This window comes from Bos indicus, chromosome 3 (genome assembly GCF_029378745.1).
Source record: "Bos indicus isolate NIAB-ARS_2022 breed Sahiwal x Tharparkar chromosome 3, NIAB-ARS_B.indTharparkar_mat_pri_1.0, whole genome shotgun sequence".
NCBI lineage: Eukaryota > Metazoa > Chordata > Mammalia > Artiodactyla > Bovidae > Bos > Bos indicus.
The window spans coordinates 34,902,905-35,019,182 of NC_091762.1; the positions used below are offsets into that span (position 1 = coordinate 34,902,905).

Genomic DNA, 116,278 nt, shown 5'->3' on the forward strand with positions numbered 1-116,278 from the left:
GAATAACAGGATTGCTTGTCTGTATTGCAAGATCCTTCAAGCAGCTCACTACTTGATGTCTAGAGATCCCAGGATGGAGGTGAGTTTCTTTTGCTTCTGCTGTCATCTTATCACTTCGTGTTGACTGCAACATGTGTTGTTTGAAGACTTAGAGAGTATTGATTTATGGGTTCAAAGTATCGTTGGGTCTTGTACTTAAAGCTCCTAACTGTAATTTAGGCACATTCTTAACAACACACATATAGAGAAGTAAGAAGATTTTGGATTATTGCATCATTGCCTCCAACACTCAGCTCCTATTTTCATTCCAGTCAGTAGGGTGGATCTTGGAAGAGTGGGGTTGAGGATTTGAGTGGTAAGTTCCTTAGTGGAAGGAGGCAGGGAAGTGTTGGTGGCGAGAATGCCTATTTTTCCTCTGCCTCTGGGCCAGATACACCCTGATAAAGGCTAGCAGAGGTCTAAACACAGAGGGTAATGGGGACAAGGTTAAGAGATTGACACAGCCGCATGGCCCCACAGTTTTTCTTCAAAGGTGAAAACAGTCCTCTGATATATAACATCATGTGTAACATCTGTATTACCACTAAATGGGTCTGGTAAATAGAACAAACATCACCTACCAGCCAGAAACGATTCCCTGACCTTCTTTGGACTCCATTACTAAGGAGTCTTGGTTTTTCCATCTATAGACATTCTTAGTTGATTTCATTAGATTAACAGTCATCCCAGCCATGGCTATCTTCTCTTAAACTAGAGATATTAGTGAGGTCAGGCCAGAACTTGGGCACCAAATTCAGACTTCATAATAAAGTAAACCACGCAGGGAATAGATGTCAGCATGGTGAGCACTTTGCTGTTCATCCCTATTAGGGGATGACTGAGCTGTTTCCTCAGGGCCAGGTGAGGTGCTGGCTGCGTTTACTCAAAGTGTTCACTCGGAGGGTGATTTGTGAGCTATTGCTGAGCACATAATGGTTAGGATAGCTGCAAAAGCAGCCATGGCCCCACACAGGTTCACCTGAATTCAGTAAATCAAATTGGGTTCTAGAGAAATGTTCTGTTGGATTCTGATCAGAAACTCTTGGATATGCCTTTGGATTTCAAGACAGAGCTGAATACTGATATGGGAAGATGGTCCACTTCCTCTGAGCTACCTGTAAGGGGCCCTTTACAATTCTAAGGATATAGCTTGTCCTTTGGCAGAAAAACATCCTTTTAAAATCTTGCAAGCAGACACAAAAATAATGGTAGTAATTACAGAAGCTGCTTTCCTGTGTGTAATGGGAGAGTTTCTCAGGCCTCTAGCGTCTCTTGGTGGTTGCTCTTCATTTTCCTTAAGAGTCATAGCAAAAAATAAATTTTATCAGTTTAAGCAGAATGATATTTTAGAAATTAGGATCTGGCTAACAAAGGGTCTTTTCCAGCAAGAAAGGCTTGGAGCTCAGCAATGAGCACCTCAAGATACAAAGAAGGTATGAGGATGAGTTTGGGGGCCACAGTTTGGGTCATGAAAAGTCCTGCAAATCTTAGAATTCATCTTTCTTTTCTTTTCTTTGTAGGCATTTAAAGATGCTCTCCCTCTCAAAAATTAGACAACTTTTAAAAACTGAAATATTTTGACATATAACAAGGTATAATTTTAAGGTATATGCTAATTTGATACATTATATATTGTAGTGATAACTAGATCACCATTGTAGTGATAACTAGACCTCCATCATGTTACATAATTATCATTTATTTAGTGGTTGGAATAATTAAGTTCTAGTCTCTTAGAAAGTTTGATGATTGTAATATTGTTGTCTGTATTCCTTATACTTTACTTTAGATCTCTAGGGCTTACTTATGGCTTGTTGCAAGTTTGTACCCTTAAACAACATATGTCTTACCCTCCATCCGCCACCCTCTGGTAATCACCATTCTACTCTTCATTTGTATGCATTTGGCCTTTTTAGATTCCACATATAAGTTATATCATACAGGACTTGCCTTTTTCTGTCTGACTTATTTCACTAAGCATAATGTGCTCAAGGTCCGTTAATGTTATGGTAAATGGCAGGATGTCATCTTTCTTGTTATACACATATGTATATGGCAGGATTCATTCTTTACTATATACATATGTGTACATATATATGTATATATGACATCTTCCATACATGAACCCTCATGTTCATAGCACCACTATTCACAGTAATCAAGACACAGAAACAACCCAAATGTCCACTGACAGAAATGGATAAAGAAGATACAGTGCATATATACAGTAGAATACTACTCAGCCATAAATGAAATAATGCTATTTGCAGCAACCTGGTTGGCCCTAGAGATGATCATACTAAGTGAAGTAAGTCAGAAAGAGAAAGACAAATGTCACATGATATCACTTACATGTGGAATCTAAAATATGACACAAATTAACGTATTTGTGAAACAGAAGCGGACTCACGACACAGAGGACAGACTTGCGGTTGCCGAGGGGAGGCGGGGAAGGGCGGGCTGAGGCGTCTGAGACGGGCGTATGCAAGCTAGTGTACACCAAAGGCATAAACTTTGTTGCTGTTGTTCAGTCACTAAGTCGAGTCTGACTCTGTGACCCCATGGACTGTAGCCTGCCAGGCTCCTCTGTCCATGGGATTTCCCAGCGAGAATACTGGAGTGGGTTGTTATTTCCTTCTCTGGGGGATCTTCCTGAGCTAGGGCTCAAACCTGTGTCTCCTGCATTGGTAGGCAGATTCTTTACCACTGAGTTATCAGGGTAACTTAGACAATGCTTTATCTAAAATTATTTTGTATTGGTTTTCATCCTTAAACAATAAATTCACTTAAAGGTAGATTTTTTTAAAGTAGTTTTGAGACCCCTATAGAGGTCATGTCTCATATAGGCCATTTCTTCCTTTATCCTGCCAATATGCCACAGATAAAGAGTACCTAGCTTTTTGTACTGGGCATTCTTCAGCACTCCAACACTGAGACTGGGTCTGTTTTTCATTTTTAAACTACCCTTATTGATTGCTCACTCTGTGCCAAACACTATGTCAGAACTTTATATACCTTACCTCACGTTCATCTAGCAATCCTGTGACCTAGGGATTATTATTCTTATTTTTCAGAAGAGGAAACTAAAATTCAGAAAAGTGAAGTAACTTGCCTGATGGCATAGAGCTAATGACTAGAGAAGCCAGAATTCAAATCCTGGTCTCCCAAGCCCAATTTCCCTCCGTGCTTTTGACCTTCCTGGGAAGCATTTCCCTTGTTCTTCAAGTTCAGTTGCAGTAGCCTGTAATTCTGTTCATACGCCTCACTTTACAGTAAATGTTAGACTGCTAAAGTAATCCTGCCGTGATGATGATGGTTCTTTTTCTATTTCTCTCTTTAAACAAAATACGTTTATTTGAATACTCTAACATTGACACCTATCTATAAATTCAAAATTGTGTACAATGTTTTATAGATATCTTTACCACATTTTATTTTTAGTCCCCCTTTTTTTTTTCCCTTCGAGAATTTAGCTCAGTTTTTTTGGTCAAACATATTCCTTTAGCTTTTTAGGTTATATAAATAAAGTACAAGTTATAGACTCATAAAAATTTAGATGGGGGAGAAGACGTCAGAGATCTGCTTCTCCAACCCCGTCATTATATGGGCAAGGGAGGCCGGCCAGGGGTTGTGGCCTCTTAGTTGACTCAGAGCTTCAGTTACTCCAGCTAAAACTGGAGGCAATTTGACTACTTCTATAAAGTTGTCCCAAAAGTTTATAAATCAAGAAGAGATATTTAAATGGATGCTTTCAATTTTATTTAAAAGAATACAGTGAAAGCGTTAGTCACGCAGTTGGGTCTGACTCTTTGTGATCCCGTGGACTGTAGTCCGCCAGGCTCCTCTGTCCATGGAATTCTCCAGCCAAGAACACTGGAGTGGGGGCTTCCCTGGTGGTCCAGTGGTTAAGAATCCACTTTGCAATGCAAAGGACATTGGTTTGATATCAGGTCTGGGAAGATGCCACATGCCACGCAACAACTAAGCCCGTGCACCACAACCAGTGAGTCTGCTGGCTGCAACTATTGAAGCCCTGTGCCTGAGAGCCTGTGCTCGGCCACGAGAGAAGCCACCACAATGAGAAGCCCACACACCGCAGTGAAGAGAAGACCTTGCTCACCACAGCTAGAGAAAGCCGCATATCACTGAAGACCCACCACGGCCAACAATAAATAGATTAAAAAAAAAAGAATACTGGAGTGGGTAGCCAATCCCTTCTCCAGAGGATCTTCCTGACCCAGGGATTGAATCCAGGTCTCCTGCGTTGCAGGCAGATTTTTTACCATATGAGCCACTAGGGAAGCTCCCCCAAAGAATAAAAGACTCATACCAAATGGCAGCTGCTTTTGCCCTGAACATTTTCAGGAGTATCCCTGAGACGTGCTACTACCACCAGACTGTGGCAGCTTGACAGGACTGCTCAGACTCTTCTTCGTTGCTGTTGACTTACAAATTTATTTTAGCTTCGGGCATGCTGCTGCTGCTGCTGCTAAGTCACTTCAGTCTGACTCTGTGCAACCCCATAGATGACAGCCCACCAGGCTCTCCCGTCCCTGGGATTCTCCAGGCAAGAACACTGGAGTGGGTTGCCATTTCCTTCTCCAATGCATGAACGTGAAAAGTGAAAGTGAAGTTACTCAGTCATGTCCGACCCTCAGTGACCCCATGGACTGCAGCCTTCCAGGCTCCTCCATTCATGGGATTTTCTAGGCAAGAGTACTGGAGTGGGGTGCCATTGCCTTCTCCGAGCTTCAGGCATATAACATAGTAATTCATTATTTTTACACATAATATTCCAGTTAAAGTTATCATAATATATTGGCTCTATTTGCTGTGCTGTATAACAGATCCTTGTAACTTATTTATTTTATACACAGTAGTTGGTGACTCTTAGTTCTCACTGCTAATTTCACCCTTTCCCTTTCTCTCCTTACTGATAATCACTAGATTGTTTTCTATATATGTGAGTCTGTTTCTGTTTTGTTTTGTTTCATTTTTTAGATTCTACATATAAATAACAGTTATCTTTGACTTATTTCATTAAATACAATAAACTCTATGTCCATCCATGTTGTTGAAAAAAGTAGAATTTAACTTTTACAGCTGACTAATATTCCACTGTGTATTGTGTGTATTAGTCACTTGGTCGTGTGACTCCAGGGGATCTTCCTGACCCAGGGATTGAACCTGGGTCTCCTGTATTGTAGGCAGATTTGTTAACTGTCTGAGCCTATATATATGTATCTATAGATCTATATTGGAGAAGGAAATGGCAACCCACTCCAGTGTTCTTGCCTGGAGAATCCCATGGACAGAGAAGCCTGGTAGGCTGCAGTTCATGGGGTCGCACAGAGTTGGACACGACTGAAGCGACTTGGCATAGATCTATATAGACATATATGTATATATATACACACCATATTGTCAATATCTATTCATCTGTTGACACCTGGGTTGCTTCCACATCTTGGTTCTTGTAAATAATGCTGCTGTGAAGTTTGGGGTTCATTTATCTTTTTTAATTGATATTTTATTTTCAGATATATACCCCAAAATGGAATTGCTGGATCATATGGTAGTTATATTTATGGATTTTTGAGGAACCTTCATACTGTTTTCCATAGTGGCTGCACCAATTTACATTCCCACTAATGGCACAAAGGTGAAGTGTTCTCCACATCCTTGTCAACACTGGCTATTTGCAGACTTTTAAAAAAACTTTTTATTTTATATTGAAGTATAGCTGATTAACAACGTTGTGATAGCTTCAGGTGGACAGCAAAGGGACTCAGCCGTCCACACACATGTATCTGCTGCTGCTACCGCTAAGTCGCTTCAGTCGTGTCCGACTCTGTTCGACCCCATAGACTGCAGCCCACCAGGCTCCCCCGTCCCTGGGATTCTCCAGGCAAGAACACTGGAGTGGGTTGCCATTTCCTTCTCCAATGCATGAAAGTGAAAAGTGAAAGGGAAGTTGCTCAGTCGTGTCCGACCCTCAGCGACCCCATGGACTGCAGCCTACCAGGCTCCTCTGTCCGTGGGATTTTCCAGGCAAGAGTACTGGAGTGGGGTGCCATTGCCTTCTCCAATACATGTATCTAGTCTCCCCCAAACTCCCCTCCCATCCAGGCTGCCACAGAACACTGAGCAGAGTTCCCTGTGCTACACAGTAGGACCTTGTTGGTTATCTATTTAAAATACAGCAGTGTGTGCAAGTTGATCCTAAACTCCCTAACTCCCCCTTCCCCCCATTCTTCCTCTCTGGCAACCATAAGTTCGTTCTCAGAGCAAGGCAGCCTCTTGAACTGGGTCTGTCTGGATTCTAATCAGAAGAGGAATATGCTTGAAGGCAGACTAGCCTCCGGGTGTTCAAAAGACCTTTTTGTTCCTTATTCATATTTCTGTCAGTCATTCTCTGCCTTTTGCCAACATACGAGGGAAAACCAGAACAATGGGACCAGAATGTCTAGGGGGAGACAGATGAAAAAGCACTAAAACACTGAAAGTCAGTGGTTTGTTTGAGCTGATCCAGCTCTCAGTTCCATACACAGAGGCTTATCAGTGGTATGTGGACAAGGGACAGCCATGGTACTTAAAAAAAAAAAATCAATCCCTTACTTGCATCCCAAGCTGCTATTTTGGGAGCACAAATTTCAATTAGCACTTCCTAAGAGAAGTTGATAAACATTTGGTCATTAACTGGAAACCATTGTCTCCCTCAAAGTTTAATGAACACAATATTTAGCCCTACCTCCTTTCTAATTCCTTGCTTATATACCACCAATTATGTTAATGTAATTTTTAGGATCAGTTCCTCTTGGCAGAGCTTTCTGCCTTCACGTTTATAACTGCATTTCTCCAAATGGAAAACATCCACTTTGATCTGCAGAAAAATGATCTGCATCCACTTTGATAAGCATAGTTTCATACATTACATAAATAATATTTAACAATAATGTTCTTTTCATTTTGTACAGATGAGGACACACAGTGAAGACAATTAATGAAAACCAGAAGACCTACTGCTATAATTAAGAACATCAAGATCAGGAGCAACTGATAAAGGAGGTCAGGCTGCACATACATGGACAAAGCCTATTTCCTGGAAGACACAACTTCTAAGCAACAGGAGGATTTGCCTTATGATGAGGGTTTCTCCCAAGTTAAGCTATACCATGGTTATAATCTTACCTCAAGATATGACATCCTTGATGTCTCAAATCAAATGAATTTAACAGAAGATGAGTCTCAAGAAAAGGCTACATATAGAGAGACTTGCCAAGAGGCAGATATGACCATGACTTTGGATAAAATGACTGAAAACGCTGTCAGCAAAACATGTGATAAAGAGAATCAATGCACCATATATCTTCCTATTTCAGCTAATCAGGAAGATGCTTCAAAGTCAAACATTTCTGATATTTTACTCCATCACCTTTGCAAAGAAGAATTCTCCAAAGATCAAGGCATTAATTGTGAAACTCTCCCAGAGATCTCTAATAATGACAGCTTTGATGAAGCTATTATTAAAAATATTATTGTGTGGCACGTTAAGAATTCTTGGCCGACAGAACAATCCTCAGAACTCACTGACCTACTCAACTCCAAAAGTGATGATGAAAATAGCAATAAGCCCAGTTGTTTTCTGACTATGACGGAAGAAAACACCTCTGATTCAGATGAGTCAGTGGCTTCTGGAGAAAGCAACCATGAGGAAAATTCAAATTTTCTATCTAAAATCAAGAGTCTATGTGATAAACAAAAAAGTTGCCTATGGCAGACACCTCAGAAACAGGCTGAAAAAGAAAGCTCTGGCAACAAGTTCAAATATGGCCATAGTCAGGTTTATTACTGGTTCTCTAATTTCTCTAAGGTTGCTTCCAAAGTGAAAATTCCTAAAAATTACACGATTGACAAACCACTTATAACAGATCCACAAGCCAGCTTTTCTCCTAAATTGAGAGATAAGTCAGCTGTTGGGCAAGATATTTCAGAAAGCACATCTAGATCAAATTATGTTGAAAAACAAGAGCAGAAGTGGGAAACTACTCAACCTTCACAGCCAGTAGAGGTGAGTGAAAGCAGCCTTCAGGAAACACCCCCCAGGACCGCTGCTCATCCGTATGTGTGTGGGTCCTCAGAAGCTGCATAGAACTAAGTTGTAGTTCTGAGGTTCTGAATTCTAGTTCCAGTCCGGTACCCTGACCTCTCAGAGCTCAGTGGGTGTCCTCATGAGAAGAATCTGGAACTGAACTAACAATAACACAGAATAAAATCCAAATTCTTCAACCAGGAATTTGCATCTCCCCATGTTTCCTGTCATCCTAGCCTTCTGAACTCAGCTCCCCTCCCCCAGGAGTCATCCTGTTAGTGGGCTGGCCCCACCTTCTCTGAGCTCCTGCCTTACCAGGAACATCCCACCTCTGCTTATCAAACCCCCGCTCATTTTCATGATCTCCTTCAACTCCACACTGGCTGTAGGACTTTTCAGAATCCCACAGCCAGTCTTTTGCATCCGTATTTCTTAAATATTCTGTCAGAGCTTATCTCAGCCTCCTTGCATCATTACGATTTCCAAACATCTGTTCCTTCGACTAGATTTCAAGGCTCTGGAGGCAGCTGCCTCGTCTTCATCTTTCCATCACCCAATTCCCCCAGAGGCCTGGCCAGGTGTTTGCATATATTATGCCCTTGGTTATGAATGCTAACTTGAATTGTGATCTTTGATAACACATTTCAAGATGTTATACTGGTAACTATTTAACACAACATTTTGTTTACATTTAATTTATACTTTTTCCCCTTTCCCCATCTTTCCATCCTTCCACCCACCTTCCCAAATGCTGAGGCTGAGGATCTCATTGACTATTTGAGGTTCCGTAGTTAAATAAGTTTACATTAATGATCAAAGTAAACACTTTAGTTCTCCGGCACTTTTCCAGGACTGTATGATTTTTCTTTTAAGCAGTCTATGAAGGGCACCCTGCCTGAACACAGTCTGCCTGTCTCTATTTCCACCCCTTCATCCACCTTTTCTTTTAACTGAAACTTCTGGGGAATTTGAATAGAACTTCCCTTATGCCTTGCAACTACACACACACATACACACACCTGGAGTCAGCAGCCCACTCGGCCTTGACCAGGATGCTTCTCTCAGTCTTAGAGAAATCTGTACCCCCATGACACTGGGAAGTCTCCACATTCCTCATTCTGCTTGCAGAAGAACACTCTTGGGTGGGCACGGTTCTCAGGGCCCTGTGGGCAGTAGGGGCAGAACGAATATCAAGTTCATCTGTCTCTGGTAACGGGAGTCTGAAGTGGGGCATCTTCTTTTCTCTTGTCCTGTCCATTCAGGTTGGAGAACTGGGCTCTGTAGTTTCCATAGCCATATATACCCGAGATATTCCTAATAACCACAGTCTAGTTTGACCACAACATTGGCTGTCTGTCTCTAGTGTGTTTGTGAGCTGTGTGTGTTGGGAACAATGGGAAGACAATCAAGGTGAATCACTCTGGAATTTGAAGTCTTATCCAGTTAGCCTCTGGTGATTAGAAAAGGGAATGTCCTGTGTGAAGTCACTGTCTTGCTCCCAGACACTAGCCACCATGTATCTGGTGTTAGTGAGAGCGCTAGCAATAGAGTCAGTGACGAGACCAACAGAGGTCCCTGCCCTCGTGGAGCTTGTGGTCGACCTGTAGGAGAAGGGTTTGAGTATTCCATATAATAGTATCAAACACGATAACAGTAATAGCTAACATATATTGAATGTTTACCATGTGCCAGATACTATGGTAACATTTAATTCTCATCATGACACTATGAAGTAGGTTCTGTTACTATCCCCGTTTTATTGCTGAAGAATTTGAGGTTTATAGCAATGACGTAATTGCTCTGGGTCACCCGGCAGATAAGTGTCAGAGTGGAATTCAACCTTGGCATCAGGGCCTCAGCTCTTGACATAACCCTGGGTGGCCTCCATGATGACCAGAACACATTGGGTCATCCTACATAATGGTGTCGTTGGTTAATATCAACAGTAATGTTTTCTTATCTTTTCATTGTGCAGATGGAGCCCACAGTACATATCCACCAAGAACATCTCACAGGTACTAGCATTTTTAAACCTCTTTGACTTAGATATACCTTTTGAAAAGAGATTTTTTCAATAGCGAATGGTGGTGATTGCCACAGACTTCTGTTTTCGGTACTTAACAAAACTGCAATGCAGTTGAGATGAATGGTAGCCAAAATTTATTCTTTCTTTTACAGGAATAGAATCTGAGCCAAGTCTCTCTAACTTGCCATCGACTTCTCAGGAAGACCCTTCCTTGAGTTCTTCTTACATATTTCAAAAGATATCTCAGGGGAAGCAGATGTGTCAGAAGTTAAAAGAACAGACTGATCAACTGAAGGCTAAAGTAATACTTTTAAAGCTTATTATGAAAAATAGAAGTAATCAAATTCAAATATAAGACATCAGGCCCTTAATGAAATATTGCATTTTTTTCACTGCAGGTACAAGAATTTTCCAAGTGCATAGCACAGGATTCTCCCTATCATTTTCAACGCAGAAGGCTGGTAATGAATTTTATCACATTTCAAAAATCTTTATTAGGGAATTTGACACGCAAACATATGACATAAATGACTTTACAGCATCATATTTTCTCTACACTGGTCGGGGTAGGAATGTTCTGGTAAGAAAAATTTTGCTGAAGATTGAGCTATCTTTCTCTTACAAGGACTAAAAGAGAGTAGAGCTTTCTATTTCAATATATATTTAGCCCCTTTTCCTTCTCAGGGGGATCTGTATGGCTGTTTTTCCTCAGCAGTCATCCCATAATACACTGGAAACCATGGTAGGTTCAGGAAAACAATATGTCAGCCATTGTAAAGGGCAAGCACAGCCAGATTTGATGGGCCTGGGGGACACAGGCTATAAAAGTTGCCAATATCTGCAAACTCAATATATAAAACTTGAAAAACCTAAAAGTCAATCTTGAATACATGCTTTTCAGATCAAAATCTTTGGCTTTTACATCCTTGCTTTTTGTCACATTTCATCAAATTGCTACTTTACATTGGAACCCATAGCCTCGTTCATCAGTGTCAGGGTCATATGAAGTAGAGGTGAAGCGTGGCAACGGGGCAGAGCTGAGACCGCTAGAACCAGGGGTGTGTGAAGCTGAAGTTGTAGTTTAGGCCACTGGAGCAGCAGCGAGATGGGTGGTCAGATGTCCTGACACAAAGGACACGGGCAAAGGTCAGGACAGGCTGTGCTTCAGAAGCCAGACACAGACAAAAAACTAGGAAGATTCAAATGCTAAGACACACAGTTCATTCATTATTCTTTCATCATATGAAGTAAATAACTCACATTCATTCAACAACATTTGTGGGGTACTCCCTATGGCTCAGACTCTGCATCAGGCACCAGGAATTTGAAGACAAAGAAACAGTCCCTTTTTCAAGCGAATTATAGACTCCTGGGAACAACAGACCAGTAAACCCACAAGTAACATGCAGCATGGAAAGGTTACCTATGATTACACATGATGCTAATGGCAGCACGGAAGAGGCTCACCCTGACCAGTGGGAGAGGGCCTTGGAAGGCTTCCCAGAAGGGATTTCTGGACTGGGCAGTGTAGGAAGAATATGGCGGAGTAGGGCAAAGGGGTGTTCCAGGAAAAGGAATCAGCAGGTGCAGTGGCACAGGGGCAAGACAGTGCTGAGAGTGTGAGGAACCGTGTGGCAGTATAATTGACCAGATGGAGCTCACAGGGAAGGGAGGAGACTGGAGAGAGGTCCTTAGATAAGAACTGTACCATGAAAAGCCTTTATACTGTGCTAAGGAGCTTAGATTAATTTCATCTTGAGGTGGCATGATGGGGCAACACTGGAGGGTTTAAAGCTGAGAAACAGCAGCCACCACGGGGGCAAGACAGTAGGAAATAGACTAGAAAATTATAATCCAGGTAACAAATTATGAAGTCCTAAACCAAGGCTGGCAATAAGGATGAAGAGGGGGACAAATCTAAGAGTTTAAGGAAGTGGTGGCAGACTGAACAAGGTAAATAAAGGGAGGGAGGAGGCCTGGATACATGCCAGATTTCTAGCTTGGCTAACCAAGGTTAGGAATAAAAGTGGAGGATCCGGTTCAGAATGGGTGTGGGAGGCAGGCAGGAGGCCAGATGTCAAGTTCAGTTGGAACATTTTGAGGCACCTGTAGGACATCCAATTGGAGGGGTCTAGTAGGCAATTAGAGCCACGGATCTGAACTTCAGAGGATGTGTTTGGGTCAGACACGTAAATTTGGGTACAGCTGTAGGTTGAAGTTGTGCAGTGTAGAGATTGCTCAGGCAAACAAGTGGAGTAAGCAGTGAAGAAATTCAAGGTAGAGTCATGGGAAACAGCAACCAGGGGCAGGTAAGAGATCGATAAGGAGAAACTGGAATGGTCAAGACAGACCTGGAAGGGGCAGAGCTACAAAACCCAAGAGAAAAGAGGGTTCTGAGAAGGGGGGAGTGGGCCACACCATCCAGTCTTCAAAGAAGGAAGGAAAGCAAGATGTGCATTGGATTTGGTCACTGAGAGATCATGAGGGATCTTGGCAGCCCTGATTCCGATGAAGAGGTGGATCTACCGAAGCCAGATCGCAGGAGTCAAGGAGTGAATGATAGATGAGTAAAGTGAATGAGTGAAAAGTTGCTCAGTCATGTCCAACTCTGTGACCCCATGGACTGAATAGTACTAAATTCTCCAGGCCAAATACTGGAGTGAGTAGCCTTTCCCTTCTCCGGGGAATCTTCCTAACCCAGGGATCGAACCCAGGTCTCCCACATTGCAGGCAGATTCTTTACCAGCAGAGCCACCAGGGAACCCCAAGAATACTGGAGTGGGTAGCCTATCCCTTCTCCAGCAGATCTTCCTGACCCAGGAACTGAGCCAGGCAGATTCTTTACCAACTGAGCTATCAGGGAAGCCCTCCTAAAACCCAGGCTTTCAGAAACCCGGAGAACATAAATTTTTAAAGGGCCAAGCAAAACAGAGGAAAGTGGTTCGAGGCACTAGCCTTCTGAGGCCTCGGTTCAGGAAGTTTCCTCCTATGTTAGAGGGAATGTGGGGATTCGTGTTGGGACCCAGAGAAGAGGAGAGGTGATCTCTGACAGTGTTGGCCTGAGAGTTCCAGGCCCATTTGGTTCAGTGAAGGAAGGCCAGACAGGGCTAAAACCAACCTTCTCAGCAAGAGCAGCATATGTAGAAAGCATCTGGATTTTGGAGCAGACATCCTGGTTCTATGTGTTGACTATACAAATTTAAACCTTTCACATACCTGCCCATCTCAGAGTCACGTGAGTTAAATGAAGTACATTTATGGTAAGAAAACTATGTCCTAACTTCTTCTGAGGGTAGAATACAATTAAAATTCTGAGATTCCAAATTATAATTCATAATTGCTTTCTTCACTCTTCTCTTTCCTTTGAACACCTCATTCCTTCTCATGGCTTTAACCCCTGTTTCCATGCTGCCAATTCCCAATGACTAGTCCTCACTTCTCATCTACAGGGCCACATGCTGGTCCTGATTTTCCTTTGGATCTCCTGCTCTCACTGAACATTGTACCTTGCCCAACATTGACATCTTCATTCAAACTTGTTAGCCTTTTCAAATTCCTTGTTTTTGTCAGGGGGTTCACATTCTTCCCACCTCCCAAGCTAGGAATCTGTGTACCGTCTGTGAGATCTATAGTGCCAGTCAGGGTCTTGGCAAGAAAGAGATGACTTACTCCAGTGGAGGAACTGAGGAGGGTTTAGGAAGGTATTATTTTATAACCAATTAAGGGACAGAAAGGATCTCATGGAAGGAACAGTGGGGAAGAGGGACGGAGGAAGAACAGATAATGGTGCATGAGGAGAGCAGCGGTAGTTACAGGAGTAGCTGACAAGCTCTGTGGCTTTTGGTAGAGACACAGCCAATCCATGATAATACAGGCAGGAGGAAATCAAGGAAATAAAGACCTACCTCATCCTTCTTCAATTCCTCTCTCCTGCAGTTTGCCTTCCATTGACTGAAACCAACCAAAGCCAAGGGCGCTGGAGCCGGTTGGTACACTCCATTGAAGGCCAGCCTCCTGGTTGGGGGACAGAGAAAGATGGAGGATAGATCTGGAGGAAAATGGAAAACATGCACCACACTTGCCATTTTTTATGCCCTTTGGCCAATATGCTTCTAAACTTGTTTGTTTATTTTAATAATAGTAAGAGTAATAATGAAGATGATAGTTACCATCTATTGAGTGTGTACCATGCTCCTGGTGCTAAGCAGTATCTCATTTAATTTTCACAACATGAGGTGAGGGCTATTATGCTCTCAAATGCAAAAGTTGAAGCTTAGAGTTCAGGGTGACTGAAATCATACAATTAGAAGGTAACGATCTGAACTTGAACTCTGGTGTATCTGATTCTCTAACCCCACGATGCAGCATTCTTGCCTTTGGTAATATCTCTCCAATTTATCCTTTCCTCTCCATTTTCACTGATACTGCCTGGTCCAAGCCCTCTTGAGCATCCTTTAAACTGAGTTAAGTCTCACGTCTTCCATTGAGCCATGGCAAAGTATTCTATTCCACAGTCTCTATTCCCAACTGGAATAAAATCTCTGAGACAAGAGACTGTGCCTGATACAACTTTTGTGTCTCTCACACTCTGGGCACAGGACTAAACATGGGCAGTGCTCAGGGAATGCTTAGCGACTGGGGCTGCACACCTGTAGCCTCTGTACATCAAGACCCTGACCTGCAGAGTTTAAATACTCATCTGCATGAGCTACATCTGGAGGACTTACTCAAAGCTTCTGGCTAAATTTCCTGATATTCCTGCTCCATCACATCCTCCAAACCATTCAATCCCAGGTCCTTTAACTTCAATTTTTTTTACTGGATTATTTATTTTTTATTATCATTGCTGTACAAAGTTGTGTTAGTTTCTGGAGTATAATGAAGTGAATCAGCTATAGGTATACACATATCTCCTCCCTCTTGAAGTGGTCAAACAGGAGATGGCAAGAATGAACATCAACATTCTAGGAATCAGTGGACTAAAATGGAGTGGAATGGGTGAATTTAACTCAGGTGACCATTATATCTACTACTGTGGGCAAGAATCCCTTAGAAGAAATGGAGTAGCCATCATGGTCAACAAACGAGTCCAAAAGGCAGTACTTGGATGCAATCTCAAAAATGACAGAATGATCTCTATTTGCTTCCAAGGCAAACCATTCAGTATAACAGTAATCCAAGTCTATGCTCCAACCAGTAATGCTGAAGAAGCTGAAGTTGAACAGTCCTATGAAGACCTACAAGACCTTCTAGAACTAATACTCAAAATAGATGTCCTTTTCATTATAGGGGTCTGGAATACAAAAGTAGGAAGTCAAGAAACACCTGGAGTAACAGGCAAATTTGGCCTTGGAGTACAGAATGAAGCAGGGCAAGGCTAATAGAGTTTTGCCAAGAGAACACACTGGTCATAGCAAACACCCTCATTCAACAACACAAGAGAAGACTCTACACATGGACATCACCAGATGGTCGACACCAAAATCAGATTGATTATATTCTTTGCAGCCAAAGATGGAGAAGCTCTACACAGTCAGCAAAAACAAGACCAAAAGCTGACTGTGGCTCAGATCATGAACTCCTTGTTGCTAAATTCAGACTTAAATTGAAGAAAGTGGAAAAAACCACTAGACTATTCAGGTATGACCTAAATCAAATCCCTTACGATTATACAAAGGGAGTGAGAAATAGATTTAAGGGACTAGATCTGATAGACAGAGTGCCTGATGAACTATAGACAGAAGTTTGTGACACTGTACAGGAGACAGGGATCAAGACCATCCCCAAGAAAAAGAAATGCAAAAAGCAAAATGGCTGTCTGAAGAGGCCTTACAAATAGCTGAGAAAAGAGGAGAAATGAAAAGCGAAGAAGAAAGGGAAAGATACCCATTTGAATGCAGAGTTCCAAAGAATAGCAAGGAGAGATAAGAAAGCCTTCCTCGGTGATCAGTGCAAAGAAATAGAGGAAAACAATAGAATGGGAAAGACTAGAGATCTCTTCAAGAAAATTAGAGATACCAAGGGAACATTTCATGCAAAAATGGGCTTAATAAAGGACAGAAATTGTATGGACCTAGCAGAAGCCAGAAGATATTAAGAAGAGGTGGCAAGAATACACAGAAGAACTGTACAAAAAAGATCTTCATAACCCAGATAATCATGGTGGTATGATCACTCACCTAGAGCCAGACATCCTAGAATGTGAAGTCAGTTAGGAAGCATCATTACAGACAAAGCTAGTGGAGGTGATGGAATCCCAGTTGAGCTATTTCAAATCCTAAAAAATGATGCTGTAAAAGTGCTGCACTCAGTATGCCAGCAAATTTTGAAAACTCAGCAATGGCCACAGGACTGGAAAAGATCAGTTTTCATTCCAATCCCCAAAATAGGCAATGCCAAAGAATGCTCAAACTACTGCACTTTTGTACTCATCTCACATGCTAGTAAAGTAATGCTCAAAATTCTCCAAGCCAGACTTCAACAGTACATGAACCATGAACTTCCAGAAGTTCAAGCTGGTTTTAGAAAAGGCAGAGGGACAAGAAATCAAATTGCCAACGTCTGTCGGATCATTGAAAAAGCAAGAGAGTTCCAGAAAAACATCTATTTCTGCTTTATTGACTATGCCAAAGCCTTTGACTGTGTGGATGACAACAAACTGTGGAAAATTCTTAAAGAGATGGAAATACCAGACCACCTGACCTGCCTCTTGAGAAATCTGTATGCAGGTCAGGAATCAACAGTTAGAACTGGACAGGAACAACAGACAGGTTCCAAATAGGAAAAGGAGTACATCAAGGCTGTATATTGTCACCCTGCTTATTTAACTTATATGCAGAGTACATCATGAGAAATGCTGGCTGGAAGATCTACAAGCTGGAATCAAGATTGCCAGGAGAAATATCAATAACCTCAGATATGTAGATGACACCACCCTTATGGCAGAAAGCAAGGAACTAAAGAGCCTCTTGATGAAAGTGAAAGAGAAGAGTGAAAAAGTTGGCTTAAAGCTCAACATTCAGAAAACTAAGACCATGGCATCTGGTCCCATCATTTCATGGCAGATAGATGGGGAAACAGTGGAAACAGTGGCTGACTTTATTTTGGGGGGCTCCAAAATCACTGCAGATAGATTTGCAGCAATGAAATTAAAAGATGCTTACTTCTTGGAAGGAAAGTTATGATCAACCTAGACAGCATATTAAAAAGCGGAGACATTACTTTGCCAACAAAGGTCCGTCTAGTCAAGGTTTTGGTTTTTCCAGTAGTCATGTATGGATGTGAGAGTTGGATTATAAAGAAGGCTGAGCACTGAAGAACTGATGCTTTTGAACCAATCCATCCTAAGGGAAATCAGTCCTGAATATTCACTGGAAGGACTGATGTTGAGGCTGAAACTCCAATACTTTGGCCACCTGATGTGAAGAACTGACTCAATTGAAAAGACCCTGATGCTGGGAAAGATTGAAGGCGGGAGAAGAAGGGGACAACAGAGGATGAGTTGGTTGGATGACATCACCGACTCAATGGACATGAGTCTGAGTGAACTCCTGGAGTTGGTGATGGACAGGGAGGCCTGGCATGCTGCAGTCTGTGGGGTCACAGAGTTGGACGTGACTGAGTAACCCTAGAAGTTAGGTGCTTCTCTGGAGGTGTAAAATTTTAGAGTTAGGGTTAGGGTTACTGAACCTCCGTCTTCGACCTTCCTCCCACTTCCCCACCACATTGCATCCAACTAGCTCATCACAAAACACTGAGCTGAGCTCCCTGTGATATAGAGTAGGTTCCCAGGAGCGATCTGTTTTACACACAGCAGTTCACATGTCAATCCCAATCTCCCAATTCATCCCTCTGCCGTATCCACATCTTCATTCTCTACTTCTGCGTCTTTATTCCTGCCCTGCAAGTAGGTTCGTCTGCACCGTTTTTCTAGATTCCACATACACGCATCAATATTTGTTTTTCTGACTTACTTCATTCTGTATGACAGATTCTAGGTCCATCCACATCTCTGCAAATGACCCAATGTATTCCTTTTTATAGTTGAGTAATATTCTATTGTTAATATGCATCATATCTTCTTTATCTATTCATTGGTTGATGGACATGACCTGGCTATTATAAACAGTGCTGCAGTGAACATTGGAGTGCGCGTGTCTTTTTTTTTTTTTTAACCCCGAGTGGGACTCGAACGCGTGTCTTTTTGAATTATGGTTTTCTCAGGATTTGTGTCCAGTAGTGGGGTTGCTGTGTCATATGGTAGCTCTAGCTTTAGTTTTTCAATGAACTGCCATACTATTCTCCATAGTGGCAGTGTCAGTCTGCATTCCCACCAAGAGGGTTTCCTTTTCTCCACCCTTCTCAAGCATTTATGGTTTCTAAGTTCTATGTGGCTTCTGGCATACTTTCTAGAGCTTCAATTTCCTCCTCTATAAAACTGGGATAATAAACCTACTTTGTGACATTTACCATACTGATAGTGGATTAAATAAGATAATGAATGGAAAAGTGCTCTATAAGCTAAAAATTATTCTGCAAATATGTGGGATTATTAACGTGCCATTAACAAAATTAAAAGGCCTCTGAGTGGGTGCTAGGAAAGAAATCAGAAGTCACTGTAAGTCTCACTCTGTGCTGTGGGGGTGTTGCAAATGTTAAGATGGCTCTTGGGTTGTCTGTATTTTAGATGTCAGACGCTGAAACACAACCACTGCCAGGAGAAGGATGGCGGCTTAATTTTAACACTCCTGTAGGGTACACCCTCATTGTGTTGGCAGAAAAAACTACTACTACACACATGGGCTTACACGTGAATGATTCCAGCGTGTCCCTGCTACAGGTCCTGGAGAAATTGCAGGGACGCCTCAAACTGCTGGAGCAGGAGTTTCTGGCCAACAAGGAGAAGCACCTGACACTGGAGGAGCAAGTCCAGGAGCACGAATCCCCAGCTGTCAAGGACTTTGATCCAGAAAGGTAGGGCAGGCTTCACCTCTGTGGTGTGGAAGTGTCAGAGGTGAGCTCCTTCCGGAGGGATTCTGCAGGGGCTGCTGGCCTAGCGCTTGGAGCCCTACTGGTCTCGGGTCAGCAAAAACAGTGTCACCTTTGAACTGGTGTCACCCCACGCAGCGAGCAGTATGAAATTCCTGCTCTGTGTACGGTCCTGTGGGGGGCACCCAGAAAGAGTGTCCCAAATGAACAGTTGTCCCCTGGAGGAGACACTGCCACTGCCTTGCATTGTGCTGGATGTCATGATAATTGGTCCCGAGACTCGGAAGAGCACAAGAAAATCGCAGAAATGCTCATCTGCTAAGCCCAGAGGACCCTCTCCTCCCCAGGGTCCCCCCGCCCTGCCCTCTCCTTTACCTCATTCCTTTATTTCCCCTGCCTAACTCTTTTCTGTCCCTCTTTTTCCCTATCCACAGACAATACCCAAGGGATAGCAGGCAGGAAAGAATCACTGTTAGGTTGATTAATGTTGGGGTGAGGGACCCACAAATCCTGATAAAGGCAAAATGTTAAAACCTGAAGTCAAATGATTCCTGAATTAATTCACATTAGAAACTTGAGCGCACAAGCATACTGAGGATTCCAGTTGGCCATTTTGATGGCCCCATGCTCTGCTCTCTCCAACCCGAATAATTTTAAAAGATATATCCTAGGACTCAAGGCTGGGGTTGGTTCCATGTAATTTCCTGGTATGAATCTAAGGAACTCATTTAGTAGGCTTCATATTTGTAAATTCAGCTCTTTCTATTCATAGTATTTTAACACGAATTCATTCTCGACGCCAAAATATTTTAATGGCTTATATTTTGGCACTACTGTCCTGAAGTAATCTTCCCAAAGTACAATCTTACTTCTTCAAAATGAATGACATCTCTGTCTATGGCTATTTCAATACTGAGTAATTAGACAGCAAAGATGTGGTTTTAATATTGATTTTTTCCCCCAAAGGCTTTTTTTCTCTTGGAAAAAAAGATCTCCACATGCTTTCACTATTTGTTTAAAAACTAATAGAGTGAGGATATTTATTTTCCAAGAAACCCCACTTGTTTTGGCAGTCATTTTAAAGACAGCCTCTGTGCACATTAAGACCAAAACTATGCAAGGCCTTATTTATATCCTAGTTACACCCACACTGTGCCTGGCCCTGGTATAAATCAAAAATGTTTCAACTGCAGTTATATCCCATATACAGGAAAAGCTTTCAACACTGGGGCAAGAAACAGACTTGGCCTCTCCCAAAACTCCCCTCAGAGCAAGCCAAGCATGGTCAGCTTCTCTTGTTCTCAAATGGGCAAAAAGCAGAACCCAGTCCAACCCTCGAGGCCTTGCCATGTTGAGAATCTTCTAAATGATGGCTACAAAGGCCACTGTCAATGGCTTTCAGTAAGCAAAAGAATTCTGCAGATTAATGGACAAACTGCTTAAGTCAGCTATTGTGTGCTTATTCAGTTCAATTCAGTTGCGCAGTCGTGTCCGACTCTTTGTGACCCCATGAACCGCAGCACGCCAGGCCTCCCTGTCCATCACCAACTCCCGGAGTCTACCCAAACCCATGTCCATCGAGTCGGTGATGCCATCCAACCATCTCATCCTCTGTCGTCCCCTTCTCCTCCTGCTCTCAATCTTTCCCAGCATCAGGGTCTTTTCAAATGAGTCAGCTCTTCACATCAGGTGGCCAAAGTATTGGAGTTTCAGCTTCAGCATCAGTCCTTTCAATGAACACCCAGGACTGATCTCCTTTAGAATGGACTGGTTGGATCTCCTTGCCATCCAAGGGACTCTCAAGAGTCTTCTCCAACACCACAGTTCAAAAGCATCTATTCTTCAGTGCTCAGCTTTCTTTATAGTCCAACTCACATCCATACATGACCACTGGAAAAACCATAGCCTTGACTAGACAGGTTTGTGACATTCTACAGGAAACAGGAATCAAGACCATCCCCAAGAAAAAGAAATGCAAAAAAGCAAAATGGCTGTCTGAGGAGGCCTTACAAATAGCTGTGAAAAGAAGGGAAGTGAAAAGCAAAGGAGAAAAGGAAAGATATACCCATTTGAATGCAGAGTTCCAAAGAATAGCAAGGAGAGATAAGAAAGCCTTCCTCAGCAATCAATGCAAAGAAATATAGGAAAATAATAGAATGGGAAAGACTAGAGATCTCTTCAAGAAAATTAGAGATACCAAGGGAGCATTTCATGCAAAGATGGGCACAATAAAGGACAGAAATGGTATGGACTTAACAGAAGCAAAAGATATTAAGAAGAGGTGGCAAGAATACACAGAAGAACTGTACAAAAAAGATCTTCACGACCTAGATAATTATGATGGTGTGATCACTCACCTAGAGCCAGACATCCTGGAATGTGAAGTTAAGTGGGCCTTAGGAAGCAGCACTACAAACAAAGCTAGTGGAGGTGATAGAATACCAGTTGAGCTATTTCAAATCCTGAAAGATGATGCTGTGAAAGTGCTGCACTCAATATGCCAGCAAATTTGGAAAACTTAGCAGTGGCCACAGGACTGGAAAAGGTCAGTTTTCATTCCAATCCCAAAGAAAGGCAATGCCAAAGAATGCTCAAACTACCACATAATTGCACTCATCTCACACACTAGTAAAGTAATGCACAAAATTCTCCAAGCCAGGCTTCAGCAATACATGAACCATGAACTTCCAGATGTTCAAGATGGATTCAGAAAAGGCAGAGGAACCAGAGATCAAATTGCCAACATCCACTGGATCATGGAAAAAGCAAGAGAGTTTCAGAAAAACATCTATTTCTGCTTTATTGACTATGCCAAAGCCTTTGATTGTGTGGATCACAATAAACTGTGGGAAATTCTGAAAGAGATGGGAATACCAGACCACCTGACCTGCCTCTTGAGAAATCTGTATGCAGGTCAGGAATCAACAGTTAGAACTGGACATGGAACAGACTGGTTCCAAATAGGAAAAGGAGTATATCAAGGCTGTATATTGTCACCCTGCTTCTTTAACTTATATGCAGAGTACATCATGAGAAATGCTGGACTGGAGGAAGCACAAGCTGGAATCAAGATTGCCGGGAGAAATATCAGTAACCTCAGATATGCAGATGACACCACCCTTATGGCAGAAAGTGAAGAGGAACTAAAGAACCTCGTGATGAAAGTGAAAGAGGAGAGTGAAAAAGTTGGCTTAAAGCTCAACATTCAGAAAACTAAAATCATGGCATCCAGTCCCATCACTTCATGGGAAATAGATGGGGAAACAGTGGAAACAGTGTCAGGCTTTATTTTTCTGGGCTCCAAAATCACTGCAGATGGTGACTGCAGCCATGAAATTAAAAGACGCTTACTCCTTGGAAGGGAAGTTATGACCAACCTAGACAGCATATTAAAAAGCTGAGACATTACTTTGCCAACAAAGGTCGGTCTAGTCAAGGTTATGGTTTTTCCAGTGGTCATGTATGGATGTGAAAGTTGGACTACAAAGAAAGCTGAGTGCTAAAGAATTGATGCTTTTGGACTGTGGTGTTGAAGAAGACTCCTGAGAGTCCCTTGGGCTGCAAGGAGATCCAACCAGTCCATCCTAAAGGAGATCAGTCCTGGGTGTTCATTGAAAGGACTGATGTTGAAGCTGAAACTCCAATACTTTGGCTACCTGATGCGAAGAGCTGACTCATTTGAAAAGACCCTAATGCTGGGAAAGATTGAGGGCAGGAGGAGAAGGGGATGACAGAGGATGAGATGGTTGGATGGCATCACTGACTCGATGGACATGGGTTTTAGTGGACTCCAGGAGTTGGTGATGGACAGGGAGGCCTGGCGTGCTGTGGTTCATGGGTTCACAAAGAGTCGGACATGACTGAGTGACTGAACTGGACTAGACAGACCTTTGTTGGCAAAGTAATTTCTCTGCTTTTATTATTTTGTCTAGGTTGGGCATAACTTTCCTTCCAAGGAGTAAGCATCTTTAATTTCATGGCTGCAGTCACCATCTGCAGTAATTTTGGAGCCCCCCAAAATAAAGTCAGCCACTGTTTCCACTATTTCCCCATCTATTTGCCATGAAGTGATGGGACTGGATGCCATGATCTTAGTTTTCTGAATGTTGAGCTTTAAGCCATCAATTCTTTGTCTCTGATACTATCTGCATATACTCTTGTCTTCTATTTTACAGAAAAGATCACAAATTCCTTCAAAAATGTCTTTTCTCTACTTCTGGATCTGCATGTTGTCACCTCCTCTTTCTTCATTCACCTTCCAACCTCTACAGTCTTGATCCTTGAGCCCATCTCTTCCTGCTACCTTGAGAGTTTCTTCCATCATTTCACTTCCTTTAAATCTTTAGTGTCCCTTGCTGCCTGCTGAATTTTCTTCTTCCTGCCAGACTAGAGCATATTTTCCTATATTTTATTTATCAGTCTGGCTTTCCATGCTTAGATCTTTGTCCCAATACTCACTGAACAGGGCAGCCTTTTCTTACCAGTGTAAAGCCACTTTAATCATATACAAAACCCCCATGTGTATTAATACACATCCGCATGCAGTGTGTTCAGTCATTTCGGTATTGTCTGACTCTTTGTGACTCTATGGACTGTAGCCCACCAGGCCCCTCTGTCCATGGGATTCTCCAGGCAAGAATACTGGAGTGGGTTGGCATGCCCTCCTTCAGGGGATCTTCCCAACCCAGGGATCTATCCCATGTCTCTTATGTCTCCTGCATTGGCAGGTGGGTTTTTTTCTTTACCACTAGCGCCACCTGGGAAGCCCAATTTTGGGATTGGTTTTTTCTCCCCACTGATCTGTGTTTCTATTTCTGCATTAACCACATAGTTCTAAATTACTATAGGTTAAGTATATTTTTTGATGTTTCTCCTTTTTTAAACTTTCTTTAGGTATTCTTATTCATTCTTCTTACTAATTAACTTCCTAATTAGCTCAAATTTATTTTTTCATTGATAGTCAGTTTTATTGAGAAATATACTTTTAAGAACCAATTTTCTTTAATAAAATTCCATTTGAATTTTGTTTAGGATTTCACTGAATTTATAGATTAGTTCAGGAAAAGTTAAAATCTTTGCAATGAGTATTCTCATCCTATTCCCATGAAAACATCTCCAGCAAGTTTTTTTCATGTAGATTTTATACACGTTTTGTTAAATTTGTTCTTAGCTATTTTAGACTTTTCTCTGTGTTGTTAATGGATGTTTTCTGTAATTCATATACAGGAAATAAAGAAAATTGTAAATTTAACTTATGTGGGGCTACCTGATGCAATTCTGCTCTTAATATTTCACTGATTTTCAGTTGATTGTCTTAGTTTTTAGGTATGACAATCGTAGCATCTGCAAATGATAGGTCCCCTCATCTTCCTTTTTCTCCTTAAATATTTATATATCTTTACTTCTCTCCAACTTTTCTATATCACATTTCTTTACTTCATTTGCTATTTTTTCCAAAACAGTGCGGAATAATCACAATACCAGTGAAAGCAATCATTCTTCTCATATTCCTAATGGTACTGGGATTTCTTCCAAATGTTACTGGGTATGAGGATTGCTGTAGGTTCAAGTAGATAAGCTTTATCAAGAAAGTTTCCTTCTATTCCTGGATTACTAAAGTGAGATTTTTTTTTTAATTTAGGAAGAAGTTTAACCCATGGGATCTAGAAATCTACTTAATCTCCTTTAATTTATTAATATAATGAAATATATTAATAAATACCCTAATGTTTATCTATAGAGTGAGTTGGGATATTTTCCCTTTTCTTTTTGTGTTCCAGAAGCATTACTTAACATCTTTGTTGAACTCTCATATAATCCCACTTGGATTTGGGGCCTTTGGGGGAGGCAAAACCATAAAACCCCTAAAAGATAAGACAGGAGAATACCCGGGTGACCTTTGTTATGGTGATTATTTTTGAGATACAACATCAAGGCACCACCTATACAATAAATAATTGATAAGCTAGACTTCATTAAAATTTAAAAGGTGTGCTCTGTGAAAGACTATGTAAAAGGAATGAGAAGACAAGACAGTGACTGGGAGAAAATATTGGCAAAAGCCACTTCTGATAAAAGATAGTCATCCAAAACACACAAAGAACTCTTACAACAATAAGAAAACTAACAACCCAATAAAAAAGTGCTAAAGATCTTAATACCTCACTGAAGAAAATACAGAAAAGGGAAATACGCATATGTAAAAGATGGCAAAAACACATATGAAAAGATGTTCCATGTTGTATGTCATCAGGGAAATGCAAATTAAAACAATGAGATACAACTACACACACTGTTAGAGTGCCCCGAATCTGGAATGCTAAAAGCACCAAATGCTGGTGAGCATGTCGTCCAGTAGGAACTCTCCTTTATTGCTGGTGGGAATGCAAAACGCTGTAGCCACTTTGGAAGACAATTTGGTGGTTTCTTTCAAAACTAAACATACTCTTACCATATGATCTAGCAATCACACTCCTTGGTACTTACACAAAGGAGATAAAAACTTATGTCCAAAAACATGCACACAAATGTTTCAAGCAGCTGTATTCAGAATCGTCAAAACTTGGAAGCAACCAAGATGTCCTTCAATAGATGGACCATACTAATAACTATGGTATGTTCTGACAACGGGACATCATTTGTGCTAAAAGAAAATGAGCTATCAAGTTAGCAAAGACATGGAGAAAACCTAAATGCTTAATACTGAGAAAAAAGCTGATCTGAAAAGGCTACATATTGCATGCTTTCAATTATATGAAATTCTGGAAAAGGCAAGACTATGGCAACAATAAAAATATCAGTGGTTGCTGGCGGTAGGGATCGGTGAAGTTTGAATAAGTGGAGTACAAAGGATTTTTGGGGCAGTGAAAACACTCTACATGATATCATAAAGATGGATACATATTATACATTTGTTCAAACATAGAATATACAACACCAAGAGTGAATCCCAATGTAAAACTATAGACTTTGGGTGATATGATGTGTCAATGTAGGTTCATCAGTTATAGCACATGTACCACCTTGAGTGGGTGTCAATAATGGTGAAGGCTCTGCATGTGTAGAGGCAGAGAATATATGGGAAATCTCTGTATCTTCCTCTCACTTTTGCTGAGAAGCTAAAACTTCTCTAAAAAAAGTACTAACTGGGAAAATATTAACACATCTAAATAATTATTGCATTAAATAAAAATCAATATTAGGACTAATCTACAGTTCAGTTCACTTCAGTTCAGTCGCTCAGTCGTGTCCTACTCTTTGCAACCCCATGAATCGCAGCACACCAGGCCTCCCTGTCCATCACCAACTCCTGGAGTTCACTCAGACTCATGTCCATCGAGTCAGTGATGCCGTCCAGCCATCTCATCCTCTGTTGTCCCCTTCTCCTCCTGCCCTCAATCCCTCGCAGCATCAGAATCTTTTCCAATGAGTCAACTCTTCGCATGAGGTGGCCAAAGTACTGGACTTTCAGCTTTAGCATCATTCCTTCCAAAGAAATCCCCGGGCTGATCTCCTTTAGAATGGACTGGTTGGATCTCCTTGCAGTCCAAGGGACTCTCAAGAGTCTTCTCCAAAACCACAGTTCAAAAGCATCAATCCTTTGGCACTCAGCTTTCTTTATAGCCCAACTCTCACATCCATACATGACCACTGGAAAAACCATATCCTTGACTAGACGGATCTTTGTTGGCAAAGTAATGTCTCTGTTTTTGAATATGCTATCTAGGTTGGTCATAACTTTCCTTCCAAGGAGTAAGCGTCTTTTAATTTCATGGCTGCAGTCACCATCTGCAGTGATTTTGGAGCCCCAAAAAATAAAGTCTGACACTGTTTCCCCATCTATTTCCCATGAAGTGGTGGGACCGGATGCCATGATCTTTGTTTTCTGAATGTTGAGCTGTAGGCCAACTTTTTCACTCTCCTCTTTCACTTTCATCAAGAGGCTTTTTAGTTCCTCTTCACTTTCTGCCATACACACACACACTAATCTACAAGTCAATAATAAATGAGAAAAGCACATATGAAAACCAATGTATTGTAGCTAAAAAAACCACAATACTTTGAAGAAAATATTGTTTTAAAATGTATTTAATATGGGGGGGGGGGTAAAGTTCAAAATCAATAAACTAAGTACTCAAACCAGGAAAGCAGAAAAAGAACAATAAAATAAACTTCCAAAAGGAAGAGATTCCTAAAAGAAGCAATAAATACAATTTACAATAATTTGATCAATAAAATAAAATAGTTTCTTTGAAAATATCTATAAAATAGCCAATGGAAAGTTTGAGTGGAAAGCATAAATAATATTAAGAATGAGAATGGAAAAATACCAGAAGAAAAATTTTAGATTGACTGGGATTGAACAACTTCCTATCAACACCTTTTAAAATCTGGATGAAATAGACAAGTCTCTGGGAAAATATAAATTATTAAAATCTACTCAAAAAGAGGTAGGAAATCCCAAAAGACTAAAAACAAGAGGAAACTAGAAAAGATCTAGTTTGTTTCTAGAAACAAAAAATCTCCCAAAGGCACCTAATCCAAGTGGGATTATGGGTGAGTTCAACAAAGAAGACTTTAGGTAACTCTTCAGGAACATTAAAAAAAAAAAAAAAAAAAAAAAACTCATTCGATACCTAAACATGATCCTTCTATTCCTGGCCTATGATCCATTCCGAGTTGATTTTTGTGAAGAGTATAAGGTCTGTATCTAGATTGATTTTTTTGTAATGAATGTCCAATTGTCCCAGCACCATTTATTGAAAAGATTATCTTTGCTCAATTCTATTGACTTTACTCCTTTGCGAAATATCAGCTGACTAATTATATGTGGGTCTATTTATGGGCTTTCTGTTCCGCTGATCTGTTAGTCTTGCGCTTCATCAATACTACATTGCCTTATTTCTATAGCTTTAGAGTAAGTCTCGTGGTTGAGTCCTGTCAGTCCTCCAACTTGTTCTTATCTTTCAGTGTTGTGTTGACTGGTCCAGGTCTTTTGTCTCTACATATAAACTTTAGATAAGTTTGTCAATAGCCACAAAAGAAGTTGCCAGAATTTTTTTTTTACTAGGATTGGTTAAGATCAAGTTGGGAAGAACAGACATCTCGATACTATCAACTCTTTCAATCCATGGATGTGTAACATCTCTCCATTTATTTGCTTTTGTGATTTCACCCAGAGTATTGCAGTTTTCTCCATAATGATCTTGTGCACATTTTGTTAGATTTATACCTAAGTTTATGGGGTCGCACAGAGTCGGAAACGACTGAAGTGACTTAGCATAGCATACCTAAGTTTTGAGTTGGACAAAAAGTTCCTTCAGGTTTTTCTGTACAATAATATGAGAAATCCAAATGAACTTTCTGGCCAATCCACATTTAATTTTTTGGATCTAAATGCAAATGATACTATGTTTTTAATTTCAAATTCCACTTGTTCAGCAAAGATATTTAGGAAAGTGATTGACTTTTATATATTAACCTTACACCCTGCAACTTCACTATAATTGCTTACGAGTTTCAAAGTTTTTTGGTTGCTTCTCTTGAATTTTCTACCCTATCATGTCATCTATGGACAATTTTATTTCTTCCTTTCCAATGTGTACTCTTTATTTCCTTTCCTTGTCTTATTGCGTTAGGTCGCACTTCCAGTACAGTGTTGAATAGGAGTGGTAAGAAGGAACACCTTTGCATTGTTTTTGATCTTAGTGAGTGAGACAGCTGTGATATAATTTTTAAAGTTTTGGAATTTATTGATACTTTTTTTGGGGGGGTAATAGATAAAATTGTATAATTTTAATGAATTTGGGGAAAATTAATTCTTTGGGGGCAAAATATATATACTTATATTTGTATGTGCACATGGAATCTCCTGCCTTGGAGGCAGATTCTTTACCATCTGAGCCATCAGGGAAGCCCTAAACTATACATACATACACATATACCTATATGTACATATACCTATGGATCAAGCTTATTAAATTACTCAGATTTTTCATGTAATTCTTTTTCAAGTCATATAAATCATTATTTTCTCAGAATTATAGCTCCTAGAACTTACTGTAAGGGACGTCAAAATAATCAGATCCACATAAGCAGGGTATTATCTCATAGTTGAGACACAGAAAGATTAAATAATCTGCCCAAGGATACACAGCTAATGAATAACAAAATAAGAATTAGAAATATACAACATAATATAATTAACAGTTCCGTATGTTATAAGGAAGTTGAGAGTAAGTCCTAAGAGTTCTCATCACACACATAAAATATTTTTTATTTAATATTATGTCTATATGAGATGATGGATGTTCACTAAACTTGTGATAATTATTTCATGATGAAAGTCAAATCTTTATGCTGTACACCTTAAATTTATCCAGTCCTGTATGTCAATTATATCTCCATAAAACTGGAAGAAAAGAAAGAGAAGAATCCAGGCCTTTGAAGTGAAACTATAAACAGGATGTCTGTCAGGGTCCATCATCCTTCCTGTCTGAAGACAGACCACCTTAAAAATGTAAATCAATGCTATATTCAAGAACTGTTGTTACTAGTAACAATATGGACTGCATACCCCATAAGATGCCTGTTTGTTTATATTTACCTAGAAAAGTAGAAGGTGAAATCTTCAAGTTGGAGATGCTACTTAAAGATTTTAAAGAAAAAATTTATAAAAGCAAATGTACTTCAGCTGTGTCTCTTCCCGTGAATTCTCCGATCAACCTGGATGACTTGTCATTCACATCCTCTCCACCCTTAAATGAGGTAATACAGCAACCTACAGCTAATTTCATGCCAGGAAAAATGGTTTTTATGTATGTATAGAATCCTAATTCATGGAATCACTGAATTCTATCTTAACATTCCATGAAAATTTAACTTTCCAAAGGCCTATGAATCATTATTTAAAGTAGAACCAGATTTTAAAAATTAGAAGCTATTTCAAGTGTTGGTTTTTGAAATTTCTTATTGGTTTAGGATGTAACAGTGCAGCTTAAACAGATGAACTGCTGAAGAACTATTTCTTCTGGATGAATAATAACATTTTTGTAGATTGTGTGTGCCTGGAAGAAATCATTTTTCTTCTTAATAGCTTTGTACTCTCCCTGCTACATAATAGCATACTCACTGAAAGAACTATTTTCCACGAGTCCACTTCTACGTTTTCTTTCTCTCAAGTTAAATTCTTTTGGATTGTCTATGTATGCAAGATCACGAATTCAAATTGATCACCACAGTCTCTCCATTCTTTTTGTAACCTCAAATATAAGACCATTTCAGACCAAATTAAAATTCCAACAAATGGAAACATCTGAATGATTGTGGATGTTACTCAAATTTAAGTAGATTTTAGTCAGAGTTAAGGACAGGATGTATGTTCAGATCAGTTCAGTTACTCAGTTGTGTCTGACTCTGCGACCCCATGGACTGTAGCACATCGGGCTTCCCTGTCCATCACCAACCCCGGGAGTTTGCTCAACTCACGTCCATCATGTCGGTGATGCCATCCAACCATCTCCTCCTCTGTCATCCCCTTCTCCTCCTGCCCTCAATTTTTTCCAGCATCGGGATTTTTTCAAATGAGTCAGTTCTTCACATCAGGTGGCCAAAGTACTGGAGTTTCAGCTTCAACATCAGTCCTTCCAATGAATATTCAGGAATGATTTCCTTTAGGATGGACTGGTTGGGATCTCTTTGCAGTCCAAGGGACTCTCAAGAGTCTTCTCCAACACCACAGTTCAAAAGCATCAATTCTTCGACGCTCAGTTTCTTTATAGTCCAACTCTCATATCCACACATGACCACTGGAAAAACCATAGCTTTGACTAGACAGACCTTTTTTGGCAAAGTAATGTCTCTGCTTTTTAATACGCTGTCTAGGTTGGCCATGGCCTTTCTTCCAAGGAGCAAGCATCTTTTAATTTCATGACTGCAGTCACCATCTGCAGTGATTTTGGAGCCCAAAAAAGAAAGGCTCTCCCTATAATGTTTCCCCATCTATTTGCCATGAAGTGATGGGACGGGATGCCACGATCTTAGTTTTCTAAATGTTGAGCTTAAGACAACTTTTTCACTCTCCTCTTTCACCTTTATCAAGAGGCTCTTTAGTTCTTCTTTGCTTTCTGCCATAGAGTGGTTTCATCTACATATTTGAGGTTATTGATATTTCTCCCGGCAATCCTGATTCCAGATTGTGCTTCATCCAGTCCAGCAGTTCTCATGATGTATTCTTCATAGAAGTTAAATAAGCAGGGTGACAATATACAGCCTTTACATCCTCCTTTCCTGATTTGGAACCAGTCTGTTGTCCCATGTCCATTTCTAACTGCTGCTTCTTGACTTGCATACAGAATTCTCAGGAGGGAGGTCAGGTGGTCTGGTATTCCCATCTTTTTCAGAATTTGCCACAGTTTGTTGTGATTCACACAGTCAAAGGCTTTGGTGTAGTCGATAAAGCAGAAGTAGATGTTTTTCTGGAACTCTCTTGCTTTTTTGATGAGTCAACAGATGTTGGCAGTTTGATCTCTGGTTCTTCTGCTTTTTCTGAATCCAGCTTGACCATCTGGAAGTTCACGGTTCACATACTGTTGCAGCCTGGCTTGGAGAATTTTGAGCCTTAATTTGCTAGCATGTGAGATAAGCACAATTGTGCAGTAGTTTGAACATTCTTTGGCATTGCCTTTTTTGGGGATTGGAATGAAAACTGATCTTTTCCAGTCCTGTGGCCACTGCCAAGTTTTCCAAATTTACTGGCATATTGAGTGCAACACTTTCACAGCATCAGCAGCAGCATCTGGAATTCTATCACCTCCAGTAGCTTTGTTCATAGAGACGCTTCCTAAGGTCCACTTGACTTCACACTCCAGGATGACTGGTTCTAGGTGAGTGATCACCCCATGGTAGTTATCTGAGCTATTAAGATATTTTTTGTATAGTTCTTCTGTATATTCTTGCTACCTCTTAATATCTTCTGCTTCTGTTAAGTCCATAGCATTTCTGTCCTTTATTGTGCCCATCTTTGCATAAAATATTCCCTTGGTATCTCTAATTTCCTTAAATAGATCTCTAGTCTTTCCCATTCTATTGTTTTCCTGTTTCTTTGCATAGATCACTTAGAAAGTCTTTCTTATCTCTCCTTGCTATTCTATGGAACTCTGCATTCAAATGAGTATATCTTTCCTTTTTTCCTTTGCCTTTAGCTTCTTTTCACAGCTATTTGTAAGGCCTCCTCAGACAACCATTTTGCCATTTTGCATTTCTTTTTCTTGGGGATGGTCTTGATCACTTCCTCCTGTACAATGTCACAAACCTCCATCCATAGTTCTTCAGGCACTCTGTCTATCAGATCTAATCTCTTGAATCTGTTTGTCACTTCCACCTTGAATCTGTTTGTCAAATTCCTTACAAATAATAATAAGGGATTTGATTTAGGTCATACCTGAATGGTCTAGTGGTTTTCCCTACTTTCTTCAATTTAAGTGTGAATTTTACAATACAGAGTTCATGATCTGAGCCACAGTCAGCTCCTGGTCTTGTTTTTGCTGACTGTATAGAGCTTCTCCACCTTTAGCTGTAAAGAATATAATCAATCTGATTTTGGTATTGACCATCTGGTGATGTCCACGTGTAGAGTCTTCTCTTGTTGGAAGAGGGTGTTTGCTGTGGCCAGTGCGTTCTCTTGGCAAAACTCTGTTAGCCTTTGCCCTACTTCATTTTGTACTCCAAGGCCAAATTTGCATGTTACTCCAGGTATCTCTTGACTTCCTACTTTTGCATTCCAGACAGGTGTTGAAGATTATACAAATGTTAGCCCTTCCAAACAAGTTAGGTTTGCCTCCTCAGAACACTTACAAAATCCGACCTGGCAAAATCCCATTCATTCAAGCCTCATCTTCAGAGTTAGGCCATTTATATGACCTGACCCTGATGCACAGCCACCCGCCCCAAGGCAGAATTCTTTGCCCCAGCCTCTGTGTCCCCATACAACTGTGTCTCATTTGTCTTGCACCTTTGTACTCATCTTTGCAGCCCAAACATTTAAGTGAATGCCCAATATGGAGTGCACACTCAGTATAGTAAACTCTGAGCCAGGGTGGTTTTAACAAATGATCTCAAAGGTTCACAGCTGGTTCTCTCTCTCGTCCTGAGCCAGTTAGCTTCAGCATGGTGTGAACGAGCCTAGTGAGGCAGCCCAGCCTCCTGGTCAGCACTCCATGAGGTATGGGTTTGCTCTTAATGGGTCCCAAGTTTACAGCAACTGTTGCAAGATGATGAGGACTCTATAACTTTGTGATAAATAGCCCTGAAAAGAGAGTCTACTGCTAGTATTACCTATTCATTCAGCAAATATTTATTGCTAAATGTTAGGCACTTTTCTAAGTATTAGGGATACAATATTAATAAGACAGACAAATCACTGTCAAGATGCTTACATTTCTGTGAGGGACACATGCAATGAACAGATAAAATTAACGGGGAACTACAGAATGTTAAAAGTGTTATGCAGGTGCCAGTAATAATGCATTTTTATGACTCTGAAGTCAGACTGTCTGGGTTCAAATCCAGGCTCTGTCACTGATCAGCTTTGTGACCTTAAGAAAGTTATGTAACCTCTCTGAGCCTGTTTCTTCCTGTGTAAAGTGAGGCTAATAATACCTATCTAAGCTTCCAACTCTTCTTCAGCAAAAAGACTTTGCAAACTGTAAAGGTGTGAACCAGGATAACTATTATGTTTGCTATAATTTTGTCATTATCATTTTAGATCCAGGGGTTTTTAATCCCAGTATTTCTAGTGTGTTTATAATGAAATATCTCAAAGTTGGTCCCAAGACTAGCAGCATTGGCTTCACCTGGCAGCTTCTTGGAAATTTTAATGATGTAATGAGGATATTTAAGTGAGTTAATATATATACTTAAGACAGGACCTGGCTCATAGTAACTATATTACCTGGGGGTAGCTACCTTGGTCATGATGGGATTTGACCAAAAGTAACTCACTGGGGGAGGTTAGGGTCAGAGGTGAGATGTGAATTGAGTACTGGGGGATGAGGAGGAGGCAGCTAGGTGAGGAGTCTGGGGAAGGGGACTCGAGGCAAGAGAATGCAATGCCTTAAGGACACAGAACTGATTTGAGTCCATTCCTATGGGACTGCAGCCCTAAGGGCAAGTCCTCTTGCGGCTCCCCAGTTACTCAAGGACCACTCCAGCCGTTCTGTAGGGTTCCCAGAGGGGACAGGAGGCCCCCTCTTCTGAGGAGCTGGCCCCGCAGCCCTAGCAAAGAGTGCATCGACGGGCTCCTCCTGAGGATTCAAGAGGGAGAAGTGGACAGTGGGTTCCACGGGAGCCTGGCTGCCTGGCTTGGGGGGAACCCTCTGCACAAAGGCTTCTGGAGGAGGGAGGGTAAGAAAAAGGCAAGTGGTCGCTTGACGTCCCCACCACACTCTACTTCAGGCTACTCCTTCCCACCATCCCCGGAGTACTGAAATTAAATTCTCAATGACTTCACCAGACTAAACAAAAGCCGAATAATCCCCCAAAGTGGGGCTCAAGAACTGACTCTAAAATTCAAACTGCTTTTTAAAAAACAACAACAACAAAACAAAACAGACTAACCAGAGTAAATGGCCGTGAGGTTGTCTTCTGCTCCAGGGTAGCATCTAGGAGCCCCGTCCTGGCTCCGTTCAGCTCATTGCCTTGGCACTTTTGCCCACCCAGTATGGCTGCCTGCGACTCTGAAATTAGCATAATTAAGACCACTTAGCTCTCGTTCTAATGGGTGTCCTGGATGTTAGTGCTGGTGAGAGCTGCCCACATGGCTAACCCTCCCCACTCTCTGAGCACGCAGGAGAAAGCTTCCTGAGGCAGTTGTTCTAGATCAGAGCTTGTCTCCAACTGCAGGGTGTCGAGGACTCACCTGCAGGTCTTACTGTATTCTGGCTTTGATTCAACAGGTCTGGGGTGAGCCTACAGTTCTGCATTTCTAACAAGCTCCCAACTGATGCCAATGCTGTTGGTTTGGGGACCACATTTTGAGATAATTCCATTATAAAGGAATTGGAAATACTGGGATTAAAAACCCCTGGGCCTAAAATAATAATGACAAATTTATAATAAGCTGTAGACAATAATAATTCTGCTGGTTCAGAACTTTGCTGCTTGCAAAGACTTCTTGAAGAAAAAAGTTGAAAGCTTACAAAGGTGAAGAGACTTGTCCAGCACAAATGACGGGGGATACTGGATCCCAAGTCTCCCAACTCGGGTAGAGGGCACCCCTCTACATTCTTCTAATATAGTGAAAGTGAAAGTGTTAGTCTCTCAGTTGTGTCCGACTCTTTGAGACTCCATCGACTGTAGCCCACCAGGCTCCTCTACCCACGGATTCTCCAGGCAAGAATACTGGAGTGGGTTGCCATGCTCTCCTCCGGGGATCTTACCAACTCAGGATCGAATCCAGGTCTCCTGCACTGCAGGCAGACTCTTTACCATCTGAGTTACCAGGGAAATCTGAAGTGCAGGGGTATCCCCTGTAGGCCTATGAGTGATAAAAGAAAACACAGAGGGAGAGTGAAGTTAAAAAAAAAAAGCCTCATTATTTTTTAAATTATAACTATACAGGTTCATAGCAAAAAAAAAAAAATCAGAAAACAGAGAAAAGTATAAAAAGGAACATTTCTCTGGGAGAAAAACTGGTCTTTTTTCTCTGATACACATGCTTTTTGCAAAAGTGGGGTCATACATGTATTGTTTTATAATATACTTTTTAAATTTAACATTATATTGGGGGCCTCTCAACTGTTATTGAGTAAACCTACAGCTGCATTTTTAAGCACTGCTTTGTATTTCATTGTATGGGTAGACCCTGACTTATTAAACCAATCTCTTATTGATGGACATTCAATTGTTTCTGGTTCTTTGATAGGATAAACACTGCTTCAGTAAAATCATTTAACATGGAAACATTTGGCCAGAGTTGATTAGTTCCTTTGGAGAAAAATCTAGGATTGCAGATGATGGTTCAAAAGGTACATAGCGAAAATTTGATAAACTTGACTTTAGCAAAGTGGTGGCCACGGCAGTGCCTGGGAATGAAGGTGTCTTCAGCCTGAGCCAAACCAGGGCATCTATTTTTTTTCAACCTTCACTAAAGTGATAAGTGAAAACTGATAATGTGCTAATCTGTATTTCTTTGACTGTTTGTAAAATTTACCCATTTTTGTATGTTTCTTGGCCATTTCTACCACCTCTTTGACAGTATCAACATTTCAGTTAATGTTTGCAAAACCACAGTCAATATTTTTAAGAAAGGTGGACAACCTAGAAAACACTAAGAGCAATCAGTGCTCACTATTGAGATCTTTATCATACAAAGTGCTCTGACACAGGTACGAAAGAGCCATAGATGTGTGGTTAATGACACAAGTATTTGGGAAGGGCTCAGATGCCGGCTAGGTCACTCACTCGGTGTGACCCTGACAAGCAGCTTAAACTCTCTGAGTCTCAGATTATTCATCACTAAAATGAGGACAACCTGCCAGGATGGTGGGAAGGGATAAAGGAGACGATATGAGAGGCACCTGGCACAAGGAACGATCAACACATTTTTGCCAATAAGAAAACACTGAAACCCTCCAAAAAAGTGATGGATAAAAAAATAACTAAAAGTCACAAGTAGGGAATACGACCAATAAATAAACATATGGGGAAACACTTATTTCCTTTAACAACAGATGAAATGTTCATAACACAAGGAGCCACTCCTACTTTTTAAATGAACCAGAACATTTTCAAGAGATAATTCCTGATGCAGAGGAAGGTGTGGCCAAGCAAGCTGCCCATGCAGTTCGTGCAGCTTTGGTGGAAAGCAATCAGGCCACGTGTATCATCACACAAACACGTTCACAACCTTTGACCCAGACACTTCCTAAGGAAGTAATTCAAAATATGGAAATGTTTTGTACACTGTACAAAACATTCTATTTGTACAATGATGCTTCTTTCTCACCATTGTTTGTAATGGTGAGAAAAGTGTTTATTTTTTTGTTTACATAAAGGGTAAAACCATAGCAAGGGTGGTGTCAGCCCTTTCAGTTCCGTAGTGTGATGTTTGGGTGTGTGTTAAACGGGGACATATAAACAATAATTTAGGCCTCTAGACAGTCTCTAAACCTTGTTTTAATTCGCAGTTGAATACAGTGCTTTGGAAAGGCTTTTAGACTCTGCTGAACAGTGATCAGATTTAAGTCATTGAAGGATTTAAAAACCATCGTCAGTCTCTTCATCCTCTAGTGGAGTTTGGGGTAATTCGAAACCAAAGGAAAGAGAAAAAGACGGGGTGTGTGTTGGGGGAGTGTTCTGTCATCTGTAAACTAGACTTTTAAACGTCTGGAGAAGGAAGGAAGTCAAGGCAGGGTGGAATCTTCCTTTCTGTAAGCCCTAGGCTATTACAGCACAGAAACCCCGCCCCCTCCTCCCCCAACTCTCGCTCAAGCCAGAAAGAAGAGCCGAGGCGTCCTGCGATGGTGAGTCTGGAGGGGTCCGCACGCGTGCTGGGCTGTGCCCAAGCCCCTGAGGGGTGAGTCAAATCCTCGGTCGCATCCACATCTGTGTGTGTTTTGTGGTGCAGGAGGAGCCCAGCACCGCCTCGGGGAGGCAGGACCGTGCAGAGACGACCAGTGCAAGCTGTGCCTTCTGCCTCCGCGTACTTCAGTGGTGAGGGTTCCGGGCTGCTAAATTCCCAGGGTGGGTGGGAGCCTGTTCTGGGATAATAACTCCAGCGAGGATGGGCATCAACCCACTGAACGACCAGCAGCCACGAGCCAAGTTACAGAATCACAGACCTCAGGATTGGACACAGTGGCCGCCCTCTCTCTCAACTGACAAATCCCTTTAGCCGTGGCCCTCAACTGGGGAGAGCTTCAACCTTACCGTGCACGCTCAGATGCATCAGTCGTGGCCGATTCTTTGTGACCCCATGGACTGTAGCCCTCCAGGCTCTTCTGTCCATGGGATTCTCCAGTCAAGAATACTGGAGTGGGTAGCCATTTCCTTCTCCAGAGATTCCTCCCGATCCAGGGATGGACCCCTCATCTCTTGCATTGGCAGGCGGATTCTTTACCACTTTATCATTTGGGAGGCCCTCAACCTTACCAGGGGACTTGAAAATAATGTATATGCCTCAGCCCCACCTACTGTATTAGCCTCCCGGGGGTGGAGCCCTTGTGGGAATATTTCTTTTAAATTTCCCCTGACTCTGATAGGCCCCTTGGTTAAGAATCACAACTACAGCACATGGAGGGTGGTTTGGCCTGAAGGCTCCCTTTGAACCTTGCCCACCTGGGAGATTATTATACACCACTGTATACTAGCTCCCACCCTCACTACTCTCCCCTCACAATGACTGAAAAATCTTCCCTATTGGGTCTCACCTCTGTCCCCCAGTCCCACCAGAAATAAGCCTAATTCCACATCTCAGGGTTTACTTCTCCCCTATCCCTCAGCAAGAAATCATCCAGGTGACAAGCTGTAAACTGGGTAACAAAGTGTAGATGTGAAACCCTAGGGAGAGACCCTTTATGGGTTTGAAACACTCTTAGGTCAACTGTTAGTCCCCATGGATTCAGAATCATTTATTTGAAGCTTCTATCAATCAGCCAGATGTGCCTCCTCCAAGCTTCCGAGGTATAGTGGACTGAGGCCAAACCTTGACTAATTGACCTTAGAAAGGTTGAAAGTCAAGGAGGGAGGGGCAGTTTAGTTACCACAATTACGTGTGTGTAATGTACGCTAATAAAGGCAGGTGACAAGGTCTGAAAGACTGCAGTTTCCTGTTAGAAAGCATTCCAGCATGGGAATAGGTAATTGTCATCAGGGTTCTATTGAGTTTCCACCCCCTAAAAAATCTCCATGTGTCATCTGGTGTGGACCATCGGTCTAATAAACCATCAGCTTTGACTCTCAGGGATAGAAGGGTCTTGAATAATGCCAACTCCCTCAGTCAACCCAGGCTCACTATTTTTATTTATTGAATTAAAATCTAGGTTTTGAGGTGTTTTTTTTTGTTTTTTTGTTTTTAGTAAATATAATAAAGGGCTTCCCTGGTGGTTCAGTGGTAAAGAATCCACCTGCCAATGCAGGAGATTCAGGTTTGATTCCTGGGTTGGGAAAATCCCCTGGAGGAGGAAGTGGCAACTCACTCCAGTATACTTGCTTGGGAAATCACATGGACAGAGGAGGCTGGTGGACTAGAGTCCATGGGGTCACAAAGAGTCGGACTGCTGCTACTGCTGCTAAGTCGGTTCAGTCGTGTCCGACTCTGTGCAACCCCATAGATGGCAGCCCACCAGGCTCCTCTGTCCCTGGGATTCTCCAGGCAAGAACACTGGACTGGGTTGCCATTTCCTTCTCCAATGCATTAAAGTGAAAAGTGAAAGTGAAGTCGCTCAGTCATGTCCAACTCTTCTCGATCACATGGACTGCAGCCTACCAGGCTCCTATCCATGGAATTTCCCAGGCAAGAATACTGGAGTGGGGTGCCATTGCCTTCTCCAAAGAGTCGGACATGACTTAGCAACTAAACAACAGTAATAAAAATAAGTATAATAACAAATAGTCTGACATTTTAAAAACATTCTGATTAAGCATTCAAGGTACTAGATATTTCTCTACCAAATTTATAGTCTAGACCTCACAGAACAACTTAAGTACCAATACAGGGACCAATGTTCCAGACTACATTTTCTCTTTTATAACAAACAAGTTAGAAGGTAAAACACAGCCAAGTGTAAAATCAGATCTAACAGTAAATCTATTGCTGGCAATAGGCATGGTTTATCATTTGAAATCTTGGTAAACTACATCATCCTTGAGGAATTAATTGAACAGAAGACTGTATAGACTCTTTACTCTTTTAGAAGATTAGAGTTCTCTCAGATGGAATGTATTATCTATTTAGCCTACTGATGCACATACTGTTTGAAGGATATTTATATACATGCAGATAAATAACAATTATGCTACATGTAAAATGTTTATCCCTTTATGTCTGATGCAGAATTTTGGATTTAAGAGATTTTGGATTGCTGAAAAACTTTGTCTTGCTGAAAAACTGTCTTCTCAAGTAGAGCTTCCCTTAGCTGTTTGGCAAGAAGATTTTAGTGCACAAAGAAGTTTCAAAGAGGCGGAAAAAGAAAGTCGTGTATTAGACTGAGCTCACTTGAGCGCAATCCAAGTTTTCCACTTTGGAGAGCAGATGTTCACATGCCCCAGAGGAGGAGGGTGGAGGCAGAAAATAAGGTGTGAGAAAATATGTGACTCAGGAGGAGAGCATGTTTTTCCAAGAAGCAGGAAAGTGCCTGGCTTCTCAGCCCCTAGCCTCACAGACTCCAAGTAGGGTTGGAGTCCACCGGCAGCAGGCCCAGGCACAGTTGGATGAGCCTGCATTTGCAAGCAAGGCCTGAGGCTCAAACCCCATTTCCGGGAATCACACTCATTCCTGACTCACTGGCTATGTCCAGGATATCTTGGGCACGGTGCCCTCCACACTAAGAATGAGCAACGTTCCCTAGGGGCTTATTACAGTATCCTAGGGGCTGAGCTAGAACTTTCTTAAGAATTTTTATCAACTAAAATCCCTTTCAAGGAGTTAGAGTTTCTGTGAAGGAGGGAAACTGAAGCTACAGATGGCTGGGGGAAGTGTCCCAGTATGACTACCATAGCACATCTTTCTGATGTGGTGGCTTAGCATCGGTAAAATGAACACCACATGGTCTCTACAAAGCATCACTATGAACAAAGCTACTGGAGGTGATGGAATTCCAGCTGAGCTATTTCAAATCCTAAAAGATGATGCTGTGAAAATGCTGCACTCAATATGCCAGCAAATTTGGAAAACTTGGCCATGGCCACAGGACTGGAAAAGGTCAGTTTTCCTTCCAATCCCAAAGAAAGGCAATGCCAAAGAATGCTCAGACAACCATACTATTGCACTCATTTCAAATGCTAACAAGGTAATGCTCAAAATCCTTCAAGCTATGTTTCAACAGTATGTGTACTGAGACCTTCCAGATGTACAGCTAGATATAGAAAAGGCAGAGGAACCAGAGATCAAATTGCCAACTTTCGCTGGATCATAGAAAAAGCAAGAGAATTCCAGAAAAATATCTGCTTCACTGACTACGCTAAAACCTTTGACTATGTGGATCACAACAAACTAGAAAATTCTTAAAGAGATGGAAATACCAAACCTGCCTTACCTGCCTCCTGAGAAATCTGTATGCAGGTCAAGAAGCAACAGTTAGAACTGTTGGACCTGGAACAACGGACTGGTTCCAAACTGGGAAACGAATACATCAAGGCTGTATATTGTCACCCTGCTTATTTAACTTCTATGCAGAGTACATCATGAGAAATGCCAGGCTAGATGAAGCACAAGCTGGAATCAAGATTGCAGGGAGAAATATCAATAACCTCAGATATGCAGATGACACCACCCTTATGGCAGAAAGTGAGGAGGAATTAAAGAGCCTCTTGATGAAGGTGAAAGAGGAGAGTGAAAAAGCTGGCTTAAAACTCAACATTCAAAAAACCAAGATCATGGCATCTGGTCCCATCACTTCATGGCAAATAGATGGGCAAACAATGAAAACAGTGACAGACTCTAAAATCACTGCGGACGGTGACCGCAGCCATGAAATTAAAAGATGCTTGCTCCTTGGAAGAAAAGCTATGACCAACCTAGACCACATATTAAAAAAGCAGAGACATTACTTTGCCAACAAAGATCTATCTTGTCAAAGCTGTGGTTTATCTAGTAGTCATGTATGGATGTGAGAGCTGGACCATAAAGAAGGTTGAGCACCGAAGAATTAATGCTTTTGAACTGTGGTGTTGGAGAAGATTCTTGAGAGTCCCTTGGACTGCAAAGAGATCAAACCAGTCAGTCCCAAAGGAAATCAATCCTGAATATTCGTTGGAAGGACTGATTCTGAAGCTGAAGCTCCAGTACTTTGGCCACCTGATAGGAAGAGCTGACTCACTGGAAAAGACCCTGATGCTGGGAAAGATTGAGGGCAGGAGAAGAAGGGGATGACAGAGGATGAGATGATTGGATGGCATCACTGACTCAATGGACGTGAGTTTGAGCAAGCTCCAGGAGATGGTGAAAGACTGGGAAACCTGGCGTGCTGGCATGCTGCAGGCCATGGGGTCACAAAGAGTTGGACACAACCAAGTGACTGAACAACAATGGTCTCATAGCCTTTAGCCCCATATTTGTCATTTAGTCACTAAATCATGTTCAACTCTATGTGACCCCATGGACTATAACCCACCAGGCTCCTCTATCCACAGAATTTCCTAGGCAAGAATATTGGAGTGGGTTGCCATTTCCTTCTCCACAGGATCTTCCTGACCCAGGGATTGAACCTGAGTCTCCTGCATTGTCAGGCAGATTCTTTATCACTGAGTCACCAGAGACACAGAACAAAATCCAGGACTTTTTGGATCACTCAGCTTGTACTTTTGGATACAAAGTCATGTGGTCTGGTACCAACAGGTAGCATAGCTTCTTCCCCTGATAAGAACTGAATTTGAAGCATGAATATGAAGAAAACTCTGTTTTATAATTCTGTATTTCATATTTCTGATTGTGTATGTGTATATGATGACTAGATATTATCCTCAGGAAAATGAAACAGATTTAATGTTTGGTATCCATGTTCTTGGGCTTCCCTGGTGGCTCAGACAGTAAAGAATCCACTTGCAATGCGAGAGACCTGGGTCGGGAAGATCCCCTAGAGAAAGGAATGGCTACCCATTCCAGTATTCTTACCTGGAGAATTCCATGAACAGAGGAGCCTGGCAGGCTATAGTCCATGGGGTTGCAAAGAGCCAGGCACGACTGAGCATCTAATATACACACACATAGATGTTCTCACCAGGCCAGATTGTGCTGGGTGCACTTTCTCATCAGGAAAGCTCTCAAACAGGCAGGCAGAGGGTTGAGGGTTGGCTGTGTTGAGAATGACATACATCCTCCATTGTTACTGGCTCTGACCTAAGAAATTTCACATTTCACTTTTACCAGTTCCTTCACTATCTCTATTAGCAGTGTACTAAATGTTTATGGAATCTTATGCATCTTTTTTAGGAAGCAAAAAATGGAGAAAAAAGATCACAGAGGAATTGACTGTGGAAGGTTTCCTATTGCCATTCAAGACAAGATGCTGCACCCAGATTCAGTGCTCGGTAAGCTGAGGGGTCTAGGGGCAGTCGTCATGGTTCCACTCCCTCTTTGGGTTCTGCTCACTATGGGCAGAATACCTGCTATGCTAAATAGCTTTACCTAGACTAGGGTGTTGCATGTTAATTTTTGTTTTTGCAAAATGTAAAGAATTAGTAATGAATTGATTCAGGCGAGATGTGGTCAAGCAGCGTGAAAGTGCCCACACCTGTCTCTGCCTGAAGTCGCAGGGCTCCATGATTCAGTCACGAGGTGGTCTCAGTTCTGTGCGGCAGCCCCCCAGCATGAACCAGAATCTGCACCTGAGGAGCTCACCCACACGGGAGCTGCTGAGGACTTGTCCACATACATTTCATAGGAGCAGAAAGAGTGGAGAGGAGACCCAGAGAGCACCAGTGCATGGAATTCAATGATTTTTAGTCATAGGGACCTTTCTCCGAAGATAGTTTAAGCAGAAAAATAACCGCTGGCAGGACTGCTCTGTATGAAGAAGAGATGGGGCTGAGGCCTGCAGCTTAGGCAGCTATGAGGGAGAAAATCAGCACCCAAGCCTAATCTACCCAGTTCATACAGGAGGAAACGGGGGGCCAGAGAACTAACCAGGCTTGCTTACATTCCCATAGTCTGATAGCCAAGAGCCTTTTCTTCAGCTCGGTATTATTCCTACTCTGTCACATGTAGCTCTATTTCTTCTCTGTAGAAGACACATTTTCTAATAATAATAATAGGTTTCACTGACTGAACACTTACTCTATACACCAGAACCGAGCAGAGATTTTCAAAGTGTGGTCAGAGGGTCCCTGGAGGGCTGTGAGGTCCTCTTTTTTCCCTGAAAGAACAATATTGCAACAGGTTGAATGGAGACACACCTGTGGAAGCCAGCTGCCTTCGGTTAAGCCAGATAGTCCAGGTATTTGCCAAAACACAAAACACTGCTGCTCTTCTCACTGGTCACTGATTTTTTAAATTTTCAAAATAGCTATTTTCATAAAAAATGTTATTTTGTGAACATGAAATGATTATTGTTTTTAAAGTATTTTTTTTAATTTCTCAATTTAAAATTCTAAGAAAAAACCCTTGGGACTGCTCATTCAGTCTTCAGTTCAGTCACTCAGTCGTGTCCGACTCTTTGCGACCCCATAAATCGCAGCACACCAGGCCTCCCTGTCCATCACTATCTCCCAGAGTTCACTCAAACTCACGTCCATCGAGTGAGTGATGCCATCCAGCCATCTCATCCTCTGTCGTCCCCTTCTCCTCCTGCCCCCAATCCCTCCCAGCATCAGGATCTTTTCCAATGAGTCAACTCTTCACATGAGGTGGCCAAAGTACTGGACTTTCAGCTTTAGTATCATTTCTTCCAAAGAACACCCAGGGCTGATCTCCTTTAGGATGGACTGGTTGGATCTTCTTGCAGTCCAAGGGACTCTCAAGAGTCTTCTCCAACACCACAGTTCAAAAGCATCAATTCTTCAGTGTTCAGCTTTCTTCACAGTCCAACTCTCACATCCATACATGACCACTGGAAAAACCATAGCCTTGACTAGACGGACCTTTGTTGGCAAAGTAATGTCTCTGCTTTTCAATATGCTATCTAGGTTGGTCATAACTTTCCTTCTTAGGAAAATCTAAATGATTCTACAGAGTAAAAACGACTTGAAATTTATAAATAAATACTTCTCTACGGCAACCCACTCCAGTGTTCTTGCCTGGAGAATCCCAGGGACGGGGGAGCCTAGTGGGCCTCCGTCTATGGGGTCACACAGAATCGGACACAACTGAAGTGACTTAGCAGCAGCAGCAGCAGCAGCAATCCATGTTCAACCAACTGAATGTTGTATGACAGTTCTCCAGTGCAAGAAGATAGACTTTTAGTGCAGGTATGAAAAACACCACATATTATGATATATGAAAATGTTAGTCACTCAGTGTGTCTGACCCCATTGACTGTAGCCTGTCAGTCTCCTCTCTCCATGGGATTCTCTAGGTAAGAATACTGGAGGGAGTAGCCATTCCCTTCTCCAGGGCATCTTCCTGACACAGGAATCGAACTTGGGTCTCCTGCATTGTAGCATCTGAGGTACTAAAACTAGAATAAACAAAAGCTCTTTAGGGTCCTCAATTTTAAGAGCGTAAGAGGGTTCGGAAATCAAAAATTTGAGAATTGTTGACATATAGTATATATCACTGAACTATCATAATACCCTAAAAGGTAGGAATTATTGTCTTTATTGTATAGATAAGTAGGAATTAAGCAACTAGGGTCAAAGAGCCTGGTGTATTACCTATTGCTATGTAATGATGTATCCCCAAACTTAATGGCTCAAAACAACAAACATTTGCTATCTCATTGTTTCTGTGGGCCAGGAATTTGGGAGCCATTTAGCTGGGTGGTTCAGGCTCAAAGTGTCTCATGAGGCTGCAGTCAAGATGTTGGCCAATACTACCATCATCTGAAGGCTTTAATGGGGCTAGAGAATCTGCGTCTAAGGTTGTTCTCACACATGGCCATTGGCCAGGGGTCTCAGTTCCTCGCCAGGGGGCCAGTAGGCTGTTTGAATGTCATTATGATCTGGAAGCCTCCTTCCCCCAGGCAAGTGATCTAAGAGAAAGACTGAGATGGAAGTTTAAATGACTCTTACAACCTAGTTTTAGAAGTTACACAACATCATTACCACTATATTCTATTTGTTAAAAGCAAGTCACTAAATCCAACCACAATTGAGAGAGGAATTAGGTTCTATCCTTTGAGGAGCACGTTAGAGTTTGTGACATATTACCAACCATCACAGTCAGTACGTAGCAGAATCAGGCTTCAAACTCAGGCCTACGTTCTTTCCCTTGTACAACACAGCCAGCCCAGGGTGCACATCATTCTTCCTCTATTTGTAATTTCCTTGAGTTCTGAATTAGAAGGCATTCAGTGACTACTGACTGAGACTTGGGGAAGGGAAAAAACCTTCCTAGAGCTCACTCCATTTGTGATTTACACTTTGGTAGACAATTGTAACCATGAGTGCAGCAAGGCAGGCATTAATAGCACTGGCAGCAGTTTTGTCCCCCAACCCCTTCTCTGCTGGAATCGAGATGTTGCTTGGACACCCGAGTGTGACATACTCACCTGCTGGACCCAGGCTCCCATGCTCTGGCCTTCCTGGAGAGCGCCACTGCCCACAGCCAGCCAAACAAGACCCAGACCTGCACCAGATACACATGCTCTCTACTACTAGCTTCTCTGTGGTTCTGATGAGGGCAAAGCTATGATTCAAGTTCCCATATGGATTTATGAATGTGTTGTAGAGGAAAACCATCTTTCCAGTTGCCTGGATAATAAGCTCTTGGCCACTGTAGGGTCTGAGAAGAAAATGTGGATGTATCAGGGCAAATCTTGAGAAATAATTACAAATGCGAGATGGTCTGATAATTCAGTGGGCCAAATTCTCACAGATCCATCCATTAGAAGACCTACATGTGCTGGGCAAATCTTGAGACTTTCCTATCAGAACTGATACTTATCAAAACACCTCTCAGTTGTCATAAGGCGGGGGGGCGGTGTCCAAAATATCACCCCTATGCTGGCAACCTGTGTGATAAATTTCCCCCAGGGAAAATTGAACACTCTGGGGCTAATGCATATTTTGCATGATCAGAGCTCTACTGTCCAAAGCACATTTTAGGATTATAGTAATAAAAACCTCACACTTCCTTTGCATAACTTGGGCTTTTTCAGGTTCTGATACAGGATACAGCTGCTGTTCTGCATCTCGGATTGGACTGCAGAGTAGTAAGTGTGAGAACTGTGGCACTAAGATTCTTAACTCGCAGAGAGTCTGCAGGAAAGAACCACCTAAAGGTGAAAGCGACTCGGCCACCTCAGGATAAAAAAACAGGCTGTATCTGGTTCTCTGTCTGTAAGTGAGCACAACGGTTGTTTGCAGGCAATGAGTTGCATTTTTAATCTTTTCTTTTCAGAATTTCATTATAGATACAACACCCCAGGACAGAATTTCTTTAATCATACAGAAAGAAGTGCCTTTGCTCAGCTCCGCTATTTAAATGAAAATAATTCTTCACCGAGTAAGTACATCTCCTGCATGATCCCATCTTTGTAAATAACCTAGACTCCCTCCATGGGAGACACATGTCACACTGGCCACTGTTACCATATGCTGAGCACCTGCTGAGTGTGCTGCCTGGTCTCCAGCACTCATCTGACACTTCCACATCCAGCCCGACACCGGGATGGCAAGGGGCTGGGCTGGTAGATATGCAGTCCTAGCAATAAAGGACTTTGAAGTACGAAGTGCTATACCAGTGTAATCTGGCAACAAGTCATAAATATTTGATGAGCAAATGACTAACGGCCACTATTATTGTTATTATTCAGAAGGGGGAAAAGCTTTAAATACATCCCCAGTAAAAGTCAGTATGTAAAGAAATAGACTATTTTTACACTCCTTCAATATCATGTTGCTAATTTCAATGCAAAATTTTGCTGTCTTTGGAAATACCTAAAATCCCACAAACATTTATTTATAAAGATGAATAAGACAATGGCTACCTCCTCTCAAGGAGTTTACAACCTGTTGAAAAAAAGGAACTCATACTCTAATGAGGAAAGTTCACGGCAAGATGTGGTTAAGTGCTAAGAGAGCAGAGTGGACCAAGGGAACACAAAGTGGGGAGGGCACACCCTTGTCTTGCTTCTGAAAAACAACCGGGTCTGGTTCTCCGACATCCTTTCCTCATGGGTGAGTTCATACCTTCAGAGCTCTTTCCATTGCTGGGGACAGGGCACCAGAGAGAATGTTTCTGACCTTTCACAGTTGCGATGCCCAAGACTAAAGAATTGTGTTTAGCAGACTGACCTCAGCTGTGTCTCCCCTACCCACCCCCAGCTGCCCAATCCTCCAACTGGATGTGTTCTGTTGAGGTGACAGTCCCTAAGACTCCACAGAAGCAACAGGCACATTTCTTTACTATCTCCTTGGTTTTGGGGTCAACAGCACATGAGACTTCTCATTCTAATATATGAATGAGGAAAGCAATTGAGTCGTTTGACAAGTGATGTTGAAACGCCATTAGTAAATGTACAGTGGCCAAGAGGGTAGAAGTCTCAGGGAGGCGTCTTTTGTTCAGTGTTTAAGAGACCCTCCAGAAAGGACAGAAAGTGGAGCAGGCTGTTGCAGGAGGTCGTGAGTTCCACCTGCAGGCTGAGATACACGGTACTTTGTCAGGATGTTGTACATCTGTAGACTGAATGAGAATGGGACCAGATGACTCTATAACCCTTTCCAACTCTCAGTTTCTACAAATAAAGAATGAGATGACCAAGGAGTTAAGACTGAGGTCATTAGTACCACTGTTTGTCATGACAAGTAAGTCAGGGTGCAGTGTGACTAAATTTGGACTTTCTGGCTCCTACCTTGCCTTCCATGTCTGAGGGATAATCCCTCCCTGTCCCCTTGTCAAGTGGGACCCTCCTGAGAGGGAGTGAAGCTGAGATATTAGAGACCAGTGGATATGGCAGGAGACCAAAGGAGAAAGAAGGAAAACAGAGAAGAGAGGAGAGGCAAGAGAAGGGGGGAAAGGGAGCCTCAGTGACAGAGAAAGCAGATTTGTTGGCCACTGTGCTTCCGGGGTGGCTTAGTGCAAAGGAATCCACCTGCCAGTGCAGGAGACACAGGAGACATGGGTTCGATCTCTGGATCGGGAAGATCCCTTGAGGTAGGAAGTGGCAACCCACTCCAGTGTTCTTGCCTGGAAAATTCCATGGACAGGGTAGCGTGGTGGGCTGCAGTCCAAGGGGTTGCCAAGAGGTGGACGCAACGGAGCACACACACGCTTTGCCTCTCTTCCCTTCCCTGGAGCTTTTCATGTCTCCCGTGGTGACTTTCTTACATTTATCTTATCTGTTTAGTCTCTATTTTCTAGGATTGTCTTAGTAACATAATTTTTTAGTTTCTGACTCCTAGAATCCTTGCTCCTAAAGTAGAGAGGACTTTAGAAATCCATTTGGTCCAAGCGCTTGGAAAATATCATCCCTCCATTTGCCAGATGAAGAAGTTGAACCCATAGATATGCCCAGGTCACCCAGCTAGCACCAAAGGAACTTAGACTCCTGGTTTCTTGTCTGCTAATAAAACTCCTTTTAAACGTTGAATTTCTTTTCTTGAATTCAGAATACTCAATGGCTACTTTCCATGTTCCCTAGGTCTATTTCCTTATTAAAACTTTATGAAATATTTCACTTATACAGAAAAGTTCAGGAAAGGATAGCCATATACCCACCATTGGATTTGGGGATCATTTTTGTGCTCTGAATCTGACCACAGCTAACATTTTTTCAGCTCATTCAAAACCAAAATGGATCTGTTTCCAAAAAGCAAATCCAAAATCCTCTAATGACGGATGTGAACCCATATCAAGAAAGTAAGTATGATGAACAAAATGACCACCCATTTGGTGTATGCAGTGTGCTTAGTGCACTATTGTCTGCCCATGATCACCTACAGCAGCGGTCCCCAACCTTTTTGACATCAGGGGCCAGTTTTGTGCAAGACAGCTTTTCCATGGGGGTTCCGGGATGATTCAAGCACATTTATTGTGCACTTTATTTCTATTATTATTACATCAGTGCCACCTCAGATTGTCAGGCATCAGATCCCAGAGGTGGGGGCCCCTGACCTAGATCTTAGGTAGTAGTCAGGATTCAAACCTTTATCTGGCTAGTATTTCAATCATTCAGTTATTCTTTCAACAAATATTTGAGTGTCAATAGCAGGACATTGTGCTTGTCCTGAGGACACAGTGACAAAGTCAACTACTGTCTCTGCTCTTACTTTTTTGGTAGAGGAAAAGGGGGCATAGAGTACTATTACCTAATATGGTGGTTTAGAGAAGCTGAGTTCCAAAGAGTAAGTATGAATGAGTCAGCAAGGATGGAAGAGCACGAGCGAAGAAATGCCAGTCTGAGAGAGCCTCCTGGTGTGGAAAAGCCCTTGGCAAGTTCAGGAACAATGTGGCAGGAGCCTAAAAGAGGGTGAGGCAGTGGGGCAGGATAGGTGAGGGAAGGCTGGTGGGATGGGCATGGCCAGGCTGTGCAAGGGCTTGTCGGCTGCAGGAAGGAGTCTCAGGTTTAATGGGTAGACAATGAGATTTTTTTTTTTTTTAACCAGAGTGTTTTTTAAAGCTTCCTCGTGTTTTAAAAGATCACTCTCACTACTAAGGGAGAGGAAATGGATTAGAGGAGTCAAGGACTGGAGCACAGAAGCCAAATAAGAGACCAGTACAATAAGCCAGGTGGGATGATGGCAGCTTAGCTAAGGGTGGTAGAAAAGGAAAGAGAGAAGACTAGTATTTAAGAGCTATTTAGGAGGCAGACTTGACAGTGTAGCAGAGTTCAGGCTGTGCAGTCACACTCATTCAGTGTGAACCCTACTACGCACTGCCTGGGGCGGTGCAGTGTGTATGAATACAGCCACCTGGGAGTTCTTGGGTTTGCATCTTGGTTCTGTGCAGATGGTGCACCAACTCCTCACACACACACACAGCCATTACTGAACCACAGAGTTGAAGAGGGTGCTTTACACAAGTATCAATGTGCTTTTGCCTTTCTTACAGGTCAGACCTTGCTACACTCTCCCCCCATTCCCACTCCTGCAGGATTTCTGAAAACACATCCTCCAGCAACTTTAGCAGTAACAAAGAAACGGAATCTGAGGTGAGGACCTTGCAGCTTGTGAGTTTGGTCTTCCTAACTACAAAACTGATGGCTTTTACGTTATTACAGTATGAGAGCATCAAAAAGTGTTCTGCTGAAACAACTCGTGCTCAGCATTAACATAAAGACACACAGCCTGAGCAGCCACATGGTTTGTGTTATTCCTAAATTGGTTCCCAGGGAAATTTCCTGAGAAAGTGTTTTGTGGGTGGTGCCTCAGCTCTAGGATTTCCCAGTGTGCCGTTCACAAGTTTGTTCCAGTGACACTGGGGTTAGAGCTGCCAGCAGTTTTGTTCTCAGTCAGGTCACTTTCAATGTCGCCACAAGCACGCGCCACATCCCTGTGTGCCCCTCAGCGGCTACGGGCCCTAAATCCCCTTCAGTGCCCCTCATCCCAAGAGTCTTTCTTCCTTCTCACAGATCTCTTTTTCCACAGCAGGGAAACAGCCCAGCAGGTTGCTGACCTCATCCTCTGATTCATGCTCATCGGTCACGTGTTTATCTTTTTTTCTGTCCCTTTCTCTACAAAATATATTCCATCTCACACTGGTTTCCTAGGAAACCAGCTCTCAAAAACAGAAATAGACTGGGTGGAAAACAGAATACTCCAAAAATTCCACTTTGCAATGTTTAATAATGAGATAACCCAATTACCAGGAGCAGTAGTAAATTTCTGTAACCAAAATGTGTGGACTTTTCCTCTGTAGATTTTAAACTCGTCTTTGGATCATGCCCTAAGGACAGCAACCATTCTGAAACAAACTACTGATCAAATGATTAGAACTATTGCAGAAGATCTTGCCAAAGTACAAAGATGGAGGAAAAAGTTGAAATACTAGTTTGACTCAAGGCAACCAAGGATTAAAAAAAAAATGCAGAGAAAACTTGGTCTTCCCTCCAAAGGTATTTTACTTATTATACAACTTATGAAGATGACTTTCTAGAGAAAACATCAAAATTGAAAGAAATGGAGGACACAATTTTTTTAAAAAATGGACCTCTGATTCTTAAAAATCAAAGTCAACACATATTTAAAAATAAATGTTACTAACTCATAATAAAAGAAATGAAAACAGTAACATATACTTTTACCTGTCAGTATGGCAAAAACTAAAGTTTGGAAAACCCAGGCTGTGTCAGGGAAGATGGGGGAGATGAGTGGTCTCATACACTGCTGATAGAAGTACATATTAGTGCCACTCTGTTGAAAGGCAACTCAATAATTGCTACCAAATTCTACAAATTCTGGAAGTGTTTACTTTCTGAGCAGCAATTCCACTACTAGGATTTTGCTTTTAAGTCACTCAAACAATATGTCACATAATGTGTATGAGGATGGCCACTGATGGGAAGGGCTCACAAATGGAACACATCTAATACCCTCTATGATGATTCAAAAACAATTACAGTCAGGACTTCTCTGGTCATCCAGTGGCTAAGCCTGAGCTCCCAAAACAGAGGGCCTGGGTTCGATCCCTGGTCAGGGAATTTGATCCCACATGCCTCAATTGAAAGATTCCTGCATGCTGTAACTAAAGATCCTGCATGCTGCAAGGAAGATCAAAGATCCCACATGCAGCGATAAAGACTTGGAGCAGCCAAATAAAGGTGAAATTTAATTTCAAAAATGACAGTCATACAGTTAATTCTCTGCAGCCACTGAAAAGAATGAGGTGTATAATCTGTAAGATAGTGAAGAAAAGCAAGCTAATAAGAAATATGTGTGACTTCATTTGTTTTTCAAAGAGCATATACATTTTATGGAAAGATACACAAAAATATTCAGTGGGCTTCTAGGAAATTCAACCCGAAGCCTCAAGAGAGGCTCTTTACTTTTCATTTACTTTCAGTACTTAATGGAATTCTTATGATTGTTTTATATATTATTTACTTAGAGATCTCCTGAAGTCAGAAATATGGAAAAATAACTGTCCTGGATTAATGAAACTTACCTAGGCAAAACTGCATGCAGGGATTAAGTCCTGATTTGCTGCTTTTAAGGACTGATGCTCAACCTCCGTAATGACAGAGTAGCAGGTTACTGGCTCTTTCCCTCTTTCCTGGGACTGAGTGAGTGAGTGAGTGAAGTCGCTCAGTCGTGTCCGACTCTTTGCAACCCCATGGACTGTACTACTTAAACTTTTGGGGATTCAACCCTCTTTGAGAATTTGATGAAAGTTAGGGAGCCTCCCTGCCCCATGCTCCTCTAAAAGTGGTATGAAATGCATGATTTTGCATACAATTTTTAAAAGTTCGTGCAGACCTGAAGCAAATCCAAGGCATCCAAATTAGAAGGGACTGCCATAAATGAATGTCCCTTACCCCAGAAATTAACCTTTATAGAAACTTACTATTGTAATTATTTAAAAATATGACCCATCCCTGCCTTATTAAACCATATTCCAAGTGTAATTTGTATTTCCTTGATGAGTATCATTATAAACAATCACCAAATCGTCTAATCCAAGAAACAGAAATCGGGCTATGCCCTTAAGGAATTCTGGAAGAGAGCTAGACTCTGATTTATAAGGATAATTTTATATTTACTGACTCAATAGTTTTTGGCTATCTCCTCCCTCATGAGACTTGACAGATCTCTTCTAATTCTGCTGCAATAATAAGCAAGAACAAGCTTCTAAAGTAAAAGTAATTGTATCTAGGACTTCCCTGGCAGTCCAGTGGTTAAGACTCTTCCAATTCAGGGGGCACAGGTTCAATTCCTGGTCAGGGAACTAAGATCCTGCATTTTGAGTGGTATAGCCAAAAAATTAAAAAAAAAGTAATTGTGTATCGAATGCTGAGTCCAGGGACTCGGCAGCATGAGTGGGACTCTTGGTAGAAGGCATTTACTGTCTGAGTTAACTATTAGATTTTACAAATGAAAATTCATCTAACATACCTTTCAATTGTAATCTTAGTGAATTATTTAAAATAGACCAAATTCATACTAAATAGGAATATATATTTATATTTAATAACCAAAATGTTGCTTTGGTAGTAGAACTTTTACTGTGGGAGGAAAACATTTCTTGTTCCTTTGATTTTAAAAGAAATCCTCTTGTATCCTGAAGGGACTCACAAAGGGTACAAATACCTATAGCAGAACTGAGTTATGGAAGCATCACAAGTTAACAAACACACCACCAGGATCTGGCCCGCTTGGATTTAGCTCAAATTCAAGAATTTTTGTGAACTGCTGTTTTTATTTAATTTTTGTGAGTATGACTGAATGATATGAATCCACTACACTTTATAAACCAAGTACATCTCAACAGGAAGCAAAAATGTGCTTCATAGATTGTGAGTCAATCATTTCAGTTAGGAGCAACAACAAAAGTGTTTTTCAGGGTCTTTGTACCAGAATCTGCAAAAAAAAAAAAAATCCCCAAATCTGGGTGGGGAATCAGTTTATATTCGGAATTTATGTGTAATGACCTTACATCTTCAAATTCAGTAAGAAATTCAAGAAACAAAGGGGTCTCTCCAACTCTAAGTCTAAAATGCATATGAAACGTAGGCCTACAGGATCTCTTATCAGAGTGACAGGACACAGGGACCACTGCGGTCTGAAGTGACTGGATGGACCAGCGTTTGCTGTCATCACACTCTTAGTTCCGTTTGTCACAGGGCATTGGATTAGTGTGGATCTGTTCCATACACGTACTAACCCTGGACAGATAGCTAGCAAGGCATATTGAAGATCTCAGATAAAATGCAGACACCAAAAGATTAGCCTTCTCACTGGCAGTGTACTGTTCTCACGCTCAGCATTCAAAGAAAGCTGTTTATTAGACTGGTGGTTGCCAAGGCAGAGGGGGTTGGAGGAGGGACAGAGTGTTGGGACTGGTAGATATAAGCTTTTATGTAAAGCATGGATGAACAACAAAGTCCTACTGTATAGCACAGAGAACGATATTCACTATCCAAAAGAAGTGTACGTGTATGCACAATTGAATCATTTTGCTGTACAACACCACTAACACATTGTAAATCAACTATACTTCAATTAAAAAAAAACAAAAGTTTATTAATGTCAAACCTTTCCTCTCCACATACACATGTCATCCAGGTTAAATTATATAAACTTTTTGTACCTTAGCTTTCCTAAGCTTTAAAATGGAGATGATAATAGTGCCTATTTTCAAAGGATTAAATGAGAAGATTAAATGATGTAATATAAGCACTTAAAAACTGCCTCACATATAAAAGCATTTGCACATTCTTTTATTAGCATTACTTAGTAAAATAGCAAGTTCTGAAATTAATATGTCAAAACAGTAACTTTCCTATATATAAAAAAATTCTGTCTGAAAAACATGATAGAAGATCCAACTTATGTGGAACCATGAAAAATACTATGGTGATATGCAATACCTGTATAAAGAAAATAATGATTCTTAAGGTCGTATTTTCCCTGAATCAACCTATAAGTTCACTATGAACCTAATGAAAATATCAAAATAACTTTTGATATTAACAAAATGATGCTAAAGTTCACTTTTAAAAAATGCAATACCCAGAGAATTTCTGAAAAAAATAATGCTAATTCTGGTATGGGTGGAATAGAGATTATGTCTACCTATTAACACAACCTGAATTAAAATAGGGAGGGACTTCCCTGGTGGCCCACTGGTAGGACGCCACACTCCCAATGCAGGGAGCGGAGGTCTGATCCCTGGTCGGGAAACTATATCCCACATGCCCCAGCTAAGAGTTTGCATGCTCCAACCAAAACTCCCCATGCAGCACAAAGTTCAAAGATCCTGTGTGCCGCGACTAAGACCCAGCACAGCCAAATAAATAATGGTGATTAATAAATTAGAGGGACTTCCCGGGGGCCCAGTGATTGGGACTTTACTTTCCAGTGCAGGGGTGCAGGTTGGATCCCTGGTTGGGGAGCTGGGATCCCACATGCCTTGCAGCCAAAAGGCCACAACAGAACTGAAGCAGTGTTGTAAAACATTAAAAAAAGACTTTAAAAAAGCGGTCCACATTTAAAAAAAAAAATCTCTAAAACAGGGAATAAACTGGAAGATTGGGATTGACATATATATTCTACTAAATATAAAATGGATAACTAATAAGGACCTACTGAATAGCACAGCGAACTCTGACTTAGATGGGAAAAGAAGCTAAAGAGTGGACAGACGTATATGTATAACTGATTTCATTTTCCTGCACACTTGAAACTAACACAGCATTGTAAATCAACTATACTCCAATAGAAATTTTAAAATATAAAATAGAAGAAAATAAACTATAAATCAATAAAAAAGAATGTAGAAACAGGCCAAAATTCAAACTTAGTTTATGAGCAAGGTATTTCAGATTAATTGGGTAAAGAGGGATTGTCCAATAAAATTTGGTACGGTATCTATTTAGAAAGAAATAAAAATGGATCTTTGTTAAATACTGTATCAGTTAGGGTTCTCTGAAGGAATAGAAACTCCTCTAGATATTTTAAGAAGAGAGTGTTTTAATATAGAGAATTTAGTCCTTAAAAATCATGGGAAAAGCTGCAGGGGAAGAAACTTGGGACTCTATTTTTAGTCTCATGTCATATCACAATCTGACCCAGGGAATAGGAAGGTAGTGCCACCAGCTGCCTCATTGCCATGAGGCAGGTGACAGACACTAAAGCGTGCAGTCTGGTTGCTACAAACAACTGAAGGTAGGAACTTACTTGTCCACTGGCACAGCTACAGCAGATGGCCTCTGCCTCCTTTCTACCTTCAAAACCCCGACCAAATGCAAATATAAAGACAAGCAGAATCTAACCTGTTCAGAACCCCGCTTACCTTTTGAGTCTGAAAAACTTCCTTTTTAGCTTTTCATCCCTTGTTATATGGAATGGGGAGGCATGGCACATAATGCCAAATGCTAAGAGACAATATCTAGCATACATTCTCATATTAAAATCAGTTTCGGCAGGATGGTGAGAGTTACCTATGAAAAATAAAATGAACCCATCAAAACGCTCTAGAAGATCAATGGGTGAATTTACAACCTTAGGTGCAAAGATAGCTCTAAGTACAATACAAATTTGGAGGCCATAAAGGAAAAGTGATAGCTTTATCTAAATAAAAATTTTAAATGGTGGTATCAGTATTTTAAATGCACTAACATTTTGACAGCTATGTCCTCACTAGAAATTTACATTAAAGAAATATTTGTGTAAGTTTGCAAAGGTATGTACCCAAACAATGCAGCATTATTTGTAAGAGCAAAATTCTTTAGATAAGTGATATATAAAATTAGGGTCCATTATATGACAGAACATGACGAGGCCAGGTAAAAGGAGAGATCGGGAATGGAGAGGAGAGGTTCCCTTTGTTGTAACACATGTACACCCATATCGTCACATTATTCAACCTTATGCAAAGACTACATCATTATCATCTAAGTCAAAAGGAGTTACCTTGGTGGAAAGATTAGGATACATTCTTTTCCTTCTTTGTAATTCTCTTAGAAATTTAAAGTTTCCCAATGTTCCCATCCTCCCCCCAAAAAACAAAGATAATTTTTGTAAGTATGTATTTATTTTCTTAAAATGTTCATGATTATTTGTTTGATAATTTAAACATTCCAAAATTATATAAAATTGTGTTTTTTAGAAATATCTGGCAAGACAGTAAATGCTGTAAAATATTGCAATTAATGATTGAATTACTTTACATATAAAAGAAGTTATGAATTTCAGTTGAAAGAAAAACTGCACTTTTAGGAAATCATTCTATTATACATATAAATTTACAGTTTTCACTTTTATAATCTTTTCATTTAAAATTGTTTCCCCAAAAACTATATTCCAGCATAAGACAGACAAGTATCTAATAAGTAATTAGTATGTACACAGGTAGGCTGTGAAAAATTAACCACAACTATAATATATTCTGTTCCAAAGCTCAAAACATTTCCTTTTAGAAAGCATTTTAACATTTCTTCTCATCATCCACAAAGCAGCAATAATATTTAAATTAAAAATGGCAAATCCAATGATATGTAATCATAAACAGTCCCTTAAGAAACACATCTGAAAGTCATTATTCCTTAAAATATTTACAGTTTAAATTACATGAGAGCAACAATGTCTTGATCTATTTTAGTTGAACAAATTAATAAGAATCTCTAAATTGCTCCCCACCCAAAATGTTATTCATCTTTAGTAAAGGAGACTTTATCCTTGGGCTTATTCAGCATCTTTATATCATCCAACAGTTTTCTGGGTGTTAAAATATGCGTGGATCCTGGAAGAGGAAAAGATAAATCTTCAGAGGCCAGCAGTCAAATCAATTTTCCCTGGCTAACTATATTGCCTTGTCCTTCAAATATACAAAGTGCAGTAGCTTGGGGCAGCTTAACAAAATTTCTGTAGGCTGCCTTCCTAAACTACAATATTTTAATCCTTCCTCTTCACTAAGCATGCTCAGTAATCCACAAACAATGCCCACTACTATATTTTGTACTGTAGTTACCACTTTGTACTATATATTGATATACTGAAGAGCAAAATCAGAGGTTAGCCTGTCCCCCTGACAGAACAGCAAGAGTCACTGTGAATTCAGTCACAGAGAACTGTTAAGCAGAACCACAGAATGAAGCTTGATGTACAAATGCGGCATCTCCACACGTCAGGAGAGTCTAGGTATCAGTGGCTTTGACTGAAATTCTTAAAACTAAATTCCATACAGGCTCGGCCAACGTCAGGTCCACAGCCACAAGAAGTTTCAAAATATTTCTGTAGTAGAAATAAATGTTTCAAAAAGTATTTAATCATGAAAGCAAGAAAAGGATAGGATGAAATATTTTAAAGGATATATTTAATTATATTTAAAGAATGCAATATTCCTGAAACTCATTCTCTCAAAATCAAAATTGTAATTTTAAAAAATCATCAAAAGGTCAACCAGGAAAAAACTGGTACATCAGATAAAACACACTGATTCAAAAAATATTTTTTTACACTCAACAATTTAGTTCTAAATGTAAATTACAAGATAAAGTTTTACATATATATTTTTGCATCTAAGAGTTTGTTTTAAAAAAATAGACAAAAGGAAAACACAAGTCTTACCAATAATAACTTCACAGGACTTATGTGCCTGAGAAACTTCATAAGCACAACGCATTTCAGAGTATGTAATCCCTCCAATCACAAAAACAATCAGCTTAGATCCATTTTTTCGATCCTCTAAATAATTAGTTCTGGGTTTTTGCCGAGCACTAAAAAAATAAACACAAACACGTTAAAAATATTTCCAAAGCCATACTGTTTGTAGTCTTTAAAAGAGCCTAACTCAGGCAAACTCAAATTTGGCACCAACTGCACTGATTTTCGGAGAAGGCAATGGCACCCCACTCCAGTACTCTTGCCTGGAAAATCCCATGGACGGAGGAGCCTGGTGGGTTGCAGTCCATGGGGTCGATAAGAGTTGGACACGACTGAGCGACTTCACTTTCACTTTTCACTTTCATGAATTGGAGAAGGAAATGGCAACCCACTCCAGTGTTCTTGCCTGGAGAATCCCAGGGACAGGGGAGCCTGGTGGGCTGCCGTCTATGGGGTCGCACAGAGTGGGACACGACAGAAGTGACTTAGCAGCAGCAGCAGCAGCACTGATTTTAAGAAAATGACTTAACTATGGTATGACTGGAGCACCACGAGCTAGGCAGGAGAGCCCAAGTTCAATTTTGATCTGAGAGAGTTTGGACAAATGACTCATAATCTAGCTTAGCATGTTTACCTATAAAACGGAGCTATGTGTGTGTGTGCTCAGTCATGTCCAACTCTTTGCGATCCCATGCACTACATCCCACCAGGCTCCTCTATCCATGGGATTTTCCAGGCAAGAATATTAGAGTGGGTTGCCATTTCCCTCTCCAGGGGACTTCCCAACCCAGGGATCAAAGCTGTGTCCCCTGTGTCGCCAGCACTGCAGATGGATTTTTTACCTCTGAGCCATCTGGGAAGCCCCAAACAGAGCTAAGGGCCTGTCTTATTTATTTCAGATAAATACATAGTATACCTGGAAAGTCTATGACTTACTGAAGTTAATTAAATAAAAGCAGGGCAGGTTGCATTGAGACAGTAGTAAGAGTTTTAAAGACATAGAGGAGGTGGGGGAAGCCCAGGTACTGATTTGGAGCTAACATGGTATGGCAATGTCCCTTGCTGGAACTCGCTGAAGTACTGAGATATCCAGACAGGAGATATCCAACACATCTGCACGCCTGTGTTCAATGCAGTTTTAGTCACAACAGTCAAGATATAAAAATAACCTAATGTCCATCAATGAACAAATTGACCAAAAAAAAATTGTGTATATATATTGTAGAATATTGTTCATCCTTAAAAAAGAAGCAAATTCTTCCATCTGCAACAACATGAATAAACAGGGAGGAAATTATGCTAAGTAAAATAAGGCAGACTCAGAAAGACTGCATGATCTCACTTATATGTGGAATCTAAAACAGTCAAACTCACAGAAGCACAGAGAAGAATGCTGGTGGTCTGGGAAGGTGGGCAGGGGAAGGGAATGAGACAATGTTGGTCAAAAGGGCACAAAATTCAACCATGCAAGATGAGTAAGTTCTAGAGATCTAATATAGAGCGTGGAGACTATAGTTAACAAAACCACACTGTATATTTGAAATATGCTAAGAGGACAGATTTTAATTAAGTCTTCTTGCCACAAAAAAAGAAAGGAAAGAAGGAAAATGGTAATTATGTGTATGTGGAGGTGATCGATATATTAACTAGCTTGTGGTGATTTCACAATGTATATGTATCAAACATCAAGCTGTATACCTTAAACATATGCAACATTATGAAATCAATTACCTCAATAATGCTGGTTAAAAAAAAGAGCAATGTGGGTTCCAATTCTGATTCTGCTTCTTTTTAATTCTGTATTATTTTTAGCAAGTTACTTAACCTCTCTCTAAACCTCAAGGGTTGTTTTCAAGATTAAATGCAATAATATACAGAAGACACTGTATGGGATACAGTGATACTGGGAAACCACTGAATAAACAGCTGTTATTTCTACCTCCTTCCCCCTTAGAATGCTCTAGATCTGCACTGATCAAGATAGTAGTCAGTAGCCACATGAGGCAATTTGAACTTAACTAAAATTAAAAATTCAGTTTCTCAGTCACACTAGCTACATATCAAGTGCTCAATAGTTATATATGGCTAGTGGTTATAAACAGGACAGTGAAGATAAAGGACATTCCATTATTGTAAGAAAGTTCTATTGGGTAGCACTGCTTTAAATCATAAAAATCACTATATTTGTTCCCATACCCCATGGGTAGAAATTCTGAGCTTTTATTTGAAAACTAAGTATTTTAGAATAAACATTTATGTAATCTATTAAAAATATGTCTAAATTATATATGTGTTCTAGTGAAATAAACCTTCTCCTTTTCCTAGTGTAAGAATAATATCCAATGTATTATCTTATACTCACTTTGGAAACCATATTCTAGATACCTCTAAGACATACAATATAGGATATCATGGTAAACTTTTAATAATGTTCTCAGTCTAGCCTTTTGGATGGTAATTTCCATCTGCCATTGTAAGGAATGACGAGATAATAAACAACAGAAAAAGTAAAGAGATTTAGTAGCTGGTTTTGAAAGGTGAAAGAGGAACAAGACACATTCTTGGTTTCCATACAGAATAAATCAAGGACATACTAAAAGTACAACTGTGGTTTAAAAATGTCCAAAAAAGGCAAGATAAATCTAGAAAGCAAAAGAAAAACCAGTAATATTTGCTCAAAATGATTATGTGATTCGAACAATTTTTAAACTTCTGAATAGCAATTTCAGGACAACAGGATTACATTTAATGTGTTTCATATGTATGTCTAAGACACTGTAATAGTTTTATACTGTGAAAGACACATAAATGATTACATCTCTGTACCCTAGAACTCTCACTCCAGAAACCACCTAGAAGCTCCTGTTAAAATAAGAGCAAACATCTGTTTAAAAGCATAGCTGAAAGATGCACATGCAAAACCTCTCTGAAGGTAACTCTCTCTCGATCCTGGGTACTGAAATAAGCTCAGAATCCAAAACAACAAAGCACATGAGGAAATAAGCAACCGTTAAGTGTCTGTACAAATGAAAAGCAGTAAAATTAGAACCCAAAGAATGTCACATGTTGAATTTAGTAAATTTTAGTATTTATTATTTTAGTAAAAAATAGACTAAGTATGTTGAAAATGATAAAGTAAAACAGAAAGCAAACAAAATGAGGACAAGCATATCGAAAAAGAAACAAGGACAATTTCTTAAAAAAAAGAAAGAAAGAAAGAAGGAAAAGTAAAGTCGATGAACACAGAAACTAAAAAATAAATAAATACAGCTTACTCAGCAGTTTAGGTACAAATTTAAGACAGAACTAAAGAATTGAAAATTAAATCCAAAGAAAATTTTCTAAAATGAAATACAAAAAGTAAAAGAAATATTAAAACTTGAGAGATATTACAAGGCATGAAAATAATGAGATGTTTGAATAAAATAAGAATTTATAAAAGATATGAAACCTAAGATTTTAGGAAATACATTTGAATCCCAATGAAAGAAATAAAAATAAACCCTCAGGTAGACATAGAATGGCACCCCACTCCAGTACTCCTGCCTGGAAAATCCCATGGACAGAGGAGCCTGGAAGGCTGCAGTCCATGGGGTCGCTGAGGGTCAGACATGACTGAGTGACTTCACTTTCACTTTTCACTTTCATGCATTGGAGAAGGAAATGGCAACCCACTCCAGTGTTCTTGCCAGCAGAATCCCAGGAACGGGGGAGCCTGGTGGGCTTCCGTCTATGGGGTCACACAGAGTCGGACACGACTGAAGTGACTTAGCAGCAGCAGCAGCAGACATAGAATAGGGAAATGTACAGAATATCAAAGATAAAAGCAACCAGAGAGAAAAGGCAAATTACCTATATAAAAGTATGACGAAACTGACAGAAAACACCCCACCCCCATACATACACCTTCCCAAGAGCTAAAGTGGAAACCAAGAAACAGCAGAATAACACCTCAGTGTTGCATGAAAATTACCATGAACCTAGAAATTCAAAGCTATCATATAAGAACAATAATAAAGACATTTTCAGACAGACAAAACCATAGAGACCCTACCACCAAGAGACCCACACTGAAGAAATTTCTGAAGGATACACATCAGAAAAGAATATAACTGAGCTCAAAAAAGGGGATGCAAGCAGAAGTGGTACACAACATGACTGGTTAATATACACATACAACTAAGAAAAATAATGGTCACCATTAATTCTGGAAATAAAAAAGACATAAGGTAAACAATAAAGAATTAAGAGAACATTTAAGGAGTACATAGTTTGAATTAAGTTTTCTAAGGCTCTGTACTGTTCATCAAGAGGGCAAAGATACTAATCTCAGACTTTGGTGAGTCAAAGATGTGTACTATAATTCTAAAGATAACTGCTATGAAAGTACAAATAAGCTATGTAACTTCTAAAATAGGAGAAAAGGGAAAAATAAAATTAAATAAAAGGTCCTTAGATCAAGAGAATTACCCTAAAGAAATACTCAAACACACGTAAATGTGTGAGAATGCTCACTGCATATTGTTAGGAAGGATGCTAGTTTTGACCTAGTCTAAATTTCCACTGTGTGGAAAATACATGAATAAACTGTGATAATCATATAAGAATACACCAAACAGCAGTAAAAAACTTTATACATGTATATCAATTTGGGATAAGTATCAAAGGATAATGTTGAGAAATACTTAAAAGCAAGTTGCAGGACTTCCCTGGTGATACAGTGGATAAGAATCTGCCTGCCAATGCAGGGGACACGGGTTTGATCCTTGGACTGGGAAGATCTCACATGCGCAGAGCAACTAAAGCCCATGCACAACTACTGAGCCCGTGCTCTCGAGCTCTTGAGCTGCAACTACTGAAACCCACATGTCACAACTGCTGAGCCTGCGTGCTGCAACTTCAGAAGCCATGAACCTTGAGCCTGTAGCAACACGGGAAGCCCTGCAACGAGAAGCCCGCGTACAACAAAGACCAGCCTCTGCTCACCAAACTAGAAAAAGCCTGTACACAGCAACGAAGACCCAGTGCAACCGTAAATAAATAAATTAATTAATAAAAAAAAAAGTTGCAGGAAGACACAACATGACACCATTTATATTAAGATTAAAAACAAAGATAGCTTGGGGTCATGATAGAGTAAGATGGTCAGAAGGCTGCCCACTAAGAAAACAAGTATAAACCTGGATGAAACTGTGGGGGAAAAAACCATTTCAGATCACTTGGGAAAATGAACCACAGGCAAATGACAAATTAAGAAGAATTTACTCTTTAAAAATGTTAGCTCTCTCTCTCTCTCCCTCTCTTCCTGCTTTTCTCACTTTTCTCTCCCCCTTCCTTTTTCGCTACCCTTCTCTTTCCTTTGTTTCTTTCCCTTTACCCTCTTTCTCTCTTTTTCTTCCCTCCTCCCTCTCTCTTTTTCTAACTTCCTTTCTTCCTTTCTCAATCTTGCTGCATTCCCTGATTCCTTCCTTCTCTGTTCCTCTCTCCTTTGCACTCTTTAGCTTTTTCTCTATCTTTAGATCTTTCTCTATTTTCTTTCTTTTTTTCTTTTTCACTTTTTTCTTTTTATTTTTTTCTCTTTTTTTTTTTTGGCTTGGGTGAGGCCCCCCTGAGGGGGTTTTCTGCAAGGAGCAGGCTCTGTATATTGTGTATGTTTTAAAAGCTCCTTTGTTTAAAAGAAATTTTTTTTTTTTTAACCTTTTTCAGCCTTAGGCAATGGTCTGGGAGGCTTTGGATGTAAACTGGGGAATTCTTAGGCCCTGGGAGGTGCAAGCGGAGGTGGGGTACTCGCCTTAAATCAGAAATTGTTGGATAAATTTTTAAAGGTTTGTGTAGAGGGGGAGGGGGCTCGTCAGGGTGCCCGGCCGCTGCATCCTGTAAGCCCAAGCCCTCTCCTTCCTCCGGAGGTAGAGCACAGTCTCCCTCCTTTTCTTTGTCAATGGCAGAAAATATGATCTGCGCAGGAGGTGGAGACCCACTACCATCCACCGCTATAGCCTCTCCCATAGGCTATCCAACAGCCTCATGAAAAAAAAAAAAAAAGTTAATATATAGGTAAGAATGGTGGTGGTGACTATGCAACCTTTTGGCCTGAGGTTACATCCAACCTGCACAGTTCTTCCAACTCAGCAAAAACTGTAGCTTTACTGACTTGAAGCTGGCTGAGAGAACCACCAATTCTACTGCCTGAGGTGGAAGACTTGATACAAGGTAGGAAGCAAAGTGAGTACAGAATCCTACAGCTTTGCTAGTTAAAGGCAGACCTGGTTTAAAGACCTGCAGCACTGGTAGCACAAACCTTGGTCCCAGGATGGGACAGGTGGTATATCAGCCAAAATTTAATGGGGAAACCCTGAGACTAAGAAAGCCAAAGAAGACAAAGTCCCCCCACATCCTTAGCGACTGCCAAATTATGCCTGTGCCAGGGTAAGCCAGAGAAAGCCCAAGGAAAAAAATAAGAAAAAAAGAAGGGGGATAGTGGGGAGAAGACTCAAGAACTGACTATGACTTGTAATGCAGTCCTTAACCCACAATCAGATTGATCAGTGGTCAATGGAAGGTTTACAGGCTTGAGGTGTCTAAATACAAGCTCTGCCAAGATAACTGGCTGACCTCTAAACTATTCAGACATAGGGCAACTACTAGGAACCAAGCTAAAAAATTAAATTTAAAATAAAAAAAGCCCTACAATGACATCAGTGGCTACACTGCAAGGGGCATTGATCCCACAGCTTAAAATCTATACAAGTTACTAAAACAAAAAACAACTTAGAGTTGCTGTTACACAAAACAGTGTCTTAAAGGCTTAATTTTCAGCCAAAAATTAGTAGATGTGTAAGAAAACAATAAAGGATGATCCACATGCTGGAAAAAAAACCATCAACAGAAACTGACCCTAAGTGAATCCAGATGTTGGATTTACCAGACTTCAAAGATCCTATTATAAATATGATCAAATAATTAAAGAAAATTATGCTAGCAATATGTTAATCAATGGAGAATTTCAAAAGAGAAATGGAAAGTAAAAACGAAGCAAATGGAAATTCAAAAGGTGATTAGTACAATAATGAAATGAAAAATTGAGTAGATGGGCTCGATAGCAGATTTGAGATGTCAGATTAAAGAATCAAAGAACTGAAGATGGATCAATAGATATTAGCATATCTGAAGAACAGAAAGAAGAAAGATGGAAGAAAGGTAAACAGAGCCTCAGTGACCCATAAGACAAAGTCAAACGTTCCAACATCTGGGTGATGGACTTTCAAAAGCAGATGAGGGAGAAAGAAGTGGGCAGAAAAAATGTCAAGAAACAGCAACTGAAAACCTCTGAAATTTTGATGAGAACAATTAACTTGTAAATCCAAGAAAATTCAACTAATCCCAGGAAGAACAAACACAACAAGAACTCCACTTGGGCACACAACAGTTAAACTGCTAAAAGCCAAAGACCAGTAGAAAAATCCTACAAAACAGAACTCTATATACATTGTTTAGAATACAAATATATGTAGAAAATGTCTGAAGATATATAGATCAATGATAAACAGCAAATTCAAGATAGTGAAGAAGGGAGAATAATAAAAATCAGAGAGTGATATATAGGAAGCTTGAACTGTACTTAAAATGATTCATTTGTTAATCTGGGCACCAAGTATAGGGTATGCATTATAATACTCTCTACAGCTTTCTGAATGCTTCAAATATTTTCTCACCAAAAGTCATCAAAAAGGATTTTGTCATCTGCTAATGTGAAGGAAAAAAAAAAGATAAGGGGAGAAACTCTTCTCTAGTTTCATGAAAATATTTTTTATAATAAAGCACATTTTCATATTGCCTCTCTGTGTGTATGTGTGCATGTGTGTCTGTATGTCAGTCGTTCAGTCGTGTCCGGCTCTTTGTGACCCCATGGACTTTTCTGTCCATGGAATTTTCCTGGCAAGAATATTGGAGTGAGTTACCATTTCCTACTCCAGGGGATCTTCCCAACCAGGGATCAAACCCAAGTCTCTTACACTGGCAGGAGGATTCTTTACCACTGTGCCACCTGGGAAGCCCCATTGCTTATCTGGATTCATTAAGACAGTTACAGTTACAGAAAAACTACCTTTTAAGTGACTACATGCTTCAAGGAGAGTTATCAATATAGGAATATCTGTGTACCATTTCAATTATTAGTCTGCAATATCACAGTGAAAATTTCACTGACTTTCATTTACAGATTTTACCTTACAGCTCCTGAGCCATTCCAGACTGCTGGGCACTGGGAACAATATGGCCACTCTTTTGAATCTAATCTGTTATCAATGGCATCCTAGGGAAGATAAGAAATCCATCAAGAAGATACTATAAACTCCAATATTTTGTTTGTTTTACATAAAACTCAAAACTTGTATTTACAATTAAAGACCACAAGGATACATATTTAATAAAATAAGGTTAGCCCTCTTTTTGAAACTCACAAATCTTATTTGCTACAAAATTAATGCAATTATTAAACCAATATTTATTGCATGCCTACATTTCTTATTTAGAGGGTTACCACTTTGGTGTAAAAATCCCAGGTACTTTATCAGGGTCTTTATCTCGAGAATGCTAGGGGTTTGTAAATACCATCTTAACCCTGACAGACTTCTTAGGCTACCAGAGTCCAGGCCTTGCCTTTCATAGCTGAAGTCGTTCAGTCGTGTCCAACTCTTTGCGACCCCATGGACAATAGCCTACCAGGCTCCTTCGTCCATGGGATTTTCCAGGCAAGAATACTGGAGTGGGTTGCCATTTCCTCCTCCAGGAGATCTTCCCGATGCAGGGACTGAACCTCGGTCTCCTGCATTGTAGGCAGACACCTTACCGTCTGAGCCACCAGTGAAGTCTTTGCCCTTCACAGTGACAGCTTTAAAACAAAACATGCATCCTGGCCTAGGTGTATTCAAGACTATCTGATGAGATGGAAGAAGCTTTCTTTTTCATTTAAAAATGTTTCCTTCTTTTTACGGTTAACATCTTACGATATTTATGTGTATGTATATAATACACACATAGTGTTTGATCAGTACAGCATTTATATAGCTTATAAATAAATGTATAGTGTTTTAATCAGTACAGCACTTACACAGTTTATAAACAGCCACATACTGTAGGCTCCTGGTCACATTTATTATGAGAAAGTATACGTAATTAAAAGTTTGAAGACCACCGATTTAGAACACCGCAGCTTTAGAACATGGTTGCACAAACAGTAACAATAAGTAGGAATGGACACAAGGTCCTCTGTAGTCCTGCTGCTGCTGCTGCTAAGTCGTTTCAGTCATGTCCAACTCTGTGCGACCCCATAGACTGCAGCCCACCAGGCTCCCCTGTCCCTGGGATTCTCCAGGCAAGAACGCTGGAGTGGGTTGCCATTTCCTTCTCCAATGCATGAAAGTGAAAAGTGAAAGTGAAGTCGCTCAGTCGTGTCTGACTCTTAGAGACCCCATGGACTGCAGCCACCAGGCTCTTCCATCCATGGGATTTTCCAGGCAAGAGTACTGAAGTGGGGTACCATCGCCTTCTCTGTCCGTAGTCCTAGAGTATTTCAATAAGACTGCAAGATGTGAAGAATCAAAGCTTCAGGAGAACCCCAAAGGCCTTAGGTTGCTACTATAGTAAAGTGGAGTTTTTGAATTTAACATGTAAATCCTTGTTAAAAGGTTTGAGAAGGTCAATTCTTATTTTTAAAATACTATCAATAGCAAAGAAAAACTCCTTAGTTCCACATTCTTGTTACAGATCAGGAAAAAAAAAAATCTTACATTGCAGGGAAAAGTCTAAACTCTGAAATCTTCATCTTAAATCAAGCATGTGTAAATGACATAGAATTAGTCAAGCAAAACAGAAAAATCATGGGATAAACTGTACACAATTTCCAAAGGAAAGTAGAAATTAATGTTTAATAAGTTAAAGGCAAATTGGAATAAATAGAACTATCTGATTATGACTTTATTGAGCTCATAATGCAATTATTAGTTCATTTTCTAATTTCCTATAATTGAAAATTATTTTCTAAAAGCAAACAGTACTAAAAGAATCAGGCATCTGTCGATTATAAAAGCAAACGATAGTGAGGTTTACATTTTAATCACAAATCCATTTATAAGAATATTGGAATTTAACACTCTAATAGTGATCACAAAAAATGTTGTTTTGTTGAACTTTCATTCAACTAAATTATTCATATTTCTGCTACATAGTAATTTCAAACAACAGAGTCTTTTTCATAAAGCATGCCTGTGCTTATCTTTTTAAATTTATTTTGAGGCAATTAGTGGTATGAATTGGCAGTCTTTAAGGGAGAACTTTCAAAAGCTTCCTCTCCTCCCTTGATATCAGATACAGCCTTCTTTTGTGAACCCTCTCAGTACTGCAGATAATTCCTGACCCAAAGATATGCTCAAACTGACAGATAAATGGACGGAGAGTAAAAAATATTCTACAAAGGGCAGAGTATAAATAAAATTTAATGAATTTTACCTCCAAAATATCTTTGATGAAAGGTGTCCATCTAGACAGTTGAAAAGTTTCTTCTGCAGACCGATCCTTTCTTGATGGTTTGCCTTGTTGAGACTAATATAATTAGAGGAAAAAAACTAAAGATCAGTGATTTTATTTAGTGATACTCTTTATCTTTTCTATCAAGATGTTTAATTTACAACAAATACTATGTTGTATTTGACTTAAGACTAAGAGTGGAAAAGTCCACTAAAAAAATCCGAATAGGTGTAGTCACATAACTTCACAGTATTTCTGTACATTAATGATAAAATTTATGATAGTATCAGAAAGTGTGTTTTCTCCAAAATGCTTATATAAAACTTGATGGGAAAGAGTAAGATTCTACAGACTTCTTCAAATTTTGCTATAAATAAATCATAGAAAGAAAAGCATAAATAGCAAATTACAATGGAAGCTAAAAGATATAAATTCACTAGAAAAATGTATTTGTCCAAATTACTCATACATGGAAAAGAAAAGAAAAATTTTAATATTTTATTTACCAAATCTACAAAGGAAATTAAGAAGACTGTCCACATGGATTCCCACATAAGAAAACACATTTAATGCAAACAACCATGCACGCACATGTATAAGTTTATACAGAATGTAAGATTTCTTACTGGAGGGACAATGGGAACACCGAGGTAGCTCCAGTTACGAATCATGTCACTCTCATTTTCTATCTTTACATTCTGGATCAATCTGTCCAAGTTTTCTTCTGTAGTTCCTTAGATAAATAAAAATGAATGCACAGTCAAATAATTGCTACCACAATCATTTCTAGGTTTACGTACCCAAGAATAAAGCTTTTTTTTTTAAAGAAAGCAAACATTTAAATTATATAACCTTCAATCTGCTCCCAATTCCACATTTTTCCTTTTATTTATCTTAATCAACTTTAACCACTACTTTTGATTCTACCAGGGTTTGATCCCTGGGTTGGGAAGATCCCCTGGAGAAGGGAAAGGCTACCTACTCCAGTATTCTGGCCTGGGGAATTCCATGGACTTTACAGTCCATGGGGTCGCAAAAAGACACGACTGAGCGACTTTCACTTTCACTTTTCACTTTAATTTTTCTAAGATTCTCTTATGAGTAGTAAACCACTTATTGTAAAGTAATTTTAGATCTGGGTACTCCTTGGAAGGAAAGTTATGACCAACCTAGATAGCATATTCAAAAGCACAGACATTACTTTGCCAACAAAGGTCCGTCTAGTCAAGGCTATGGTTTTTCCTGTGGTCATGTATGGATGTGAGAGTTGGACTGTGAAGAAAGCTGAGTGCCGAAGAATTGATGCTTTTGAACTGTGGTGTTGGAGAAGATTCTTGAGAGTCCCTTGGACTGCAAGGAGATCCAACCAGTCCATCCTAAAGGAGATCAGCCCTGGGTGTTCTTTGGAAGGAATGATGCTAAAGCTGCAACTCCAATACTGTGGCCACCTCATGTGAACAGCTGACTGATTGGAAAAGACCCTGATGCTGGGAGGGATTGGGGGCAGGAGGAGAAGGGGATGACAGAGGATGAGATGGCTGGATGGCATCACCAACTCAATGGACATGAGTGTGAGTGAACTCTGGGAGTTGGTGATGGACAGGGAGGCCTGGCGTGCTGCTATTCATGGGGTTGCCAAGAGTCAGACACGACTGAGCGACTGAACTGAACTGATCTTTATCTTAATATATTTATTAAAAAATAAACAATCTATATTACCATTAATACTGAAGATATAAAGTAGGATTGCTCTTATTTTATCATAATTATCATGATTTTTACTGAGTAGAACTGGAAGGAGTACTCGCATAGCATCTTTGACTTTCTGTCCTTCTGCATCAGTTCCAAGTGCCAGGTCCTTAATGAAAATGAGATATAGTCAGTGGTCTATGATCTAAATTCATTTTTCAGTTAAAAATATTACTAAAATTTGCCAAATTTTAATGGAAAATTGATGATATTTCATAGGAAATGTGAGCATCACTTGTAAACTATTACTGTATAAAATGTAAAAAGTCAAAACAATTCAGAAAGGAAGAAAATCATTAATCTAAACTTTTGCTAACATGGTAGACATGAGCTACATGTGGCTACTGAGCACTTGAAATGGCTCTAGTCTGAATCAAGATGTGCTGTAAGTTAAAACAACAGTTTGAAGATTTACATTTGAAAAAAAAGTGTAACATATTTCAATAATTGTTTTAATACTGATTACATGTTGAAATGATAGTATTTTGGATGTACTGAGTTAAATCAAGTATATTATTAAAATTAACCACACTCATCTCATTTTACATTTTTAATGTAATGACTAGAATATTTAAAATTAAATATGACTTGCATTCTATTTCTATTAGTACTGACTTGAACAGTTTTGGCATCAGAGAGGAGCCTTTAATTAAATGTACCTACACAGTACTCTGCAGGGTGTTACCTGAAATGCTGCACCCACTGAAAAAGGCCAGTCAACAATGTTACCCTGAATTAATGCTCCAAACATTGAAATCATCCCATTCAACCAAACATGCAGATTAGGAGGGACAGCCTACTATTAACATGATACTGTATAGCTACTTGTTAGCGTTGGTAAGGAATATTGTATTAAATACCAAGTGGGTGTATCTCCTCGTAAAAGAGATTGTGTGGTTTAGGGCACTATATTGAGCAAAAAGTTAGGTTTTACCTTACAGAGTTAATTCTGGAAATCTACCTTGAATGTAGGTGTTTCTGATTCTGCACTTACCTGTTCAGTTTTGCAGAGCTTTTCTATATTAGGCTTGAACTTATTCATGCAATCTTCTGCTAAGTTAAGATGAACAACTTGCTGAAAAACAGAAAAAAATCAATTATTTAAAGCATTTTCATTTCTTTCTGTGTAACTGATAATGCTAAACTTTTGAGATGGGCCTGAAGGGAAGTATGAGCTTATGTGGGAAGGAGGTACCATGTAAATCAAGGGAAACAACTCAAGAAAGGAAAAAAAGTGGAAATTATCATGATCTAAAGGGGACACTCAACAGACCACAAAAAACAGAACGAAAGGGTTGAACTTGTATTGGGTTTACAAGTAGTGAAAAATAAAGTGAGAAAAAACCAGTAAAGTCCATAAAGTCAAGCAGAAAAAGTTTGAATTTACGTTATTGATTTTTGATTAGGGAGTAATACAATAAAAAAAAATTTAAATATTATTCTGACAATGACTTCTGAGAAGGACTGGAACAGCAAAAACAAACAAAAAATAGTTTACCTGCCCACACAGCTTTAATTGCTTTAAAATTTACTAATATATAACTATTAATTCAAAGAAGCAAGCATAATAACAAGGACTTGTCAATCCAATATTGAATTTTCTTATTAAGCTGATAAAAAATAAAAGTTTCTCTGGCTGTTCAAGACAAAGATATAAAAAAGTTTTGGCTGGACTTGAACAAATATAGAGAATTCTATTGGGTAGCTTAGACATTTGGGGTATTTCTCAGACCTAAAGTAAGGGTTCAAAGGACAACTAATACCAAGTATTCCATGACACCCAATGCTAAACTTGACTACAGAACTGGGTGGACTAATAAATTAAAAATGATTTCTTATATATGATATCACTTACCTTAGTAATCTGTTTACGGAAATGAGGCATCTTTTTCATCAGCTGGGTAAGAGCACTAAGTGATGTCTAGGAAAAATCAAACATTTTAAAAAACTAACTTATGATTCAGTTATTTTATACAATAACTTTTAAATCCTATAGTTTTAAATCTTTATTAATTTACTAAATATTTGCCAATTAAAAAAAACAATTTCAAGAGGTTTCCAGTTGCAGCCATGATAAAAGTAGCTGATATAAAAATTATTCTCCCTCCATAAACAAAACCAAAATTGGACAAAATAAAAAAAGACAACAGCTTTCAAGCAAAGGATGTCTTAAAAATAGTTCAAAGTTAGGTTACTTGAGCAAAGGGAAGCACAGGAGGTGATCCCTGCACTTATCTGGCTCTTCTCTGGAACATTTTCCAAAGCACAGTAAAAGGAGGTAGAGTTCAAGTAGAAAAAAAAGTCTCTCTAGGCAGAGGAAAAAGAGATCAGAGTTTGGGGCTACTGAGGTAGGGTTTGCGGTCCAGGGGTAGCATAACTCACAGATGTGTAGAGGAGATGCCTTAGGATCCCTGGCCAAATACTAAGCTGCATGTGTACAGGGCATAAGTCTTAGAGGCCTAACAGAGAATGACTGCAGAGATTTCAGATGGTCTTTACACTAAGACAGTATTGGCATTCTCTGATCCAGACAAAGTAAAGAGCTCTAAGTGAACATCCCAGACATTCAGTCCTGGAAGGACTATGTCTTTGAACTAAATGTAAAAGTGAAATACACGCAACGTAACAAAAGCCTCACATGAAATTTCCACACAATCTAGGTTATCTACCAGCAAATTAACCGACTGCCAGAACAGAACTCAGCACTCTTTGTAAACAGAACATCATCAATAGCCTCTGCAATATAGCATCCATAAGCTCCAACATACAATATATAACTGGACATGTAAAACAGGAAAAAGTGATACTCAAGTGGTAAAAACAGTCAATAAAAGCAGACTCAAAATAATCCAGATACTGGAGTTAGCAGACAAGGAATTTAAAATAACATATTTATGTTAAAGAAAACAGGGGAAAAGATAAACTATAAATGAATGAAAAGATGGAGTATATCAGTAGAGAATCAGACTTTATTTTAAAAAATGCAATGAATGTCCCAGAACTAAATGCAATCTTTGAAATTAAAAATACAATGAATGACATACATTATTGGTGAGACTGTAAAATGGTACAGCAAACTAGTAAGTTTGGAAGTTTTCTACATGATTAAATATACATTTACTCTATAATATATAACCCAGCAATCCCACTCTTATTTAAACAAGTGAATGAAAACATCTGTTCACACAAAACCTGAATGTTCACAGTGGCTTTATTTGTAATTGCCATCAACTTGGGAAAAAACCTAAATGTTCTGCAATTTGTGAACGGATAACATCCATACAATATATCCATACAGCGTAATACTACTCAGCAATAAAAATGTCGAAGCTACTGTTATATGTCACATGGATGAATGTCAAGTGCAATAGATTAAATGAAAAAGACATATTGTTGTTTCTATTATGTTATGATGTAAATGACACTTAGCTGTCATTCTGGAAAAGGCAAAACTATAATAATAGAAGAAAAGAATAGTGGTTCTAAGGTGGAGAGGTTGCCTACCAAGTGGCAGAAGGCAATGGGGGGATATTGATGGAACCGTCCTATATCTTGGTTGCATGAGAGTATACATTTGTCAAAACTCACAGAATCATACACTATAAAGGGGAACTTTACTTTCTAACTCAGTTTAAAAAAGCACTAGTCAAAATAAAGCAGGTATGGCTATATTAAAATCAGACAAAGTAGAGTTTAAGGCAAGGAATACTGCAAATGAAAACTACAATGACATTTTATACTGATAAAAGATAAATTCAATAGAAAGAAAACTATCTTAAATTTATAAAGAGTCTAATTAAACAAGGCTGCATCAGTTGATACAGCTTTGAGAGTTGACAAGATTATTAAAATACACTACTTCAACCATACATTATACCATTCCTGGTAACTGATATAAAAAACAGATAAAAAGTTTGTAAAGAGATAGAATATTTGAATAACATGATGAATCAACTTGGCTTAATTAACATTCACGGAATTTGTATTCTTTTCAAGTACACATAGGGTATTTACCACAACAGATCATATGATAGGTCACAAGCCAAGCCTGAACAAATTTCAAAGGACTAAACTCATACAGACTCCATTCTCTGACCACTATATAATTAAATTACAACTCAGTAATAGTAAGATAAGTAGAAAACTCACAAACTCTTTGAAATTAAAAAAAAAAAAATTCCTATATAACACATGAGTCAAAGAAGAAATTATAATAAGAAAATATTCTGAGCTAAATGGAATTAAAAATAGGTTATTCCAAAACTTGGGAAATGCAGCTACATAATGTTAAGAAGGAAATAACTAAATATATATAGGAGAGAAAAAAGTCGAAAATCAATGTTCTTAACATCCGACTCAAGAAGTTAGAAAAAGAAAAACAAGCCAAAGAAAGTTGAAATCAATTCAATATAAAACTAACATACAAAAGAAAAATCAGCAAAGCCAAAAGTTGGTTCTTCGAAATACTAATAATTTATAAATAGGGGATGTTAATAGTAAAGAAACTAAAACACAAATCAACAAAATTAGGATTAAATAGAACATAGGTACAGGTTCTATAGACACTGAGAAGATAAGAGGATATTTGAAAATGTAGATGTAGTAGACAAATCCCTTAAAAATGCAGTATCCCAAAAGTGATATAAGAAAAAATTAAAATCTGAAGAGCTCTGTACCTATTAAAGACCTTATAATTAAAGACTTCCACATAAAGAAAACTCCATGCCCAGACTGCTTCAGTTGTGAAGTTTTTCAAGCAATGATGGGACAAGTAACGACCACGTTACACAAACACTTCCAGAGAATAATGTGACAGGGAAAGCATTACAATTCATTTTAGACCAATATAATTTTGCCACCAAAACTGCCTAGAACACTACCACAAGAATAAAAAGAATTATTGCTCATAAACCTAGAAATACTATTGCTCATAAACCTAGAAGTAAACATTCTACACAAAATATTAGCAAGCAGAATCCAGTGATATAGGAAAGGGATAAGTTATCATAACTTAGTGGAGCTAATTCTAAGAACGCATGGATGGTTTAATGTTAGAGAACAGTGAATGTAACTCATCACATGAACAGAATAAAAAAGGAAAAAATAATTTAATAGGTGCTGAAAAAGCATTTGATGAAGTCGGACACTCATTGTTGATTTAAAAAACAAACAAAAAAAAACCTGTTGACAAATATGGAATAGAAGGGAACTTCTTAATCTGACAAAGGATGTATCTACAATAACCTAAAACTACCATAATACCCAATGATGAAATAGCAAACACATTTCCCCCAAGGCTGGGAATGAGACAAGGATATCCTGTCACCAGATCTACTCTATATTTTACTGCTAGGAGGTATTAAGAAAATACCAAGAAAATACCAAATAGGAGGTATCAAGAAAATTAGTATAAAATGTATAAAGAGTCAAAAGGATAGGCCAAATTTTCTTTATTCATAGATATTATTGTGCAACTTTTGAAATGACAGAAATGTCCTATATCTTGATTTAGGTGGCAGTTCCACATGGTGTGTGTTTACATGTGTGTGTGTATGAATACAAATATATGTATGTAAATAGTTATTCAGTATACACATAAGATTTGTGCATTTTATTTAGGTAAATTATGAATGTGAAAAGTGAAAGTGTTAGTTGCTCAGTTGTGTCTGACATTGCGACCCCATGGACTGTAGCCTGCCAGGCTTCTCTGTCCCCAAGGGATTTCCCAGGCAAGACTACTGGAGTGGGTTGACATTCCCTTCTCCAGAGGATCTTCCCGACCCAGGGATCAAACCTGGGTCTCCTGCACTGCAGGCCAATTCTTTATCACTGAGCCACCATAGCTTAATATTAAAAACCCTAACATGAATACATTTATGCAATTGGCTAAATGGTCTTTTAAAAATAAACTTTAAATGTAGCAAGACAGATAATATTGCTAAGTGTTGAGGCTGAGTAATGGGTACAGGAAAGTTTATTTTCTCTACTTTGTGTATGTTAGAAACTTCTCAAATGGAAAGTTAAAAAGATAAAAAATTTTACACAAACTTTAAAATTCACATTTGTCATAACCTTGAAAGTTATATTAACACTCTTACCTTTCCTTCTGTTGCTTTCTTTGTTGATGAAATTTCCTTCATAAGCTTGGGAATTTCCCTGTCAAATTATTAGAAAGTTCTTTAAATTTCTAAAGTTTAATTCACAAAAGTATCTTAAGATTAAAAAATGTACTATTAGTACTCTGTAATTAGTATTTAAATATGGAACAAAAATTAAACAGGTTCACATACTCTAATACAACTGCAATATGGCGATGCCGAATTTTGACCCAGAGGTCATCATCTTCTTCAAGGATTGCCTCCTTTTCCTTCCCATCTGTCTTATATCTACAAGTAAGAGAAGTACGAAACTTTTGGATTATTTTGTGCCAGATAAAGTAAAAGAAAAGTTTTTATAAATAACAATTTTAAGACACAGCTCAAGAAACTGAAGATTTTTAGGAGGATAATGAATACCTATCCAAAACTAAGGCATATTGCTATCCATACAACAAAAATCAAGCGCCACGCCCACCACGACCTTTTTACTTTCAATGTTATTTTTTGCTGTCATTATTACAGACTTTTATCTCAGTATCTTAGAAACAAAAATTCAGTGTTCCACAGTCAACTTTAACAAGAGTGAATATATTAACAATTTGTATTCTAATTGCTCAAAACAATACTTTTGATGTACTAATAACCATCAACACAATTGTCAAACATCCATTAAGAAATGTCACTCCCTAATGAAGTCTATTAAATACTGAAGGTGTTTCAGAGTTGGTACAAAATTCACCAACATATATATTTATCTATTTCTATATTCTTTCCTTACCCTATAACCACATCTCCTTTAAAGAACTGGGAAAGGCAATGAGAAAAAAACTAATGTAGCCATTAAAAACTTTGATTGCTTTAATGAGTTCTACTGAACTGAGAGGCAATTAAAGAGGTTCAAGAAATTACTCCAAATGGATACTTAGAAATTTCTGCTCTGTATTATTTCCATTAAAAATCGTGATGGAGCACAATCCATAGGAAGTTCATGCTTCCCTCTAGTCTGATCCCTAGACTTTCTTGACTCATAAGAAAAGGCATATCTCTGATTTTTTTGTTTTTAAATAAGTCTCTCCACTACCCTTAAAAAATTAAATCTTGCTTTCCTTGCCAACAAACCTAGGGAGATAAATATTTTAAGTACTAGGTTAGAAATGTCTGAAAGTTAACGTCAATAAACTGGAACCAAATCCTTTAGTGTCCATTACTTCAAGTCATTTCCAAATCTCTTGAGCAATGTAGTTTAGAGACCTAAAGGATAAGAGAGATAAATAACATCCTTTCTGAAAATTCGGAATAAACTGCTTAAAACTACTTTTATACTAGAAAAATAGCTATGTTGCTCTGTCAGCTAATATTAATACAAGTAACAAAGAAAAACTCAGAATTTGACTAGAAGGCAAATAAAAATACAAGAGAAAATACAAAATTAGTTTAAACAATATTTAAGAAAAAATGTTAAATATAATTAGCACAAATTTTTGGATTTTTTAATCTACAAAAATTACTAAACATAAGATTTCAGAAAACTAATTTTCATTTTTATTACTTCCAAGCAGTAACTCTTGGCTGAAAAATGCCAATCTGGATTTTGAAATTATGATATCAAATAACATGTTTTATATATATGTGTGCATGTGGTACATACACTCAAATAACATGTTGTATATATATGTGTGTATGTATATACATAAATGATATACAAAGGTGACAATAAGATGGTTCCTTAATAGAAAAATAATTTCATTTTTCATTTAACTATTTGATATTACTTTTAAAGTTAATATGCTTATATCAGAGTTAAATCAATAATAGGTACCAAACTGGTAAAACTGCTTCTCTTCTCAATAACCATCCTATATAGTTTTCTAATATTCTAGTATTTTTAAATACATTATGGTGACAAGACACACGTTTACATACTTTTGGATGTCCAATTCAGAATAATCACTGCCTAACCAATTTGAATATGTTTTCCACTTCAGTAAATATAGTAGTGGGCCCGGTTTATTTACTGAAAAGTACAATTCCAGCTGTTTAAAACCTATTTTTGTTGCAGACATAGTTAAGGAAGCAAATATACCAAAAAAGCTTCAAAGCAGTTAAATTACCTATTAACTAACAAGGTCAGGACATTTTTAATAGATTATGATTATAGGTGTAAGAGAAAGATAAAGCCTTGAATAAAAAAGGGTATAGGATAGGCTTTAGATTTCTGTTGCCTGCATAAATCATTAAATGCTAACATCCTATCCTGTTTGTATATGCCCTATATATTCCCTTCAAGTTATACTTGCTTGTATGTATCATTCTCAATCGGCAGTAGATCGTATGCCATTGCCTGAAAGGTCAGTTCGTGCACAACAGTGGACACAGGATCAAAGCCACGATCAATTATTATGAGCTGGGAATGAGTTTTACCCTGGAATAACAAGATAAAATTATCTTAAGAAACTTCCATTTCTTTCTGTGAACACATTTTTAATATCTTAGAAAACAAAATCAGACTTATCCCACATTCTTAAACATGAAGTTATATTAAAATAGAAAAATATGAGAGGCACAAGAGGGGAAGAAAATAAGACTACAAAACCAAAGCTTTCATAATTAGATTAACAGGCCTACTTAATAATATGATACTGTGAAAATTCCTTTAAGAAAATAACATTTGGCTTTCACTAAATCTATTTTCTTGGAATTTAGCTTCATAAACACTAAAACTCATCTAAGTTATGAAAGGAAGATATTACCTGAGCTCTCTATGTTACACATTGCACTAAACTAAGCTTCCTAGTCCTCTGATACCACCTCTGTCAAGTCTACTCAGACTCCTCACTCTCCAACCCAAGCCCAAATGCTGGAATTCCCCAGGTTCCAATCTTAGTCTTTGATTATATTACCTTGATAAGATAGTAGTAGCTGTCATTTATTAAACTCCTATATGTGCCAAACACATGCTAATCTGCCTAATCCTCATACCAACCAACCAAAGTACATGTCATATGATCCATATTATATGAAAATACAACTCACAGTAAATATGTCCAAGAATACAGAGTTGGTGATAAAAGGAAAAACTGTTTATTAAATGTTTACAGCTTCAAGGATTATTCTAAAAACTTTTTATGTATTAATGCATTTAGTCCTCTATATTACAAAATAGGTATTCTCCTATTACCCCCTTTTTATAGATAAAAAACTTAACATAACTTGCTAATTGATATATACATGAATTAAATGGCAGAGCCAGGATCTGGACAAAGAACTTAATTCAAAACTGTTATGTTCCCCACTAAGCCACATTATCTATTACGATTTCTACTACCATTTAAATCAGTGATATCCAAATCAAAATTCTCAAACCAATGCTGGAAAATAAATGAACAGTCTCCTTGGTTTATAAAGAAATAAGACAGATTTTAAGCATAACCACTATTTGTCTTTTATATGTTACCTTTATTAGGCTCTTTTCATCAATCTTGTAGTAGTTTTCAAGCTTTTTTTCAACAAGCTGAGCAAGCTTACTGGCATTATCTAGAGGTTTACTAGAAACAAAAAAGATATTCAAACTATCTTTCAAGACACACTTTATATTATCAAGTTGAATTCTAAAATTAAACCATAAATTAAAAGATTTTATAAGCATGGAGAAATTTAGATAATAATACTAAACAAATATAATGCTATATCAATTTGTTTGGATTTTATCAATGTAAACCTTATCATATGTGCTTCAGATTTTTTTCATATGAAGGAAATATAAATAAAACTATAGTTTCTTTACTCCCCTCCCAATTCCCAGTCTTCACCCCTACCCCTAGCCACTCCTGCCCCAAAGCAACTACTACCATAATTTGATGTATATTCTTCCTATCATTACAATTATACATATATTTACTGTTTTATATGTATTTTTACAGTATATGTTTTTACTGTCATATATGTTTGAGATCTATGTTGACACACACATCAAAAAATATTTACTCATTTTAGTTCCATATAGTATTCCATCATATGATTATACTGGATTTACACATTCATTCCCCTAAAGATGGACATTTAAGTCATTCTCAATTTTATACTATTGCAAACAACATGGAAACAAATATCTTTATACATAAATATCCATGTAAATGTTTCTCTAGGTATATTATTTCTAAAAGTAGAATTGTGGGTCATATAGTATGTACGTTTTCAACTTTGCTACCATATTACTCTCCAAATTACTTGACCAATTATCTCTCCCAATTATCTATGAGATTTCCCTATATGCTAACATTTAGTCAACTTTCCAATATAGTTGTTTGTATAAAATCATATATCACTATCTTCTAAAATGATAAAACCATATTCTAAATTTTAACTTTAAGACCAGTGATATTAGTGTAACTTCTGAATCTATAAAGAAAATGTTGGAAAAGACTCTTCAATTAGCACACCAATCTCAAAAATGGAGGAACTCTTTGTAAAGGCTTCAAAGTGTTAAAGATCCTTTAGGTTTTATACTTCAAAAGTAAATGAAGCAGCAACTATACAGGATAATTTATTATACATTATGCCTTAAAATATTTTCAAAAGGAAATAATTTCATGTTAGAATTACACCTGAAAAGTTCATAAGGCATAGAAGAATACTTTACAAAAGAATAGGATAGGATTTTAAAAGCCTGGATTATTATTAACTACCACAAGAACTGGTAAGCTTATTAAATTATAAACCGGCTACAGTTATCCCTCAGGAGGGCTTCCCTGGTGGCTCAGTGGTAAAGAATCCACCTACAATGCAGGAGACCTGGATTTGATCCCTGGATTGGGAAGATCCCCTGGAGAAGGAAATGGCAACCCACTTCAGTATTCTTGCCTGGAGAATTCCAAGAACAGAGGAGCCTGGCAGGCTACCATCCATGGGGTTGCAAAAGTTGGACACGACTTAGTGACTAAACCACCACCAGTATCACAGGGGATTGGTTCCAGGACCTCATTCAGATATTAAAATCCACTGATGCTCAAGTCTCGTATAAAATGGTATAGAATTTGCATATAACCTATGCACATACCCCATATCCTTAAAAATCATCTCTAGATTACTTACAACACTAATATAATGTAATGCTATGTAAACAGTCATAAATACTATGTAAATGCTATGTAAATAGTGGTCTGCATGTAGCAAATTCAAGTTTTGCTTTTGGGGACTTCCTCGAATTTTTTTTTTTTTTTTTTACATTTTCAATCCACAAATGGTTGAATTTGAGGATGCCAAACTTATGGATACAGGATAGTGGACCATATTACAGATTCATTTCCCTGAACAAGCCAAACACCAAGAGCAGAAGCTTGAACAGAGACTGAACTCTAGCAAAAGATAAACCACTTGGTTCAGAATGTAATTAGCACAGCACCTGTAAGAAAAAGAATTATTCTAACACTTGAGGTATGAGTAAAGAGCTTGTCTGGTCACATATGAATTAAGGAGATTTACAATATTTTCTTCTAAGTAATTTAGAAAACTTTTTAAATGGTTAAGGATAATGAAACTTAAATATAAAGCACTACATGAATTTGAAATTGAACAATTATGCCAACTACCTTGACAAATGTCAGTGTTTAAATTAAAGAACCTTTTAAAACAGAAGCAAGTTATATTACTTATTATTAGTAATAATAGTACAGTGTATTTACTTCTACCGTTTCATTAGCGCCATGCACTATATTGAGTGCTTTATAGGTATTAACTCATTTAATTCTAAAAAAAACTTTATGATGTGATTACTATTATTTTTCCCACTTCATATATAAAGAAATTGAGAGCAGAAGAATCATACAGCCAGTAAAAAGCAGAGATTAAAATCCAAGCTGGCTATATAGAACAACATGAAAGTCTAAGAACATAATATTGAGCAAAGCCATATATAAAAAAATATCATGACCCAATGTGAAGTCAAGTGGGCCTTAGAAAGCATCACTACGAACAAAGCTAGTGGAGGTGATGGAATTCCAGGTGAGCTATTCCAAATCCTGAAAGATGATGCTGTGAAAGTGCTGCACTCAATATGCCAGCAAATTTGGGAAACTCAGCAGTGGCCACAGGACTGGAAAAGGTCAGTTTTCATTCCAATCCCAAAGAAAGGCAATGCCAAAGAATGCTCAAACTACGGCACAATGGCACTCATCTCACACGCTAGTAAAGTAATGCTCAAAATTCTCCAAGCCAGGCTTCAGCAATATGTGAACCGTGAACTTCCTGATGTTCAAGCTGGTTTTAGAAAAGGCAGAGGAACCAGAGATCAAATTGCCAACATCTGCTGGATCATAGAAAAAGCAAGAGAGTTCCAGAAAAACATCTATTTCTGCTTTATTGACTATGCCAAAGCCTTTGACAGTGTGGATCACAATAAAGTGTGGAAAATTCTGAAAGAGATGGGAATACCAGACCACCTGACCTGCCTCTTGAGAAATCTGTATGCAGGTCAGGAAGCAACAGTTAGAACTGGACATGGAACAACAGACTGGTTCCAAATAGGAAAAGGAGTACATCAAGGCTGTATATTGTCACCCTGTTTATTTAACTTATATGCAGAGTACATCATGAGAAACGCTGGACTGGAAGAAACACAAGCTGGAATCAAGATTGCCGGGAGAAATATCAATAACCTCAGATATGCAGATGACACCACCCTTATGTGGCAGAAAGTGAAGAGGAACTAAAAAGCCTCTTGATGAAAGTCAAAGCGGAGAGTGAAAAAGTTGGCTTAAAGCTCAACATTCAGAAAACGAAGATCATGGCATCCGGTCCCACCACTTCATGGGAAATAGATGGGGAAACAGTGTCAGACTTTATTTTTCTGGGATCCAAAATCACTACAGATGGTGACTGCAGCCATGAAATTAAAAGACGCTTACTCCTTGGAAGGAAAGTTATGACCAACCTAGATAGCATATTCAAAAGCAGAGACATTACTTTGCCAACAAAGGTTCGTCTAGTCAAGGCTATGGTTTTTCCTGTGGTCATGTATGGATGTGAGAGTTGGACTGTGAAGAAGGCTAAGCGCTGAAGAATTGATGCTTTTGAACTGTGGTGTTGGAGAAGACTCTTGAGAGTCCCTTGGACTGCAAGGAGAGCCAACCAGTCCATTCTGAAGGAGATCAGCCCTGGGATTTCTTTGGAAGGAATGATGCTAAAGCTGAAACTCCAGTTCTTTGGCCACCTCATGCGAAGAGTTGACTCACTGGAAAAGACTCTGATGCTGGGAGGGATTGGGGGCAGGAGGAGAAGGGGACGACAGAGGATGAGATGGCTGGATGGCATCACTGACTCGATGGACGTGAGTCTGAGTGAACTCTGGGAGTTGGTGATGGACAGGGAGGCCTGGCGTGCTGCGATTCATGGGGTCGCAAAGAGTCAGACACGACTGAGTGACTGATCTGATCTGATATATATATCTAGTTCAATATCAGGCAAAACTGAAATATGTGTTAGAAGTCAGAATAACAGTTACTTCTGAGGAGGAGACAGTGGGTGATGACCAGAAGGGATCATAAGGGGGGCCTCTGAGATGCTGCTAGTATTTTATCTCTTGACCTGGGTGAAGTTAGATGTCTATGTTCACTTTGGAATGATTTATCAAGCCACATAAATATAATTTATGCACTTTATAGTAAACTTTACTTTTAATAAGGAGCAAATAAATAAAGGTACATAGTACTAAAGTCAAACTTTAACTTTAAAAAAAACCCCCAAATCTATTTAAAATGGTCACTGTAACTGGATACCATATTTAGACACTATAACCAGTATCCAGATACTATGACTATTTCAATTTGGTGGAAATGTAATGAAACATTAAATGTAAGACAGTATTCCCCACAGGGCAACAAAGACATTCTTCTAAGCATTCCTTAAACTCATGAAAATATTCATGTAAATCATACCAAGTTTAAGCTCTGAAATTCAGTAACAGAGGCTATCAGTTACTCTGAAATTTAAGCCTTAAACTTTAAATCTATATGTACAGCATGTTATAAAGAAAATCTGCAAACCAACACACAAAAGCACTGGGACATTACCTCTATACCAAAGAGCAAATAGACATCATAACATATAATGACACCACTGGGTGCCTTACCTTTTATATCTTACTCCAGGATTTTCATCCAGGGTAGCACATACTGTAACTATCTGCTCAGCCATTGCTTCCATGATGGTATCTTTTCCATTTCCATTACTTGGGTCTGGACTGTAACAGTAATAGAATGCATCTGGTACATCAAGAGTATATACCTAAGTTAGGCCAAAAAAGTCACACTGTCAATTTAGAAATTTGATTAAAAATATGTATCAAGAAAAGCACAGTTATTCCTTGGGACTCTACAAAATACTTGTACTAACCATGCTGTTTCCTGAAACAACTGTGTCTTTACCTTAATTAAATCTCATTTTCTCTGTCATCTTGATTTCATTCCTTTTCTCACTCTCCTTTCCTGCTTAATCTACCTCTCTCCTTCAGTTCTTGTTTTATATATAGATTGTACTGTTGGATTTTCTCTACCTGTGCAGCAAATAAAGGGATCTGAGGTAATCAAAGAAAAATAGAAACCTAATACCTGGCAAGAAGAAATAAAGCCAAAATTGGTCTATGTATCTGACATACATTAAAATCTCAACCAATCAGAGAATAACCTATCACTAACAGTAGGAGCCTGAACATGGACTGAGATTCAGCTAAAGCTAATGTGTTGTTTATGTCTGTCCTGCTCAGTCTTAGCTGCCATAACTGCCAACAAGTACCCTACAGCTGGACTGTGGCTTTCTCACAGTATTCTATCCCACTGCAGTAGAAAATATCTGTTCAAAAATATTTATTGCCCTTCCTGACAGGGCCCCTCCTTACAGGTGTATAGTTCCCACTCATGGATATCAGCCTATCTATGGTCATTGGAATGTGAACAGAAGTGACATGTGCCTACTTCCCTTCAGCTTACATCCCAGAATGAAGAGGATATAGAGCAAAGACCTAGTCAAACCACAGTGGACAATAACATGAATGAGAAATAAACTTTGTTGTTGTGAAACACTGAGATTTGGAGATTTGTTACCACATCTTAAATTAATCTAAGTTATTCTCTAATACTCCAATGAACCAAGTAGAACTCTGGAGCTGGTTTTCTTTCTACATTCACATCTTGCCTTTCCTTCCCTTTCCTCCCCCTACTTTCCATCACCAACATGATGTGTTCCTTTAGACTATTACCAAATGCTTTCTTCATCTCCATGACCCACAACCAGTTCCTTAAATACAGGAATTCTCCGTTACCCCCACTCACAACTTCCATTTACTTTTCTTGCAAAATTATAGCTAGCTTAGATCTATTTCTATCTAGACACAATCTAGCACCTTCTCTACTAACTATACCAGATTTTTTGTACTCCTAAGGTCCACTGTAAACAAACTTTCTTATATTGATGCTTTCCATCTAATTGTCCTAATTTATATGTGATAGTATTAATTAAACCCTTTGAAAGGGAAAGAGTTTTCTTTAATCCCTTTGACTCATGGATTTAGGAGAAGTCAACCACTTTTCTCTCCATGCAACTTCTAAATATGTTTAATGTAGAACTTCTCTTCTTTGGAAGACTATCATATCTGACTTTACCAATTTCTCTTCAATGATCTCCCAACTTCTACTTTTCCTTAAAGACTTTGGTACTCTTCTGTGTCTGCCCATTTTCTGCCATCATTCTTGATGGAACCTGGTGCCTCCTACAACTTGGTCCCAGTCTACCTACAGATTTACTTATCATACCATCACCCCTAATAATCCGTAATCCTGCTGCTTTCTTGTACTTTTCTGCTTCTGTATCTTTGCACTGAGGCTAGTCTCACTTTGTAGAGTATTAAACTAAAGTTACATAATATATTCGGAGAAGGCCATGGCAACCCATTCCAGTACTGTTGCCTGGAAAATCCCATGGACGGAGGAGCCTGGTAGGCTGCAGTCCATGGGGTTGTTAGGAGTCGGACACGACTAAGCGACTTCACTTTCACTTTTCACATTCATGCTTTGGAGAAGGAAATGGCAACCCAATCCAGTATTCTTGCCTGGAGAATTCCAGGGACGGCGGAGCCTGGTGGGCTGCCGTCTCTGAGGTCGCACAGAGTCGGACATGACTGAAGCAGCTTAGCAGTAGCACATAATATATTAAAGGAAAAAAATCTTAAAGTAACCTTTGGAAAACAGTTTAATGTTAAGCAGGTATCTAAAGATTTTACGATTATGGCCTTCATCAAAAACAGCAATAGCTTAAAAGAAAAATTCATTATTCAGGACCTTTTTATTTCTTAAAATATCAACCTTATGGTTCTAAGAAATAGTAAACTATTCCAATTCTACAAAATGTTAGAATCCAAACACAGAGAACAGAGCTAAACAATACACTAGCTGTGTGATTAGGGCAACTTACTTAACCACTTTGATTTCCCCATCTTTAAAATGGAGACAGAATTACCAATACATTTATGTAAAGCATTTAGGAAAGCACCTGACAGAGAAAGTACTGTGTGTTTGCAATTATTATTATTAATTGAAGGCTCATTAACTATTCCAAAGGCAAATCAAATCTATGAGAATCCTTCATTTTATAAATTAAAATAAACGATAGTTTATATAATGTTGTGTAAAAAGTTTACTAAAGAATTTTGTTTTAATATCACAAATGGTTACAGAATATAAACATTTTTCTTTGGAGTCATTTAACAAAGATTATGCTCAAAATCTTTTGATTTCATAATCTAATAGGGCTGTACATTTTGACACACACAGGACTTAGAGATGTGAAATTTAAGTCCACTTTTACTATTAACGCTATACTCCAATTTAGTACTCCTGTTCCTACCTTCATCAGAGTAAATGCTTATTTGTGGATTGTTTAAAATTCACCAAATGTACAACACATAAAATATTGTTAGGATAAGCCTTTTTAGCAAATAAGTTCATAAAACTGCATTTTAAAATCGTTATTACAAGGGTCAAGCAAGGAGAATGGGCAGCTTGTGCTTACAGTAAAACTTTTTATTTTTAATTTTAGTTTATAATAATCCAAAATAAAAGGAGTTTTACTCTAAGCACAAGCTGCCCATTCTCCTTGCTTGACCCTTGTAATAAGCCTTTCAATACTCAAAAAAATTTTTTTAATAAAACATTTAAAAAATAAAAGTAGAAAGTACCTGAGATTCAAGTGGAATGAAGGAAATATTTATTTCTTTACATCTTCTTACTGACTTGGAGCAAGAAGCCTTAATTTTGTTAAAGAGACTGTCAGGGCAGACTGAGAGGAGGAAAAAAAATCAAAGTATATAACTGCATTTAAATTTTCATTCTTTTGAATAAGTCATTCCAACATCCAAGAATATTTATTTTTATATATAATTACTGACTTTCACAAAGTAATTTACTATGAGGATAGAGATAATATGTAAATACTGCTTTTCACTTTATACAGCAGATAAATTCTAGCAATGAGCACTGTAACAGAAATTCCATTTTCCCCATTCATATCCACCATAACCTAAGATGTGTTTCCTTACAGAGCTGTTAACACAGCAAGCTAAAATTGTCAGGAAGGAAAATCAAGTCCAAACTAAGGACTTAATAAACTTTTGAAGGACTTTCAGAGCTTCTTAGGAATTCACACTTTTCTATATCTGCCACTAAGTGTAGCCACACCATACAAATTTTTCATCTTTCCTTGCATTATAGGGCTTTCTTCAATGTGAGGAAATTCCAAGCCTCCAAACTAGTAAATTCTGCACCCTAGAGCCGTCTTCCCCTTGCCCCTGCCTTTTACCTAACTGCTTATAGTTTCACTAAATCTAGGTTGGAGTATTAACCATGGGCTTCTACTATCTTTTAACACGATGTTCTTTATCATCAGCAAGCACTGTACCAGAGGGAAGAAAACTCCTTTTAAATAGAAATATATTGACTATTTAGATCTCCCCTGTAGAAGAATTAGAAAAGTTTGGAAGCACTGATTACCTCTACATTGATATTCCTCTTCTGTAATGTAAAATAGTACCGTATAAAGCATTTTGGCAATGTTACACTTAAATGGCAAGCACTATATTACAACTCCTGTTTTTATGTGGATTCTACACTAAAAAATGCAAGTAACATTTTCTTGCAAGGAACAGCTCCCAGGAAAATGTAAACTTTTGCTTTATGATATTTCTTTTGTATAATGTTAGACATGGAATAATTTTAGATCAAGAGTTTCTTTGAGTTGAGTAAAATGAAGGAAACCCTGTTACATGTTTTTAAGGAAAACATGCACACAGATACGTGTGTGGGTGTGTTCCCCTCTCCAATGTGTTTTCTAAATCTTGGCTCACTTACATAACCTGTTCATGTTTATGTGTGGTGTGGTGGGCGTTGTGTGTCGATTTTCAATTAGCCTGGCTGCAGGCTCCTCAGAGGTGTAGTGTTTTGAGCTTTCTGTCATTGTGCTGTTTCTCTTCAAGGCCAGTTTGTTGTAGTGTTTTGGTAGGATTCTCATAAATGGTGGTCTATAAAATATGGCATTTTTTCTAATAAAAAATTCAATTCAAAAAAAAAAAAAAGATTCCTTAAATTAAAAGAGGCTTCACACATTAAAGTTTATCAACTCCATAAACATGATTTCTGTGTAACAAGGTTACTTAAATGGCAAATACTTATGATATGGCATTTTCTAAAATGCAAACTGCTGCTAGGTATGAGATAAATAATAATTTACAGGAAAAATAAGCTAGAAGGCTGCTTTTTATTTGAATCTACAGCATAGAAAAAGAAATGTGATAGATTTTCTCCCTTACTGTTAGCAGATGACAGTTTCTTCACTGCATCTCCCAAAGGGTCTTATAATATACTTTATTATACAGTCAAATCCCCAGTTGTAACTTTGGTTTAAAGAAGAATTCTCCCTGTTACTAGAACAGAATTTGAGGGATAGCTCTCTCTGTCAAACCCCTCTCCCCTGTACACCAGCAAAAATGACCATCTTCTGAAATTAGTTTGGAATGATTTAATTTTCTATCACCTTATCATGAATTAGGATAGAAATAACCTTAGGATAGAATTTTTAGATTCTTTCTAACCTAACTAGAACAAACAATAAATACAAAGTCACTACTATTAAAATTAGCCTAAGAAATATTTCATAATTAGTAGGATTTGAAATAATGAAGCAATAACTTTTACAAAGCTACTTACAGTCAGTGAAGTAGATATATGCTGCTTTATATTTGTTCTCTGATTTACCTCCAAAATCACGTAAAAAACAGTCTACAGACTGAAAAAAGGTTGGATGTTAATATACATTTTACCAAATACTAATTTAAATGTGCTACTTTTGAAATAACTAAGATTATTTTGATGATAAAGTAAAACCTTAACTGTCAAAACTGTAACTTACAAACTGATTTTTTAAGATGCTATGTTATCTAGCCACTTACAGTGAGAAGTGAAATAAGTAGTAAGGTAAGATATATGAACAGAGAGTGCTCTTTTGGTGATGAGGAGACCTAAGAATGGTCAAGTAACTAAGAAGCTGAAGCAACATAGAAGACAAGACTACTGGAAGAAAATGAATGTATGGTGAAGTATTACCTACACAGATAATGAAACCATCGAGACTATTACTGGAGAAGCGTTAAAGAGACTGCCAATGAGCTAAGAGCTAAAATTGCCAAGAGGGATTAGAATGAAAGACTAAAAGGTTAGCAGACTACGAGAAAGAGGGAAAGCAGGTAATATACTCTAACAGTATCTGCCTCTCTGCTGGTAGTTTTCAAGATACAACAGTCTGAAAGCAAAAACAATTTAATCTTCTCACCCATCTGTTCCTTTCTGTCTCCCTGCAACTCCTACAACCAGTATATTTCTGTTAGAGCTCATTAATGTATCCTGCAAGTCTCTTATCTTCCCCACCATGATTTCCATGATTTTTTTTTTTTTTTTTTGCTTTGAGATACTTTTTTTTTTTTTAATATTTATTTATTATTTTGGTTACTCTGGATCTTAGTTGAGGCAAGTGAACTCTTAGTTGAGGCACGTGGGATCTAGTTCCCTGTCCAGGGATTGAACCTGGGCTTCCTGCATTGGAAGCACAGAGTCTTAGCCACTTGATCACAAGGGAAGTCCCGAGATACTTCGTTTTTATCTTAAAGACTATCAATTAAAATTTCCATAGTGATTATCCTCCTCTACAGTCAACTACTTAACTAAGAAAATATACTTCAGAGCTTCAGAAAGTTTTTACATGTTACACCAGAGTCTTAAGTGTACTATTTTCTGTTCAGATTATCACCCTTCCTTCCAAGCTCTTGTATTTTGCCATATGTATCCTCTTCTCATTCTTACTAAACCTTCTCTCTCAGGTCACTTGACCCACTTAGATGTGTGGTTGCTTCCATGTCAGCTCAGCTAACACTTAGGTTTAGTTGTTGGGAGTATCCTAAAGAGAGGCAGTACCATAAGAAGAAGGTAAACAGGTTTCTCTTCCTGAGGGCTATAAGTATAAAAGAAAACAAACCACCCATCTGACCTTTCCCTAGCTTCCCTGGTGGCTCAGAGGTTAAAGCGTCTGCCTGCAATGCAGGAGACCTGGGTTCTATCTCTGGGTCAGGAAGATCCCCTGGAGAAAGAAATGGCAATCCACTCCAGTATTCTTGCCTGGAAAATCCCACGGGCGGAGGAGCCTGGTGGGCTACAGTTCACAGGGTTGCAAAGAGTTGGACACGACTGAGCGACTTCACGTTCACATTCACAGATCTTTTATAACCAAAACTCTTCCTAAAATCTGTCATTTCATGACCCTTGCCTGAGAACTCTCTGTAGCTAGTCTCCAGATGCTTGCCCAGCCCCTGAGGAAGGAAATCTCACATCAAGTTTCTCTACAAGTGCCCAAAGAGTCCAAGGCTTCACATGTACCCATAGGTCTATAGGACCCAAAAGATAATTGATTCAGGACAGGAAGAGAAACTGGAGTTGGTTGTGGGAGATAAAGGAGTCACACTTAGATATAATGTTCTCTGAATTCTTTGATCCTTTCCTGAATATTTAATTCTGTATCCTGCTTTCTGTCACTTACATTAAAAATGAACATTTACATAGATCATTAAAATTTTCTAGAAATCTCATTTTCAATGGTCACATGGTCTTTCCTACCATTATGTGTTAATACTAAGAATTTCTCTGGATTTTAGGAATTTAGTTTGACCATTTACGGATTTTTTTTAACAATAAATTTTACGATTCAGAACGTTTTAAGGTTCTTGATATGGCAAGTTATTTTCCAAAATGGTTGTATTAATCTATACTCCCACTAGCAGTGTATAGTAGTTTCTGCTCCATTATCCATTGACAATGCATATTGAGAGCTAGATAAGATACATAGATAAGACAAATAAATAAATGTCTAAATATACACACACACTTTTTTTAGTCCCTCTGCCAATTTAGTAAGTGAAAATGGTGCTTTTAACTTTCATTTTTTTCTGAGCATAAATTTTCTTACAAAATTATATTACAGATAAGATACAAAATGTCATTAAAATCTACCAGCAGCCAACATGTAGAGATTACATAGTAAATATTTGGGTTTTTCCCTACTGTCTGCTAGAGTTAGAAGAAACTGGAAGTGTAAAATTAACATTTTTATTCTAAGAATAAGCCAAAGGATGTGTTGGAAAATGCACTCTCAGATACTATACAGAATAAATGAATCTGATACTTTATATGACTCTAAAAGCTTGTTGACTTTAAGTATGAATTAAATCATGGTTAGATTATAAATTTTAAAAATTCCTTTCCTATAAAAAATATATACACATACATATATATGCATATATGTGTGTATACACATACATATGTATGTGTATGCCATAGGGAAATAACTAACACTAATGGAAGATTAATCCAAGACTATTTCTTTTACATACACTTCTATTCTCCTAAAATCATGGTTGACTAGAAACTACATGAGTAACAAATTATTCAAAGAAACTTTGAAACTCTATTGTTTTATACAAATAAATTCTGCTTTCATATAGGGGAGAAAGGAATTCTTTCACATATATTCCCATTGAGAAGAATGCAAATAAAACAATCTTCGAACTCAGAAAGATTTTCTTACACAAACTAGTTTATAACACTACCTGTCTAATAAAGGACATTTTATTACTTTAAATTTTCTAAGAGAAAACCACATCTATGGTGAAAGTTTTGAAGAACATACTGTTTAGATTCAAAACACTCACCTTTGATGTTGGAGAGATAAAATAAAGAGCTTTCATTTGTCTGACAGGTTCTCGATTTTTATAAATATTCTCCACAACTAACAAAAAAAAGTCCAAAATATAAACAAAAGAATTATATTTGACTTAGAGTCTCAGTTTTCACATTACAAATTATGGCATTTAATATCTGTCTTCAAAAGTCTATTATGAAGAGCAAATTTAAATAAATGAGTTAAACAATGATGAGTTATGGATGATAATATGATTATGAATATTACAATATATTGATACTTTCCCCAAAATATAAGAAAAATTAAAATCTCATTAACACAATCCTGCCTGGTGGAAGACAGCAACTGTGGCAGTGTTATTTTTCATAACCCTACACTAAAGCTGATTTAAATTTGCAATTGCCTCATATCTAGGTAATAAAGAGAAGGTTAAAAAGTCAGTATTACACACTTGGAAATATGCACAAAAGTTGATTTTATGACATAAATCTTACTATCCATTTAAAAACAAAACATGAAAACCACAAACATCAGCCAAAATACTGAAGTAAACTTACTGCATCAACACACAAAACTATAACGAATATATAAAACAATAAAAAATTTGAAGAACAAACTCAACAAGGCAACTGACTTAGTCTTGGTTAGGGGTGCTTAATTATATGTCTCAGCTGAGGGGAAAAATCCTGACTTACAGAGGTTATTCTGAAGATTCACAAAGAAAAGAGTGTCCAGAATAATTATTATAGCTAGAGTTACTAAGAAAATAAGACATAATCCCCTGAGAAACACAATTACTAACTAAAATTTATTAATACTTTAAACTCTCCTTATCATAATAAAAAAAAAAAGTTTTTCATGGTGAGTATTTGAAACACTTACCAGTTATACCCTCTGCTAGAAGATCTGTCATTTTGCAACATGATGCCAAAAGCTTAGTGGTAAATTCATCTAGAAGCAATATCTTAAAATGAATATAAATTAAGCAATAGTATAAGCATTTGACTGCCAAGAATTCACAAAAGACATAATTTAATGCATTAAATATACTCAAATTCCATAATCTTTTTATAACAAAATTAAAATATCAGGAGAGCAAGCAAAATTATCTCAACTCATTTAACTTTCATGACTTAGAAATTTATTTCCTCAATATACGGTCATATAATATTATACATAAGTAAGCAATATTTTCACTTTGAAGCAGAATTTGTTCACTTCAAATGTATCTTATGTTGAACATCAAATTTTCTTAAAATCATAAAATGCTGCTTGTGGTGGAATAATTGTTCTAGGCACTGTTCTAAGCACTTTTCATGAATTAATTCATTTAATATTTACAACTACTCTATGTTACTACCATCCCTATTTTACAGATAAAGAAACAGGCATAGAGCCATCAAGTAATTTGCTCAAGAAGCCACAGCTAATAGGAGGTTAAGTTGGGATTTGAAGGCAAACACTATGGTTCTAACTCTGTATTTTATACAAGCGTAATAAGTAAAAAATATGTACAAGCCCTCAATAAAGGTTTCTAGTGTTATGCAAATTCTATGTGACTAGGTAAATCCTACCTTCCATTCGCCTTCTTTCTTGCAGTCATCAAACACTGTTGCTTTTATCTCTGCAAAGAAAAAGAGAACTATTTAGGAATCTTAATAAATTGTTAGAATAACTACTCAAAATGTTCAAGATGGCTGGGAAATATCACTTGCAATTGCTCAGCTTCATAACTGCTCAGCTTTACATATACACGAGTAGAAACCCAGTTCTCTTTAATACTTAACCTATACGGTACATTTAAACCATAATATATTTTAACTTTTTGAGACTAAAAATATTAAAAAGGCTAATATAATTATTGTCCTTTACAGCATCGGACTTTAGTTTCACCACCAGACACATCCACAATTGAGTGTTGTTTCCACTTTGGCCTAGCCATGTCATTCTTTCTGGTGCATGCGGGCTCAGTCACTCAGTTGTGTCAGATTCTTTGAGACCCCATGGACTATAGCCGACAAGGCTCTTCTGTCCATGGGATTTTCCTGGCAAGAATACTAGAGTGTGTTGCCATTTCTTCCTCCGGCAGACCATGTTTTGTCAGAACTCTCACCATGACCTGCCCATCTTGGGTGGCTTTGCACAGCATGGCTCATAGCTTCACTGAGTTATGCAAGCCCCTTCACCAAGACAAGGCTGTGATCCATGAAGGCAATACGTGAACCGAGAATTTCCAGATGTTCAAGCTGGGTTTCAAAGAGGCAGAGGAACAAGAGATCAAATTGTCTATGTTTAGTGAATCATGGAGAAAGCAAGGGAGTTCCAGGAAAACATTTAATTCTGCTTCATCCACTATGCTAAAACCTTTGACTGTGTGGATCACAACAAATGGAAAAATTCTTAAAGAGATGGGAATACCAGACCACCTGACCTGCCTCCTGAGAAATCTGTATGTGAGTCAAGAAGCAACAGTTACAATTGGACATGGAACAACTGGTTGAAAACTGGGAAAGGAGCATGACAAGACTGTATACTATGATCCTGCTTATTTAACTTATATGCAGAGTATATCATGCGAAATGCCAGGCTGGATGAATCACAAGATGGAACTAAGATTGTTGGGAGAAGTATTAACAACCTCAGATATACAGATGATACCACTCTAATGGCAGAGAGTGAAGAGGAACTAAAGAGTGTCTTGATGAGGGTCAAAGAGGAGAATGAAATAGCTGACTTAAAACTCAACATTCAAAAAACTAAGATCAGGGCATCCAGTCCCATCACTTAATGGCAAATAGAAAGGGAAAAAGTGGAAGCAAGGACATATTTTATTTTCTTGGGCTCCAAAATCACTGTGGACAGTGACCACAGCCATGAAATGAAAAGACACTCTTTGGAAGGAAAGCTATGATAAACTGAGACAGCGTATTACAAAGCAAAAATATCATTTTGCCAACAAAGGTCCATATAGTCAAAGCTATGGCTTTTCCAGTGTTGGATGTGAGAGTTGGACCATAAAGAAGGCTGAGTGCCAAAGAATTGATGCTTTCGAATTGTGGTGCTAAAGAAGAATCTTGAGAGTCCCTTGGACTGCAAGGAGATCAAACCAATCAGTCTTAAAGGAAATCAACTATGAATATTCATTGTAAGTACTGTTGTTGAAGCTCCAATATTTTGGCCACCTGATGTGGAAAGCAAACTCAGTGGAAAAGATCCTGATGCAGAGAAAGACTGAAGGCAAAATGAGAAGAGGGTAGCAGAGGAAGTGATGGTTAGATAGTATCACTGATACAATGCACAAGAATTTGAGCAAACTCTGGGAGTCAGCAGAGGACAAATGAGCCTGGAGTGCTACAGTCCATGAGACTGCAAAGAGTCAGACACAACTTAGAAAGTAAACAACAATAATATTTAATTATATAAACACATCTGGAAAAAATTTCTGAAAGTATTATTTGACTTGGTTTCCCCAACTCTACTTAAATCCTAAGTAAACAAGATGAAAACAAAAAACCAGCAGGAAAATCCCTAACCAGCTCATTACTAAATTACATCTGACAAATGAAACCAGGTAAGTAAGTTTCTTCCTGATTTACTTCATTACAATTTTCAAAAATGTGTTACAGCATTCAGTTCAGTCGCTCAGTTGTGCCGGACTCTGCGACCTCATGGACTATATAGCATGCCAGGCTTCCCTGTCCATCACCAACTCCTGGAGCTTGCTCAAATTCATGTCCATTGAGTCAGCGATGGCATCCAACCATCTCATCCTCTGTCGTTCCTTCTCCTCCTGCCTTCAATCTTTCCCAGCATCAGGGTCTTTTCCAATGAATCAGTTCTTCACATCAGGAGGCCAAAGTATTGGAGTTTCAGCTTTGGCATCAGTCATTCCAATAAATATTCAGGACTTATTTCCTTTAGGATGGACTGGTTTGACCTCCTTGCAGTCCAAGGGACTCTCAAGTTTTCTCAGCTTTCTTTAAAGTCCAATTCTCACATCCATACATGACTACTGGAAAAACCACAGCTTTGACTAGATGGACCTTTGTCAGTAAAGTAATGTCTCTGCTTTTTAATATACTGTCTAGGTTGGTCATAGCTTTTCTTTCAAGGAGCAAGTGTCCTTTAATTTCATGGCTGTAGTCACTGTCTGCAGTGATTTTGGAGCCCAAGAAAATAGTCTGTCACTGTTTCCATTGTTTCCCCATCAATTTGCCATGAAGTGATGGGACCAGATGCCATGATCTTCATTTTCTGAATGTTGAATTTTAAGCCAGCTTTTTCACTCTCCTCTTTCACATTTATCGAGATGTTGTTTAGTTCCTCTTCACTTTCTGCCATAAGGGTGGTGTCATCTGCATATCTAAGGTTATTGCTATTTCTCCTGGCCAGAATACTAGAGTGGGTAGCCTTTCTCTTCTCCAGGGGATCTTCCCAACCCAGGGATGGAACCCAGGCCTTCCACATTGCTGGCTTATTCTTTAGCAGCTGAGCCACCAGGAATATGGGAGTGGGTAGCCTATCCCTTCTCCAGCAGATCTTCCCGACCCAGGAATCAAAGTGCCTCCATTGCAGGCAGATTCTTTACTAACTGAGCTATCAGGGAAGCCCAAGAAAGATAGTACTGTCTTGAGATCCCATGAACTGTAGCCTACCAGGCTCTTATGTCCATGGGATTCTCCAGGCAAGAATACTGGAATGGGTTGCCATTTCCTTCTCCAGGGGAACTTCCCAACACAGGACTGAACCCAGGTCTCCTGCATTGCAGGCAGATGCTTTACTGACTGAGCTATGCAGAAAGTCCAATGTTACAGCATTAGGATACAAATATTCAGATCTATAATGAATAAATATTAGCAATGTGTTCCTTGCAATGATTTTCAAAATTAATCTAAAAATATGTATTTTAAATTATTAAACAGTACACAAAGGCAATCCACATAAATACACGTTATTCTACTTGGTAAGACAAAAATTTCCCACATTTAATGTTCTATTAATTTACAATTAACTTTGAAAACTGTAGTAAAATTAAATATAAATTATAGCAACTTGTGTTTTTCCTTAATTCTTGATAATGAGATATTTATACAATGCATTTCTATTTAATTTATATTTGTTTCACTTCATACTTCTGGAAATTTACCATAAAGTTTTTGGCATCGTGTTAAAAATGACATGTCCAAGTAGAGGGTATATTTGATAAGGATATGCAGATGACACCACCCTTATGGCAGAAAGTGAAGAGGAACTAAAAAGCCTCTTGATGAAAGTGAAAGTGGAGAGTGAACAAGCTGGCTTAAAGCTCAACATTCAGAAAACGAAGATCATGGCATCTGGTCCCACCACTTCATGGGAAATAGATGGGGAAACAGTGTCAGACTTTATTTTTCTGGGCTCCAAAATCACTACAGATGGTGACTGCAGCCATGAAATTAAAAGATGCTTACTCCTTGGAAGGAAAGTTATGACCAAACTAGATAGCATATTCAAAAGCAGAGACATTACTTTGCCAACAAAGGTTCGTCTAGTCAAGGCTCTGGTTTTTCCTGTGGTCGTGTATGGATGTGAGAGTTGGACTGTGAAGAAGGCTGAGCGCTGAAGAATTGATGCTTTTGAACTGTGGTGTTGGAGAAGACTCTTGAGAGTCCCTTGGACTGCAAGGAGATCCAACCAGTCCATTCTAAAGGAGATCAGTCCTGGGTGTTCTTTGGAAGGAATGATGCTGAAGCTGAAACTCCAGTACTTTGGCCACCTCATGTGAAGAGTTGACTCACTGGAAAAGACTCTGATGCTGGGAGGGATTGGGGGCAGGAGGAGAAGGGGACGACAGAGGATGAGATGGCTGGACGGCATCACTGACTTGATGGACCTAAGTCTGGGTGAACTCTGGGAGTTGGTGATGGACAGGGAGGCCTGGTGTACTGCGATTCATGGGGTCGCAAAGAGTCGGACACGACTGAGCGACTGAACTGAACTGAACTGATATTCATTATAAGAATTATGACCCTAAAGGTTTTACTGTGTTTGGGAAGGTTTGAAAGTGTTAAGAAGTATTAGTTAAAGGGCTTTTATATGTTTGCTGGGGAGACTATGAAGTTATATGAGATTTACAGCAAAAGCCTGAAGTATTTAACCATAATTCAAGCCTAAAGCAGTATTTTCTAGTATTCTACAGGCAAAGAGGAAGGCTTTTCTTAAGTAGCACTGAGACACTAAAACATTATGGTACTTCCCTATCTAAGCTTGCTTTATTCTTGGATACCTAAAACAAATAGAAAATCATAGACATTTTGCTTATTTTTGCCAAATTTGTGTCTTTCTCTTAAGAAATGAATGCTCATGGGATTTATGATGGAGCACACTAAACAGCTCCCCAGTAGAAATCATTCTAGTCTTTTAACACCTTGGAAATGGCATTGTTTTATATGGCAGAAGCTAATCACATGTGGCTTACTGAGCACTGGAAATGTGGCTCGCCTGAACTGGGATGTCCTGCAAGTATAAAATACATACCAGATTTCAAAGACTTAGTATAAAAAAAGAAATCTAAAATATCATTATTTTATTTGATTAGACATTTAAATGGTAACATTTTGGCTATATCGAGTTAAAAAAATATATTTTAAAAATTAATTTCACCTGTTTTTTTTTTTTTAATTTGGCTATTAGAAAATTTTAAGTAACACATGTGGCTTGCCTCTTATTTCTAACTAGACAGTACCACCTTAGAATCTGAGGATACCAAGCCAGTAAGTGCTAGCATCTCAAAAATAAATGATAAAGAGATAACTAGTATGTGGACACAGAGAAGGCAATGGCACCCCACTCCAGTACTCTTGCCTGGAAAATCCCATGGACAGAGGAGCCTGGTAGGCTGCAGTCCATGGGGTCGCCAAGAGTCGGACATGACTGAGCGACTTCACTTTCACTTTTCACTTTCATGCATTGGAGAAGGAAATGGCAAGCCAGTCCAGTGTTCTTGCCTGGAGAATCCCAGGGACGGGGAGCCTGGTAGGCTGCTGTCTATGGGGTCGCACAGTGTTGGACACAACACTAAGCGACTTAGCAGCAGCAGCAGCAGCAGTATGTGGACAGAGGTTAGGGGCATCCATGAAAAGTGATTTGGTTACAGGTAAAATGTGTTTGGAGTAGTCCAAGGAAATCACATCAACTAATATTACAGAACTAAAAAGGTATTTCCTCTAATTATTAATGGAAATTATTTAACCTTATAATCCATTTCTCTAGTACCCTAAATACGGATACATCCTAAGATTCAATTCTCTTACTTTTGCTCATGGTCTCTACACTCTTCCTCAGAGACCACGTTCATCATCAAAGTTTCATCTATCAGATCCGTTCTTCAATTTTCCCCAACTTTACTGAGATAAACTCACATATAACATTGTGTAACTTTTAAGGTTAACAAGGTATTGATCTGATACACATATATTGCACTATAATTATGACTGCAGTGTTAGTTAACACCTCCACCACTCCACATACCATTTCTTTTTTGGGGTGAGACCATGTAAGATCTATTCTCTCTGCAACTTTCAATTATATAGTATGGTATTTTTATCTATAATCACAATGCTGTGCATGAGATCCTCAGAACTTAGTCATCTTCGAACCGGAAGCTTGTACTCTTTGACCAACTTCTCCCTATTTCCTGCTAATCCACAGCAATCCTTCATTTTTCCACACATTCTCATCTCTCCTTGTACTTCTTTCAATTACACAATACAGGTTTAAGCAGCTACATGCCTTAAATTGAGATTAAATGCCCTAAAAACTGCTCTAGATGTCTCCACTTCTATGAGTTTTATTGTCATCTTAATCATTGTCTTCAGCTATTTTCTCTTTTCTCCATTTCTAGTCACTGCTGCTGCTGCTGTGGCTAAGTCACTTCAGTTGTGTCCGACTCTGTGGGACCCCATAGATGGCAGTCCACCAGGCTCCCCTGTCCCTGGGATTCTCCAGGCAAGAACACTGGACTGGCTTGCCATTTCCTTCTCCAATGCATGAAAGTGAAAAGTGAAAGGGAAGTTGCTCAGTCGTGTCCAACTCTAGCGACCCCAGGGACTGCAGCCCACCAGGCTCCTCCGTCCATGGGATTTTCCAGCCAAGAGTACTGGAGTGGGGTGCCATTGCCTTCTAATCACTAGGCAGTATCAATTGTTCTTCTTGGTGACTGCCACCATCTCAGATGGTAAAGCGTCTGCCTGCAATGCGGGAGACCTGGGTTCGATCCCTGAGTTGGGACGATCCCCTGGAGAAGGAAATGGCAACCCACTCCAGTACTCTTGCCTGGAAAATCCCATGGACTGAGGAGCCTGGCAGGCTACAGTCCATGGGGTCACAAAGAGTCGGACACGACTGAGTGACTTCACTTTCACTTTCACCATCACTACCAATGCCCTGATTCTTACTCTCTCTCACAGAATTACTACAATAATCTCCTATCTGGATTTCCTGCTCCCTACCTCTAACCCCTTTACATTCCCCAGTACGTTTTCCACATTGCAGTCAAGAGTCCTCTTCCTGAAGCACAGCCCTGTCACTTAAATACCCACTTCAAAATTCTCTCAAATTCTGTTACCTCAGAATAAAATCTAGATTCTATTATTCAAAATCCTCCATCAACTGGCCTTCACCCAATCTCTAAATTAATCTTCCACCAGTCCAAATGCTACCCAATTAATGACCTATTAATACCAATTACCCCAACTTTTCTCCTTTTTTTTCTTCTACATATGAAGTGAAATATATTTTAAATTTTAACATCAAAGAGGATGTGAAAATACTGATGGAAAAAATGAAAGGAGAACTAATAAAATAGTGTATGGCATCAGCAATGCCAAATGTATAATCAGAAGGGTTCTGGGGTTAACACTTCATAGAGGTGGTACTTACATGAATAAAAATTTATCCAGCTATACGTTTAGCAACAGCGCACTTTACACTAGCATTATACTTAGTGAAAACTTTAGGAACAAAAAATGACTTCCTTTCAGCATTGTTCTAGTCCGTCCACAAAATGCTGACAGCTGCTGTTGGAGGAGGAAAACAAACTTTTCACCTTTAATGGCTTCCCACTGCTAGAGCATTTTAAAAAAATTTAGCTCCAACCTACTTTTTATAGCCTTCATCCCCCTATTCCTTGCAATAAATATTCTGTACTCAAACAAAAGGAATTATTCCCTCTTCCATAAATAATCACATACTTTGATGCCTCTGGGTCCTACTTCAGATTTCCCTGTCTGGCAAAAACCTACTACCTTTCAATGTTACCTTCTATTTAGAGTTTTCCCTAATGCAGTTCCAAAGAGGAAAAAATTTCTTTTTCTTCTCTTTTTCTGTGAAACTTCTTCATGCTGCTAATATAGTACTTAGTACCCGTATAACTGTCTCCTCCCACTGAACTGTAAATTCCAAGAGGTCAAGGAATATGAATACAGAAGGGGGAAATGTGCAATCAGTGACAGGTTTTATTTTCTTGGGCTTCAAAATTACTGTGGACAGTGACTGCAGCCATGAAATTAAAAGACGCTCGCGCCTTGGAAGGAAAGCGATGACAAAACTAGACAGTGTATTAAAAAGCAGAGATGTCACTTTGCCAACAAAGGTCCATGGAGTCAAAACTAGGGCTTTTCCATTAGTCATGTAGGAATGTGAGAGTTGGACTACAAAGAAGGCTGAGCACTGAAGAATTGATGCTTTTGAACTGTGGTGCTGGAGAAGATGCTTGAGAGTCCCCTGGACTGCAAGATCAAACAAATCAATCCTAAAGGAAATCAACCCTGAATACTCATAGGAAGGACTGATGCTGAAGCTAAAGCTCCAATACTTTGGCCACCTGATGCAAAGGGCTGACTCACTAGAAAAGACCCTGATGCTGGGAAAGACTGAATGCAAAAGGAGAAGGGGGTGGCATAGGATGAGACGGTTGGATAGCATCAATGGACATGAATGGACTCAATGGACATGAATTTGAGCAAATGCCAGGAGATAGTGAAGGAATGACAGGGAAGCCTGTGCTGCAGTCCATGGAGTCTCAAAGAGTCAGACACGACTTATTGACTGAACAACAAAAGGAATATACACCTAGAACAGTGGGTGGCACAGGTTACTCAATAAAAATTGGTTTAAATGAATACATGATTCTGCAAATATCCAAAAAGCAAAAAATTGTGTTACAAGATAAAGAAGTAACCAGAATGAAAAAAGCCATAAAGATAACAGATTAAAACAGAAAAACAAAAAAATATTTTCTATATGCCCTCGTGTGTATGTACGTGTGTGCATGCATGCTCAATTGTGTCCGACTCGTTGTGACACCACAGACTGTAGCCCACCAGACTCCTCTGTCCATGGGATTTCCCAGGCAAGAATACTGGGTAATTGCCATTTCTTTCTCCAGGGGATTCTTCCTGATCCAGGGACTGAACCCAAGTCTCTTGCGTCTCCTGCACTGGCAGGCAAATTGTGTACCACGAGCGCCACCTGGGAAGCCCTATATTTGGGAAAAATAAGTTCTCAAGGAATTTATAAAACAAACCTGACTGGTTGTCTCTGGGAAAGGAGTCTGGGCTCTGGGTAGGGATGACGATTAATTTTATATTACAATCTTTTCTATTATCAAAATTTTTTGCCACATCAAGGTATTTAAGAATGACTAAAAATACTAGTTACAAAGATTATGAAGGATGAAGAAAAAGTTATGTCAATGTTAAGCATTTAAAAAAAGGAAGCAACAAAATGACGAGTAATTAATAATATATCTGAAGGTATATAAGGACTAGAAGAAAAACATGAAAAGCAAAAAGCTTATAATTTAAGGTGTCAATTTTAATTTTAAAACAAATTACTTTGATCTGTAATTTTTCAAATTTCACATTCTCCAACATTTCCTCTAAAATATACAAAGTAAATTATAGACATTAGACTATTGTTTATAATAGGCTGTAGTGAATAAGGAAAAATAAAATATTGTAAGTGGCTTCAACTTGCTTTACTTAGTTACTATATTTAGTTACTATCGTTCTGCTGTGTTTTTCAAATAAACTACATCAAATTTTTATTTAAAATCTTTTATCAGTGATAGCTTTGCTACGACTCCCCTACAGCAAAAAATGGCAAATGAGCAATACTAAGCACTATAAATTTTTACTGATACTATGTACAGGAATTAATTTTGTAAATAAACGCAGCCCTTTGCACTCGAAACATTAAATTTTTAAAAGGGGTTTTAATGTAGTCCCTAAAGGCTGATTCCTTCTCATGTTTTAGGTCTCAGCTCAAATGTTACCTACTCAGAGAAATAGGGCAAAGGCTAACAGACTTTTGCCAAGAGAATGTACTGGTCATAACAAACACCCTCTTCCAACAACAGAAAGAGACAACTCTACACACAGATATCACCAGATAGTCAATACCTAAATCAGACTGACTATATTCTTTGCAGCCGAAGATGGAGAAGCTCTATACAGTCAGCAAAAACAAGACCGGGAGCTGACTGTGGCTCAGATCATGAACTCCTGACTGTAAAATTCAGACTTAAATTGAAGAAAGTAGGGAAAACCACTAGACCATCAAAAATGAAAGTGAAAGTGAAAGTCACTGAGTTGTGTCTGACTCTTTGCCACCCCATGGATTCCTCCATGGAATTCTCCAGGCCAGAATACTGGAGTGGGTAGCCTTTCCCTTCTCCAGAGGATATTCCCAACCCAAGGATCAAACCCAGGACTCCTGCATTGCAGCCAGATTCTTTACCAGCTGAGCCACAAGGGAAGCCCTCTAGACCATTCAGGTATGACCAAAATCAAATCCCTTACAATTATATGGTGGAAGTGACAAATACATTTAAGGGATTAGATCTGATAGACAGAGCACTTGAAGAACTATGGACGGAGGTTCGCAACACTGTACAGGAGGTGGTGATCAAAACCATACCCAATAAAAAGAAATGCAAAAAAAAAAAAAAAGAAATGCAAGAAGGCAAAACAGTTGTCTGAGGAGGCTTTGCAAAAAGCTGAGAAAAGAGAAGTGAAAGGCAAAGGAGAAAAGGAAAGATATATCCATATGAATGCAGAGTTCCGAATAGCAAGGAGAAATGAGAAAGCCTTCCTAAGTGACCAATGCAAAGAAATAAAGGAAAACAACAGAATGGGAAAGACAAGAAAATTAAAGATACTAAGGGAACATTTCATGCAAAGATGGGCACAATAAAGGACAGAAATGGTATGGACCTAACAGAAGCAGAAGATATTAAGAAGAGAAGGCACGAATACACAGAAAAACTATACAAAAAAGAGCTTCGTGACCCAGATAATCATGATGGTGTGATCACTCACCTAGAGCCAGATATCCTGGAATGTGAAGTCAAGTGGGCCTTAGGAAGCATCACTATGAACAAAGCTAGTGGGGGTAATGGAATTCCAGTTGACCTATTTCAAATCCTAAAAGATGATGCTGTGAAAGTGCTGCACTCAATATGCCAGCAAATTTGGAAAACTCAGCAGTGGCTACAGGATTGGAAAAGGTCAGTTTTCATTCCAATCCCAAAGAAAGGAAATGCCAAGGAATGTTCAAACTACCACACAACTATATTTACCTCACATGCTAGGAAAGTAACGCTCAAAATTCTCCAAACTAGGCTTCAACTGTACGTAAACTGAGAACTTCCAGATGTTCAAGCTGGATTTAGAAAAGGCAGAGGAACCAGAGATCAAATTATCAACATCCACCAGATCATAAGAAAAAGCAAGAGAGTTCCAGAAAAACATCTACTTCTGCTTCACTGACCACGCTAAAGCCTTTGACAGTGTGGATCACAACAAATCGTGGAAAATTCTTAAACAGATGGGAATACCAGACCACCTGACCTGCCTTCTTAGAAATCTGTATGCAAATAAAGGGGCAACAGTTAGCAGCAGACATGGAACAATGGACTGGTTCCAAATTGAGAAAGGAATACGTCAAGGCTCTATATTGTCACCCTGCTTACTTAACTTCTATGCAGAGTACATCACATGAAATGCCAGTCTGGATGAAGCACAAGCTGGAATCAAGATTACAGGTAGAAATATCAATAACCTAGAGATACAGATGACACCACCCTATGGCCAAAAGCAAAGAGGAACTAAAGAGCCTCTTGATAAAGGTGAAAGAAGAGAGTGAAAAAGCTGATTTAAAACTCAACATTCAAAAAACTAAGATCATGGCATCTGCTCCCATCACTTCATGGCAAATACATGGGGAAACAATGGAAACAGTGACTGACTTTATTCTTTTGGGCTCTAAAATCACTGTGGATGGTGACTGCAGCCATGAAATTAAGACACTTGCTCCTTGGAAGAAAAGCTATGGCCAACCTAGACCACATATTAAAAAGCCAGAGACATTACATTACTTTGCTGACAAAGGTCCATCTAGTCAAAGCTATGGTTTTTCCAGTAGTCATGTATAGATGTGAGAGTTGGACTACAAAGAAGGCTGAGCGCCGAAGAATTGATGCTTTTGTACTGTGGTGTTGGAGAAGATTCTTGAGAATCCCTTGGACTGCAAGAAGATCCAACCAGTCCATCCTAAAGGAAATCAGTCCTGAATATTCATTGGAAGGACTGATGCTGAAGCTGAAGCTCCAATACTTTGGCCACCTGATATGAAGAACTGACTTGTTAGAAAAGACCCTGAAGCTGGGAAAGACTGAAGGCAGGAGGAGGAGGAGACCACAGAGGATGAGATGGTTGGATGGCATCACTGACTTGATGGACCTGAGTTTGAGCAAGCTCCGGAGTTGGTGATGGACAAGGAAGCCTGGCGTGCTGTAGTCCACAGGGTTGCAAAGAGTCAGACATGACTGAGTATCTGAACTGAACAGAGAATCCTTTCCTGACCTATCTATCCAGAGCAGCCTCTTTCTATATATAGATATCAAGGACTGAAATAACCATGCTTATTCTTTGTTTACACACTTATTTTCTATTATTTACCACTTGAATAGAAGATTTCAAGAAGACAGGAAACTTATCTCCTTTCTATTGCTGTATTCCCATAGGAATTCAATATTTACTGAATAAATTGGGGGGCATTACAGAACTGATCTGTTCACTTTTTTTCCTGTTTATTTTTTAAAAATATTTATTTACTCAGCTTCATTGGGTCTTAGTTGCGGCCCATGGGCTTAGTTGCTCCCCAGGCATTGTAAGGCTGATTCTTAACCACTGGACACCAGGGAGGTCCCCCCTTCCCACCCCATCGCCACCCAACACTTTACTTTTAACAAGCATTATTACCCATTTCATTCTCCCAGGGACTGTTTGGAATTTAAATCTCTAGAAGACACAATAATGGACCTACCTTTAAGAAGCTTATTAAAAGAGTCACATCAGGCACCATTTGCAAAGTATAAACCACACATGCTACAGAAATATGAGACACGGGATTAAAATGAGAAGCTGCTACGGAGGTAATTGCCCCATTTGTGCTGAGTCTTGAAGGCTGGCTAACTTGGATAGTTGAAGAATAGGAGTAAGAGGAGCATTCTAGACAGAAGAACTGCCATCAAGATGTGGAGGCAGAAGATTTTGACAAGAGTCAACAGGATGGACTAGCCAAACATCAGTATTATATTAGGAAAAGTTGATAACAAAGTAGGCTGGAGCAGGTTATAAATCTTCAAATGCAGACTAAGTGTCTGAAAAGATCTTTAGGCACAAGTGCAGGGTATCTCTCTGCAGGTCTTTTTAAGCATGATCATAGCTCAATACTATTACAGGAAAACCAGTCTGGTCAGATGAACTGGAGTGAGAAAGAACAAGGCTTGGAGGCTCATATAGGCTACTGAAACAGACTGGGCAAAAAATAAGGCTCTGAACTGAAGTTTAAACATTATAGAAAGTCATAGGTCACATAGAAACTCTGCAACCAAAAAGATCTGGATTGGAATACTAAGTCTATATTTAACAGATGTATAAGGTTTTTTTAAAAAATGGCTTTATTATGATTTACATATCATATAACTCACCCAAAATATACAATTAAATGGCTTTCAGTATATTCAGAGCTGTATGCTTATCACTGTAATCAATTTTAGAACATCGCATTACTTCAAAAGGAAACCCAGTTCCTTAGCCATAATTCCCACATCTCCCCAGCCTCCCTAGACATAAGCAACCACAAATCTACTTTCTACTAATCTCTATATATTTGCCTATTCTGGACATTTAATATGATTGGAGTCATATGGTTCTTTACGCCTGGCTTCTTTTCATTTGGCATAGTTTTCCAAGGATCATCAATACTGTAGCATGTATCAATACTTCCTTCTTCTTATTGCCCAATAATATTCCATTATATGGACATACCACATGTTATTAATCCATTCACCAGTTGATGGGCATTTGGGCTGTTCTGACTTTTTGCGTATTTAGAATGCTGCTACTATGATAATAGGTATATTAGCTTTAACATCTGTTAAAGAGATAATAATTCTTATTAAGTTTTAATGTTTATAAAGAATAGTGCCTGGCACAGAGTAATGTTGAAAAAATATTAATTCCCTTCTTCCTACTTTGCAGGTAAACTGAAAGTTACTTATCTTTCTACCCTCATCAAACTGTACTACCCTGCTACTGCTACTGCTGCTGCTAAGTCGCTTCAGTTGTGTCCGACTCTGTGCCACCCCATAGACGGCAGCCCACCAGGCTCCCCCGTCCCTGGGATTCTCCAGGCAAGAACACTGGACTGGCTTGCCATTTCCTTCTCCAATGCATAAAAGTGAAAAGTGAAAGTGAAGTCACTCAGTCATGTCTGACTGTTAGCCACCGCATGGACTGCAACCTACCAGGCTCCTCCATCCATGGGGTTTTCCAGGCAAGAGTACTGGAATGGGGTGCCACTGCCTTTTCCGATACTACCCTAAGCCGAGCAAAACCTTTTCCCAGTCAAATATGATTCTCCTACCTCTGAAGAGATGTCCTCATTTCTTTCAGACTCCATCTTCTTTAGCTAACAGAATTCAGGGGCTCCCACTTCTCTACTCACTAAATGTTGAATGAATATTATCCTTTTAGTTATGGTCCTGTTTACACAGGACTTCCCTGGTGGCTCAGACGGTAAAGCATCTGTCTACAATGCAGGAAACCCAGGTTTGAGCCCTGGGTTGGGAAGATCCCCTGGAGAAGGAAATGGCAACCCACTCCAGTACTTTTGCCTGGAAAACCCCATGGACAGAGGAGCCTGGTAGGCTACAGTCTATGGCATCGCAAAGAGTCGGACACGACTGAGCGACTTCACTTTCACTTTCCTGCTTACACTACAATTTCAAAAACTATTTTTTTGAATCCTTATAACACTTTTCTTCGTTCATCATCCCCTCTTCTTTATCTTACACTCCATGTTTATATCCTGGTGCTACATCAAGTTAACAGCACAAGATGGAAATTTTGTTATCTGTAAACTCCCTCTTGCCTCGTTTCCATGCTATCAACACTAATGTTACTAACATTAACCTTTTTTTTCCTGACAAATGCTGATGTTAAGGACCGTTTTGGAAATTATTTATACAACACAATTCATTACCTATTTTCATATATATATATATTTAAATACGACTGTGATTTTAAAACATTATCAACTCTTAAAAGTGACCCATATAAATTCTGAAAAACAAAATGGTAACCTTATAATTGTGTGTAAGTCACTCAGTTGTATACGAATCTCTGCGACCCCATGGACTGTCCATGGAATTCTCCAGGCAAGAATACAGAAGTGGGTTGCCATTTCCTTCTCCAAACCTTATAATTATCCAATTAAAAAAAATGTTACAACTTTTTTCCCCCTTTCTATTTATACACTTGTTTCTAGTACCTGATATGTTAAGGAATACGACAGCTATCGATTTGGAGTTTTAATTTTACACAAGAAACTCTATAACCCCCAGAATTTTATTAACTCAGTCATTATTTCTGTTCTTGCTCAACAAGCCAGAACCAGAAATACTAATTAGATGTTATACCCCTTTCCACTACTGGGCCATAATTACTTTGAACCCAGCAAGGCCAAACAATGATGGTTCTTCCTGTCTGGCCGTTTCATTCTCTCTCTAAGGTCGCAGACACAGGTTTGGAGTGATATTTACGAAAGTTGTAGACGACACGGCAGAATGGCAGAGTGTCAGTCACCAGTAAGTGGTGAAGCCCTAGATGAAAGGCGTGGCTCCGAGAGTGTAAAGAAAGAGGTGAAGGTGCAACTTTGCCCCGAGATACACTCATTCCCGTGGTCCCTTCTCAAGAACTCTTGAGAAAGTGGGTTCTTCTAGAAAGAAAGAAGGGTCTGTTTTTTTTAAAGGACAGGCATGGCAAAGTACAGGTGTAAAATTCTCCCGGATACTAAGACGAATGAGCAGAATACGCAGTCTTCGGAAACTCAAGTGTGGGGAGACGCGGGGGGACGGGATAAAGGAACACAGTGCTCAGATTGTCTCGGGTGGAGAGACATCGCCTACTGGTGGGGCCCAGGCAGGGGTGCGGCCGAGATCCGCGCAGGGGCCCCGGGCGAAAAAGCTGGGCCGGGGGCCGCTCATCCAGGACGGGACGTCGCTGTCAGGGCCCGGCCGAGCAGAGCCCAGACGGTGGCGGACGCCGGCATTCAGGCCTCGTCCTCCCGCTCCCAGCCCATCTCTGGCGCCGCCAGAACGCCAGAGGGCTGGGAAGGAAAGAGGAAGAAATCCTAACAGGAAAAACAGGAAGAAATCCTAACAGGAACCTGGGAGCCAAAGCAACAAGTGCCCACCGCGGCTCTCCAAGACACTGCTGGTCTGGGAAAGGAAAGCAGGGCCCGGAGCCACGGCATGCTGGCCTTCCCTTTCTCAGCCTCTGCCCCACCGAACTCACTCTGCCACACGACGCTCTTCAGCCCCCTTTCCGTCACCGGCGGCGCCATCTTCCCAAACGCTGTGGAGGAGCGGCCACCGCCTCCCACTCGCAACCTACTTCTCTGTGAGAGGGAGTTCTGGAGGGCCCCGCCCTTCGCTGCGGGGACAGCCCCGCCCACACCCACGGGTCACGCCCACAAGTAACGTCACGAGCTTCTCATGGGATTCCCGCCCAACCCCGGACTGAGGCTGCGCAGTGTGGGTGAATTCTCCGTGGGCAATTGCGCGCCCCCTAGCGGGAGGCTCTCAGCCGAATCTCGGCGTCCTGGGATGTCAGAAAGTGAAACCGTACCAATGGATTGTGAGCTAACACCGCCTAAGAAACTCGAATTCACGCTTAGGATTCATGAAAAAGAGAGGGGTTCTTCGGTTTACAAAAGAATTCTTCACTTTGAGAAGCGATTTATAATAGACTTCACTCAGTCAGCTACCGAATAGAAAATTTAGCCTCCAAAAAGTTTATTCACTTTTCAAGGACATAATAATTATGTAGAACCATGAGGTGCAGCCCACTGTGCCCAGAACTGTGTAGGACGTTCAGGCAAGGCAAAGAAAGGAGAGACCCACTTCTGAAGAAAAATCTAATTAGCTCAGTTCCTGGCATGCTTGAAGGCAGTCAAATATTGGTTGAAATAGTGAATGCCATAATGATGACAATATACATAAATGAACCAATAAAACAATACTTAGTCAACAAACATTAATTCATGTGGAAGGGACTATCAGTGCTTTCGATTTAAAAGAGGGCAATTATTGCTGATTCACAAAGGAGATGATCTGAGCTCAGACTTAGAGAAAGTTTAGGCAGAGATCTGTTTCTTGAGACGGTCATTTTGAGACTTGAAATCAAGGTAATCAATCATAGGGGAATTCCTTGGAGGTTCAGTGCTTAGGATTCCAGCACTTTCACTGATGAGTGGGTGGGTTCAATCACTCATCCGCGGAACTAAAATCCCACAAGCCCTGAGACCAACAACAAACAAGTTATCAATCATGAATTAAAGCAGTTTAGTTTCTGAGACCCTCAACTGTAACATAAACAGCATATACACTAGCAAAAAGCAGACTTTCTCACAACTGATTTGCAAAGAACAAATGGTCTTATTTCGAGTTGGTCACATAGGGAAGTGGAAATGGTTAGTTACTACAAGTAATAATATTGGCTAACATTTACTGTGGATGTAGTATATGCTAGGCAGCATGCTAAATGAATTATCTCACTGATCCTCAAAGCAGTCCTCACAGTCAAGGAACCTGAGGCTTAGTGAAACTAAATAACTTGCCAAGGATGCACAGGAGTGGTGTAGTGGGAAGGAGAATAAGGTTTGAGTTACACAGATAAGACAGGCTGTGAGATGACTTGCAATTTTTGCTCTTTAGGAGAAGGAAAATGAAGAATAAAAACAACCATAAAATGGGTTCAAGTAAAAACCTATGGCATGAATGACTTTCCATTATAGACTTGATTGGGCTCTGGGGCTCTGGCCTCTTTCAAATCTACTTTAAATAGACTTAGCTGCTCAAAATTTTAAACAAATGCATATATTATATTTCTCTACCTTTTCAATTTTAAATCAGATTCTGCTCTGTATAGCAGGGTTGAGCCCCCAGCCATAAAAAAAAAAAAAAAGACATGTTACAGACTCACACTTCTAAAATGAAGCTCCTTGTCCTCAAGGGTCAAACCGAGACAGAGGAATGAGGTGGGTGAAAGTGTCTTGAGAAGAATGACCACGTGCCAAGGGTAACACAGAAAGGACCTTCTGGGTTGGAAGTTTGACTTGGGTCACATGGGGTATAGCTGTGATTCATGCTCCTGAAGGCCAGATTCCAAGGTGGCAATGCGTGGAGCAAATGTGGGCGTTAGGAGCATGTAGACATGTGTCCACAAACCCTGGATTGGCCTCTTATTAGTAGCATGACTTAAAACAATTCAGTGTCATTGCATTTATATATTGAAGGTGAGTATAGTATCTCAAACCTCACAACAACCCAACAAGATGATAATCTTTATAGCAATTTTACAGATGTGAAAACTGAGATTCAGAGGGAGACATTAAATTACGTTAAGATCTCAAGACGGCTCCCAAACCACTGGCTTTTCCATCATACTACGTTGCCTAACCTCACTTGCCCTCCTAGTTTCGCATAACCTCTTTGAGCTGTCTCTCTAGTCTCCTCTAGTTGGTTTACCTAAACAGATTGAACGAAAAATTTGAATTCCCTGAACAGGATATAGCAGAGTGGAAGACAGAATCCACCAATGCTAATCAGAGATGAAAAATCTGCATTGCATAATTTGTAGAGCAGATACACAGTTGAAATAATTGAGACTGAATGTAAAAGCTCTTGAGTTAAGGCAGATCACTCACTCACCATCCTATATCCAGGTCTTCTTTTCTAATAATTTATCAATTAATCATGATAACCCAGATAGATATTTTCCATAAAAATATCATAGATTAGCAGGTCTGATCAATGCTACATACATACTTGGCCCCCTGATAATCTGTGTTTCAACTGGTTAGCTGTGAAAACATGGATGAATTCCTTGACTTTTCTGGGTCTCATTTTTGTTATATATATATAAAGGAATATTATCATTTAGCTCAGAAAGTTGTTATGAGAATGAGTATAGGAAAAGCACTTAAAAGCATGTAGTATGTGTGACATCCATGTTTTGGTTTTACATTCACCCAATATGGATCACATTGTCTTCTGTGGAATTCTGACCAAAGCAGCCCAGAATTAGATGCCTAGCTAAGTAGACAGCCATTTCATTTTTTCTGTATTCTGGTATTTGTAGGGTATGAGTGCACTGGTCCCAGCAGCCCCCTAGTGTCCTGGACCAGGGATCCTGGCCTTCCATTTGGCTTTTGCCCTCGGCTCTTTGCCTGTTCCAGTCAGCCATGGACACAACTCTTATCAGAGGGCACACATAAGACAACCACTATAGCTACATAGCTATTGGTTTTATAGCCAGTCAAATAATATCCTTGCTTTGCTTCCACCTCTTTTCAGTAAAAGTCTCCCCCTCCCACCAACCCCTGCCCCCTGCTCCTGTCAGTAGAGTATTCCTAATCATCTCAGTTTTGGTGCTGCTGAATTCAAATCAATTTTTGCTCAAATAAACTCTTAAAATTTTTAACATGCCTCAGTTTATCTTTTAACATGTTTCAGCTTCCCATCGCTGAAATTTTGCTTCAAGGAAGAATGGGGCCAACGCAAGTCTTTTAAGGTTCCCAAACTTGGCCACCAGGCAGAAACACTTTGTGAGTTTGTTAGAAGTATAGATTCCCAGGTCTGGTCCCAAACCTGCGGAGTTAGAATCTCCAGGGGATGATACCAGGAAGTTTGTATTAAATAATGAGCTCCCCAGCTGATGTCAATGCACCTAGTCCGACTCCTGTTCACCCACTAGTGCTTAGGAACAAAAGTGAACTAAATTCGGTCCTCTTCTGTGTGTACTGTCTGACTCAGTGATTTCTATTTTTCTGGAATCTAAGTTCTTTGACTTGCCTTCTTTTCAAGTGCAAATGCTCTTGAGTATCTCATCAGTGGCACATTTGTATCTCAGTCTCACACAGAAAGGGAAAGCAGACACAGAAAAGGAAGTTTGCTGTTCCCTCCCAGTGTACCTCAAGCCTAATTCCATGCTCCAATTCCCTCTGGGCAGAGTTCCATGGTTGTTCCTAACTACAGACAGTCTTAGTTCCACAGCTAGGCTTCTGGGGAGCAAACACTTTAGTTACATGTGTTACACAAGTCCAGCTTGCACTATCTTTTAATAAGGTTTCTGGCACTCAAAGCACAATTTTTTTTTTAGGTACAACAGAGTTATCATTGTCTTTTCTCTCGGAAAAAAAAAAAAAATTACAGTGTGAGTGAGCAATAGAGCCAACAAGATCAATGGTCCTTCCCTCCAAAGATGCATGTATGTCAGTCTGCCACAGTTTGGGGCTCTGGCTCTGAGTATCCCTCCATCTGAAGTCTTTGCTCATTCAAAAGCATGACTACAGTCATTCCAGTAACAGGCTAGCAACTCTGCTTTCCCAGACACTCACACAGAGGTGTCAACACATGATGCTTTCTCTCGCTTGGGAAAGCCTGCAAGTGGCTCGGCTTCCTCCTAACTTTAGATGAGGGTGTTATTTCCTACAGGTGGCCCTGGCAGCTGCTGCTATCCAACCTCAGCCGAAGTCCTTGTTGGGTTTTGTTCTGGATGAGTGCAATCAATGTGTGGTGGCTTGATTTTGACTTCTCTGGGAGTGGATGCTTCCAACTCTTGAATAGCGAGAGAGCTGCATGGCAAGTGCTGGGTCGTTGAAACACTTATGAAGTGGGTGTGTTGTAGTATGTACTATGTCTGGGTGTAAGAAATCTCCAAGAATTTCTGCTATGCAGATCTTTCATATCTCCAGGACTTTCCCTGTGTGCTGGCTCATTCTGGCAGCCTTCCA

General features: G+C 39.2%; 2 protein-coding genes across 3 annotated transcripts; one reads left to right on the forward strand and one right to left on the reverse strand.

The window, feature by feature from the left end:
* The first annotated feature begins 1,014 nt into the window (after positions 1-1,014).
* Positions 1,015-52,184, forward strand: AKNAD1 (AKNA domain containing 1). Its single transcript, XM_070781677.1, has 15 exons — positions 1,015-1,156; positions 7,017-8,110; positions 10,107-10,146; positions 10,310-10,458; positions 10,556-10,618; positions 18,997-19,130; positions 29,756-29,962; positions 37,525-37,666; positions 37,771-37,856; positions 43,294-43,391; positions 47,117-47,170; positions 47,359-47,463; positions 49,737-49,818; positions 51,010-51,109; positions 51,817-52,184. The coding sequence occupies exons 2-15, from the start codon at positions 7,124-7,126 to the stop codon at positions 51,946-51,948; spliced, it is 2,379 nt and encodes a 792-aa protein (XP_070637778.1). The 5' UTR covers positions 1,015-1,156; positions 7,017-7,123; the 3' UTR covers positions 51,949-52,184.
* A 2,695-nt stretch (positions 52,185-54,879) lies between these two features.
* Positions 54,880-111,945, reverse strand: STXBP3 (syntaxin binding protein 3). 2 transcript variants are annotated; one of them, XM_070785988.1, is made up of 19 exons: positions 111,778-111,945; positions 95,449-95,498; positions 94,757-94,838; positions 93,885-93,961; positions 90,838-90,916; positions 88,815-88,915; positions 85,716-85,870; positions 81,045-81,135; positions 79,888-80,012; positions 77,783-77,878; positions 77,591-77,648; positions 73,348-73,413; positions 72,487-72,567; positions 71,463-71,601; positions 70,370-70,476; positions 69,726-69,818; positions 67,445-67,530; positions 59,184-59,332; positions 54,880-58,356 (listed from the first exon to the last, which is right to left on the reverse strand). In XM_070785988.1, exons 1-19 carry the CDS (start codon positions 111,824-111,826, stop codon positions 58,262-58,264), a joined length of 1,779 nt encoding a protein of 592 aa, XP_070642089.1. In that variant the 5' UTR covers positions 111,827-111,945; the 3' UTR covers positions 54,880-58,261. The 2 variants fall into 2 exon arrangements, with proteins under 2 accessions (XP_070642089.1, XP_070642088.1); XM_070785987.1 differs by having other exon boundaries at positions 94,757-94,825; positions 111,778-111,885.
* Between the last annotated feature and the right edge of the window lie 4,333 nt (positions 111,946-116,278).

Excerpts from the sequence above, each read along its gene's own strand:
- STXBP3 (XM_070785988.1), bottom strand. The coding sequence starts at position 111,826 with ATGGCGCCGCCGGTGACGGAAAGGGGGCTGAAGAGCGTCGTGTGGCAG. Across the intron at positions 77,649-77,782 it reads CATATTGCAGTTGTATTAGA|GGAAATTCCCAAGCTTATGA; the intron begins GTATGTGAACCT and ends ATAATTTGACAG. Across the intron at positions 69,819-70,369 it reads GTGTTCCCATTGTCCCTCCA|TCTCAACAAGGCAAACCATC; the intron begins GTAAGAAATCTT and ends TAATTATATTAG.
- AKNAD1 (XM_070781677.1), top strand. The coding sequence starts at position 7,124 with ATGGACAAAGCCTATTTCCTGGAAGACACAACTTCTAAGCAACAGGAG. Across the intron at positions 19,131-29,755 it reads AAGGACTTTGATCCAGAAAG|AAAAGTAGAAGGTGAAATCT; the intron begins GTAGGGCAGGCT and ends ATATTTACCTAG. Across the intron at positions 43,392-47,116 it reads GCACCCAGATTCAGTGCTCG|GTTCTGATACAGGATACAGC; the intron begins GTAAGCTGAGGG and ends GGGCTTTTTCAG.